The 121,896-nt window shown below is 51.7% G+C and overlaps 3 protein-coding genes and 5 non-coding genes across 11 annotated transcripts; 2 read left to right on the top strand and 6 right to left on the bottom strand.

Moving 5' to 3' along the window:
- Nucleotides 1-330: 330 nt before the first annotated feature.
- Nucleotides 331-403, bottom strand: trnaf-gaa (transfer RNA phenylalanine (anticodon GAA)). Its single transcript has one exon. It is a non-coding gene; the product is annotated as a tRNA-Phe (tRNA).
- Nucleotides 404-1,579: 1,176 nt separating this feature from the next.
- trnaf-gaa (transfer RNA phenylalanine (anticodon GAA)) lies at nt 1,580-1,652 on the bottom strand. The gene has a single exon. It is a non-coding gene; the product is annotated as a tRNA-Phe (tRNA).
- A 2,423-nt stretch (nt 1,653-4,075) lies between these two features.
- On the bottom strand, nt 4,076-4,148 carry trnaf-gaa (transfer RNA phenylalanine (anticodon GAA)). The gene has a single exon. It is a non-coding gene; the product is annotated as a tRNA-Phe (tRNA).
- A 1,176-nt stretch (nt 4,149-5,324) lies between these two features.
- On the bottom strand, nt 5,325-5,397 carry trnaf-gaa (transfer RNA phenylalanine (anticodon GAA)). The gene has a single exon. It is a non-coding gene; the product is annotated as a tRNA-Phe (tRNA).
- Nucleotides 5,398-6,573: 1,176 nt separating this feature from the next.
- trnaf-gaa (transfer RNA phenylalanine (anticodon GAA)) lies at nt 6,574-6,646 on the bottom strand. The gene has a single exon. It is a non-coding gene; the product is annotated as a tRNA-Phe (tRNA).
- Nucleotides 6,647-12,503: 5,857 nt separating this feature from the next.
- On the top strand, nt 12,504-65,478 carry wdr6 (WD repeat domain 6). Of its 2 annotated transcripts, none has more exons than XM_043707625.2 (6): nt 12,504-12,632; nt 15,293-17,765; nt 18,971-19,072; nt 24,754-24,870; nt 61,503-61,618; nt 63,322-65,478. In XM_043707625.2, the coding sequence occupies exons 1-6, from the start codon at nt 12,560-12,562 to the stop codon at nt 63,933-63,935; spliced, it is 3,495 nt and encodes a 1,164-aa protein (XP_043563560.2). In that variant the 5' UTR covers nt 12,504-12,559; the 3' UTR covers nt 63,936-65,478. The 2 variants fall into 2 exon arrangements, with proteins under 2 accessions (XP_043563560.2, XP_043563559.2); XM_043707624.2 differs by having other exon boundaries at nt 61,500-61,618.
- Nucleotides 65,479-66,556: 1,078 nt separating this feature from the next.
- Nucleotides 66,557-91,215, top strand: LOC148147712 (uncharacterized). Its single transcript, XM_087994079.1, has 4 exons — nt 66,557-66,832; nt 69,142-69,253; nt 79,949-80,031; nt 90,992-91,215. The coding sequence occupies exons 1-4, from the start codon at nt 66,557-66,559 to the stop codon at nt 91,046-91,048; spliced, it is 528 nt and encodes a 175-aa protein (XP_087850205.1). The 3' UTR covers nt 91,049-91,215.
- On the bottom strand, nt 84,039-120,662 carry dalrd3 (DALR anticodon binding domain containing 3). 3 transcript variants are annotated; one of them, XM_043707628.2, is made up of 13 exons: nt 120,458-120,662; nt 111,226-111,527; nt 109,441-109,736; nt 105,313-105,365; nt 104,256-104,372; nt 103,517-103,587; nt 96,804-96,862; nt 94,101-94,183; nt 93,158-93,284; nt 91,054-91,112; nt 88,912-89,025; nt 86,971-87,039; nt 84,039-84,672 (listed from the first exon to the last, which is right to left on the bottom strand). In XM_043707628.2, the coding sequence occupies exons 1-13, from the start codon at nt 120,647-120,649 to the stop codon at nt 84,553-84,555; spliced, it is 1,662 nt and encodes a 553-aa protein (XP_043563563.2). In that variant the 5' UTR covers nt 120,650-120,662; the 3' UTR covers nt 84,039-84,552. The 3 variants fall into 3 exon arrangements, with proteins under 3 accessions (XP_043563563.2, XP_043563564.2, XP_043563566.2); XM_043707629.2 differs by having other exon boundaries at nt 88,912-88,983; XM_043707631.2 differs by lacking the exon at nt 120,458-120,662 and adding an exon at nt 120,112-120,434.
- Nucleotides 120,663-121,896: the final 1,234 nt, after the last annotated feature.

Here is a 121,896-nt window from a genome sequence, read left to right as displayed (position 1 = left end):
CAAAGGCCACCATGTACGCGTTGCTGACTCAAAGACTGTTTTGTGCGTTCGCAGATGTTGGTCAATGAACAGTAGGAGAATTTGAATTGGTGCAGGATTGAGGGTTTGTCCATTTGATTATTTGACTGTTTTGGAATGCTCGTTACGGAGCCAATGAGAAGAAATGTGCCATGAGACTGGAAGCAAAAGGCACAGCATCGCTGCAGAAGGAGGGTGAGATGCAATCCAAACCACCCTTGCGCCAGCAAGGAAAGGTGCAGAGCTTCACATTTATTCACTCGCCTCCATCACAGCTAAACAAAGGAGGGAGCGCGCAAGCAGTCCTGCACTTGCCGAAACCCGGGATTGAACCAGGGACCTTTAGATCTTCAGTCTAACGCTCTCCCAACTGAGCTATTTCGGCAGCTGCTGCCAGCTCAGCGCGCTCAGGCACTTTGCTCGCGGCCACATTCACTTGGGATTTGCCCAGCGTATTTGTTCCAAATCTCCTCACAACATCAACTTCTTCCGGCAAAATTTCCCACCCTGTTTTCTCGGCGGACAGTTCGCTTCGGCCGCTGCCTCTTTATACCGTCTATATCTACACTGTCGTTCATTCTGCACAATCATTTCTGAAGTTGACTGCTTGGCTCTGGTCAACTCGCTCGTCAAATGCACAACGAGGAACTGGTCCCTCCAGTCCTCGACAAGTTCCGCGTCGTGCTCCGTTCACCGTCAACATGTCTCGCCAGCTTCACCCCATCTCTCCTCTACCTCTCGAAATGCTGCACGTGATGCCATCCGTCTGCAAATGGTCAGTATCAGTCTAAGCTGCTTTGCAAGCAACCCGATGCACCGGAACAATTTGAACAAATCGCCTCTGCTCCGGCTTCAGTCCGTCCACTGTTAAAACCTTCAGTTATTACTCTGCAGGCTTGAGGATTCCCAAGTTCTCTGCAACCATCTCCAAAGCGGCATGCAAGTCACTGACTGTTTACCCGACCGAGTCTGTTTGTGAATACTTTTCCATCGTCATTCTGCACGATCATTTCTGAAGTGACCGCTTGTGTCGAAAACAAGGACAGTCCAAAGCGATTTGCTGAGGCGCACCTCTGGAACGCTCAAATCAACCTAAAGTCAGGCGGCCATGCGCATGTCAGCATCTCTCCTGCAACCTTTCCATTGCGATCAGGGATCACCAGTTTTTGCAAGCTGGAACAGCTGGCCGTCAGCAAGCTTATGAGCGAGGGAGTGTTTGATAGAGAGAGTGCAAAGGCCACCATGAACGCGTTGCTGACTCAAAGACTGTTTTGTGCGTTCGCAGATGTTGGTCAATGAACAGTAGGAGAATTTGAATTGGTGCAGGATTGAGGGTTTGTCCATTTGATTATTTGACTGTTTTGGAATGCTCGTTACGGAGCCAATGAGAAGAAATGTGCCATGAGACTGGAAGCAAAAGGCACAGCATCGCTGCAGAAGGAGGGTGAGATGCAATCCAAACCACCCTTGCGCCAGCAAGGAAAGGTGCAGAGCTTCACATTTATTCACTCGCCTCCATCACAGGTAAACAAAGGAGGGAGCGCGCAAGCAGTCTTGCACTTGCCGAAACCCGGGATTGAACCAGGGACCTTTAGATCTTCAGTCTAACGCTCTCCCAACTGAGCTATTTCGGCAGCTGCTGCCAGCTCAGCGCGCTCAGGCACTTTGCTCGCGGCCACATTCACTTGGGATTTGCCCAGCGTATTTGTTCCAAATCTCCTCACAACATCAACTTCTTCCGGCAAAATTTCCCACCCTGTTTTCTCGGCGGACAGTTCGCTTCGGCCGCTGCCTCTTTATACCGTCTATATCTACACTGTCGTTCATTCTGCACAATCATTTCTGAAGTTGACTGCTTGGCTCTGGTCAACTCGCTCGTCAAATGCACAACGAGGAACTGGTCCCTCCAGTCCTCGACAAGTTCCGCGTCGTGCTCCGTTCACCGTCAACATGTCTCGCCAGCTTCACCCCATCTCTCCTCTACCTCTCGAAATGCTGCACGTGATGCCATCCGTCTGCAAATGGTCAGTATCAGTCTAAGCTGCTTTGCAAGCAACCCGATGCACCGGAACAATTTGAACAAATCGCCTCTGCTCCGGCTTAGTCCGTCCACTGTTAAAACCTTCAGTTATTACTCTGCAGGCTTGAGGATTCCCAAGTTCTCTGCAACCATCTCCAAAGCGGCATGCAAGTCACTGACTGTTTACCCGACCGAGTCTGTTTGTGAATACTTTTCCATCGTCATTCTGCACGATCATTTCTGAAGTGACCGCTTGTGTCGAAAACAAGGACAGTCCAAAGCGATTTGCTGAGGCGCACCTCTGGGACGCTCAAATCAACCTAAAGTCAGGCGGCCATGCGCATGTCAGCATCTCTCCTGCAACCTTTCCATTGCGATCAGGGATCACCAGTTTTTGCAAGCTGGAACAGCTGGCCGTCAGCAAGCTTATGAGCGAGGGAGTGTTTGATAGAGAGAGTGCAAAGGCCACCATGAACGCGTTGCTGACTCAAAGACTGTTTTGTGCGTTCGCAGATGTTGGTCAATGAACAGTAGGAGAATTTGAATTGGTGCAGGATTGAGGGTTTGTCCATTTGATTATTTGACTGTTTTGGAATGCTCGTTACGGAGCCAATGAGAAGAAATGTGCCATGAGACTGGAAGCAAAAGGCACAGCATCGCTGCAGAAGGAGGGTGAGATGCAATCCAAACCACCCTTGCGCCAGCAAGGAAAGGTGCAGAGCTTCACATTTATTCACTCGCCTCCATCACAGGTAAACAAAGGAGGGAGCGCGCAAGCAGTCTTGCACTTGCCGAAACCCGGGATTGAACCAGGGACCTTTAGATCTTCAGACTAACGCTCTCCCAACTGAGCTATTTCAGCAGCTGCTGCCAGCTCAGCGCGCTCAGGCACTTTGCTCGCGGCCACATTCACTTGGGATTTGCCCAGCGTATTTGTTCCAAATCTCCTCACAACATCAACTTCTTCCGGCAAAATTTCCCACCCTGTTTTCTCGGCGGACAGTTCGCTTCGGCCGCTGCCTCTTTATACCGTCTATATCTACACTGTCGTTCATTCTGCACAATCATTTCTGAAGTTGACTGCTTGGCTCTGGTCAACTCGCTCGTCAAATGCACAACGAGGAACTGGTCCCTCCAGTCCTCGACAAGTTCCGCGTCGTGCTCCGTTCACCGTCAACATGTCTCGCCAGCTTCACCCCATCTCTCCTCTACCTCTCGAAATGCTGCACGTGATGCCATCCGTCTGCAAATGGTCAGTATCAGTCTAAGCTGCTTTGCAAGCAACCCGATGCACCGGAACAATTTGAACAAATCGCCTCTGCTCCGGCTTAGTCCGTCCACTGTTAAAACCTTCAGTTATTACTCTGCAGGCTTGAGGATTCCCAAGTTCTCTGCAACCATCTCCAAAGCGGCATGCAAGTCACTGACTGTTTACCCGACCGAGTCTGTTTGTGAATACTTTTCCATCGTCATTCTGCACGATCATTTCTGAAGTGACCGCTTGTGTCGAAAACAAGGACAGTCCAAAGCGATTTGCTGAGGCGCACCTCTGGGACGCTCAAATCAACCTAAAGTCAGGCGGCCATGCGCATGTCAGCATCTCTCCTGCAACCTTTCCATTGCGATCAGGGATCACCAGTTTTTGCAAGCTGGAACAGCTGGCCGTCAGCAAGCTTATGAGCGAGGGAGTGTTTGATAGAGAGAGTGCAAAGGCCACCATGTACGCGTTGCTGACTCAAAGACTGTTTTGTGCGTTCGCAGATGTTGGTCAATGAACAGTAGGAGAATTTGAATTGGTGCAGGATTGAGGGTTTGTCCATTTGATTATTTGACTGTTTTGGAATGCTCGTTACGGAGCCAATGAGAAGAAATGTGCCATGAGACTGGAAGCAAAAGGCACAGCATCGCTGCAGAAGGAGGGTGAGATGCAATCCATACCACCCTTGCGCCAGCAAGGAAAGGTGCAGAGCTTCACATTTATTCACTCGCCTCCATCACAGCTAAACAAAGGAGGGAGCGCGCAAGCAGTCCTGCACTTGCCGAAACCCGGGATTGAACCAGGGACCTTTAGATCTTCAGTCTAACGCTCTCCCAACTGAGCTATTTCGGCAGCTGCTGCCAGCTCAGCGCGCTCAGGCACTTTGCTCGCGGCCACATTCACTTGGGATTTGCCCAGCGTATTTGTTCCAAATCTCCTCACAACATCAACTTCTTCCGGCAAAATTTCCCACCCTGTTTTCTCGGCGGACAGTTCGCTTCGGCCGCTGCCTCTTTATACCGTCTATATCTACACTGTCGTTCATTCTGCACAATCATTTCTGAAGTTGACTGCTTGGCTCTGGTCAACTCGCTCGTCAAATGCACAACGAGGAACTGGTCCCTCCAGTCCTCGACAAGTTCCGCGTCGTGCTCCGTTCACCGTCAACATGTCTCGCCAGCTTCACCCCATCTCTCCTCTACCTCTCGAAATGCTGCACGTGATGCCATCCGTCTGCAAATGGTCAGTATCAGTCTAAGCTGCTTTGCAAGCAACCCGATGCACCGGAACAATTTGAACAAATCGCCTCTGCTCCGGCTTCAGTCCGTCCACTGTTAAAACCTTCAGTTATTACTCTGCAGGCTTGAGGATTCCCAAGTTCTCTGCAACCATCTCCAAAGCGGCATGCAAGTCACTGACTGTTTACCCGACCGAGTCTGTTTGTGAATACTTTTCCATCGTCATTCTGCACGATCATTTCTGAAGTGACCGCTTGTGTCGAAAACAAGGACAGTCCAAAGCGATTTGCTGAGGCGCACCTCTGGGACGCTCAAATCAACCTAAAGTCAGGCGGCCATGCGCATGTCAGCATCTCTCCTGCAACCTTTCCATTGCGATCAGGGATCACCAGTTTTTGCAAGCTGGAACAGCTGGCCGTCAGCAAGCTTATGAGCGAGGGAGTGTTTGATAGAGAGAGTGCAAAGGCCACCATGTACGCGTTGCTGACTCAAAGACTGTTTTGTGCGTTCGCAGATGTTGGTCAATGAACAGTAGGAGAATTTGAATTGGTGCAGGATTGAGGGTTTGTCCATTTGATTATTTGACTGTTTTGGAATGCTCGTTACGGAGCCAATGAGAAGAAATGTGCCATGAGACTGGAAGCAAAAGGCACAGCATCGCTGCAGAAGGAGGGTGAGATGCAATCCAAACCACCCTTGCGCCAGCAAGGAAAGGTGCAGAGCTTCACGTTTATTCACTCGCCTCCATCACAGCTAAACAAAGGAGGGAGTGCGCAAGCAGTCCTGCACTTGCCGAAACCCGGGATTGAACCAGGAACCGTTAGATCTTCAGTCTAACGCTCTCCCAACTGAGCTATTTCGGCAGCTGCTGCCAGCTCAGCGCGCTCAGGCACTTTGCTCGCGGCCACATTCACTTGGGATTTGCCCAGCGTATTTGTTCCAAATCTCCTCACAACATCAACTTCTTCCGGCAAAATTTCCCACCCTGTTTTCTCGGCGGACAGTTCGCTTCGGCCGCTGCCTCTTTATACCGTCTATATCTACACTGTCGTTCATTCTGCACAATCATTTCTGAAGTTGACTGCTTGGCTCTGGTCAACTCGCTCGTCAAATGCACAACGAGGAACTGGTCCCTCCAGTCCTCGACAAGTTCCGCGTCGTGCTCCGTTCACCGTCAACATGTCTCGCCAGCTTCACCCCATCTCTCCTCTACCTCTCGAAATGCTGCACGTGATGCCATCCGTCTGCAAATGGTCAGTATCAGTCTAAGCTGCTTTGCAAGCAACCCGATGCACCGGAACAATTTGAACAAATCGCCTCTGCTCCGGCTTCAGTCCGTCCACTGTTAAAACCTTCAGTTATTACTCTGCAGGCTTGAGGATTCCCAAGTTCTCTGCAACCATCTCCAAAGCGGCATGCAAGTCACTGACTGTTTACCCGACCGAGTCTGTTTGTGAATACTTTTCCATCGTCATTCTGCACGATCATTTCTGAAGTGACCGCTTGTGTCGAAAACAAGGACAGTCCAAAGCGATTTGCTGAGGCGCACCTCTGGAACGCTCAAATCAACCTAAAGTCAGGCGGCCATGCGCATGTCAGCATCTCTCCTGCAACCTTTCCATTGCGATCAGGGATCACCAGTTTTTGCAAGCTGGAACAGCTGGCCGTCAGCAAGCTTATGAGCGAGGGAGTGTTTGATAGAGAGAGTGCAAAGGCCACCATGTACGCGTTGCTGACTCAAAGACTGTTTTGTGCGTTCGCAGATGTTGGTCAATGAACAGTAGGAGAATTTGAATTGGTGCAGGATTGAGGGTTTGTCCATTTGATTATTTGACTGTTTTGGAATGCTCGTTACGGAGCCAATGAGAAGAAATGTGCCATGAGACTGGAAGCAAAAGGCACAGCATCGCTGCAGAAGGAGGGTGAGATGCAATCCAAACCACCCTTGCGCCAGCAAGGAAAGGTGCAGAGCTTCACATTTATTCACTCGCCTCCATCACAGCTAAACAAAGGAGGGAGCGCGCAAGCAGTCCGGCACTTGCCGAAACCCGGGATTGAACCAGGGACCTTTAGATCTTCAGTCTAACGCTCTCCCAACTGAGCTATTTCGGCAGCTGCTGCCAGCTCAGCGCGCTCAGGCACTTTGCTCGCGGCCACATTCACTTGGGATTTGCCCAGCGTATTTGTTCCAAATCTCCTCACAACATCAACTTCTTCCGGCAAAATTTCCCACCCTGTTTTCTCGGCGGACAGTTCGCTTCGGCCGCTGCCTCTTTATACCGTCTATATCTACACTGTCGTTCATTCTGCACAATCATTTCTGAAGTTGACTGCTTGGCTCTGGTCAACTCGCTCGTCAAATGCACAACGAGGAACTGGTCCCTCCAGTCCTCGACAAGTTCCGCGTCGTGCTCCGTTCACCGTCAACATGTCTCGCCAGCTTCACCCCATCTCTCCTCTACCTCTCGAAATGCTGCACGTGATGCCATCCGTCTGCAAATGGTCAGTATCAGTCTAAGCTGCTTTGCAAGCAACCCGATGCACCGGAACAATTTGAACAAATCGCCTCTGCTCCGGCTTCAGTCCGTCCACTGTTAAAACCTTCAGTTATTACTCTGCAGGCTTGAGGATTCCCAAGTTCTCTGCAACCATCTCCAAAGCGGCATGCAAGTCACTGACTGTTTACCCGACCGAGTCTGTTTGTGAATACTTTTCCATCGTCATTCTGCACGATCATTTCTGAAGTGACCGCTTGTGTCGAAAACAAGGACAGTCCAAAGCGATTTGCTGAGGCGCACCTCTGGAACGCTCAAATCAACCTAAAGTCAGGCGGCCATGCGCATGTCAGCATCTCTCCTGCAACCTTTCCATTGCGATCAGGGATCACCAGTTTTTGCAAGCTGGAACAGCTGGCCGTCAGCAAGCTTATGAGCGAGGGAGTGTTTGATAGAGAGAGTGCAAAGGCCACCATGTACGCGTTGCTGACTCAAAGACTGTTTTGTGCGTTCGCAGATGTTGGTCAATGAACAGTAGGAGAATTTGAATTGGTGCAGGATTGAGGGTTTGTCCATTTGATTATTTGACTGTTTTGGAATGCTCGTTACGGAGCCAATGAGAAGAAATGTGCCATGAGACTGGAAGCAAAAGGCACAGCATCGCTGCAGGAGCACCATGCAGAAGGAGGGTGAGATGCAATCCAAACCACCCTTGCGCCAGCAAGGAAAGGTGCAGAGCTTCACATTTATTCACTCGCCTCCATCACAGCTAAACAAAGGAGGGCGCGCGCAAGCAGTCCTGCACTTGCCGAAACCCGAGATTGAACCAGGGACCTTTAGATCTTCAGTCTAACGCTCTCCCAACTGAGCTATTTCGGCAGCTGCTGCCAGCACAGCGCGCTCAGGCACTTTGCTCGCGGCCACATTCACTTGGGATTTGCCCAGCGTATTTGTTCCAAATCTCCTCACAACATCAACTTCTTCCGGCAAAATTTCCCACCCTGTTTTCTCGGCGGACAGTTCGCTTCGGCCGCTGCCTCTTTATACCGTCTATATCTACACTGTCGTTCATTCTGCACAATCATTTCTGAAGTTGACTGCTTGGCTCTGGTCAACTCGCTCGTCAAATGCACAACGAGGAACTGGTCCCTCCAGTCCTCGACAAGTTCCGCGTCGTGCTCCGTTCACCGTCAACATGTCTCGCCAGCTTCACCCCATCTCTCCTCTACCTCTCGAAATGCTGCACGTGATGCCATCCGTCTGCAAATGGTCAGTATCAGTCTAAGCTGCTTTGCAAGCAACCCGATGCACCGGAACAATTTGAACAAATCGCCTCTGCTCCGGCTTCAGTCCGTCCACTGTTAAAACCTTCAGTTATTACTCTGCAGGCTTGAGGATTCCCAAGTTCTCTGCAACCATCTCCAAAGCGGCATGCAAGTCACTGACTGTTTACCCGACCGAGTCTGTTTGTGAATACTTTTCCATCGTCATTCTGCACGATCATTTCTGAAGTGACCGCTTGTGTCGAAAACAAGGACAGTCCAAAGCGATTTGCTGAGGTGCACCTCTGGAACGCTCAAATCAACCTAAAGTCAGGCGGCCATGCGCATGTCAGCATCTCTCCTGCAACCTTTCCATTGCGATCAGGGATCACCAGTTTTTGCAAGCTGGAACAGCTGGCCGTCAGCAAGCTTATGAGCGAGGGAGTGTTTGATAGAGAGAGTGCAAAGGCCACCATGTACGCGTTGCTGACTCAAAGACTGTTTTGTGCGTTCGCAGATGTTGGTCAATGAACAGTAGGAGAATTTGAATTGGTGCAGGATTGAGGGTTTGTCCATTTGATTATTTGACTGTTTTGGAATGCTTGTTACGGAGCCAATGAGAAGAAATGTGCCATGAGACTGGAAGCAAAAGGTACAGCATCGCTGCAGGAGGAGGGTGAGATGCAATCCAAACCACCCTTGCGCCAGCAAGGTAAGGTGCAGAGCTTCACATTCATTCACTCGCCTCCATCACAGCTAAACAAAGGAGGGAGCGCACAAGCGGTCCTGCACTTGCCGAAACCCAGGATTGAACCAGGGACCTTTAGATCTTCAGTCTAACACTCTCCCAACTGAGCTATTTTAGCAGCTGCTGCCAGCCTGGCGCGCTCAGGCACTTTGCTCGCGGCCACATTCACTTGGGATTTGCCCTGCGTATTTGTTCCAAATCTCCTCACAACATCAACTTCTTCCGGCAAAATTTCCCACCCTGTTTTCTCGGCGGACAGTTCGCTTCGGCCGCTGCCTCTTTATACCGTCTATATCTACTCTGTTGTTCATTCTGCACAATCATTTCTGAAGTTGACAGCTTGTCTCTGGTCAACTCGCTCGTCAAATGCACAACGAGGAACTGGTCCCTCCAGTCCTCAACAAGTTCCACGTCGTGCTCCATTCACCATCAACATGTCTCGCCAGCTTCACCCCATCTCTCCTCTACCTCTCATTCATTCCATTCTCATCCCAATGCCTATCCACTTTCATGTACATAAAGTTGGTGAGTCTATAACTGTTGCAGACAGTACATTCCATGCCCCTAGTACTGATTAAAGAGACTATCTCTGACATCTGTACTATATCTATGTATCACCCCTCAGTTTGAAGCTGTATCTTCTTGTGCTAGCTAACACCATCCAAGGAAAAAGGCTCTCATTGTGCTCTAACCCTCTGATTATCTTGTATGTCTCAATTAAATCATCTCTCAACATTTTTCTCTCTAATGAAAACAGCATCAAGTCCCTCAACCTTTCTGCATAAGATTTTCTCTCCATACCAGGCAATATCACAGTAAATCTGTTCTGAACTCTTTCCACCTTCCACAACCTTCCTATAATGTGGTGACCTGCTATACACCAAGTGCGGCCGGACCAGAGTTTTGTAGAGCTGCAACATGACCTCTTGGTTCTGAAACTCGACCATCTATTCATAAAAGATAACACACCATATGCCTTCTTAACAGTCCTATCAACCTGGGTGGCAACTTTTATGGATGTATGTACATGGGCATTGAGATCTCTCTGCTCATTTACCCTACCAAACATCTTATCATTAGCCCAGTACTCTGCATTCCTGTTACTCCTTCCAAAGTTAATCGCCTCACTCTTTTCTGCATTAAACTCCATTTGCCACCTCTCAGTTCAGCTCTGCAGCTTATCTATGTCCCTCTGCAACCTACAGCAGCTTTACAATTTATCTTCTCAATTGCTTTATTGTCACCTTAATTCCAGATTTTCATTGAATTCAAATACTACCAACTGGAGTGGCAGTTGAATCCTTATTCCCAAAAGAGTAATTGCGTTGCTGGTTTGATGGTTGTATGGAAATACCATTAGGCCATCAGCTCCCCTTAATTTTTTTTGAAATATCCCCTTAATACTGTGGTACATGCTGTTACGTGTACACAACTGTAGATTGTGCTGGTGAAGGAGGGAGTAAATGTTTACGATGTTGTATGGGGTGTCAATTACACTGCTTTATCTTGGATGATGTTAAATCACTTACTACATGAGACTGCAAACTGCCTCATTATCAGTGAAGCCTTCGAAGAAGAGCCTTAATTAAGTAAATCTGGGCTGTACTAATTACTATTTTGTTGATAGACTTCAGAAGGTGGGGTTCTTCTCCTTTAAGAGTAGACTTGATGAGTGTCTAAAATCATTAAGGACATAGAAAAGATGAAGAAAGTGAAACTGTCCATGGATTGAATGTCAGCAAGCAGAGGGCACAGAGGGAGTTGCAAAAGGGAAGTGGAAAATACTTGAAGAAGAAAGATTTATGGGGATGTGGTGAAGGAACAATGAAGTGGGACTAACTGCATTGCTCTTTGCTAGAAACAGTGTGGACCGAATTGGCTTACTGGATTCCTCCTGGGTTGTATTATTCTTGGATCTTTAGAAGGTTATGCAATGAGAGGTTTAAGACAATCACAGAAGATGATCGGGTAGGCAGAGAGAGCCTATGTCATCTAGTAGAGGGTTTTCAGACAAGGTTGTATGATCTTAACATTATACGTAAGCTAACAAAGATGCAGAAGCTCTTCTTCAGTAAAGTGTAGTGGAAAGCCAGAACATTTCACTCTATAAGGTAGGAATACAGGGGGAATTGACAATTTCTGATCTTAATATGGATATATTTTTGATAGCTAAGGAGATGAAGGACTATGGAACCACGCTTAATAAATTGAGTTAAGATACAGATCTGTCAAAGATTTGCCTGAATGAGAAAAGGCCTACTCTTTTATTATATTCTCTGACATGATCTTAAAGTTGTCTTCAAAACATCTCATAGATCAGCGGAATTAATCAAATTGTTCTGATAATACATCACAGACCTAAAACATTCATTTTGTTTCTCTTCATGAATGCTACCAGACTTGCTGAGTTTTAGAACATAGAACACAGAACAGAAAAGCAGAGGAACAGGCCCTTCGTCCCACAATGTTGTGCCGAACAAGACACCAAATTAAACGAATCCCTCCATTCCTTCCTTACTCACATGCTTATCTAAAAGACCCTTCAAATGCCCCTATTGTATCTGCTTCCACCACCACCCTCATCAGTGTGTTCCAGACTCTTACCCCTCTGTGTAAAAAAAACTTGCCCCTCACATCTCCTTCAAACTTTCCCTCTCTCCCCTGAAATGCATGTCCCCGAGTATTAGACATTTCAACCCTGGGAAATGAATTCTGACTGTCAACCTTATCTCATAATTTTATAGATTTCTATCAAGTCTCCCCTCAACTTCCGTTGCTCAAGAGAACACAGCCTGAGCTTTTCCAGCCTCTCCTTAAAACTCAAGAAAAGCTTTTAACTTTACAATAAAAATCTCTGTTGCACTGAGTAAACAGAAACATGAGTCAGTCATTCCCTTAAATAAAATTAAAATACGGCGGATGCAGGAAGTCTGAGTTTTCTCCAGCACTGAAAGCAAAGTAGAATGTATTTCTGTCTTCACAAACCTACTGACTTTCTGTTTTTAATTACAATTTGAAGGGGTTGGACTCTCAAGCTGGAGGGGACATTGGAGGATTGCAAACGGAGTTTTAACTTAAAAGCAGAAATTGCTGGACAAACTCCAGGTCTGGCAGCATCTGCAGAGAGAGAAACAGTGTTAACGTTTCAGATCTTTGTATCAGATTTCCATAATCCGCAGTTCTTTGTTTTATTTTAGCGTTAACGCTGGTAATCCATTGCACATCCATCTTCACTCAGTTCTGCCTCTTCTGCAGCTTGGGTCGGTTTCCTCTTGAGGAATTGCAACGTTTGATTTGCTGCAGTTCAGCAACGTTGTAGCAACGAAACAACCAATCATCTCGACTTTACTTGGAAACAACCTTCTTCCGGCTGCTTTTTCAGTATCGAGCTGTGTGACTGGTGTGAAACGGATGCATGGGCGGTTTGTCACAAACATGTTGTACGCAGAGCAGAGAGAGATTTCTGTCTTGAGGATAACTTAATGTTAAATTGTAACTGTATCAGAGAATCTGTAGGAAGATGCAGTGTGAGTCTGTGTCACTGCTCTCGCCCATCACAGCTTTGCAGTTTGTGGGAGACATGCTTGTCTCAGGTAAATGTCAGTCATGTATTTTTTGAAGGATTTTCTTTGGTTGAATGAACTAACCTAATTAATCTCGTTCTTTGAATAGAAATTGCAGAAGCTTTAAAGGAGCATCAATTCCATTTAAAGGTTTTCCGTATCCCATTGTCAAATCCTAGAATGGTTTTAATGTAGGATAATACTTTCCAAACTTTTTGTCACTGAAATCCTATTTCCAGGTTTGAAAATGGTTGTGACTCCATCAGTGAAAATTTGACTGGGAGCTGGCGAGACTTGGAGGTTAGGGTAGAGAGGATCTGTGAGGGGTGGGTGGGGAGCTGTGTGGTATCATCGCTGCATTGGAGATTGTGACCCCAAAACATCAGCTCGTGACCTCGCTTGAGGTCCTCATCCCCAGGCTGGGTAACCCTGGTGTAGGAAGACAATCCACCTGCTTTTTTTTTTGTATGATGTGTGTGGAATGAGCTGCCAATGGAACTGTAGAATGCAAGTTACATCATTTAAAAGATATTTGGATAAGTACATGAATAGGAAAGTTTTAGTGGGATTAGGCCAAACACAGGCAAGTACAACTAGTTTAGTTTGGGAACATGGTCAGTGTGGATGAGTTTGGACCGAAAAGGTCTGTTTCCATGCTGCATGACTTTATGACCATAAAAACTTTGCAAGTCCTACTCATAATGTTCAGGTTCTTTTACAGCTAGTAAAGCAGTGTCATTCCTGTAGAAAAGAGAGCCAGTTTTTGCTCAGTAAACTGCACAGCCTGCAGTGTGAGAATGGCCAGATAATTTGATTTTTATTTATTTGTTCAGGTGATGTGGGTGTCGCTAGCTGGGCCAGCATTTCTTTCCCATCTCTAACTGCCCTTCAGGAAGTGGTGATGAGCTGCTGGTGTCAGAGCAGCTGTGTGGCGATATCGTCCCAAGTTAGGGCAACATTGGTTTGGCAGGGAACTTGTGGGTGGTGGTGTTCCTGTGTGTCTGCTGTCCTTGTCCTTCTGGATGGTAGTGGTCATGGATGTGGAAGTGGAAGGTGCTATTGGAGGTTGGTGAGTGATGGAATAGTCTCCAAATGCCTGGGTGAGAGCAGTTGAAAGACACAGAGAAGCTCAACACTATCCAGGAGAGAGCAGCCTGTTTGATTGGTACGCCAAACAAGACTCTGAACGTTCACTCCCTTCACCACTGACACACAGTGTGTACCATTTACAGGCTGTGCTGGATCACTCACCAACCTCCAATAGCACCTTCCACTTCCACATCCATGACCACTACCATCCAGAAGGACAAGGACAGCAGACACACAGGACTCTGGAAAGATTGCGTTGATGATGATTGAGGGATAAATATTGACCAAGATATGAGGGAGAGCTTCATTTCTATTTTTTTTTTAAATGATGCCTTGGGATCACTCTAGGAGAAAGTGAGGTCTGCAGATGCTGGAGATCAAAGTTGAAACTTTATTGCTGGAACAGCACAGCAGGTCAGGCAGCATTCAGGGAACAGGAGATTCGACGTTTCGGGCACAGGCCCTTCTTCAGGAATCACTCTACCCAATGAAATATGCTCAGTCCGATGTCTTATTTGAAAGGCAGTAACTCCCAACAGTGGAGCAACCCCTTAACATCCAGATGTTCCAGTTCCTGGAATGGAATTTGCTCTCCTGAATTTGTGACTATTAGGAAGAGAGTGCTATCACTGCACCATAAGTGGTACCTTCTAACTCTGACTATACTGGAGAATGTTGGGTTACAGTGCTATTGGTGCAGGATTGGGAGAACTGAGGAACTTTGTTCAAACCCATCATGGTAATTATGAAAGTGAGCTGAACAAATCTGATACTTAGTGGGCAGGCACTGTAAAAATAACCCTGATAGCTGTCAGACTGTTGAGAAAAACCCTGTTATTGTCACTAACATCTTTCCAAGATACCTATACCTAGTTTGCTGTACATGCAGCTGCAGTCCGACGCTATGGATTGTTTGTTGAACTTGTTGATCTAGAAAGCCGCTTAGTTGGAAATAATTGGTGGAGAAAGTAGTTTACCGCCATTGTCCTGGGGCAACTAGAGATGGAGAAACAGTGTAGTCAGTTGTGTTTAAGGCTGCAGAGAAGGATGAGGAGGAGATTATGATGATTGCAGACACCCAGGATATCATTTGTGATGGATAAGAACTGTCTCTAAAGCTAAGACATATGGAAAACCAAAGCAGGAAGAATAAAACCTCATTAAAACCATATAAAACATGCAGCAATTCCAAATTTGATAGCTTTGGTGAGGAAACAGCTATCGGAATAGTGGGCATGAATTTGGGAGTTGACAACATGTTCAAGACTTTGGAGTGGGAGACAAAGGAGATTGTACCTTGGAAGAGAGGACAGTAGTTGATGTGAATAATACGGTGCACTGAATGGGAAGCTACAGTAGAATGAACAGGAATAGAAGGTGATATACTGTCAGAGTTAGAATAGAAGAAATGGTAGGGGGCTGTATGAAGTACAAATACCAGGAGGAATCAGTTGGTGCAAATGGCCTGATTCTGTTCTGGAATTTCAATGTGATTCAATTTAATTATACCGTTGCTAGTTTTCCCACATAATGAGTGCAAGTAAAAGAGAAATAATTATTTTAAAAACAGTTTTCTTTTAAATTTTTCTGTTGTTTAACAGGTGAAGGAGCCAGTGTAAATCTTTACACTTTGAATTCGGCAAATGGCTACGAGAGAAAGCTTTCTTGCAATGTGCTTCAAAACTACTGTGTTCACGGCATCAAACCGTGGCCCCTACATGTGCAAACTAACAGCTCACGGCTGGCTGTGTTTGGCGCGAAAGGCCTCATTGTGCTCGAGCTTGAATCGTGTGCCAGAGAGCCAAAGCTGCAGAGGATCGGGCAGCTACACGAACTGCACGACTGGATTTGGGACCTTCAGTGGCTGGAGAGTGACTGTGAATCGGACTTGTATTTTGGCCTGGCTCTCGGGCACAACTCTGTGGTTCTATGTGACTACAAGGCAAGAAGGACCTTGCGTGAAGTGCACTGCGATGTCAAATGTATCCTGTACTCCGCTTGCTTTGTGGGTCACAATTGGGACGAACTAATTTTGATTTCTGGAACTGTCTTTAACCAACTTGTCCTGTGGCGAATGGAGGGTCCCACCAATGAGGACGGTAGGGTACAAACAGAAAGACGCATTAGTGGGCACAGTGGGGTCATCTTCAGTATTCATTACTTGGAGAAGAATGGTGTTCTTGCCTCAGCCTCCGATGATAGAAGCATAAGACTCTGGGAAGTTGGGAACTTGCACCAAGCTCTGAATGGTGGTGATGGTGAGGTAGATTCAGTACAGTGCCTTCTACGGTTATATGGGCACCAGTCCAGGGTCTGGTCAGTACGGCTCATGGAAGATCGTATTATCAGCATTGGGGAAGATTCAGCTTGCATTGTGTGGAGCTATGATGGAGATATCATTGACTGTTTTAAAGGACATAAAGGGAGGAGTGTGAGAGCACTGGCTGTTAATGAAGATAAGGGCTGGTTAGTCACTGGAGGAGCAGACTCAGGTATCAGGTTGTGGAAGATTCAGGGGAAGAAAGCCGAAGGCATGGCCATTATTCAACTCAAATGTGGTGAAATCTGTAAAAGGGGCACACCAAAGGCTTTGACATTGGCTGACCCAACTCTTCTCTTGGTCCTGACTGATGCTGGAAGTATCTACAGCTATTGCATGGCCTCTGGCCAATGGAAACTCATCATGGAAGATGCAAGTTACCAGTCGTACGGCCTGTTAGCAGTCAGAAGGCTGGGCAATGGCTGTGTTGTTTGTGCAGTCGGGAACATTGACGGCTGGGTGAAAATATTCACCCTTTCTGAGCCTGTGGAGATGCTGGAGAATCGGGTGCACCAAGGGAAAGTGCACAGTCTCGGCTGGGCCTCCCAGGAAGGGCAGAGTCCAGATGAGTGCCACCTTTTCTCCTCGGGTGCCGATGGCATCATGATCTGGCGGGTGGTTTCCTGCAAGGGAGATCGGGTGGTCTCGGTGGCAGAGAAGTGCCGTTACCTCCTGCCATTGTGCAAGCACAGGTGGCACACGAGCGTGGTGTTCCTGTCTGAGGCCCATCTCCTGGTTTGCGGAGACCGCCGTGGCTCCTTGTTACTGTACTCCTGCGCTGGGAGAGACAGAGACAAGCAGCAAAGGCTCAGCGAAGGGAGCGTGGATGTGGTGGTCTCGGATGATACAGCAGGAGGGTATCGCCAGGGCAGATTCCTACCTGGTTCACCTGGGATCGTCAGCCAGCCTGACTGCGAAGGGCCACTTTCCATTTTGCCGGGATTGCACGGAAAGTTGGGGGTGACGTCAGTTCTATTCCACGACGGTTTTATATACAGCACTGGACGGGATGGCTACTATCGTCAGCTGACAGTCGAATACAAAAAGCTAAAATTGTTAAGGAGTCAGAGAACCTGTAAGGGGATGGACTGGCTCGAGCGACTGCTTGCGACGCCTGAAGGTGACCTCCTTGTACTTGGTTTCCATTCCACCAACTTTGTCCTGTGGAATGCCAAGACCAGCGAGAAGTTACTGTGCATCCCCTGTGGTGGAGGTCATAGGTCATGGAGCTACTGCAACTCCCCAACCAATGAATTCTTTGCCTACATCAAGTCAGGCGACATCTTCATTTGCCAAGGCAACTCGGGCGACTGCTCCCGGACAGTCATCAAGGAATGCATGCATGGCCGTGAGCTTACCTGTGTGCGATTTGTGAAAAGGCTTGAATCGTCAGCTGCTGGACCCATAAGTATCATGGCGACAGGCAGCGAGGACACAACAGTGAATATTTTAGCCGTTTACGAAAGCTCAGGTCATGTGTCCAAGCTGACAACGGTTGATGACCACATCTCCAGCGTGAGGACCATAGCTGTGACTGGAAGTTGCCGAGCTGGTAATGGTGACAGCTCCTCATCTGTGTTATTCTCTGCTGGTGGGAGAGCTGAGCTGCAATCTTACTGCCTTCTTATTCGACATGTCGATGGTGGTGCACCTCTCAGCTGTCAAGTGGAACACCTGGCTTCTCACAGGCTGGCTGAAGACTGGGAGCATAAGAAAAACAGGCACAGGATGCTCAAGATGGACCCCGAGACCAGGTATCACTTTGGTTTCTGTCTCGTTGTTTTTCAGGCACTGCCTTTTATTGAGATATTGCTAAGGTAGAATCTCACCCCAGCCTTCCCACTTACCCCGTTCTGACCTAACTTTGGAAGGGGCCAAAAGGATGAGTTTTAAAATATTACTTTTAATTCTCATACGCAGAGATGTTATTGTACACCTTTTGGAGGAATGTGGGTCCTGAACCTAGGGCTCCTGGGTCAGAGGTAGGGATACTACCACTGCGCTACAAGAGTCCTCTGGGTGAGTTTTAAGTGTGGCAAGGTTAATGAGTGTCAGCTGTGACATGGTGGGTAGCGTGCTGTCTCCTCTGAGGCAGGAGGTTGTGCATTCATGTCTGACTCAAACAATTTTAGGACACTATCTTGGCCAATACTTCAGTGCCACTCCTGATTCTATGCTGCAATGTTGAAGGTGTTGTCTTGCTCAACTGAAATTTGTTTGGGTAGACCTCGAACTTAGTTGGAAAAAGAGCAGAGAAGCTAAGTCCAACATACTGGTAAATATTTTTCTCTCCAGCAACGTCATCGCTACTTTACAGCATTCGAGAGATCTTAATTGATTGTGAAGCATTTGGGAACTGTTCTCATCACCTGCCCACCTTATTTATCTCGTGTGCCAGATTTATTTATTAATTTGTTTAATTTTTAAAGTTGATTATTAGTAAATGAATCAACAAGTAAAAGCCCGACAATCTGATATAGGTGGAGATTAAGGAGCCATGCAGACTCCGAGTCTTTTCGTAGAAGCAAAAAGATTATGAAGAATTGAACCCCCTTTTATCTCAGGTGTGAATTAACTGAAATGCTTTATGTTATTGTTGAAGGACATGTGTTGTTGAATCTTTTTCATCTTGCATAGACAGGGCAGAGTAACAATGCTAAATTTCAAAGGGGAGTGACAATTCATGTTGTTTACGATGCTGATTCATTCCTAAGTGCACTCTGGCATTGCTATGTGCATATCCCATTGCAGCATCCCAACCAATTAGGGTCAACTTTGGCAACCAATCAGCACCCTTTTCTCATGCAGTGTAAATTGTAGTTTCCTTTTGAAATCTGGAATTCTTACATGTGTCCTGATGAATGCAAGATGAAAAGTTTTGAAAGCGTATTGCTCTTCACTGCCCAGTGACTGTATGTGTAGAGGGCTTTATCAATCTGTGATACTCTCTTTCATCAAGGTACATGTCCATTGTGGTGGTGGACACTGAGGCGAATTTCAGGACAGCCTCCATCTCCTTGTGTCACTTCCTGGCTGCAGCCTGCAGTGATGGATCCGTGAGGTAAACTAATCTCTTCTCTCTTGTCACATACCCTTTACAGATTAAAATTCTGCCCCAGCACACCCATTCCTCAGCCTGCCCACCCCCGCCAACCCCCCCAGCCCCATGTCAATTAGATCTGAAATTCACCAGCACTCACAACGGAAATTTTCTCTGGAGAGGGAAGGAGGTGTGCACATATTTATTCTTTGTTAGATGGCTGGGTCCCTGGGTCATTGCTGCACAGAAGGAGGCTGTTCAGCCCATCACACACACAACAGGTCTTTGAAAGAGCTACCAAATTAGTCACTTTTCATGTCCCCTTACAAATACCTCCTCTTCGAGTATATTTGTTTTTGATTCTGTTGCCTGCCCCATTCCGGCCATGCCTTCTGGAAAGAAACATAAAATATAGGAGCTGGAGTAGGTCATTTAGCCCTTTGAACCTGCTCTACCATTCAATATAATCATAATTAATCATCCAACTCCGTCCACTGTTCCAGCTACCTCCTCTATACCCGTTTGTCCAGTCACTACAGATCATCAGAACCTGCGCTGACAAAACAGAATTCCTCCCTGGCTGGATTCACTCACTGTCTTGCTCACATTCTCCCAGAAAGTGGATCAGTGGTGCTGGAAGAGCACAGCAATTCAGGCAGCATCCGAGGACAGGCAAAATCGACGTTTCGGGCAAAAGCCCTTCATCAGGAATAAAGGCAGAGAACCTGAAGCATGGAGAGATAAGCTAGAGGAGGGTGGGGGTGGGGAGAGAGTAGCATAGAGTACAATAGGTCAGTGGGGAAGGAGATGAAGGTGATAGGTCAGGGAAGAGAGGGTGGAGCGGATAGGTGGAAAAGCAGCTGGGCAGGTCGGACAAGTCCGGACAAGTCGAGTTCCTGGAGGTTAGAAACTAGGATGAGGTGGGGGAAGGGGAAATGAGGAAACTGTTGAAATCCACATTGATGCCCTGGGGTTGAAGTGTTCCGAGGCGGAAGATGAGGCGTTCTTCCTCCAGGCGTCTGGTTTCCAGCATCTGCAGTCATTGTTTTTACCTAGTTGATTTTAACCTTACTGCGAATCCTCTTGCAAGGATGCCTGCCTTGAAGAAGTTTTCCTCCTCTCTCTACAAGAATCTCAGGGAGTCCCTCTCCCACTGCAACTCCCAGGTCATTTCCTCTGCCCTGAAGCTCTTCAACCATGTCCTGAAACAAACTCGCTACCACAGCCACATTTGCTTCCTCAGTGCCTGCCTCCGTAACCAACTCATCCCACACGGACTCCGGACCGCCTTTAAACCAGCAGAGTTCGGACCCGAACAGGACAAACAGTACAGATTACAGATTCAAAAACACCAGCAACGGTTCTCCTTCAAGATCCTCCGCTCCACGCTTGCAGCAATGCGCCGGCACCTAACCTCTCTACAGTCTGCCCTGCCTCAGCTGAGGGCCACACTCTCTCAGAATTGCAAAGGACCCACTCTGTACTACATCCTCAGGAGAATCCATACTCTCAACAAACAGTATTTCAATTCCATCTCAAACATCAAAAACTGTAAGTACAACAAACTTTTATCTACCCACCTCCATAACCAGCGCTCCTTGAACATTCCAGAAGATTCCCCTGGCCTCGGAAACGCCATTAGCCATGCGGCTGATGCAGCTACCACCCCCACGCTGATTGATGATGTCACTTCTGCCCCCATCATGGCCACTCCCACAGCCACTTCCGGCCCTCACATCATCGCTGATGCCACACGCTCAGTGACTTCCACCACCCCTACTGCCGTGTCTGCCACCACTTCCGACCCCACCAGCGCCACTCACCTGCATTCTGCTGACACGCCCCCCACAGACCCCACTGTCACTATCCCCACCCCCCAGAACCCCGAGGGGAATACTACCCCTGCTCATGACTCTACCCCCATTCCCCCCACCATCACACCCACTCCAGGTACTGGCTCCGACCCCACTCCCAGCTCTACACCCACACCAGCTCCCAGCTCCCAGCCCTGCCGAGTTTTCACCATCCCCCCAGACCTCCCCCTCACTGAGGACGAACGATCAGTCCTTAGCAAAGGACTCGCCTTTGTCCCCCTCCGTCCACGCATCAATGAATTTAATACACGCCGTGACATCGAACAATTCTTCCGTCGCCTCCGCCTCCGAGCTTACTTTCACAATCAGGACTCCCGCCCACCTTCCGAGGACACCTTCGCCCACCTCCAACACACTACATCCACCTGGACACCCCGCGCTGGCCTATTACCTGCCCTCGACCTCTTCATTTCCAACTGCCGCCGGGACATTAACCGCCTCAACCTGTCGACCCCCGTCCCCCACTCCAACCTCTCACCCTCACAACGCGCAGCCCTCCAATCCCTCTGCTCCAATCCTGACCTCACCATCAAGCCAGCGGACAAAGGGGGCGCAGTGGTAGTCTGGCGCACTGACCTCTACATCGCTGAAGCCAAACGCCAACTCGAGGACACCTCTTCCTACCGCCCCCTTGACCATGACCCCACCCCCCCATCACCAAACCATCATCTCCCAGACCATACACAACCTCATCACCTCAGGAGATCTCCCACCCACAGCTTCCAACCTCATAGTCCGGGAACCCCGCACTGCCCGGTTCTACCTCCTTCCCAAGATCCACAAGCCTGACCACCCTGGCCGACCCATTGTCTCAGCATGCTCCTGCCCCACTGAACTCATCTCTACCTACCTCGACACTGTCCTATCCCCCCTAGTCCAGGAACTCCCCACATACGTTCGAGACACCACCCACGCCCTCCACCTCCTCCAAGACTTCCGTTTCCCCGGCCCCCAAAGCCTCATCTTCACCATGGATATCCAATCCCTCTACACCTCCATCCGCCATGACCAGGGCCTCCAAGCCCTCCGTTTTTTCCTCTCCAGACGTTCCCAACAGTACCCCTCCACCGACACTCTCATTCGTTTGGCCGAACTAGTCCTCACCCTTAACAATTTCTCCTTTGAATCCTCCCACTTCCTCCAGACCAAAGGGGTAGCCATGGGCACATGTATGGGCCCCAGCTATGCCTGTCTCTTTGTTGGCTACGTAGAGCAGTTGATTTTCCGTAATTACACCGGCACCACTCCCCACCTCTTCCTCCGCTACATTGATGACTGCATTGGCGCCACCTCGTGCTCCCGCGAGGAGGTTGAGCAATTCATCAACTTCACCAACACATTCCACCCTGACCTTAAATTTACCTGGACCATCTCTGACACCTCCCTCCCCTTCCTGGACCTCTCCATTTCCATCAGTGACGACCGACTTGACACTGACATTTTCTACAAACCCACCGACTCCCACAGCTACCTGGATTACACCTCTTCCCACCCTACCTCTTGCAAAAACGCCATCCCGTATTCCCAATTCCTCCGCCTCCGCCGTATCTGCTCCCAGGAGGAGCGGTTCCACCATAGAACACACCAGATTGCCTCCTTCTTTAGAGACCGCAATTTCCCTTCCCAAGTGGTTAAAGATGCCCTCCAACGCATCTCATCCACATCCCGCACCTCCGCCCTCAGACCCAACCCCTCCAACCGCAACAAGGACAGAACGCCCCTGGTGCTCACCTTCCACCCTACCAACCTTCGCATAAATCAAATCATCCGCCGACATTTCCGCCACCTCCAAACAGACCCCACCACCAGGGATATATTTCCCTCCCCACCCCTCTCCGCCGTCCGCAAAGACCGTTCCCTCCGTGACTACCTGGTCAGGTCCACGCCCCCCTACGACCCACCCTCCCATCCTGGCACTTTCCCCTGCCACCGCAGGAACTGTAAAACCTGTGCCCACACCTCCTCCCTCACCTCCATCCAAGGCCCTAAAGGAGCCTTCCACATCCATCAAAGTTTTACCTGCACATCCACTAATATCATCTATTGTATCCGTTGCTCCCGATGCGGTCTCCTCTACATTGGGGAGACTGGGCGCCTCCCAGCAGAGCGCTTTAGGGAACATCTCAGAGACACCCGCATCAATCAACCAAATCGCCCAGTGGCTCAACATTTCAACTCCCCCTCCCACTCTGCCAAGGATATGGAGGTGCTGGGCCTCCTCCACCGCCGCTCCCTCACCACCAGACGCCTGGAGGAAGAACGCCTCATCTTCCGCCTCGGAACACTTCAACCCCAGGGCATCAATGTGGATTTCAACAGTTTCCTCATTTCCCCTTCCCCCACCTCATCCTAGTTTCTAACCTCCAGCAACTCGACTTGTCCGGACTTGTCCGACCTGCCCAGCTGCTTTTCCACCTATCCACTCCACCCTCTCTTCCCTGACCTATCACCTTCATCTCCTTCCCCACTGACCTATTGTACTCTATGCTACTCTCTCCCCACCCCCACCCTCCTCTAGCTTATCTCTCCATGCTTCAGGTTCTCTGCCTTTATTCCTGATGAAGGGCTTTTGCCCGAAACGTCGATTTTGCCTGTCCTCGGATGCTGCCTGAATTGCTGTGCTCTTCCAGCACCACTGATCCAGAATCTGGTTTCCAGCATCTGCAGTCATTGTTTTTACCTTTTTTTTTCTCCCAGAAAGTGCCTGTCCACGTGTGTGCCTGTGTGTGTGTGTGGATGCCAGATTCATATTACCTTCCTTACAAAGTCTCATGGAGTCATAGAGATGTACAGCACGGAAACAGACTCTTCGGTCCAATTCGATCATGCCGACCAGATATCCCAACCCAATCCAGTCTCATTTGCCAGTGCTTGGCCCATATCCTTCTAAACCATTCCTAATCATATACCCATCCAGGTGCTTTTTAAATGTTGTAATTGTACCAGCCTCCACCACTTCCTCTGGCAGCTCATTCCACATATGCACTATCCTTTGCGTGAAATAGTTGCCCTCATGTCCCTTTAAAATCTTTCCCCTTCCACCTTAAACCTATGCCCTGTAGTTCTGGACTCCCTGACTGTGACTGTGAGGCCCCTTTCGGTCATGTCTGACCATGCATTGTTCTGGCTTTCTGCTTCCCTGAAGCAACGTCGCTAATGACTGAAGAGACGAGTGCCGGAATGACCGTCCCAGTTACAGAGGTCCCATCTGTATCTGGTTGTTGATCTGCTCGAGCTACTGCACTCCTTCCTTGGTGCCTGCTTGTCTGCTGCAGTGCTCATCAGCTTCTTTTCCCCTGCTTTGAGTGTTGGTTCAGGATACTTCTCCATCTCGTGCTGCTGGCTACAAGCCTTTCCTAGGACTCCGTAACGATATCTAGCACCTTCATGTCCCTCATGCAGACATCCTTGTAGCGCAGTTGGGTATGCCCACTGGGTCTCTTCCCGGATGCAAGCTCACCATAGAGGATATCCTTTGGGACTCCCCCATCCCAGGGAAATGACTTTGTCTATTCATCCAATCCACACCCCTCATGATTTTATAAACCTCTATAAGGTCACCCCTCAGCCTCCGATGCTCCAGGGAAAACAGCCCCAGCATATTCCGCCTCTCCCTGTAGCTCAAATCCTCCAAACCTGGCAACATCCTTGTAAATCTTTTCTGAACCCTTTCAAGTTTCACAACATGCTTCCTATAGCAGCGATAGCACTTATTACTAGGGCTGGTCAGTAACTTATTAACATTTCCTGGAGAACCTGATCACAATCACATGCTACGTTCCTGAACTGTTGCAGTCCATCATTTGTAAGGTTCTTTTTGCTGTGCAGGCTCTTTCTCGTCGATGAATGCAAGAGGAAGATCATTCTCCTTGCTGAATCTTTCTACCATCAGCGGTGTGTACTCAAGCTGCAGACCTTCACGTTTCAGCCCACCACCAGAGGGCGGTAAGCACATTAGCAGAGGGTTAATATAATGAGCTGTTAATTAACCTGTTACTTGGTATGGAGTTGGACTGATATTGAGCCATTGGAGGTCCTGATTACCTCTGCGTTTCAAACAATGTTGCTGCATTTTAATCCTTAAATTCCTCCCCCATCCCGATTACCTCTGTAACCTCCTCCAGTACCACAACACCCCGAGAAATTTATCCTTGTCCATTCTGGAATCTTAGCACATCCTGCACTCGTGCATTCAGCTGCCCTAGCCCCAGGTTGTGGTCATCCTCTTAACTAGGATACAGTGAGGACTGTAGTTGTTGGAGAGTCAGAGCCAAGAGGTATGGCACTAGAAAAGCACAGGAGGACAGGCACCATCCAAGGAGCAGCAGAGTCAACGTTTTGGGCATGAGCCCTTCATCAGGAATGTGAGGGGTGAAGAGTGCTGGAGGGAAGGTAGCTAGGAATGTGATAGGTGGATACAAGTGGGGGGTAATAGTGATAGGTCGGAGGGGAGGGTGGAGTGGATAGGTGGGAAGGAAGATGGATCGGTAGGACATTTCAAGAGGGCAGTGCCGAGTTGAAGGGTTGGATCTGGGATGAGGTGAGGGGAGGGGAGAGGAGATGAGAAAACTGGTGAAATCGATAATGATGCCATGTGGTTGAAGGGTCCCAAGGCGGAAGATGAGGCGTTCTTCCTCCACTCTTTGGTGGCTTGGATTTGGAGGCCCAGCATTTGTATGTCATTGGGGGAGTGGGAGGGGGAGTTGAAGTGGTCAGTCACAGGGCTATGGGGTTGTTGGGTGTGTGTGTCCCGGAGATGTTCCCTGAACCGCTCTGCGAGTTGGTGTCCTGTCTCTCCAATGTCGAGGAGACCACATCGAGAGCAACAGACATAGTGTCCTGCTCCTCGTATGCTGCCTAACCTGCTGTGCTTTTCTAGCACCACAGTTTTTGATTCTGACATCCTCGTTACATCAACTCATCCTCACCTACCCACCTTTAAGACATTTCGTAAAATCTACCACTTTTTCAATGCTTTGGTCATCGCCTGAATTTCTCATCCTGTGGTCCAACATTGGATGTAGTCCAATTACTTGCCTTTGAAGTTGTTAGATAAATGCAAACTGTTGTTATTGCTTGAAAAATTCCAAACCTCCGTGCAGTGCTTTAAAAAATGAGGAGTGTCAGTCATTGGGGGTGGGGTGTTTGGGCAGTTGGGACTCGCAATGACGGAGTGCCGCAAACTATCATCAGAATGTGATTTAAAATGGTTCAGCTTTCCCCAACATCTCAAGTACCCACTTGGCTCCCAAGTCTTGTAGTCTCTCTGTGGCCACATCCTCGTGTGTGTTCTAGTTCACATTCCAACAAGTCGGGATGTCGGGGTGAGGTGGGGGTGGTATGGGAGGAATTAGGGTGGGAACCAGGTGATGCTGCAGGATGTTGGTGCGCGTTGGGGGAGGAGAGGTGGAGGTGGGGGAGGTATTGGAGGAGGGTATTGGGGATGATGCTGGGGGAGGGGTGGGGCGGGTATTGGGGGTGCCCGGGGAGGGACAGGGCTGAGGCGGGATTTGGTGCCGGGGGCAGGGATTGGGGGGTGCCGGGGGCAGAGCATGGGGGTTGTGCCGGGGTGGGGGGATATAGGGAGTGGTGCCGGGGCGGGGTGGGTATGGGGGTGGTGATGGGGGGGGCGGAACAGGTATGGGGGGAGGTGCTGAAGGAGGGGGCAGGGCAGGTATGGGAGGTGGTGGTGGGCGAGGCGCAGGGCAGTGCGGGGGAGGGGCTGGTATTGGGAGTGATGCTGGGGGTGGGTATGGGGGGTAGTGCCGGGTGCGGTGCCGGGATTGTGGGTGGTGCCGGGGGGTCGGGGCGGTCATGAGCGGGTGCCGGGGGCGGGTATGGGGGGTGGTGCCGGGAGAGGGGCGGGGCGGGTATGAGGGTGGTGCTGGGGGCGGGTATTGGGGGAGGTGTGGGGGCGGGGTGGGTAGTGGGGGTGGTGCCGGGGGAAGGACGGGGCGGGTATGGGGGGTGCCGGGGGTGGGTATGGTGGGTGGTGCCGGGGGCGGGTGTTGGGGGTCGTGTGGGGGGTGGTGTCGGGGGAGGTGCGGGGAGGGTATGGAGGTGTGGTGCTGGGGAAGGCGGGTATGTGGGGTGGTGCCGGGGTGGGGTGGGTATGAGGGGCTGTGCCAGGGCGGGGCGGGTATGAGGGATAGTGCCGGGGTAAGGGCTGGGCGGGTCTGGGGGGTTGTGCAGGGGTTGGGGCTGGGCGGGTCTGGGGATGGTGCCATGGGAGGGGCTGGGCGGGTCTGGGGGGTGGTGCCAGGGGAGGGGCTGGGCGGGTCTGGGGGGTGATGCCAGAGAGGGGTGGGGTTAGTATGGGAGGTGATGCCGGAGGAGGGGTGGGGGTGGTGCTGGGGGAGGAGCGGGGATAGGGGGTCGCTGGGGGAGGATATGGGGGGTGGTGCTGGGGCCGTGTATGGGTGGTGGTGCCCATGGAAGGGCGGGCATGGGAGGTGGTGCTAGGGGAGGGGCAGGGCAGGTATGGGGGTGAAGCTGGGGCGGGGCGGTTATGGGAGGTGGTGCTGGGTGAGGTGGGTATGTGGGAGTGGTGCCAGGAGTTGGGCAGGGTGGGTATTGGGGGTGGTGCCAGAGGAGGGGCGGGCGGGTATGGGAGGTGGTGCCGAGAGATGGGCAGGGTGGATATGGGCGGTGGTGCATGGGGAGGGGCAGGGCAGGTATGGGGGTGACGCTGGGGCGGGGTGGGTATGGGAGGTGGTGCTGGGTGAGGTGGGTACGGTGGGGTGGTGCCAGAGGATGGGCAGGGCAGGGTGGGTATTGGAGGTGGTGCTGGAGGAGAGGAGGGGCGGGGCGGATATGGTAGGTGGTGCCGGGGGAGGGGTGGGACGGGATTGGGAGTTGGTGCATGGGGAGGGGCGGGGCGGGTATTGGAGGTGGTGCTGGGGAGGGGCGGGGCGGGTATGGGAGGTGGTGCCGAGAGAGGGGCGGGGTGGGTATTGGGATGTGGTGCATGGGGAGGGGCAGGGCAGGTATGGGGGTGACGCTGGGGCGGGGTGGGTATGGGAGGTGGTGCTGGGTGAGGTGTGTACGGGGGGGTGGTGCCAGGGGATGGGCAGGGCAGGGTGGGTATTGGGGGTGGTGCTGGAGGAGGGGCGGGGCAGATATGGGAGGTGGTACATGAGGTGGGCCAGGGGTGGGTATTGGGGGTGGTGCCAGGGGTGGGTGTTGGGGGTGGTGTCATGGGCGGGTATGGGGGGTGGTGTCGGGGGCCGGGCGGGTATGGGGGGGTGGTGCCGGGGGCAGGGCGGGTATAGGAGGTGGTGCCGGAGGAGGGGTGGGGCAGATATTGGGGGTGATGCCGGGGAGGGGCGGGGATGGGGGGTTGCGGGGGAAGGGTATGGGGTGTGCTGCCGGGTGCAGGTATGGGGGTGTTGCTGGGGAGGGGCGCGGCGGGTATTGGGGGTGTAGCTGGTGCGGGTATTGGAGGTGGTGCCGGAGGAGGAGCAGGGCGGGTATTGGTGGTGGGGGTGGGGCGGGTCTTGGGGGTGGTGCCTGGGTAGGGGCGGGTATTGGAGGTGGTACTGGGGGAGGGTGGAGCGGGTATTTCGGGTTGTGCTGGGGGAGGGAAAGGGCAGGGCGGGTATTGTGGGTGGTGCTGGGGGAAGGGCGAGGCCAATATTGGGGGTGAAGCTGGGGTGGGGTGGGTATGGGAGGTGGTGGATGGGTGGGTATTAGGGTTGGTGATGGGGAGGGGCGGGGTGGGTATGGGGTGGTGCTGGGGGGGGGCGGGTATTGGGGTTGGTGCTGGGGAGGAGCCGGGCAGGTATTGGGGTTGGTGCTGGGGAGGAGCCGGGCAGGTATTGGGGTTGGTGCTGGGGAGGAGCCGGGCAGGTATTGGGGTTGGTGCTGGGGAGGAGCCGGGCAGGTATTGGGGTTGGTGCTGGGGAGGAGCCGGGCAGGTATTGGGGTTGGTGCTGGGGAGGAGCCGGGCAGGTATTGGGGTTGGTGCTGGGGAGGAGCCGGGCAGGTATTGGGGTTGGTGCTGGGGAGGAGCCGGGCAGGTATTGGGGTTGGTGCTGGGGAGGAGCCGGGCAGGTATTGGGGTTGGTGCTGGGGAGGAGCGGGGCAGGTATTGGGGTTGGTGCTGGGGAGGAGCGGGGCAGGTATTGGGGTTGGTGCTGGGGAGGAGCGGGGCAGGTATTGGGGTTGGTGCTGGGGAGGAGCGGGGCAGGTATTGGGGTTGGTGCTGGGGAGGAGCGGGGCAGGTATTGGGGTTGGTGCTGGGGAGGAGCGGGGCAGGTATTGGGGTTGGTGCTGGGGAGGAGCGGGGCAGGTATTGGGGTTGGTGCTGGGGAGGAGCGGGGCAGGTATTGGGGTTGGTGCTGGGGAGGAGCTGGGCAGGTATTGGGGTTGGTGCTGGGGAGGAGCGGGGCAGGTATTGGGGTTGGTGCTGGGGAGGAGCGGGGCAGGTATCGGGGTTGGTGCTGGGGAGGAGCGGGGCGGGTATCGGGGTTGGTGCTGGGGAGGAGCGGGGCGGGTATCGGGGTTGGTGCTGGGGAGGAGCGGGGCGGGTATCGGGGTTGGTGCTGGGGAGGAGCGGGGCGGGTATCGGGGTTGGTGCTGGGGAGGAGCGGGGCGGGTATCGGGGTTGGTGCTGGGGAGGAGCGGGGCGGGTATCGGGGTTGGTGCTGGGGAGGAGCGGGGCGGGTATCGGGGTTGGTGCTGGGGAGGAGCGGGGCGGGTATCGGGGTTGGTGCTGGGGAGGAGCGGGGCGGGTATCGGGGTTGGTGCTGGGGAGGAGCGGGGCGGGTATCGGGGTTGGTGCTGGGGAGGAGCGGGGCGGGTATCGGGGTTGGTGCTGGGGAGGAGCGGGGCGGGTATCGGGGTTGGTGCTGGGGAGGAGCGGGGCGGGTATCGGGGTTGGTGCTGGGGAGGAGCGGGGCGGGTATCGGGGTTGGTGCTGGGGAGGAGCGGGGCGGGTATCGGGGTTGGTGCTGGGGAGGAGCGGGGCGGGTATCGGGGTTGGTGCTGGGGAGGAGCGGGGCGGGTATCGGGGTTGGTGCTGGGGAGGAGCGGGGCGGGTATCGGGGTTGGTGCTGGGGAGGAGCGGGGCGGGTATCGGGGTTGGTGCTGGGGAGGAGCGGGGCGGGTATCGGGGTTGGTGCTGGGGAGGAGCGGGGCGGGTATCGGGGTTGGTGCTGGGGAGGAGCGGGGCGGGTATCGGGGTTGGTGCTGGGGAGGAGCGGGGCGGGTATCGGGGTTGGTGCTGGGGAGGAGCGGGGCGGGTATCGGGGTTGGTGCTGGGGAGGAGCGGGGCGGGTATCGGGGTTGGTGCTGGGCAGGAGCGGGGCGGGTATCGGGGTTGGTGCTGGGCAGGAGCGGGGCGGGTATCGGGGTTGGTGCTGGGCAGGAGCGGGGCGGGTATCGGGGTTGGTGCTGGGGAGGAGCGGGGCGGGTATCGGGGTTGGTGCTGGGGAGGAGCGGGGCGGGTATCGGGGTTGGTGCTGGGGAGGAGCGGGGCGGGTATCGGGGTTGGTGCTGGGGAGGAGCGGGGCGGGTATCGGGGTTGGTGCTGGGGAGGAGCGGGGCGGGTATCGGGGTTGGTGCTGGGGAGGAGCGGGGCGGGTATCGGGGTTGGTGCTGGGGAGGAGCGGGGCGGGTATCGGGGTTGGTGCTGGGGAGGAGCGGGGCGGGTATCGGGGTTGGTGCTGGGGAGGAGCGGGGCGGGTATCGGGGTTGGTGCTGGGGAGGAGCGGGGCGGGTATCGGGGTTGGTGCTGGGGAGGAGCGGGGCGGGTATCGGGGTTGGTGCTGGGGAGGAGCGGGGCGGGTATCGGGGTTGGTGCTGGGGAGGAGCGGGGCGGGTATCGGGGTTGGTGCTGGGGAGGAGCGGGGCGGGTATCGGGGTTGGTGCTGGGGAGGAGCGGGGCGGGTATCGGGGTTGGTGCTGGGGAGGAGCGGGGCGGGTATCGGGGTTGGTGCTGGGGAGGAGCGGGGCGGGTATCGGGGTTGGTGCTGGGGAGGAGCGGGGCGGGTATCGGGGTTGGTGCTGGGGAGGAGCGGGGCGGGTATCGGGGTTGGTGCTGGGGAGGAGCGGGGCGGGTATCGGGGTTGGTGCTGGGGAGGAGCGGGGCGGGTATCGGGGTTGGTGCTGGGGAGGAGCGGGGCGGGTATCGGGGTTGGTGCTGGGGAGGAGCGGGGCGGGTATCGGGGTTGGTGCTGGGGAGGAGCGGGGCGGGTATCGGGGTTGGTGCTGGGGAGGAGCGGGGCGGGTATCGGGGTTGGTGCTGGGGAGGAGCGGGGCGGGTATCGGGGTTGGTGCTGGGGAGGAGCGGGGCGGGTATCGGGGTTGGTGCTGGGGAGGAGCGGGGCGGGTATCGGGGTTGGTGCTGGGGAGGAGCGGGGCGGGTATCGGGGTTGGTGCTGGGGAGGAGCGGGGCGGGTATCGGGGTTGGTGCTGGGGAGGAGCGGGGCGGGTATCGGGGTTGGTGCTGGGGAGGAGCGGGGCGGGTATCGGGGTTGGTGCTGGGGAGGAGCGGGGCGGGTATCGGGGTTGGTGCTGGGGAGGAGCGGGGCGGGTATCGGGGTTGGTGCTGGGGAGGAGCGGGGCGGGTATCGGGGTTGGTGCTGGGGAGGAGCGGGGCGGGTATCGGGGTTGGTGCTGGGGAGGAGCGGGGCGGGTATCGGGGTTGGTGCTGGGGAGGAGCGGGGCGGGTATCGGGGTTGGTGCTGGGGAGGAGCGGGGCGGGTATCGGGGTTGGTGCTGGGGAGGAGCGGGGCGGGTATCGGGGTTGGTGCTGGGGAGGAGCGGGGCGGGTATCGGGGTTGGTGCTGGGGAGGAGCGGGGCGGGTATCGGGGTTGGTGCTGGGGAGGAGCGGGGCGGGTATCGGGGTTGGTGCTGGGGAGGAGCGGGGCGGGTATCGGGGTTGGTGCTGGGGAGGAGCGGGGCGGGTATCGGGGTTGGTGCTGGGGAGGAGCGGGGCGGGTATCGGGGTTGGTGCTGGGGAGGAGCGGGGCGGGTATCGGGGTTGGTGCTGGGGAGGAGCGGGGCGGGTATCGGGGTTGGTGCTGGGGAGGAGCGGGGCGGGTATCGGGGTTGGTGCTGGGGAGGAGCGGGGCGGGTATCGGGGTTGGTGCTGGGGAGGAGCGGGGCGGGTATCGGGGTTGGTGCTGGGGAGGAGCGGGGCGGGTATCGGGGTTGGTGCTGGGGAGGAGCGGGGCGGGTATCGGGGTTGGTGCTGGGGAGGAGCGGGGCGGGTATCGGGGTTGGTGCTGGGGAGGAGCGGGGCGGGTATCGGGGTTGGTGCTGGGGAGGAGCGGGGCGGGTATCGGGGTTGGTGCTGGGGAGGAGCGGGGCGGGTATCGGGGTTGGTGCTGGGGAGGAGCGGGGCGGGTATCGGGGTTGGTGCTGGGGAGGAGCGGGGCGGGTATCGGGGTTGGTGCTGGGGAGGAGCGGGGCGGGTATCGGGGTTGGTGCTGGGGAGGAGCGGGGCGGGTATCGGGGTTGGTGCTGGGGAGGAGCGGGGCGGGTATCGGGGTTGGTGCTGGGGAGGAGCGGGGCGGGTATCGGGGTTGGTGCTGGGGAGGAGCGGGGCGGGTATCGGGGTTGGTGCTGGGGAGGAGCGGGGCGGGTATCGGGGTTGGTGCTGGGGAGGAGCGGGGCGGGTATCGGGGTTGGTGCTGGGGAGGAGCGGGGCGGGTATCGGGGTTGGTGCTGGGGAGGAGCGGGGCGGGTATCGGGGTTGGTGCTGGGGAGGAGCGGGGCGGGTATCGGGGTTGGTGCTGGGGAGGAGCGGGGCGGGTATCGGGGTTGGTGCTGGGGAGGAGCGGGGCGGGTATCGGGGTTGGTGCTGGGGAGGAGCGGGGCGGGTATCGGGGTTGGTGCTGGGGAGGAGCGGGGCGGGTATCGGGGTTGGTGCTGGGGAGGAGCGGGGCGGGTATCGGGGTTGGTGCTGGGGAGGAGCGGGGCGGGTATCGGGGTTGGTGCTGGGGAGGAGCGGGGCGGGTATCGGGGTTGGTGCTGGGGAGGAGCGGGGCGGGTATCGGGGTTGGTGCTGGGGAGGAGCGGGGCGGGTATCGGGGTTGGTGCTGGGGAGGAGCGGGGCGGGTATCGGGGTTGGTGCTGGGGAGGAGCGGGGCGGGTATCGGGGTTGGTGCTGGGGAGGAGCGGGGCGGGTATTGGGGTTGGTGCTGGGGAGGAGCGGGGCGGGTATTGGGGTTGGTGCTGGGGAGGAGCGGGGCGGGTATTGGGGTTGGTGCTGGGGAGGAGCGGGGCGGGTATTGGGGTTGGTGCTGGGGAGGAGCGGGGCGGGTATTGGGGTTGGTGCTGGGGAGGAGCGGGGCGGGTATTGGGGTTGGTGCTGGGGAGGAGCGGGGCGGGTATTGGGGTTGGTGCTGGGGAGGAGCGGGGCGGGTATTGGGGTTGGTGCTGGGGAGGAGCGGGGCGGGTATTGGGGTTGGTGCTGGGGAGGAGCGGGGCGGGTATTGGGGTTGGTGCTGGGGAGGAGCGGGGCGGGTATTGGGGTTGGTGCTGGGGAGGAGCGGGGCGGGTATTGGGGTTGGTGCTGGGGAGGAGCGGGGCGGGTATTGGGGTTGGTGCTGGGGAGGAGCGGGGCGGGTATTGGGGTTGGTGCTGGGGAGGAGCGGGGCGGGTATTGGGGTTGGTGCTGGGGAGGAGCGGGGCGGGTATTGGGGTTGGTGCTGGGGAGGAGCGGGGCGGGTATTGGGGTTGGTGCTGGGGAGGAGCGGGGCGGGTATTGGGGTTGGTGCTGGGGAGGAGCGGGGCGGGTATTGGGGTTGGTGCTGGGGAGGAGCGGGGCGGGTATTGGGGTTGGTGCTGGGGAGGAGCGGGGCGGGTATTGGGGTTGGTGCTGGGGAGGAGCGGGGCGGGTATTGGGGTTGGTGCTGGGGAGGAGCGGGGCGGGTATTGGGGTTGGTGCTGGGGAGGAGCGGGGCGGGTATTGGGGTTGGTGCTGGGGAGGAGCGGGGCGGGTATTGGGGTTGGTGCTGGGGAGGAGCGGGGCGGGTATTGGGGTTGGTGCTGGGGAGGAGCGGGGCGGGTATTGGGGTTGGTGCTGGGGAGGAGCGGGGCGGGTATTGGGGTTGGTGCTGGGGAGGAGCGGGGCGGGTATTGGGGTTGGTGCTGGGGAGGAGCGGGGCGGGTATTGGGGTTGGTGCTGGGGAGGAGCGGGGCGGGTATTGGGGTTGGTGCTGGGGAGGAGCGGGGCGGGTATTGGGGTTGGTGCTGGGGAGGAGCGGGGCGGGTATTGGGGTTGGTGCTGGGGAGGAGCGGGGCGGGTATTGGGGTTGGTGCTGGGGAGGAGCGGGGCGGGTATTGGGGTTGGTGCTGGGGAGGAGCGGGGCGGGTATTGGGGTTGGTGCTGGGGAGGAGCGGGGCGGGTATTGGGGTTGGTGCTGGGGAGGAGCGGGGCGGGTATTGGGGTTGGTGCTGGGGAGGAGCGGGGCGGGTATTGGGGTTGGTGCTGGGGAGGAGCGGGGCGGGTATTGGGGTTGGTGCTGGGGAGGAGCGGGGCGGGTATTGGGGTTGGTGCTGGGGAGGAGCGGGGCGGGTATTGGGGTTGGTGCTGGGGAGGAGCGGGGCGGGTATTGGGGTTGGTGCTGGGGAGGAGCGGGGCGGGTATTGGGGTTGGTGCTGGGGAGGAGCGGGGCGGGTATTGGGGTTGGTGCTGGGGAGGAGCGGGGCGGGTATTGGGGTTGGTGCTGGGGAGGAGCGGGGCGGGTATTGGGGTTGGTGCTGGGGAGGAGCGGGGCGGGTATTGGGGTTGGTGCTGGGGAGGAGCGGGGCGGGTATTGGGGTTGGTGCTGGGGAGGAGCGGGGCGGGTATTGGGGTTGGTGCTGGGGAGGAGCGGGGCGGGTATTGGGGTTGGTGCTGGGGAGGAGCGGGGCGGGTATTGGGGTTGGTGCTGGGGAGGAGCGGGGCGGGTATTGGGGTTGGTGCTGGGGAGGGGCGGGGCGGGTATTGGGGTTGGTGCTGGGGAGGGGCGGGGCGGGTATTGGGGTTGGTGCTGGGGAGGGGCGGGGCGGGTATTGGGGTTGGTGCTGGGGAGGGGCGGGGCGGGTATTGGGGTTGGTGCTGGGGAGGGGCGGGGCGGGTATTGGGGTTGGTGCTGGGGAGGGGCGGGGCGGGTATTGGGGTTGGTGCTGGGGAGGGGCGGGGCGGGTATTGGGGTTGGTGCTGGGGAGGGGCGGGGCGGGTATTGGGGTTGGTGCTGGGGAGGGGCGGGGCGGGTATTGGGGTTGGTGCTGGGGAGGGGCGGGGCGGGTATTGGGGTTGGTGCTGGGGAGGGGCGGGGCGGGTATTGGGGTTGGTGCTGGGGAGGGGCGGGGCGGGTATTGGGGTTGGTGCTGGGGAGGGGCGGGGCGGGTATTGGGGTTGGTGCTGGGGAGGGGCGGGGCGGGTATTGGGGTTGGTGCTGGGGAGGGGCGGGGCGGGTATTGGGGTTGGTGCTGGGGAGGGGCGGGGCGGGTATTGGGGTTGGTGCTGGGGAGGGGCGGGGCGGGTATTGGGGTTGGTGCTGGGGAGGGGCGGGGCGGGTATTGGGGTTGGTGCTGGGGAGGGGCGGGGCGGGTATTGGGGTTGGTGCTGGGGAGGGGCGGGGCGGGTATTGGGGTTGGTGCTGGGGAGGGGCGGGGCGGGTATTGGGGTTGGTGCTGGGGAGGGGCGGGGCGGGTATTGGGGTTGGTGCTGGGGAGGGGCGGGGCGGGTATTGGGGTTGGTGCTGGGTTGGGGCGGGGCGGGTATTGGGGTTGGTGCTGGGTTGGGGCGGGGCGGGTATTGGGGTTGGTGCTGGGGAGGAGCGGGGCGGGTATTGGGGTTGGTGCTGGGGAGGAGCGGGGCGGGTATTGGGGTTGGTGCTGGGGAGGAGCGGGGCGGGTATTGGGGTTGGTGCTGGGGAGGAGCGGGGCGGGTATTGGGGTTGGTGCTGGGGAGGAGCGGGGCGGGTATTGGGGTTGGTGCTGGGGAGGAGCGGGGCGGGTATTGGGGTTGGTGCTGGGGAGGAGCGGGGCGGGTATTGGGGTTGGTGCTGGGGAGGAGCGGGGCGGGTATTGGGGTTGGTGCTGGGGAGGAGCGGGGCGGGTATTGGGGTTGGTGCTGGGGAGGAGCGGGGCGGGTATTGGGGTTGGTGCTGGGGAGGAGCGGGGCGGGTATTGGGGTTGGTGCTGGGGAGGAGCGGGGCGGGTATTGGGGTTGGTGCTGGGGAGGAGCGGGGCGGGTATTGGGGTTGGTGCTGGGGAGGAGCGGGGCGGGTATTGGGGTTGGTGCTGGGGAGGGGCGGGGCGGGTATTGGGGTTGGTGCTGGGGAGGGGCGGGGCGGGTATTGGGGTTGGTGCTGGGGAGGGGCGGGGCGGGTATTGGGGTTGGTGCTGGGGAGGGGCGGGGCGGGTATTGGGGTTGGTGCTGGGGAGGGGCGGGGCGGGTATTGGGGTTGGTGCTGGGGAGGGTCAGGTATTGGGGTTGGTGCTGGGTTGGGGCGGGGCGGGTATTGGGGTTGGTGCTGGGTTGGGGCGGGGCGGGTATTGGGGTTGGTGCTGGGTTGGGGCGGGGCGGGTATTGGGGTTGGTGCTGGGTTGGGGCGGGGCGGGTATTGGGGTTGGTGCTGGGTTGGGGCGGGGCGGGTATTGGGGTTGGTGCTGGGGTGGGGCGGGGCGGGTATTGGGGTTGGTGCTGGGGTGGGGCGGGGCGGGTATTGGGGTTGGTGCTGGGGAGGAGCGGGGCGGGTATTGGGGTTGGTGCTGGGGAGGGTCAGGTATTGGGGTTGGTGCTGGGGAGGAGCGGGGCGGGTATTGGGGTTGGTGCTGGGTTGGGGCGGGGCGGTTATTGGGGTTGGTGCTGGGGTGGGGCGGGGCGGGTGTTGGGGTTGGTGCTGGGGAGGGGCGGGGCGGGTGTTGGGGTTGGTGCTGGGGTGGGGCGGGGCGGGTGTTGGGGTTGGTGCTGGGGTGGGGCGGGGCGGGTATTGGGGTTGGTGCTGGGGAGGGGCGGGGCGGGTATTGGGGTTGGTGCTGGGGAGGGGCGGGGCGGGTATTGGGGTTGGTGCTGGGGAGGGGCGGGGCGGGTATTGGGGTTGGTGCTGGGTTGGGGCGGGGCGGGTATTGGGGTTGGTGCTGGGGTGGGGCGGGGCGGGTATTGGGGTTGGTGCTGGGGTGGGGCGGGGCGGTTATTGGGGTTGGTGCTGGGGAGGAGCGGGGCAGGTGTTGTGGTTGGTGCTGGGGAGGGTCAGGTATTGGGGTTGGTGCTGGGGTGGGGCGGGGCGGGTATTGGGGTTGGTGCTGGTGAGGGGCGGGGCGGGTATTGGGGTTGGTGCTGGGGAGGAGCGGGGCGGGTATTGGGGTTGGTGCTGGGGAGGAGCGGGGCGGGTGTTGTGGTTGGTGCTGGGGAGGGTCAGGTATTGGGGTTGGTGCTGGGGTGGGGCGGGGCGGGTATTGGGGTTGGTGCTGGGGAGGAGCGGGGCGGGTGTTGTGGTTGGTGCTGGGGAGGGTCAGGTATTGGGGTTGGTGCTGGGGTGGGGCGGGGCGGGTATTGGGGTTGGTGCTGGGGTGGGGCGGGGCGGGTATTGGGGTTGGTGCTGGGGAGGAGCGGGGCGGGTGTTGTGGTTGGTGCTGGGGAGGGTCAGGTATTGGGGTTGGTGCTGGGGTGGGGCGGGGCGGGTATTGGGGTTGGTGCTGGGGAGGGGCGGGGCAGGTATTGGGGTTGGTGCTGGTGAGGGGCGGGGCGGGTATTGGGGTTGGTGCTGGGGAGGAGCGGGGCGGGTGTTTTGGTTGGTGCTGGGGAGGGTCAGGTATTGGGGTTGGTGCTGGGGTGGGGCGGGGCGGGTATTGGGGTTGGTGCTGGGGAGGGGCGGGGCAGGTATTGGGGTTGGTGCTGGGGAGGAGCGGGGCGGGTATTGGGGTTGGTGCTGGGGAGGAGCGGGGCGGGTGTTGTGGTTGGTGCTGGGGAGGGTCAGGTATTGGGGTTGGTGCTGGGGTGGGGCGGGGCGGGTATTGGGGTTGGTGCTGGGGAGGAGCGGGGCGGGTGTTGTGGTTGGTGCTGGGGAGGGTCAGGTATTGGGGTTGGTGCTGGGGTGGGGCGGGGCGGGTATTGGGGTTGGTGCTGGGGAGGGGCGGGGCGGGTATTGGGGTTGGTGCTGGTGAGGGGCGGGGCGGGTATTGGGGTTGGTGCTGGGGAGGAGCGGGGCGGGTATTGGGGTTGGTGCTGGGGAGGAGCGGGGCGGGTGTTGTGGTTGGTGCTGGGGAGGGTCAGGTATTGGGGTTGGTGCTGGGGTGGGGCGGGGCGGGTATTGGGGTTGGTGCTGGGGTGGGGCGGGGCGGGTATTGGGGTTGGTGCTGGGGAGGGGCGGGGCGGGTATTGGGGTTGGTGCTGGGGAGGGGCGGGGCGGGTATTGGGGTTGGTGCTGGGGAGGGGCGGGGCGGGTATTGGGGTTGGTGCTGGGTTGGGGCGGGGCGGGTATTGGGGTTGGTGCTGGGGTGGGGCGGGGCGGGTATTGGGGTTGGTGCTGGGGTGGGGCGGGGCGGTTATTGGGGTTGGTGCTGGGGAGGAGCGGGGCAGGTGTTGTGGTTGGTGCTGGGGAGGGTCAGGTATTGGGGTTGGTGCTGGGGTGGGGCGGGGCGGGTATTGGGGTTGGTGCTGGTGAGGGGCGGGGCGGGTATTGGGGTTGGTGCTGGTGAGGGGCGGGGCGGGTATTGGGGTTGGTGCTGGGGAGGAGCGGGGCGGGTATTGGGGTTGGTGCTGGGGAGGAGCGGGGCGGGTGTTGTGGTTGGTGCTGGGGAGGGTCAGGTATTGGGGTTGGTGCTGGGGTGGGGCGGGGCGGGTATTGGGGTTGGTGCTGGGGTGGGGCGGGGCGGGTATTGGGGTTGGTGCTGGGGAGGAGCGGGGCGGGTGTTGTGGTTGGTGCTGGGGAGGGTCAGGTATTGGGGTTGGTGCTGGGGTGGGGCGGGGCGGGTATTGGGGTTGGTGCTGGGGAGGGGCGGGGCAGGTATTGGGGTTGGTGCTGGTGAGGGGCGGGGCGGGTATTGGGGTTGGTGCTGGGGAGGAGCGGGGCGGGTATTGGGGTTGGTGCTGGGGAGGAGCGGGGCGGGTGTTGTGGTTGGTGCTGGGGAGGGTCAGGTATTGGGGTTGGTGCTGGGGTGGGGCGGGGCGGGTATTGGGGTTGGTGCTGGGGTGGGGCGGGGCGGGTATTGGGGTTGGTGCTGGGGAGGAGCGGGGCGGGTGTTGTGGTTGGTGCTGGGGAGGGTCAGGTATTGGGGTTGGTGCTGGGGTGGGGCGGGGCGGGTATTGGGGTTGGTGCTGGGGAGGGGCGGGGCAGGTGTTCGGGTTGGTGCTGGGGAGGGGCGGGGCGGGTATTGGGGTTGGTGCTGGGGAGGAGCGGGGCGGGTATTGGGGTTGGTGCTGGTGTGGGGCGGGGCGGGTATTGGGGTTGGTGCTGGGGTGGGGCGGGGCAGGTATTGGGGTTGGTGCTGGGGTGGGGCGGGTCGGGTATTGGGGTTGGTGCTGGGGAGGGTCAGGTATTGGGGTTGGTGCTGGGGAGGAGCGGGGCGGGTATTGGGGTTGGTGCTGGGTTGGGGCGGGGCGGGTATTGGGGTTGGTGCTGGGGTGGGGCGGGGCGGGTATTGGGGTTGGTGCTGGGGTGGGGCGGGGCGGTTATTGGGGTTGGTGCTGGGTTGGGGCGGGGCGGGTATTGGGGTTGGTGCTGGGTTGGGGCGGGGCGGGTATTGGGGTTGGTGCTGGGTTGGGGCGGGGCGGGTATTGGGGTTGGTGCTGGGGTGGGGCGGGGCGGGTATTGGGGTTGGTGCTGGGGAGGAGCGGGGCGGGTATTGGGGTTGGTGCTGGGGAGGGTCAGGTATTGGGGTTGGTGCTGGGGAGGAGCGGGGCGGGTATTGGGGTTGGTGCTGGGTTGGGGCGGGGCGGGTATTGGGGTTGGTGCCGGGTTGGGGCGGGGCGGTTATTGGGGTTGGTGCTGGGGTGGGGCGGGGCGGGTGTTGGGGTTGGTGCTGGGGAGGGGCGGGGCGGGTGTTGGGGTTGGTGCTGGGGTGGGGCGGGGCGGGTGTTGGGGTTGGTGCTGGGGTGGGGCGGGGCGGGTATTGGGGTTGGTGCTGGGGAGGGGCGGGGCGGGTATTGGGGTTGGTGCTGGGGAGGGGCGGGGCGGGTATTGGGGTTGGTGCTGGGGAGGGGCGGGGCGGGTATTGGGGTTGGTGCTGGGTTGGGGCGGGGCGGGTATTGGGGTTGGTGCTGGGGTGGGGCGGGGCGGGTATTGGGGTTGGTGCTGGGGTGGGGCGGGGCGGTTATTGGGGTTGGTGCTGGGGAGGAGCGGGGCAGGTGTTGTGGTTGGTGCTGGGGAGGGTCAGGTATTGGGGTTGGTGCTGGGGTGGGGCGGGGCGGGTATTGGGGTTGGTGCTGGTGAGGGGCGGGGCGGGTATTGGGGTTGGTGCTGGTGAGGGGCGGGGCGGGTATTGGGGTTGGTGCTGGGGAGGAGCGGGGCGGGTATTGGGGTTGGTGCTGGGGAGGAGCGGGGCGGGTGTTGTGGTTGGTGCTGGGGAGGGTCAGGTATTGGGGTTGGTGCTGGGGTGGGGCGGGGCGGGTATTGGGGTTGGTGCTGGGGTGGGGCGGGGCGGGTATTGGGGTTGGTGCTGGGGAGGAGCGGGGCGGGTGTTGTGGTTGGTGCTGGGGAGGGTCAGGTATTGGGGTTGGTGCTAGGGTGGGGCGGGGCGGGTATTGGGGTTGGTGCTGGGGAGGGGCGGGGCAGGTATTGGGGTTGGTGCTGGTGAGGGGCGGGGCGGGTATTGGGGTTGGTGCTGGGGAGGAGCGGGGCGGGTATTGGGGTTGGTGCTGGGGAGGAGCGGGGCGGGTGTTGTGGTTGGTGCTGGGGAGGGTCAGGTATTGGGGTTGGTGCTGGGGTGGGGCGGGGCGGGTATTGGGGTTGGTGCTGGGGTGGGGCGGGGCGGGTATTGGGGTTGGTGCTGGGGAGGAGCGGGGCGGGTGTTGTGGTTGGTGCTGGGGAGGGTCAGGTATTGGGGTTGGTGCTGGGGTGGGGCGGGGCGGGTATTGGGGTTGGTGCTGGGGAGGGGCGGGGCAGGTGTTCGGGTTGGTGCTGGGGAGGGGCGGGGCGGGTATTGGGGTTGGTGCTGGGGAGGAGCGGGGCGGGTATTGGGGTTGGTGCTGGTGTGGGGCGGGGCGGGTATTGGGGTTGGTGCTGGGGTGGGGCGGGGCGGGTATTGGGGTTGGTGCTGGGGTGGGGCGGGTCGGGTATTGGGGTTGGTGCTGGGGAGGGTCAGGTATTGGGGTTGGTGCTGGGGAGGAGCGGGGCGGGTATTGGGGTTGGTGCTGGGTTGGGGCGGGGCGGGTATTGGGGTTGGTGCTGGGGTGGGGCGGGGCGGGTATTGGGGTTGGTGCTGGGGTGGGGCGGGGCGGTTATTGGGGTTGGTGCTGGGGAGGGGCGGGGCGGGTATTGGGGTTGGTGCTGGGGAGGGGCGGGGCGGGTGTTGGGGTTGGTGCTGGGGTGGGGCGGGGCGGGTGTTGGGGTTGGTGCTGGGGTGGGGCGGGGCGGGTATTGGGGTTGGTGCTGGGGAGGGGCGGGGCGGGTATTGGGGTTGGTGCTGGGGAGGGGCGGGGCGGGTATTGGGGTTGGTGCTGGGGAGGGGCGGGGCGGGTATTGGGGTTGGTGCTGGGTTGGGGCGGGGCGGGTATTGGGGTTGGTGCTGGGTTGGGGCGGGGCGGGTATTGGGGTTGGTGCTGGGGTGGGGCGGGGCGGGTATTGGGGTTGGTGCTGGGGTGGGGCGGGGCGGTTATTGGGGTTGGTGCTGGGGAGGAGCGGGGCGGGTATTGGGGTTGGTGCTGGGGAGGAGCGGGGCAGGTGTTGTGGTTGGTGCTGGGGAGGGTCAGGTATTGGGGTTGGTGCTGGGGTGGGGCGGGGCGGGTATTGGGGTTGGTGCTGGGGTGGGGCGGGGCGGGTATTGGGGTTGGTGCTGGTGAGGGGCGGGGCGGGTATTGGGGTTGGTGCTGGGGTGGGGCGGGGCGGGTATTGGGGTTGGTGCTGGGGAGGAGCGGGGCGGGTGTTGTGGTTGGTGCTGGGGAGGGTCAGGTATTGGGGTTGGTGCTGGGGTGGGGCGGGGCGGGTATTGGGGTTGGTGCTGGGGTGGGGCGGGGCGGTTATTGGGGTTGGTGCTGGGGAGGAGCGGGGCGGGTATTGGGGTTGGTGCTGGGGAGGAGCGGGGCAGGTGTTGTGGTTGGTGCTGGGGAGGGTCAGGTATTGGGGTTGGTGCTGGGGTGGGGCGGGGCGGGTATTGGGGTTGGTGCTGGGGTGGGGTGGGGCGGGTATTGGGGTTGGTGCTGGGGAGGAGCGGGGCGGGTATTGGGGTTGGTGCTGGGTTGGGGCGGGGCGGGTATTGGGGTTGGTGCTGGGGTGGGGCGGGGCGGGTATTGGGGTTGGTGCTGGGGTGGGGCGGGGCGGTTATTGGGGTTGGTGCTGGGGAGGAGCGGGGCGGGTATTGGGGTTGGTGCTGGGGAGGAGCGGGGCGGGTGTTGGGGTTGGTGCTGGGGTGGGGCGGGGCGGGTGTTGGGGTTGGTGCTGGGGTGGGGCGGGGCGGGTATTGGGGTTGGTGCTGGGGAGGGGCGGGGCGGGTATTGGGGTTGGTGCTGGGGAGGAGCGGGGCGGGTATTGGGGTTGGTGCTGGGGAGGAGCGGGGCGGGTATTGGGGTTGGTGCTGGGTTGGGGCGGGGCGGGTATTGGGGTTGGTGCTGGGGCGGGGCGGGTTTTGGGGTTGGTGCTGGGGTGGGGCGGGGCGGTTATTGGGGTTGGTGCTGGGGAGGAGCGGGGCGGGTATTGGGGTTGGTGCTGGGGAGGAGCGGGGCAGGTGTTGTGGTTGGTGCTGGGGAGGGTCAGGTATTGGGGTTGGTGCTGGGGTGGGGCGGGGCGGGTATTGGGGTTGGTGCTGGGGTGGGGCGGGGCGGGCATTGGGGTTGGTGCTGGGGTGGGGCGGGGCGGGTATTGGGGTTGGTGCTGGGGTGGGGCGGGGCGGGTATTGGGGTTGGTGCTGGGGAGGAGCGGGGCGGGTGTTGTGGTTGGTGCTGGGGAGGGTCAGGTATTGGGGTTGGTGCTGGGGTGGGGCGGGGCGGGTATTGGGGTTGGTGCTGGGGAGGGGCGGGGCAGGTGTTCGGGTTGGTGCTGGGGAGGGGCGGGGCGGGTATTGGGGTTGGTGCTGGGGAGGAGCGGGGCGGGTATTGGGGTTGGTGCTGGTGTGGGGCGGGGCGGGTATTGGGGTTGGTGCTGGGGTGGGGCGGGGCGGGTATTGGGGTTGGTGCTGGGGTGGGGCGGGGCGGGTATTGGGGTTGGTGCTGGGGTGGGGCGGGTCGGGTATTGGGGTTGGTGCTGGGGAGGGGCGGGGCGGGTATTGGGGTTGGTGCAGGGGTGGGGCGGGGCGGGTATTGGGGTTGGTGCTGGGGTGGGGCGGGGCGGGTATTGGGGTTGGTGCTGGGGTGGGGCGGGGCGGTTATTGGGGTTGGTGCTGGGGAGGAGCGGGGCGGGTATTGGGGTTGGTGCTGGGGAGGAGCGGGGCAGGTGTTGTGGTTGGTGCTGGGGAGGGTCAGGTATTGGGGTTGGTGCTGGGGTGGGGCGGGGCGGGTATTGGGGTTGGTGCTGGGGTGGGGCGGGGCGGGTATTGGGGTTGGTGCTGGGGAGGAGCGGGGCGGGTATTGGGGTTGGTGCTGGGGTGGGGCGGGGCGGGTATTGGGGTTGGTGCTGGGGTGGGGCGGGGCGGGTATTGGGGTTGGTGCTGGGGAGGGTCAGGTATTGGGGTTGGTGCTGGGGAGGAGCGGGGCGGGTATTGGGGTTGGTGCTGGGTTGGGGCGGGGCGGGTATTGGGGTTGGTGCTGGGTTGGGGCGGGGCGGGTATTGGGGTTGGTGCTGGGGTGGGGCGGAGCGGGTATTGGGGTTGGTGCTGGGGTGGGGCGGGGCGGTTATTGGGGTTGGTGCTGGGGAGGGGCGGGGCGGGTATTGGGGTTGGTGCTGGGGAGGAGCGGGGCGGGTGTTGGGGTTGGTGCTGGGGTGGGGCGGGGCGGGTGTTGGGGTTGGTGCTGGGGTGGGGCGGGGCGGGTATTGGGGTTGGTGCTGGGGAGGGGCGGGGCGGGTATTGGGGTTGGTGCTGGGGAGGGGCGGGGCGGGTATTGGGGTTGGTGCTGGGGAGGGGCGGGGCGGGTATTGGGGTTGGTGCTGGGGAGGGGCGGGGCGGGTATTGGGGTTGGTGCTGGGTTGGGGCGGGGCGGGTATTGGGGTTGGTGCTGGGGTGGGGCGGGGCGGGTATTGGGGTTGGTGCTGGGGTGGGGCGGGGCGGTTATTGGGGTTGGTGCTGGGGAGGAGCGGGGCGGGTATTGGGGTTGGTGCTGGGGAGGAGCGGGGCAGGTGTTGTGGTTGGTGCTGGGGAGGGTCAGGTATTGGGGTTGGTGCTGGGGTGGGGCGGGGCGGGTATTGGGGTTGGTGCTGGGGTGGGGCGGGGCGGGTATTGGGGTTGGTGCTGGTGAGGGGCGGGGCGGGTATTGGGGTTGGTGCTGGGGTGGGGCGGGGCGGGTATTGGGGTTGGTGCTGGGGAGGAGCGGGGCGGGTGTTGTGGTTGGTGCTGGGGAGGGTCAGGTATTGGGGTTGGTGCTGGGGTGGGGCGGGGCGGGTATTGGGGTTGGTGCTGGGGAGGGGCGGGGCAGGTGTTCGGGTTGGTGCTGGGGAGGGGCGGGGCGGGTATTGGGGTTGGTGCTGGGGAGGAGCGGGGCGGGTATTGGGGTTGGTGCTGGTGTGGGGCGGGGCGGGTATTGGGGTTGGTGCTGGGGTGGGGCGGGGCGGGTATTGGGGTTGGTGCTGGGGTGGGGCGGGGCGGGTATTGGGGTTGGTGCTGGGGTGGGGCGGGGCGGGTATTGGGATTGGTGCTGGGGTGGGGCGGGTCGGGTATTGGGGTTGGTGCTGGGGAGGGTCAGGTATTGGGGTTGGTGCTGGGGAGGAGCGGGGCGGGTATTGGGGTTGGTGCTGGGTTGGGGCGGGGCGGGTATTGGGGTTGGTGCTGGGGTGGGGCGCGGCGGGTATTTGGGTTGGTGCTGGGGTGGGGCGGGGCGGTTATTGGGGTTGGTGCTGGGGAGGGGCGGGGCGGGTATTGGGGTTGGTGCTGGGGAGGAGCGGGGCGGGTGTTGGGGTTGGTGCTGGGGTGGGGCGGGGCGGGTGTTGGGGTTGGTGCTGGGGTGGGGCGGGGCGGGTATTGGGGTTGGTGCTGGGGAGGGGCGGGGCGGGTATTGGGGTTGGTGCTGGGGAGGGGCGGGGCGGGTATTGGGGTTGGTGCTGGGGAGGGGCGGGGCGGGTATTGGGGTTGGTGCTGGGTTGGGGCGGGGCGGGTATTGGGGTTGGTGCTGGTGTGAGGCGGGGCGGGTATTGGGGTTGGTGCTGGGGTGGGGCGGGGCGGTTATTGGGGTTGGTGCTGGGGAGGAGCGGGGCGGGTATTGGGGTTGGTGCTGGGGAGGAGCGGGGCAGGTGTTGTGGTTGGTGCTGGGGAGGGTCAGGTATTGGGGTTGGTGCTGGGGTGGGGCGGGGCGGGTATTGGGGTTGGTGCTGGGGTGGGGTGGGGCGGGTATTGGGGTTGGTGCTGGTGAGGGGCGGGGCGGGTATTGGGGTTGGTGCTGGGGTGGGGCGGGGCGGGTATTGGGGTTGGTGCTGGGGTGGGGCGGGGCGGGTATTGGGGTTGGTGCTGGGTTGGGGCGGGGCGGGTATTGGGGTTGGTGCTGGGGTGGGGCGGGGCGGGTATTGGGGTTGGTGCTGGGGTGGGGCGGGGCGGTTATTGGGGTTGGTGCTGGGGAGGGGCGGGGCGGGTATTGGGGTTGGTGCTGGGGAGGAGCGGGGCGGGTGTTGGGGTTGGTGCTGGGGTGGGGCGGGGCGGGTGTTGGGGTTGGTGCTGGGGTGGGGCGGGGCGGGTATTGGGGTTGGTGCTGGGGAGGGGCGGGGCGGGTATTGGGGTTGGTGCTGGGGAGGGGCGGGGCGGGTATTGGGGTTGGTGCTGGGGAGGGGCGGGGCGGGTATTGGGGTTGGTGCTGGGGAGGGGCGGGGCGGGTATTGGGGTTGGTGCTGGGTTGGGGCGGGGCGGGTATTGGGGTTGGTGCTGGGGTGGGGCGGGGCGGGTATTGGCGTTGGTGCTGGGGTGGGGCGGGGCGGTTATTGGGGTTGGTGCTGGGGAGGAGCGGGGCGGGTATTGGGGTTGGTGCTGGGGAGGAGCGGGGCGGGTATTGGGGTTGGTGCTGGGGAGGAGCGGGGCAGGTGTTGTGGTTGGTGCTGGGGAGGGTCAGGTATTGGGGTTGGTGCTGGGGTGGGGCGGGGCGGGTATTGGGGTTGGTGCTGGGGTGGGGCGGGGCGGGTATTGGGGTTGGTGCTGGGGAGGAGCGGGGCGGGTATTGGGGTTGGTGCTGGGGTGGGGCGGGGCGGGTATTGGGGTTGGTGCTGGGGTGGGGCGGGGCGGGTATTGGGGTTGGTGCTGGGGAGGGTCAGGTATTGGGGTTGGTGCTGGGGAGGAGCGGGGCGGGTATTGGGGTTGGTGCTGGGTTGGGGCGGGGCGGGTATTGGGGTTGGTGCTGGGTTGGGGCGGGGCGGGTATTGGGGTTGGTGCTGGGGTGGGGCGGAGCGGGTATTGGGGTTGGTGCTGGGGTGGGGCGGGGCGGTTATTGGGGTTGGTGCTGGGGAGGGGCGGGGCGGGTATTGGGGTTGGTGCTGGGGAGGAGCGGGGCGGGTGTTGGGGTTGGTGCTGGGGTGGGGCGGGGCGGGTGTTGGGGTTGGTGCTGGGGTGGGGCGGGGCGGGTATTGGGGTTGGTGCTGGGGAGGGGCGGGGCGGGTATTGGGGTTGGTGCTGGGGAGGGGCGGGGCGGGTATTGGGGTTGGTGCTGGGGAGGGGCGGGGCGGGTATTGGGGTTGGTGCTGGGGAGGGGCGGGGCGGGTATTGGGGTTGGTGCTGGGTTGGGGCGGGGCGGGTATTGGGGTTGGTGCTGGGGTGGGGCGGGGCGGGTATTGGGGTTGGTGCTGGGGTGGGGCGGGGCGGTTATTGGGGTTGGTGCTGGGGAGGAGCGGGGCGGGTATTGGGGTTGGTGCTGGGGAGGAGCGGGGCAGGTGTTGTGGTTGGTGCTGGGGAGGGTCAGGTATTGGGGTTGGTGCTGGGGTGGGGCGGGGCGGGTATTGGGGTTGGTGCTGGGGTGGGGCGGGGCGGGTATTGGGGTTGGTGCTGGTGAGGGGCGGGGCGGGTATTGGGGTTGGTGCTGGGGTGGGGCGGGGCGGGTATTGGGGTTGGTGCTGGGGAGGAGCGGGGCGGGTGTTGTGGTTGGTGCTGGGGAGGGTCAGGTATTGGGGTTGGTGCTGGGGTGGGGCGGGGCGGGTATTGGGGTTGGTGCTGGGGAGGGGCGGGGCAGGTGTTCGGGTTGGTGCTGGGGAGGGGCGGGGCGGGTATTGGGGTTGGTGCTGGGGAGGAGCGGGGCGGGTATTGGGGTTGGTGCTGGTGTGGGGCGGGGCGGGTATTGGGGTTGGTGCTGGGGTGGGGCGGGGCGGGTATTGGGGTTGGTGCTGGGGTGGGGCGGGGCGGGTATTGGGGTTGGTGCTGGGGTGGGGCGGGGCGGGTATTGGGATTGGTGCTGGGGTGGGGCGGGTCGGGTATTGGGGTTGGTGCTGGGGAGGGTCAGGTATTGGGGTTGGTGCTGGGGAGGAGCGGGGCGGGTATTGGGGTTGGTGCTGGGTTGGGGCGGGGCGGGTATTGGGGTTGGTGCTGGGGTGGGGCGCGGCGGGTATTTGGGTTGGTGCTGGGGTGGGGCGGGGCGGTTATTGGGGTTGGTGCTGGGGAGGGGCGGGGCGGGTATTGGGGTTGGTGCTGGGGAGGAGCGGGGCGGGTGTTGGGGTTGGTGCTGGGGTGGGGCGGGGCGGGTGTTGGGGTTGGTGCTGGGGTGGGGCGGGGCGGGTATTGGGGTTGGTGCTGGGGAGGGGCGGGGCGGGTATTGGGGTTGGTGCTGGGGAGGGGCGGGGCGGGTATTGGGGTTGGTGCTGGGGAGGGGCGGGGCGGGTATTGGGGTTGGTGCTGGGTTGGGGCGGGGCGGGTATTGGGGTTGGTGCTGGTGTGAGGCGGGGCGGGTATTGGGGTTGGTGCTGGGGTGGGGCGGGGCGGTTATTGGGGTTGGTGCTGGGGAGGAGCGGGGCGGGTATTGGGGTTGGTGCTGGGGAGGAGCGGGGCAGGTGTTGTGGTTGGTGCTGGGGAGGGTCAGGTATTGGGGTTGGTGCTGGGGTGGGGCGGGGCGGGTATTGGGGTTGGTGCTGGGGTGGGGTGGGGCGGGTATTGGGGTTGGTGCTGGTGAGGGGCGGGGCGGGTATTGGGGTTGGTGCTGGGGTGGGGCGGGGCGGGTATTGGGGTTGGTGCTGGGGTGGGGCGGGGCGGGTATTGGGGTTGGTGCTGGGTTGGGGCGGGGCGGGTATTGGGGTTGGTGCTGGGGTGGGGCGGGGCGGGTATTGGGGTTGGTGCTGGGGTGGGGCGGGGCGGTTATTGGGGTTGGTGCTGGGGAGGGGCGGGGCGGGTATTGGGGTTGGTGCTGGGGAGGAGCGGGGCGGGTGTTGGGGTTGGTGCTGGGGTGGGGCGGGGCGGGTGTTGGGGTTGGTGCTGGGGTGGGGCGGGGCGGGTATTGGGGTTGGTGCTGGGGAGGGGCGGGGCGGGTATTGGGGTTGGTGCTGGGGAGGGGCGGGGCGGGTATTGGGGTTGGTGCTGGGGAGGGGCGGGGCGGGTATTGGGGTTGGTGCTGGGGAGGGGCGGGGCGGGTATTGGGGTTGGTGCTGGGTTGGGGCGGGGCGGGTATTGGGGTTGGTGCTGGGGTGGGGCGGGGCGGGTATTGGCGTTGGTGCTGGGGTGGGGCGGGGCGGTTATTGGGGTTGGTGCTGGGGAGGAGCGGGGCGGGTATTGGGGTTGGTGCTGGGGAGGAGCGGGGCAGGTGTTGTGGTTGGTGCTGGGGAGGGTCAGGTATTGGGGTTGGTGCTGGGGTGGGGCGGGGCGGGTATTGGGGTTGGTGCTGGGGTGGGGCGGGGCGGGTATTGGGGTTGGTGCTGGTGAGGGGCGGGGCGGGTATTGGGGTTGGTGCTGGGGTGGGGCGGGGCGGGTATTGGGGTTGGTGCTGGGGAGGAGCGGGGCGGGTGTTGTGGTTGGTGCTGGGGAGGGTCAGGTATTGGGGTTGGTGCTGGGGTGGGGCGGGGCGGGTATTGGGGTTGGTGCTGGGGAGGGGCGGGGCAGGTGTTCGGGTTGGTGCTGGGGAGGGGCGGGGCGGGTATTGGGGTTGGTGCTGGGGAGGAGCGGGGCGGGTATTAGGGTTGGTGCTGGTGTGGGGCGGGGCGGGTATTGGGGTTGGTGCTGGGGTGGGGCGGGGCGGGTATTGGGGTTGGTGCTGGGGTGGGGCGGGGCGGGTATTGGGGTTGGTGCTGGGGTGGGGCGGGGCGGGTATTGGGGTTGGTGCTGGGGTGGGGCGGGTCGGGTATTGGGGTTGGTGCTGGGGAGGGTCAGGTATTGGGGTTGGTGCTGGGGAGGAGCGGGGCGGGTATTGGGGTTGGTGCTGGGTTGGGGCGGGGCGGGTATTGGGGTTGGTGCTGGGGAGGGGCGGGGCGGGTATTGGGGTTGGTGCTGGGTTGGGGCGGGGCGGGTATTGGGGTTGGTGCTGGTGTGAGGCGGGGCGGGTATTGGGGTTGGTGCTGGGGTGGGGCGGGGCGGTTATTGGGGTTGGTGCTGGGGAGGAGCGGGGCGGGTATTGGGGTTGGTGCTGGGGAGGAGCGGGGCAGGTGTTGTGGTTGGTGCTGGGGAGGGTCAGGTATTGGGGTTGGTGCTGGGGTGGGGCGGGGCGGGTATTGGGGTTGGTGCTGGGGTGGGGTGGGGCGGGTATTGGGGTTGGTGCTGGTGAGGGGCGGGGCGGGTATTGGGGTTGGTGCTGGGGTGGGGCGGGGCGGGTATTGGGGTTGGTGCTGGGGAGGAGCGGGGCGGGTGTTGTGGTTGGTGCTGGGGAGGGTCAGGTATTGGGGTTGGTGCTGGGGTGGGGCGGGGCGGGTATTGGGGTTGGTGCTGGGGAGGGGCGGGGCAGGTGTTCGGGTTGGTGCTGGGGAGGGGCGGGTCGGGTATTGGGGTTGGTGCTGGGGAGGAGCGGGGCGGGTATTGGGGTTGGTGCTGGTGTGGGGCGGGGCGGGTATTGGGGTTGGTGCTGGGGTGGGGCGGGGCGGGTATTGGGGTTGGTGCTGGGGTGGGGCGGGTCGGGTATTGGGGTTGGTGCTGGGGAGGGGCGGGGCGGGTATTGGGGTTGGTGCTGGGGTGGGGCGGGGCGGGTATTGGGGTTGGTGCTGGGGTGGGGCGGGGCGGGTATTGGGGTTGGTGCTGGGGTGGGGCGGGGCGGTTATTGGGGTTGGTGCTGGGGAGGAGCGGGGCGGGTATTGGGGTTGGTGCTGGGGAGGAGCGGGGCAGGTGTTGTGGTTGGTGCTGGGGAGGGTCAGGTATTGGGGTTGGTGCTGGGGTGGGGCGGGGCGGGTATTGGGGTTGGTGCTGGGGTGGGGCGGGGCGGGTATTGGGGTTGGTGCTGGGGAGGAGCGGGGCGGGTATTGGGGTTGGTGCTGGGTTGGGGCGGGGCGGGTATTGGGGTTGGTGCTGGGGTGGGGCGGGGCGGGTATTGGGGTTGGTGCTGGGGTGGGGCGGGGCGGTTATTGGGGTTGGTGCTGGGGAGGAGCGGGGCGGGTATTGGGGTTGGTGCTGGGGAGGAGCGGGGCGGGTGTTGGGGTTGGTGCTGGGGTGGGGCGGGGCGGGTGTTGGGGTTGGTGCTGGGGTGGGGCGGGGCGGGTATTGGGGTTGGTGCTGGGGAGGGGCGGGGCGGGTATTGGGGTTGGTGCTGGGGAGGAGCGGGGCGGGTATTGGGGTTGGTGCTGGGGAGGAGCGGGGCGGGTATTGGGGTTGGTGCTGGGTTGGGGCGGGGCGGGTATTGGGGTTGGTGCTGGGGTGGGGCGGGGCGGGTATTGGGGTTGGTGCTGGGGTGGGGCGGGGCGGTTATTGGGGTTGGTGCTGGGGAGGAGCGGGGCGGGTATTGGGGTTGGTGCTGGGGAGGAGCGGGGCAGGTGTTGTGGTTGGTGCTGGGGAGGGTCAGGTATTGGGGTTGGTGCTGGGGTGGGGCGGGGCGGGTATTGGGGTTGGTGCTGGGGTGCGGCGGGGCGGGCATTGGGGTTGGTGCTGGTGAGGGGCGGGGCGGGTATTGGGGTTGGTGCTGGGGTGGGGCGGGGCGGGTATTGGGGTTGGTGCTGGGGAGGAGCGGGGCGGGTGTTGTGGTTGGTGCTGGGGAGGGTCAGGTATTGGGGTTGGTGCTGGGGTGGGGCGGGGCGGGTATTGGGGTTGGTGCTGGGGAGGGGCGGGGCAGGTGTTCGGGTTGGTGCTGGGGAGGGGCGGGGCGGGTATTGGGGTTGGTGCTGGGGAGGAGCGGGGCGGGTATTGGGGTTGGTGCTGGTGTGGGGCGGGGCGGGTATTGGGGTTGGTGCTGGGGTGGGGCGGGGCGGGTATTGGGGTTGGTGCAGGGGTGGGGCGGGTCGGGTATTGGGGTTGGTGCTGGGGAGGGGCGGGGCGGGTATTGGGGTTGGTGCAGGGGTGGGGCGGGGCGGGTATTGGGGTTGGTGCTGGGGTGGGGCGGGGCGGGTATTGGGGTTGGTGCTGGGGTGGGGCGGGGCGGTTATTGGGGTTGGTGCTGGGGAGGAGCGGGGCGGGTATTGGGGTTGGTGCTGGGGAGGAGCGGGGCAGGTGTTGTGGTTGGTGCTGGGGAGGGTCAGGTATTGGGGTTGGTGCTGGGGTGGGGCGGGGCGGGTATTGGGGTTGGTGCTGGGGTGGGGCGGGGCGGGTATTGGGGTTGGTGCTGGGGAGGAGCGGGGCGGGTATTGGGGTTGGTGCTGGGGTGGGGCGGGGCGGGTATTGGGGTTGGTGCTGGGGTGGGGCGGGGCGGGTATTGGGGTTGGTGTTGGGGTGGGGCGGGGCGGTTATTGGGGTTGGTGCTGGGGAGGAGCGGGGCGGGTATTGGGGTTGGTGCTGGGGAGGAGCGGGGCAGGTGTTGTGGTTGGTGCTGGGGAGGGTCAGGTATTGGGGTTGGTGCTGGGGTGGGGCGGGGCGGGTATTGGGGTTGGTGCTGGGGTGGGGTGGGGCGGGTATTGGGGTTGGTGCTGGTGAGGGGCGGGGCGGGTATTGGGGTTGGTGCTGGGGTGGGGCGGGGCGGGTATTGGGGTTGGTGCTGGGGTGGGGCGGGGCGGGTATTGGGGTTGGTGCTGGGTTGGGGCGGGGCGGGTATTGGGGTTGGTGCTGGGGTGGGGCGGGGCGGGTATTGGGGTTGGTGCTGGGGTGGGGCGGGGCGGTTATTGGGGTTGGTGCTGGGGAGGGGCGGGGCGGGTATTGGGGTTGGTGCTGGGGAGGAGCGGGGCGGGTGTTGGGGTTGGTGCTGGGGTGGGGCGGGGCGGGTGTTGGGGTTGGTGCTGGGGTGGGGCGGGGCGGGTATTGGGGTTGGTGCTGGGGAGGGGCGGGGCGGGTATTGGGGTTGGTGCTGGGGAGGGGCGGGGCGGGTATTGGGGTTGGTGCTGGGGAGGGGCGGGGCGGGTATTGGGGTTGGTGCTGGGGAGGGGCGGGGCGGGTATTGGGGTTGGTGCTGGGTTGGGGCGGGGCGGGTATTGGGGTTGGTGCTGGGGTGGGGCGGGGCGGGTATTGGCGTTGGTGCTGGGGTGGGGCGGGGCGGTTATTGGGGTTGGTGCTGGGGAGGAGCGGGGCGGGTATTGGGGTTGGTGCTGGGGAGGAGCGGGGCAGGTGTTGTGGTTGGTGCTGGGGAGGGTCAGGTATTGGGGTTGGTGCTGGGGTGGGGCGGGGCGGGTATTGGGGTTGGTGCTGGGGTGGGGCGGGGCGGGTATTGGGGTTGGTGCTGGTGAGGGGCGGGGCGGGTATTGGGGTTGGTGCTGGGGTGGGGCGGGGCGGGTATTGGGGTTGGTGCTGGGGAGGAGCGGGGCGGGTGTTGTGGTTGGTGCTGGGGAGGGTCAGGTATTGGGGTTGGTGCTGGGGTGGGGCGGGGCGGGTATTGGGGTTGGTGCTGGGGAGGGGCGGGGCAGGTGTTCGGGTTGGTGCTGGGGAGGGGCGGGGCGGGTATTGGGGTTGGTGCTGGGGAGGAGCGGGGCGGGTATTGGGGTTGGTGCTGGTGTGGGGCGGGGCGGGTATTGGGGTTGGTGCTGGGGTGGGGCGGGGCGGGTATTGGGGTTGGTGCTGGGGTGGGGCGGGGCGGGTATTGGGGTTGGTGCTGGGGTGGGGCGGGGCGGGTATTGGGGTTGGTGCTGGGGTGGGGCGTGTCGGGTATTGGGGTTGGTGCTGGGGAGGGTCAGGTATTGGGGTTGGTGCTGGGGAGGAGCGGGGCGGGTATTGGGGTTGGTGCTGGGTTGGGGCGGGGCGGGTATTGGGGTTGGTGCTGGGGTGGGGCGCGGCGGGTATTGGGGTTGGTGCTGGGGTGGGGCGGGGCGGTTATTGGGGTTGGTGCTGGGGAGGGGCGGGGCGGGTATTGGGGTTGGTGCTGGGGAGGAGCGGGGCGGGTGTTGGTGTTGGTGCTGGGGTGGGGCGGGGCGGGTGTTGGGGTTGGTGCTGGGGTGGGGCGGGGCGGGTATTGGGGTTGGTGCTGGGGAGGGGCGGGGCGGGTATTGGGGTTGGTGCTGGGGAGGGGCGGGGCGGGTATTGGGGTTGGTGCTGGGGAGGGGCGGGGCGGGTATTGGGGTTGGTGCTGGGTTGGGGCGGGGCGGGTATTGGGGTTGGTGCTGGTGTGAGGCGGGGCGGGTATTGGGGTTGGTGCTGGGGTGGGGCGGGGCGGGTATTGGGGTTGGTGCTGGGGTGGGGCGGGGCGGGTATTGGGGTTGGTGCTGGGGAGGAGCGGGGCGGGTATTGGGGTTGGTGCTGGGTTGGGGCGGGGCGGGTATTGGGGTTGGTGCTGGGGTGGGGCGGGGCGGGTATTGGGGTTGGTGCTGGGGTGGGGCGGGGCGGTTATTGGGGTTGGTGCTGGGGAGGAGCGGGGCGGGTATTGGGGTTGGTGCTGGGGAGGAGCGGGGCGGGTGTTGGGGTTGGTGCTGGGGTGGGGCGGGGCGGGTATTGGGGTTGGTGCTGGGGAGGGGCGGGGCGGGTATTGGGGTTGGTGCTGGGGAGGAGCGGGGCGGGTATTGGGGTTGGTGCTGGGGAGGAGCGGGGCGGGTATTGGGGTTGGTGCTGGGTTGGGGCGGGGCGGGTATTGGGGTTGGTGCTGGGGTGGGGCGGGGCGGGTATTGGGGTTGGTGCTGGGGTGGGGCGGGGCGGTTATTGGGGTTGGTGCTGGGGAGGAGCGGGGCGGGTATTGGGGTTGGTGCTGGGGAGGAGCGGGGCAGGTGTTGTGGTTGGTGCTGGGGAGGGTCAGGTATTGGGGTTGGTGCTGGGGTGGGGCGGGGCGGGTATTGGGGTTGGTGCTGGAGTGGGGCGGGGCGGGCATTGGGGTTGGTGCTGGTGAGGGGCGGGGCGGGTATTGGGGTTGGTGCTGGGGTGGGGCGGGGCGGGTATTGGGGTTGGTGCTGGGGAGGAGCGGGGCGGGTGTTGTGGTTGGTGCTGGGGAGGGTCAGGTATTGGGGTTGGTGCTGGGGTGGGGCGGGGCGGGTATTGGGGTTGGTGCTGGGGAGGGGCGGGGCAGGTGTTCGGGTTGGTGCTGGGGAGGGGCGGGGCGGGTATTGGGGTTGGTGCTGGGGAGGAGCGGGGCGGGTATTGGGGTTGGTGCTGGTGTGGGGCGGGGCGGGTATTGGGGTTGGTGCTGGGGTGGGGCGGGGCGGGTATTGGGGTTGGTGCAGGGGTGGGGCGGGTCGGGTATTGGGGTTGGTGCTGGGGAGGGGCGGGGCGGGTATTGGGGTTGGTGCAGGGGTGGGGCGGGGCGGGTATTGGGGTTGGTGCTGGGGTGGGGCGGGGCGGGTATTGGGGTTGGTGCTGGGGTGGGGCGGGGCGGTTATTGGGGTTGGTGCTGGGGAGGAGCGGGGCGGGTATTGGGGTTGGTGCTGGGGAGGAGCGGGGCAGGTGTTGTGGTTGGTGCTGGGGAGGGTCAGGTATTGGGGTTGGTGCTGGGGTGGGGCGGGGCGGGTATTGGGGTTGGTGCTGGGGTGGGGCGGGGCGGGTATTGGGGTTGGTGCTGGGGAGGAGCGGGGCGGGTATTGGGGTTGGTGCTGGGGTGGGGCGGGGCGGGTATTGGGGTTGGTGCTGGGGTGGGGCGGGGCGGGTATTGGGGTTGGTGTTGGGGTGGGGCGGGGCGGTTATTGGGGTTGGTGCTGGGGAGGAGCGGGGCGGGTATTGGGGTTGGTGCTGGGGAGGAGCGGGGCGGGTATTGGGGTTGGTGCTGGGGAGGAGCGGGGCAGGTGTTGTGGTTGGTGCTGGGGAGGGTCAGGTATTGGGGTTGGTGCTGGGGTGGGGCGGGGCGGGTATTGGGGTTGGTGCTGGGGTGGGGCGGGGCGGGTATTGGGGTTGGTGCTGGGGAGGGGCGGGGCGGGTATTGGGGTTGGTGCTGGGGTGGGGCGGGGCGGGTATTGGGGTTGGTGCTGGGGAGGAGCGGGGCAGGTGTTGTGGTTGGTGCTGGGGAGGGTCAGGTATTGGGGTTGGTGCTGGGGTGGGGCGGGGCGGGTATTGGGGTTGGTGCTGGGGTGGGGCGGGGCGGGTATTGGGGTTGGTGCTGGGGTGGGGCGGGGCGGGTATTGGGGTTGGTGCTGGGGAGGGGCGGGGCGGGTATTGGGGTTGGTGCTGGGGAGGGGCGGGGCGGGTATTGGGGTTGGTGCTGGGGAGGAGCGGGGCGGGTATTGGGGTTGGTGCTGGGGTGGGGCGGGGCGGGTATTGGGGTTGGTGCTGGGGTGGGGCGGGTATTGGGGTTGGTGCTGGGGTGGGGCGGGGCGGTTATTGGGGTTGGTGCTGGGGAGGAGCGGGGCGGGTATTGGGGTTGGTGCTGGGGAGGAGCGGGGCAGGTGTTGTGGTTGGTGCTGGGGAGGGTCAGGTATTGGGGTTGGTGCTGGGGTGGGGCGGGGCGGGTATTGGGGTTGGTGCTGGGGTGGGGCGGGGCGGGTATTGGGGTTGGTGCTGGTGAGGGGCGGGGCGGGTATTGGGGTTGGTGCTGGGGTGGGGCGGGGCGGTTATTGGGGTTGGTGCTGTGGAGGAGCGGGGCGGGTATTGGGGTTGGTGCTGGGGAGGAGCGGGGCAGGTGTTGTGGTTGGTGCTGGGGAGGGTCAGGTATTGGGGTTGGTGCTGGGGTGGGGCGGGGCGGGTATTGGGGTTGGTGCTGGGGTGGGGCGGGGCGGGTATTGGGGTTGGTGCTGGGGAGGGGCGGGGCGGGTATTGGGGTTGGTGCTGGGGTGGGGCGGGGCGGGTATTGGGGTTGGTGCTGGGGAGGGGCGGGGCAGGTGTTCGGGTTGGTGCTGGGGAGGGGCGGGGCGGGTATTGGGGTTGGTGCTGGGGAGGAGCGGGGCAGGTGTTGTGGTTGGTGCTGGGGAGGGTCAGGTATTGGGGTTGGTGCTGGGGTGGGGCGGGGCGGGTATTGGGGTTGGTGCTGGGGTGGGGCGGGGCGGGTATTGGGGTTGGTGCTGGTGAGGGGCGGGGCGGGAATTGGGGTTGGTGCTGGGGTGGGGCGGGGCGGTTATTGGGGTTGGTGCTGTGGAGGAGCGGGGCGGGTATTGGGGTTGGTGCTGGGGAGGAGCGGGGCAGGTGTGGTTGGTGCTGGGGAGGGTCAGGTATTGGGGTTGGTGCTGGGGTGGGGCGGGGCGGGTATTGGGGTTGGTGCTGGGGTGGGGCGGGGCGGGTATTGGGGTTGGTGCTGGTGAGGGGCGGGGGGGGTATTGGGGTTGGTGCTGGGGTGGGGCGGGGCGGGTATTGGGGTTGGTGCTGGGGAGGAGCGGGGCGGGTGTTGTGGTTGGTGCTGGGGAGGGTCAGGTATTGGGGTTGGTGCTGGGGTGGGGCGGGGCGGGTATTGGGGTTGGTGCTGGGGTGGGGCGGGGCGGGTATTGGGGTTGGTGCTGGGGAGGGGCGGGGCGGGTATTGGGGTTGGTGCTGGGGTGGGGCGGGGCGGGTATTGGGGTTGGTGCTGGGGAGGGGCGGGGCAGGTGTTCGGGTTGGTGCTGGGGAGGGGCGGGGCGGGTATTGGGGTTGGTGCTGGGGAGGAGCGGGGCGGGTATTGGGGTTGGTGCTGGTGTGGGGCGGGGCGGGTATTGGGGTTGGTGCTGGGGTGGGGCGGGGCGGGTATTGGGGTTGGTGCTGGGGTGGGGCGGGTCGGGTATTGGGGTTGGTGCTGGGGAGGGGCGGGGCGGGTATTGGGGTTGGTGCTGGGGTGGGGCGGGGCGGTTATTGGGGTTGGTGCTGGGGTGGGGCGGGGCGGGTATTGGGGTTGGTGCTGGGGTGGGGCGGGGCGGTTATTGGGGTTGGTGCTGGGGAGGAGCGGGGCGGGTATTGGGGTTGGTGCTGGGGAGGAGCGGGGCAGGTGTTGTGGTTCGTGCTGGGGAGGGTCAGGTATTGGGGTTGGTGCTGGGGTGGGGCGGGGCGGGTATTGGGGTTGGTGCTGGGGTGGGGCGGGGCGGGTATTGGGGTTGGTGCTGGGGAGGAGCGGGGCGGGTATTGGGGTTGGTGCTGGGGTGGGGCGGGGCGGGTATTGGGGTTGGTGCTGGGGTGGGGCGGGGCGGGTATTGGGGTTGGTGCTGGGGTGGGGCGGGGCGGTTATTGGGGTTGGTGCTGGCGAGGAGCGGGGCGGGTATTGGGGTTGGTGCTGGGGAGGAGCGGGGCAGGTGTTGTGGTTGGTGCTGGGGAGGGTCAGGTATTGGGGTTGGTGCTGGGGTGGGGCGGGGCGGGTATTGGGGTTGGTGCTGGGGTGGGGCGGGGCGGGTATTGGGGTTGGTGCTGGGGAGGGGCGGGGCGGGTATTGGGGTTGGTGCTGGGGAGGGGCGGGGCGGGTATTGGGGTTGGTGCTGGGGTGGGGCGGGGCGGTTATTGGGGTTGGTGCTGGGGTGGGGCGGGGCGGGTATTGGGGTTGGTGCTGGGGTGGGGCGGGGCGGTTATTGGGGTTGGTGCTGGGGAGGAGCGGGGCGGGTATTGGGGTTGGTGCTGGGGAGGAGCGGGGCAGGTGTTGTGGTTCGTGCTGGGGAGGGTCAGGTATTGGGGTTGGTGCTGGGGTGGGGCGGGGCGGGTATTGGGGTTGGTGCTGGGGTGGGGCGGGGCGGGTATTGGGGTTGGTGCTGGGGAGGAGCGGGGCGGGTATTGGGGTTGGTGCTGGGGTGGGGCGGGGCGGGTATTGGGGTTGGTGCTGGGGTGGGGCGGGGCGGGTATTGGGGTTGGTGCTGGGGTGGGGCGGGGCGGTTATTGGGGTTGGTGCTGGCGAGGAGCGGGGCGGGTATTGGGGTTGGTGCTGGGGAGGAGCGGGGCAGGTGTTGTGGTTGGTGCTGGGGAGGGTCAGGTATTGGGGTTGGTGCTGGGGTGGGGCGGGGCGGGTATTGGGGTTGGTGCTGGGGTGGGGCGGGGCGGGTATTGGGGTTGGTGCTGGGGAGGGGCGGGGCGGGTATTGGGGTTGGTGCTGGGGTGGGGCGGGGCGGGTATTGGGGTTGGTGCTGGGGAGGAGCGGGGCAGGTGTTGTGGTTGGTGCTGGGGAGGGTCAGGTATTGGGGTTGGTGCTGGGGTGGGGCGGGGCGGGTATTGGGGTTGGTGCTGGGGTGGGGCGGGGCGGGTATTGGGGTTGGTGCTGGGGAGGGGCGGGGCGGGTATTGGGGTTGGTGCTGGGGAGGAGCGGGGCGGGTATTGGGGTTGGTGCTGGGGTGGGGCGGGGCGGGTATTGGGGTTGGTGCTGGGGTGGGGCGGGGCGGGTATTGGGGTTGGTGCTGGGGTGGGGCGGGGCGGTTATTGGGGTTGGTGCTGGGGAGGAGCGGGGCGGGTATTGGGGTTGGTGCTGGGGAGGAGCGGGGCAGGTGTTGTGGTTGGTGCTGGGGAGGGTCAGGTATTGGGGTTGGTGCTGGGGTGGGGCGGGGCGGGTATTGGGGTTGGTGCTGGGGTGGGGCGGGGCGGGTATTGGGGTTGGTGCTGGGGAGGAGCGGGGCGGGTATTGGGGTTGGTGCTGGGGTGGGGCGGGGCGGGTATTGGGGTTGGTGCTGGGGTGGGGCGGGGCGGGTATTGGGGTTGGTGCTGGGGTGGGGCGGGGCGGTTATTGGGGTTGGTGCTGGGGAGGAGCGGGGCGGGTATTGGGGTTGGTGCTGGGGAGGAGCGGGGCAGGTGTTGTGGTTGGTGCTGGGGAGGGTCAGGTATTGGGGTTGGTGCTGGGGTGGGGCGGGGCGGGTATTGGGGTTGGTGCTGGGGTGGGGCGGGGCGGGTATTGGGGTTGGTGCTGGGGAGGGGCGGGGCGGGTATTGGGGTTGGTGCTGGGGTGGGGCGGGGCGGGTATTGGGGTTGGTGCTGGGGAGGAGCGGGGCAGGTGTTGTGGTTGGTGCTGGGGAGGGTCAGGTATTGGGGTTGGTGCTGGGGTGGGGCGGGGCGGGTATTGGGGTTGGTGCTGGGGTGGGGCGGGGCGGGTATTGGGGTTGGTGCTGGGGAGGGGCGGGGCGGGTAGTGGGGTTGGTGCTGGGGAGGGGCGGGGCAGGTGTTCGGGTTGGTGCTGGGGGAGGGGCAGGTATTGGGGTTGGTGCTGGGGGAGGGGGGGCGGGTATGGGAGGTGGTGCTGGGGGAGGGGGGGCGGGTATGGGAGGTGGTGCTGGGGAAGGGGTGGGTCGGGTATGGGGTGGTACTTGGGAGGGGTGGGTATTGGGGTTGGTGCTGTGGAGAGGTGGGGCGGGTATTGGGGGTGGTGCTGGGGAGGAGCATGGGTCGGGTATTGGGGTGGTGCTGGGGGAAGGGAGGGGCGGGTATTGGGGGTGGTACTGGGTGAGGAGAGGGTGGTGCTGGTGGAAGGGCTTCGATTCAGTCCTACTGAGGGTCTGGGCAAAGCTTGTTTGAGAGCACTGGACAATTGTGAATTATTTTTCAAAGTGCCACCAGTTTGAATTAGTTCATTACAAAGTACTCCTCCTGCCTTTTTGCAAAAGCATCACTGCCCAGGCTGTCATTTATTTGCCATTGCACATTGCCCTCGAGAAAGTGGTGGCGGATTGCCTTCATGAATACAACCGAGTGGTCCGATGGGCCATTTCAAAGGTGACCACATTGCTGTAGGTCTGGAGTCACGTCCAGACCAGCAGATTTTATTCCCTTGTCAAACCAGCTGGATTTATACAACAATTCCGTAGTTTCATGGTCACCATTGCAGATATTAAAGTTTATATCAGGATTTTTTCCAAATTTATCCCCCAGGATTTGTGGGGGGATGTGACTTTGTGACTCCTGATTACTCAAATGAAACGTGCTGTGGAAACAAAAACAGAAACAGCTGGAAAGGCTCAGCAGGTCTGGCAGCGTCTGTGAAGAGAAATCAGAGTTAACCAGTGACCCTTCCTCAGAACTTAATTTCTGACTTTTATTTCTGATTTCCAGCATCTGCAGTTAGTTCGGTTTTTAAAGAGCTGCGGATGATGGAGATCTGAAACAAAATAAAACAAATTGCTGGAGAAACTCAGCAGGTCTGGCAACATCTGTGAACAGAAAACAGAAATTAACTGTTTTCTGTCTACAGATTCTCCACACACTCCTGATTACTAGTTGAGTGATGTAACACTCTGCTGTCTATAATATCCTTCTGTGCGCTCTCACTCGCACTCTCTCTCTCTCTCCCTCTTTATGATTATATTCTGTCTCTTCCCATCCAGTATTGAAACCTTGTACGGTCTGTGCAGAGTGCTAGACTATTGGAGGTGCCAATTTTCCACTGAGACATTGTGCCGAGACCTTGTTTGTTGTCCCAGGTGGATATGGATGATCCCATGGGAGTTTGGAGAAGTTCTCCCTGGTGCCCAGACTAATATTCATTCCTTGGCTAACATTACTGAAAACAGGCAAGTCCATCAGACCACTACTGCCTCCAAGCCACTCACCATCCTTAATTGGAAATATATTGTTGTTCCTTTATTGTCACTGGGTCAAAATCCTGGAATTCACTTCTGAACAAGGCAGGTGTCCCTGCAGCACGTGGACTGCAACAGTTCAAGAAGGTAGTGATGAAGGGTTTTGCCTGAAACGTCGATTTACCTGCTGTGCTTTCCCAGCACCACTCTAATCTTGACTCTAATCTCCAGCATCTGCAGTACCCACTTCCACCTAGTTCAAGAAGGAAGCTCATTACAATCTTCTCAGGCATTTAGAGTTGTGCAGTAAATCCGGGCTTGGGATAGTCAAACCTACATCCCGTGAGTGAATATTTTTTCAAAACATTGGCTGCTGGGATTCTTACATTATGACCAGGACAACTCTTCAGGATAGTTCATTGCCTGTGAGGTGCTTTGAAATGTGTGGTTATTGCAAAACATACTTTGTCAATGTAGGTCTTTCTGTTTTTCTATTCATTTTCTCTTTCTCACGCTATCAGTAAAGTAAATTGATAAGACAGCAATGTTGCTGTTTGTTGTGATAAAGTTGACAAAACCCCTGTCATTCCCTGCAGCAGGGTCTTTCTGTGCAGTGCAGCCACTGATGGAAGGATAGTGTTTTGGGATATCTCTGGAACAATTGAGAAAGCCAAGATGGCAACTACTCTCCCAGAAGGAGGCTGTCGGCCCTGGGGTATGTATCATCCAGCTCAGTAAGGATGCACTTGGTTGGATCAGCATTGCATTTTTCGTGAAATTTTGTACTTTCACAGTCTCTGGGATTTTATATGCACCACAAGTTACACAGGTTGTGCTGCAGGAGGTGAAGTAATGTAGAAATTTCTTCCTGGTCCAAGTATCTACCTCTCCGTTAATATCACAAACACATTCGATCAATGTCTGAGAGGGCCCAATTGGCATCTATTCTCTCAGATCAATTATCCAATTGGTGTTTGTAGGAGCTAGTTATGTGCAAATTGGCTGTAATTATTAAACAGAGAAACAAAGAAAGCTCTATGACCCAAAAGGAGGCCATTCGGCCCATCTTGTCTATGCCGATTGAGTTTAAAAACTAATCCCATGTCCAGCTCATCTCCAGTTCATATCCACATTTTCTTTTGTATGCAGTGAGGGATTTGGCCATCAGGCAGTGAGTTCTAGACAACCATCACCTTGTATAAGGTAATTCCTTCTCAACTGTGCCCTAATTTTCTGCCAGTGACTTTCAATCCACTGGATTTAGACATCTCTGGTAAAGGAACAAGATCCTTGCGATCCACTATATCTGTTTTACCCACCTCAATTAAATCTCCCCTCAGCCTTCTAAAAACAACTCCAGCCACACCACTTTTTCTTCATTATCAAAATCCTCGTAAAACTCTCTAATACAAACAGATTCTTCCTAGAAGGCACTGGCCTGGACTGTACGCAGTATTCCCTGCTGCAGTCTATGTGTCATCTTCAGTTCTAGTGTTCCTTCCCTACTGTTATTATCTGGGCTCTGGGCAATATTGGAAAGCACTCCATGTATTATTTTGATCACCTTATCTACCTAGCATGCTAGCTCGAGGATTTGTGGATGTACCCTCCAAATTTAATGTGTTTCTCTACACTTTGTGATATAACAACAGTGACTTCATTTAAGATACTTAATTGGGCATAATGTCCTGAAATGACGACAATGGCATTTTACAAACAGAACTCTCTTGTAGATGTATTAGCCAGAATGTATGGGGTGAAATTTAAATTGGGTGAGATCTGTAAGTAATCTAATCTAATCTAAATGTACAAGATGTGGAATTACATTGGTCATCCGCTTTACAATGTGTTGTTAGTCAATGACTTTGCCTGAACTAACTATCAGGTGGAACAAAATCTAACTCCAATTATATTACTATTTCCGTGATCTTTCAGGAGAGGGGTGGAGTGGGGGGTTTGGTTTGTGCCAGGGGTTTTGATTTGTGCCAGTCTCTGTCAGCATGACGGGAGTGCGGAGGCACGGGTAAATATTCAGGTTGGCAACTGGAGGCTGTTTGAGAGGGTTACTCAACCTGCCCTCTTTCATGGTTATGTCTCTGCCTGGGTATATTTGGAGTGGGGTGCATGCATTGTCCACTGGCCTGCTCAAAGCTTTCCATGGTCAGTGGGGACCGCAGGAGCTGGAGAGCCTTATTAACCTCAAAAGTGATATTCTAATTTGAATTTAGTTACTTTACATTTTTGTGCATTTGCTGCAGGAGCCCATGAAATGGTTGAGATGCCATTGAATCTGGCTCATTTGATTAAAGTGTTTTTAAGTGCCTTCAAAGAGTTGGCAACAGGAAGCATCTTCCACCTGTTCAAGGCCTTTAGTAAAATTAAGACCTCTGACACAGAATCCTCTTGTGTTTCTCGCAGTGCTAGAGGTCCCCTGTCTGGTGCTAAATGCCCATCAGTGTGGAGTGAATGGACTTCACATCAGATGCCTGGATCCCGGATGCTACCTGTTAGCCAGTGGTGGCGATGATAACGCCGTCCGTGTCTGGACAATTGCTGTCAGGGCAGCAGGAAGCGAGGACAGTACAGCGAGTGTTGAGGCCTCAGAAGAACAGTACGTCGATGCAGGAGTTTCCGTGCGGGTGACAGAGGGGCCGCGAGTTGACAGCGCACACGCTGCACACGTGACTGGAGTGAAGGTCCTGAGTCCAAGGCTGCTGGCCTCCGTCTCCATTGACCAGCGACTGACGCACTGGGAGCTGAGCGACCAAGGCCTGTGTTTCCTGGACAGCACGTGCTGTCATGTGGCAGATGTTGCCGACATGGAGAACTGGAAGGGTGCCAACTCAGGGACTCACCTCTATGCTCTGTGTGGGCATGGGCTGCAGATCCTGAGGTATCAGCAGGTGGAGAAAAACAGCCTGACAACACAAACGCCAAATACTGGAGATTGGAAACAGAAAGAGAAATTGATGGAAACACCTAGCAGTTCAGATGGCATGTACGGAGAGACAGAACTGGAGTCACTGTTTTAGATCAATGACGTCTCATCTGAACTGGAAAAAGTTGGAAATTAAATAGTTCAGAACTTGAGTTGCTTTTACAAAAAAATCAAATTAGGACCAGGAATAGGCCAAGTGTTGGTTTTGATAACTCCGGTATAAAACATAATGTAAGTGCCATTTCATTAATCATTACATGGAATTTTACTGGCACAGAAATAGACCATTTAGCCCATCAGGTCTATTCGGGCATTTAATGCTCCACCAAAGCCTCATCCCACCCTACTTCATCTCACTATCACTGTATCCTGCTATTCCCCCAAGTGTATCGCTAGCATCTTGCAATTTGCCTCAATCTTCCACATTACCACAGTAATTTTTCTTCTGAATTCCTTATTGGATTTATTAGTGCCCTTTCCAGGTTTCTGGTCCCTAGTTTTGTTTGCCTCATAACTGGAAACATCTTCCACTTGTTCAAGGCCTTTAGTAAAATTAAGACCTCTGCTGGGTCACCCTTCAGCTTTTCTGAGAGCAAAGGGTCTGAGTCATTTCAATCTCATCAGATGTGCATTATCTATCCGTCCTGATCTCACCCATTAAAATCTTCAGAATGAATATCATCTGTGGCAGTTGATATTGAATTCTGGAAAGTGTGAGCCTGAGTTTCCACAGGGCACAGTCAGTCTGGCATCTTATTCACTTTAAAACAGGTATCCAGTTAGAGATGGGAACTGCAATGTTTGATCTGAACACAGCAAGACCTGCAGACCTATCCTCGATTAGTGAGTACATCCCAGGTACTGAATCTTCGAGTCTCTATCGTGTGGAAGCAGGCCATTCGGCCTATCAAGTCCACATTGGCCCTGCAAAGAGCATCCCACCCAGACCCATCCCCATCCCCATCCCCATCCCCATCCCCCTGCCCTGTCATTTTTCATGGCTAACCTGCACATTCCTGAACACTACGGGCAATTTAGCATGGCCTGTCCACCTGACCTGCACCTCTTTGGTGCTGTGGGAGGAAAGCAGAGCACCCCGAGGAACCCGCGCAGACACAGGGAGAATGTGCAAACTCCATGCAGGCGGTCACCCAAGGGTGGAATCGAACCTGGGTTCCTTGCACTGTGTGGCAGTGGTGCTAACAACTGAGCCACCGTGCCACCCTGGTGCAGCCAGTCTGAATGTCCTCAAGTCGGTTGCAATCCCTGCTTGCGCTCACTGTCCAGCAGAAAACTACATACATGTGGGTGTGACATGGGGCAGGTTTGTGATGCCTTCCATGCCTGAATAGCCACTTGAGCATGCAGAATCATTAATTGTTGCAAAGTGCCTTGGGGTGGTTGGGGTTTAAATAAAAACTCACAGGAGTCCTTCAATTCAGGAAAGGAGCAATTCGCGAGCAGTTGGACTATTTCTGCGTTTGTCACTGTGCAGTGGAACTGAAGTGGGTCACAATTAGGACATCATAAAGGCTGTGAGTCGTTTGACTTCAGGGAACTTCTGATAATATTAAACCACTTTACGTTTGCTGCTGTGTCATGTGACATTACCTGAGGCAGCCCGAATAAATTCTTGTCTCCTTGGAATGTATCTAGAAATTTTCTTTGTCTTAAATAGCATCAAATAACAAAATTTAGACCAAAACTCAGGTCACCCATGAGGGGAGTCTCACTCAATGCAACCTCTTTCTTTCCAATTGTCATAACCAGGAAGAAAGAGAATACATTTACCTAACACTGCCTTTTTTTGGAAACCATTGGTCCTTCCATTCCTTGTCTTAATTGAGCTTCAGAGGTCAACAAGACACCTGACCAGACTTAAAAGTCTACCTCCAGCTGACAGTCATGCTTTAGTGCGACACTGTCAAATCATGTCCCTGGCTATAGAGAGATTGAGGCCTTCAATCGAAAAACTAGGAAACAAATTAATGGATTGTATTGTAACTTATTTGAGAAGAACTTTTTTTTAAAAGGAAGTTTAAACCTAATGTTGGGACATTTGAAATTTCAGTCGCTGAGGAAAAGTGACTTGACTAATTTGTCCATTGTTGGAGTGTGACAGCGAGGGTTTACATGGGAAAATGCCATTACAAAATATTTACGAGGGCAATTTCAATGATTTAAACATTGACCCAAAAGTGTCACCAACAAATCAGTCGAAAGGAGGTCGGGTTGGAGGGCAGGACATGACAGTGTGCGCATTGGGAATTCTTGGAAATTGAATATAAACAGCAGTTTATATCAAAGTAGTTTTGATCAAAGTATTCACTCTTCTGCCTTCCTATTACTCTAACCGAGTAATGGATGTGAAAATTCTATCCACGTAAGATGATGGCCAATGGTTAATGATTAATATTTTACTGTTTGGGCAGGTGGGTTTTCTTCTTGGGTAGATTATCATGAATGTTTAATGTCAAATTATTCATTTGTTTCGCAGATAGCACAACCCCTATTGAGAAAGGACTAAATGTAAGCTGCTCATTTCATACCTCACTGGCTCACAATGGCTTGTCACATGTTGACAGATGCACTCAGTACAGGCAAAAGGTTACCTGCAATATGACCATGCATTGCAGATGGGCTTCAGAGAGATAAGAATTACAAACAGGTTACGGGCAAACCCGTCATAAGATGTATTGTTCACTATGAGCAATAATGGGGGACAAAACAAATGGTTCTCCAAGTAGGTTTGCTCCAATTTCAGAAAGCAAATTTAAAGAGAACGATTCCCCCTCTCTGCTACTTCAGTCCCTTTACAATGAGCTGGATTCAGCGTTGGGAGAAGGACGGAATGTTGCCTCAGGTTGGTTTCCAGACGTGGAATTAAATGAGCAGCTGAACATCATGGAGACCGCCACCAGTTACCTGCAAACTCCGGAAAGTTCTGCAAGTTGCCAGTCGCTCAATGAAAATGTTACTCTCCTTGCTGAGGTAATGAGCAAGTAAACTGTAAAACTGACAGTTTGATGTTGGGTAACTGAATCACTAACCCCTGAGTATTGAGTACAGGAGTTGGGAGGTCATGTTGCGGCTGTACAGGACAATGGTTAGGCCAGTGTTGGAATATTGTGTGCAATTCTGGTCTCCTGCCTATCGGAAGGATGTTGTGAAACTTGAAAGGGTTCAGAAAAGATTTACAAGGATGTTGCCAGGGTTTGAGAATTTGAGCTATAGGGAGAGGCTGAACAGGCTGGGGCTGTTTTCCCTGGAGCGTCAGAGGCTGAGGGGTGACCTTATAGAGGTTTATAAAATCATGAGGGGCATGGATAGAATAAATCAACAGTGTTTTCCCTGGGGTGGTGGAGTCCAGAACTAGAGGATGGTGGTTAGCCTTGTACACCAAGCTCGGGAATGCTGGTGATGGGAAGGGGGGGGGGCATCATTTAGATGGGTACGTATACAGGAAAGGTTTAAAGGGATATGTGCCAAATACAAGCAAATGGAAGTGGTTTAGTTTAGGAAACCTGAACAGCAAGGATGAGTTGAACTGAATGATCTGCTTCTGTGCTGTATGAATTAATGACTCTATGGCTCTACCCCTCACGATTTTGTATACCTTAATCATGTTACCCCTCAGCCATCTCTGTTCCAAGGAACACAATCCAAACCTCCCCAATCTCTCCTCGTAGCTATAAATCTCCAGCCCTGGCAACGTTCTAGTAAATTTTCCCTGCATTCTCTCCAGAGCAGGTACGTCCTTCCTGTAATGTGATGACCAGGACTGCACATAATACTCTAGTTGTGGCCTCACCAATGTCTTCTACATTTTCATAATTATATCCCTATTTTTGTATTCTATACCTGTCAACGAAGGAGACCATTCTACATGCCTTCTTTACAACCTTATCTACCTGTACTGTTACCTTTAAGGACCTGTGCTCTTGCATGCTAAGACCTCTCACTTCATCCATCCCTCTCGGTATATCCCCATTTATTGTGTATTCCCTTTTACTGTTTGACCTGAGGAGTGGCAGATGGAGTTTAATTTAGATAAATGAGAGGTGCTGCATTTTGGGAAAGCAAATCTGAGCAGGGCTTAGACAGAAAATGGGAAGGTCCTAGGGAGTGTTGCTGAACAAAGAGACCTTGCAGTGCAGGTTCATAGCTCCTTGAAAGTGGAGTCGCAGATAGATAGGATAGTGAAGAAGGCGTTTGGTATGCTTTCCTTTTATTGATCAGAGTATTGAGTAGGAGTTGGGGAGGTCATGTTGCGGCTGTACAGGACATTGTCGGATCACTTTTGGAATATTGCATGCAATTCTGGTCTCCCTCCTATAGGAAGGATGTTGTGAAACTTGAAAGGATTCAGAAAAGATTTATAAGGATGTTGCCAGGGTTGAAGGATTTGAGCTATAGGGAGAGGTTGAATATGCTGGGGCTGTTTACGCTGGAGCATCAGAGGCTGAGGGGTAACCTTATAGAGGTTCACAAAATCATGAGAGGCACAGATAGGGTAAATAGATAAAGTCTCTTCCCTGGGGTGGGGGAGTCCAGAACTAGAGGGCATAGATTTAGGGTGAGAGGGGAAAGATATAAAATGGACCTAAGGAGTAACTTTTTCAGACAGGGTGGTGGTACAAGTATGGAATGAGCTGCCAGAGGAAGTAGTGGAGGCTAGTACAATTGCATTATAAAAGGCATCTGAATGGGTATATGAATATGAAGGGTTTGGAGGGATATGGGCCAGGTACTGGGAGGTGGCACTTGACTGGGTTGGGATATCTGGTCGGCATGGAAAGGTTGAACCCAAGGATCTGTTTCCGTGCTGTACATCTTTATGACCTCTATAAATGCATTACCTCACACTTATCAGAGTTGAACTCCACCAACCCATCCACATCATTTTGGAGCTTTCAGCTAACCCCTATACTATCCACAACATGGCCAATTTTTGTGTCTCCTCAGTCTACGGACTGACTCTGAGTTGGCTGGTCAGAGCCCATGTACTGTGCACATGTAAATAAAGGGTGATGTGATGATGGGACACCATCCTGTCTGCAGTTATTTTAGTCCACAATGCTGTGAGGAGGGACTTTCAGAATTTTGACCCAACAACAGTAAAGGAACAGTGATAAAGCTCCAAGTCAGGATGGTGTGTGGCTTGGAGGGGAACTTACAGCTTGTGGTGTTTCCATATATCTTCTGTATTTGTCCTTCCAGGTGGTGAAGGTGGAGCTGCTGTCTGATAAAGCTTTATCCCTTGAATTAAGTGATTTTGTCGTAATTTCCTGTTCACACAGGAAAGGACCCTTGTTAGAACAAAGGAAGGAACTGATCTGTTTTGCCTGCAGAAACCAAAGAAAAATGGCCTGCCTTCCATCCACAAGGGAGAGGAATTTGCTTTTGATAACAGTAAGTTGTATAATGCTGTAATTCTTGAATTTAACTCAGACTTAATCCGTGCCTCCTCACACCAACTGGAGGAGGTTTTTCTGTACATAAACAGGTTTTAACAGATTGTTGAATGATTAAGATCAGTAAGGATCTGTGTGAAATAATACTCTTGTTGATGAAGAATCTAAGGTTCATGGGGATGAGGCAAAAACTGGCGTTGAGGACTATTGGACCAGCAATAATCTCATTGAAAGGCAGAGTAGACTCAGTGGGCTGAATAGTGTACTTCTGGCCCTATGGTATTAAATCATACAGGACAAGTGTTTGTGTTAGCCACATTGCTTGTAGAAAGGGAAGGAAATTAAAATAATAATGTGATAAAGGCAAAGGCTTTGCACATTGTCACTGCGTTAACTGTTCTTTTCCACACTTAATTGTGCATGTAAAACACTGGTTATAGATCCCAATGAACTTGCAGCAACATTAGCACAAAATAGTTCATCCATCATTGTCAAGTCTTTAACCAAGAGGGAGAACAAGGCAGGATGTAGAATAGTGACAAGTTTTCATTCCTGTATGCTTTTAGCAAGAAGTAACCCTGCTCACACCTGAGGTTTAAAGCATATGGAGTAAGGGGAGCAGGAGCTTTGACGAAGGGTCAGTTAGACTCAAAACGTCAGCTCTTTTCTCTCCTTACAGATGCTGCCAGACCTGCTGAGACTTTCCAGCATTTTCTGTTTTGGTTTCAGATTCCAGCATCCGCAGTAATTTGCTTTTATGGAGTAGGGGATATGGGAGGACTGTATTTTTAAAAAGGGAAAGATTTTGGGGTTCTTCCCCCTTAAGGGATGGAGTCCTATCTAGTGGGATTGGATTGTGTTTTGGGAATTTGGGTGAAAGGAGCAGCAGGATTTGCAGGATTCTGAAACCAAGAACACTGAGCTTCATGGTCAAAATTCCGAATCTGTATGAAACTCCACGACGCAGGATTACACTTTATAAATTTCATAAAATGGTATAGCATGGAAGAAGGCTGCTTGGCTCATTATGCATACGATAGCTCTTTCAAAGAACTATTCAATTAGTTCCCCCCCATATCATTCCCCTTAGCCCTGAGGTAACTTCTCTCCAGGTAGGTGTGGATGCATCAAGAGTGTGGTGCTGGAAAAGCACAGCAGGTCAGGCAGCATCCGAGGAGCAGGAGAATTGACGTTTTGGGTAAAAGGCCTTATACCGCCTTGGGACCCTCCAACTTCACAGCATCATGTGGATTTCACCAGTTTCCTCATTTCCCCTTGCCCCACCTTATCCCAGATTCAATCCTCCAACTCGGCACCACCCTTATGACCTGTCCTACCTGTCCATTTCCTTCCCATCTATCTGCTCCAGCCCCCTCACTGACCTATCACCATTACCCCCAACTATCGCACTCTCAGCTACCTTTCCCCCAGTCGCATCCCCACCCCCCCCCCCCCCCCCCCCCTCCCATTTATGTTACCACCCTCTTGGCTCACAGCCTCATTCCTGATGAAGGGCTTTTGTCTGAAACGTCGATTCTCCTGCTCATCGGATGCTGCCTGACCTGCTGTGCTTTTCTAGTACCACGCTCTTGATTCCGATCTCCAGCATCTGCAGTCCTCATTTTCACCAGGTTATGTATGTATGGTATGTATGTAAACTTTTGAAAGTTATTGTTAAATATAGTACCAACATCCTTTCAGGGAGCACATTCCAGATCACAACAACCCACTGTGTAAAAAGAATTCTTCTCACCTCTCTCATAACAAATTAACTTAGGCCTGTGACCTCTGATTACCATTCCTCCTGCCTCAGGAAACAAATTCTCCCTATTTGATCTATCAAAACTCATCAATCTAGAACACCTCAACAAAATCTTGACTCGCTCTCTTCTAAGAAGAGCAACCTCAGCTCCTCCAGTCTCTCCACAGAACGCAGAACATAAGATGTTGGAGCAGGAGTTTGTCATTCAGCCCTTGAGCATACCTGATCAGTCATTAAGGTAAAGATTGATCAGAGGTCGCCTTAAATCTATTTTCCTGCCATTCCATCTAATCCTCAACTCCTTTGTCAATCAAAGATCGATATAACTCAGCCTTAAATATATCCAATCATCAGCCTCCACTGCTCAGCAGGGAAGAGCATTCCGAACACTAACAACCCTCTGAGAGAAATAAATCCTTCTCATTAAATAGGATATCTCTTACTTTGAAATTGTGCCTCCTAGATCTGGACACTTCCCCCACCTCAAACCAAAAGGGAAAACATTATCTCAGCATCTGCCCAGGCAAGCCCCATCAGAATCTTAAAACATTTCAATACAATCCCTTGCCCATTCTTCTGAAGTCCAGTGGACACAGGCACAACCTGCTCAACCTTTCCTCCTAAGACAAACCCCTTCACCCCAGGAATAATCCAAGCGAATTGTCTCTGAACTTTCTAATGCCGATAATCCTTTCTTAAGTAAGGAGACTAAAACCAACACGTTGCCCCCAGGGTGATCTCATCTAGACTCTTTGCAGTTGTAGGAGAAAGCGAGGACTGCAGGTGCTGGAGATCTGGTCTCCCCAATGTAGAGGAGACCACATTGAGAGCAACGGACACAGTAAATGACGTGTTTGCATGTGCAAGAAAATTGGGGAGACAGGACTCCAACTCATGGTCTCGATTTAGTCTCCTTCACATTAGGGAGACAGGACGGCAACTTGCAAAATGTTTCAGAGAACATCTCTGGGACACACACACCAAACAACCCCACCAATCTGTGGCTGACCATTTCAACTCCCTCTCCCATTCTACCAAGGACATGCAAGTTCGGGGCCTTCTCCACTGCCAAATCCTAGCCACCTGACACTTGGAGGAAGAACACCTCATTTTCCATCTTGGGACCCTCCAACCACACTGCATCAACATTCTTTTCACCAGTTTCGTCGTCATCCTTCCCACTCCACCTCCTCCCAGATCCAACCTTCCAACTTGGCACCGCCCTCTTGAACTGCCCTACCTGTCCATCTTCCTTCACACCTATCCGTTCCACCTTCCACTCCACACTATCATCCCCCATCTGCACCTACCTATTGTTTTCCAAATTACCTTCACCCTCCAACACCCCCCCTCCTATTTATATTAAGAGGAGGTCATGCCTGACGAATCTGTTAGAATTCTTTGAAGAGGTAACAAGTGGGTTAGACCACGGAGACCCAGTAGATGTTATCTATCTAGATTTCCAAAAGGCCTTTGATAAGGTGCCTCACGAGACGCTGCTGAGTAAGGTGAGGGCCCATGGTGTTCGAGGTGAGTTACTGGCATGGATTGAGGACTGGCTGTCTGACAGAAGGCAGAGAATTGGGATAAACGGTTCTTTTTCGGAATGGCAGCTAGTGACAAGTGGTGTCCCACAGGGTTCAGTGTTGGGGCCGTATCTGTTCACTTTATGTATTAATGGATGAGGGGACTGGGGGCATCTTGGCAAAGTTTGCTGATGATATGAAGTTAGGTGGACAGGTAGATAGTTCTGAGGAGGTGGGGAGGCTGCAGAAAGATTTAGACAGTTTAGGAGAGTGTCCAAGAAATAGCTGATGAAATTCAACGTGAGCAAATGCGAGGTCTTGCACTTTGGAAAACAGGCATGGACTATTTTCTAAAAGGTGAGAAAATTCATAAAGCCAAAGTACAAAGGGATTTGGGAGTGCTAGTCCAGGATTCCCTAACGGTTGACTTGCAGGGTGAGTCTGTGGTTAAGAAAGCAAATGTAATGTTGTCATTTATCTCAAGAGGGTTGGAATGTAAAAGCAGCAATGTGCTACTGAGACTTTATAAAGCTCTGGTTAGGCTCCATTTAGAATACTGTGTCCAATGCTGGGCCCCACACCTCAGGAAGGACGTACTGGCACAGGAGCGTGTCCAGCGGAGATTCACATGGATGATCCCTGGAATGGTAGATTTAACATACAATGAACGGCTGAGGATCCTGGGATTGTATTCATTTGAGTTTAGAAGGTTGAGGGGAGATCTAATAGAAACTTACATGGCTTAGAAAGCGTGGACGCTGGGAAGTTGTTTCTGTTTGGCGGGGATACTAGGATCCGTGGGCACAGCCTTAGAATTAGAGGAGGTCAATTTAGAACGGAAATGAGGAGACATTTTTTCAGCCAGAGAGTGGTGGGCCTGTGAAATTCATTACCATGGAATGTAATGGAGGCTGGGATGTTAAATGTCTTCAAGGCAGAGACTGATAAATTCTTGATCTCGCAGGAATTAAGGGATAAGGAGAGAGTGTGGGTAAGTGGCATTGAAATGCCTATCAGCCATGATTGAATGGCGGAGTGGACTCGATGGGCCAAATGGCCTTACCTCCACTCCTACATCTTATGGAATTAGGCCAGTCAGCCCATCAAGTCTGCTCTGCCATTCAATCATGGCTAATATGTTTCTCAACTCATCTCCTACTCATCCCTGCAACCCATGATCCCATTACTAATCAAGAATCAGTCTATCAATTTCTGTGTAAAATACACTCAATGATGTGGCATGCACAGTCCTATGCAGCAATGAGTTCCACGGATTAACCATTCTATCAATAAGATAGGCAGGTGGGCAGAGGATTGGGGTTGCCTTATTAGTAAGAAATTCCTCCTGACCTCAGTTCTAAAGGGTCATCCTTCACTCTGAGGCTGTGCCCTCAGGTCTGAGTCTCTCCTACAAACTGAAACATCTTTTCCACATCCAATCTATCCAGGCCCTTCAGTATTATGTAAGTTTCAGTCAATTCCCACCTCATCCTTCTAAATTCCATCAAGAGTCCTCAACTCTTCATATAATAAGCCCTTCACATCCCAGGATCATCGTTGCAAACATCGTCTGGATTCCCTCCAATGTTATCACATCCTTCCTTAGATACAAGGCCCACAATTGTTTATAATATTCCAAATGCGGTCTGACCAGAGCCTTATACAACCTCAGCAGAACATCTTTGACCTTGGACTCTAGCCTTTTTGAAACAAATGCTAACATTGCACTGGCTTTCCTAACTGCCAAATGAAACTGTGTGTTAGCATTAAGAGAATCCTCAACTAGGACTCCGAGTCTCTTGGTACTTAAGATTTCCAAAGCCTTTCTCCATTTAGAAAATATCTACACCTCTATTCTTCCTATCAAAATGCATAATCTTCACATTTTCCCACGTTGTGTCCCATCTTATTCTTCTTTGCCCACTCTCCTAGACTGTCCAAGTCATTCCCATTTCCTCAACACTACCTGTCCCTGAATCTACTTTTGTGTCATCTACACACTTAGCGACAATGGCCTCAGTTCCTCTGTCAGATAGTTAATGCATAAGACGAATAGTTGTGGTTCCAGCACAGACCATTGCAGAACTCTGGAGGACGGGAAAAATTTCTGACTGCAATATCTGCTCCTATTTTGAGGTATTTTAGGTGCTGGAGGTGATTTCCTCGAATTCCAGGAGCAGCAATTACTGTCTCATATGCTGTTGCATTGTTTTAGAACTTTGGGAAAAAAAAACTGTCAAAACAACAGCAGTTTTAAAAGGAAGAAGAACAGACAAAGGAAGCACAAAGTGAGGTCAGTGCAGGAGAGAGAAAGAAAGAAACTGACACTGCCTTTGCTGTTTGAATTCATGGATCGCTGGACATCAGAGTGCATCTGAGAAAATTAACAAACAGTGAAATTCACAACTGATCTTGGAGGAACTGTTGGGCGAAGTTCACAGCACAGGATCAGATAAGTTAATTGTTGTTTTAAGTGTGACCTACAGAAAGTCTGCAGTAGTGAGTAGAATGGGTTCTTTCTTGATTATATGTTTTTGGAGATATGTCTCTAGATTAAGCATAAAATATAAACCATAACTATTAATTTAATCTGGGGCAGTGTTTGTAGAGGAATAAGATGGTGTTATTTTCTGGGTCTGTAGATTGTGAAGGAGCAAAAATGGCCTTCAGTACAGCGATATGTACTTCTTTTCAGATGTGGGAGTTTAAAGAGAGTTTCAGGATTACTGCGGATTATATCTGCCATAAATGCTGTTGGTTGCGAATCTTATCAGACCGAATGGATTGGTTGGAGAGACAGTTAGAAGCAACGGTATGTGATGGATGGCAGTTATAGGAATGGGAGAAAGTCTCAGATACAGTCACATAGATGGGTTAATTCCAGGAAAGGTAAGAGAGGTAGGCAGCTAGTGCAGAAGTCTTTTGTGGATATACCCATTTCAAACAGATATGCTGTTTTGGAAAATGTAGGGGGTGATGGATTCTCAGGGGAACGTAGCATGAACAGCCAAGTTTCTGGCATTGAGATTGGCTCTAATGCAATGAGGGGTATGTTGGGTTCCAAGAGATCAATTGTGTTACGGGATTCTGTAGTCTGAGGTATAGACAGATGTTTCTGTGCCAGCAGCGAAAAGCAGAATGATGTGTTATTTCCGTGGTGCCAGGATCAAGGATGCCTCGGAGAGGGTGCAGAATGTTCTCACGGGGGAGAGGGGCCAGCAAGAGGTCACTGTCCACATTGGAACCAATGACATAGGAAGGGAAAAGGTTGAGATTGTGAAGGGAGATTACAAAGTTAGGCAGGAATTTAAAAAAGAGATCCTCGAGAGTAGTAATATACGGATTACTCCTGGTGCTACGAGCTAGTGAGGGCAGGAATAGGAGGATAATGCAGATGAATGCATGGCTGAGCAACTGGTGTATGGGAGAAGGATTCACATTTTTGGATCATTGGAATCTCTTTTGGGGTAGAAGTAACCTGTACAAGAAGGATGGATTGCACCTAACTTGGAAGGGGACTAATATGCTGGCAGGGAAATTTGCTAGAGCTGCTCGGGAGAATTTAAACTATTAAGGTGGGGGGGGGGGGGGGGGCGGGACCCAGGGAGATTGTGAGGAAAGAGATCAATCTGAGACTGGTACAGTTGAGAACAGAAGCGAGTCAAACAGTCAGGGACAAGGTAAGACTAATAAATTCAAATGCATTTATTTCAATGCAAGGGGCCTAACAGAGATTAGATTCCCTACAGTGTGGAAACAGGCCCTTCGGCCCAAACAGTCCACACTGACCCTCCGAAGAGTAACCCACCCAGACCCTTTAACTAATGCATCTACCATGTGGGAAATTTATCAAGGGCAATTCACCTTACCTGCACATCTTTGAACTGTGGGAGGAAACCGGAGCGCCCGGAGGAAACCCACGCAGACACTGGGAGAATGTGCAAACTCCACACAGTCAGTCACCCGAGGCTGGAATTGAACTTGAGTTTCTGAGTGCTATGAGGCAGCAGTGCTAACCACTGAGCCACTGTGCTGCCCAGAGAAGGCAGATGAACCCAGGGCATGGTTAGGAACATGGGAGTGGGATATCATAGCAATTACAGAAACGTGGCTCAGGGATGGGCAGGACTGGCAGCTTAATGTTCCAGGATACAAATGCTACAGTAAGGATAGAAAGGGAGACAAGAGAGGAGGGGGAGTGGCGTTTTTGATAAGAGATAGCATTACAGCTGTGCTGAGGGAGGATATTCCTGGAGGTACATCCAGGGAAGTTATTTGGGTGGAACTGAGAAATAAGAAAGGGATGATCACCTTATTGGGATTGTATTATAGACCCACTAATAGTCAGAGGGAAATTGAGAAACAAACTTCTAAGGAGACCTCAGCAATCTATAAGAATAATAGGATATTTTGAAGTACATTTAAGTCATCATTGGACAAGCATATGGACGTACATGGAATAGTATAGGTTAGATGGGCTTCAGATTGTTATGACAGATTGGCACAACATCAAGGGCCTGTACTGCGCTGTAATATTCTATGTTCTATGGTGGTTATGTAGGGGATTTTAACTTTCCAAACATAGACTGGGACTGCCATAGTGTTAAGGGTTTAGATGGAGAAGAATTTGTTAAGTGTGCACAAGAAAATTTTCTGATTCAGTATGTGGATGTACCGACTAGAGAAGGTGCAAAACGTGACCTACTCTTGGGAAATAAGGCAGGGCAGATAACTGAGGTGTCAGTGGGGGAGCACTTTGGGGCCAGCAACCAATTTTGACATATTAGGCAAGAACTTTGGAAAGTTGATTGGGGGCAGATGTTCGCATGTAAAGGGACGGCTGGAAAATGGGAAGCCTTCAGAAATGAGATAACAAGAATCCAGAGAAAGTATATTCCTGTTAGGGTGAAAGGAAAGGCTGGTAGATATAGGGAATGCTGCATGACCAAAGAAATTGAGGGTTTGGTTAGGAAAAGGAAGGAAGCATATGTAAGGTATAGACAGGCTAGATCGAGTGAATCCTTAGAGTATAAAGGAAATAGGAGTATACTTAAGAGGGAAATCAGGAGGGCAAAATGAGGACATGAGATAGCTTTGGCAAATAGAATTAAGGAGAATCCAAAGGGTTTTCACAAATACATTAAGGACAAAAGGGTAACTAGGGAGAGGGTAGGGCCCCTCAAAGATAAGCAAAGTGGCCTTCGTGTGGAGCCGCAGAAAATGGGGGAGATACTAAACGAGTATTTTGCATCAGTATTTACTGTGGAAAAGGATATGGATGATATAGACTGTAGGGAAATAGATGGTGACATCTTGCAAAATGTCCATATTACAGAGTAGGAAGTGCTGGATGTCTTGAAATGGGTAAAGGTGGATAAATCCCCTGGACTTGATCAGGTGTACCTTAGAACTTATAGGAAGCTAAAGAAGTGATTGCTGGGCTTCTTGCTGAGATATTTGTATCATCGATAGTCACAGGTGAGGTGCTGGAAGACAGGAGGTTGGCTAACGTGATGCCACTGTTTAAGAAGGGTGATAAGGACAAGCCAGGGAACTATAGACCAGTGAACCTGTTGTCGGTGGTGGGAAAGCTGTTGGAGGGAATCCTGAGGGACAGGATGTATATGTATTTGTAAAGGCAAGGACTGATTAAGGATTGTCAACATGGCTTTGTGCGTGGGAAATCATGTTTCATAAACTTGCTTGAGCTTTTTGAAGAAGTAACAAAGGGGATTGATGAGGGCAGAGCGGTAGATGTGATCTAGATGGACTTCAGTAAGGCGTTCGACAAAGTTCCCCATGGGAGACTGATTAGCAAGGTTAGATCTCACAGAATGTAGGGAGAACTAGCCATTTGGATACAGAACTGGCTCAAAGGTAGAAGACAGAGAATGAGGATAGTGGCGGTGGAGGGTTGTTTTTCAGACTGGAGGCCTGTGACAAGTGGAGTGCCACAAGGATCGGTGTTGGGTCCTCTACTTTTTGTCATTTACATAAATGATTTGGATGCGAGCATAAGAGGTACAGTTAGTAAGTTTGCAGATGACACCAAAATTGGAGGTGTAGTGGACAGCGAAGAGGCTTACCTCAGATTACAACAGGGCCAATGGGCTGAGATGTGGCAGATGGAGTTTAATTCAGATAAATGCGAGATGCTGCATTTTGGGAAAGCAAATCTTAGCAGGTCTTATACACTTAATGGTAAGGTCCTCGGGGGTATTGCTGAACAAGGAGACTTTGGAGTGCAGATTCATAGCTCCTTGAAAGTGGAGTCGCAGGTAGATAGGATAGTGAAGAAGGCATTTGGTATGCTTTCTTTTATTGGTCAGAGTATTGAATACCGGATTTGGGAGGTCATGTTGCGGCTGTACAGGACATTGGTTAGGCCACTGTTGGAATCTTGCATGCAATTCTGGTCTCCTTCCTATCGGAAAGATATTTTGAAACTTGAAAGGGTTCAGAAAAGATTTACATGGATGTTGCCAGGGTTGGTGGATTTGAGCTATAGGGAGAGGCTGAACAGGCTGGGGCTGTTTTCCCTCGAGTGTCGGAGGCTGAGGTGTGACCTTATAGAGGTTTACAAAATTATGAGGGGCATGGATAGGGTAAATCGACAAAGTAATTTCCCTGGGGTCAGGCAGTCCAGAACTATATGGCATAGGTTTAGGGTGAGAGGAGAAAGATATAAAGGAGACCTAAGGGACAACTTTTTCACACAGAGGATGGTACAAGTATGGAATGAGCTGCTAGAGGAAGTGGTGGAGGCCGGTACAATTGCAATATTTAAGAGGCATTTGGATGGGTATATGAATAGGAAGGGTTTGGAGGGATATGAGCTGGGTGCTGGCAAGTGGGACTAGATTAGGTTGGAATATCTGGTCGGCATGGACGGGTTGGACCGAAGGGTCTGTTTCCATGCTGTACATCTCTATGACTCCACTCGTCACCAGCTTCCACCTTGAAAAACACTCCTCTATCCTCATTTCTGATGAAGGGCTTTTGTCCGAAACGTCAACTGTCCTGCTCCTCGGAAGCTGCCTGACCTGCTGTGCTTTTCCAGCACCACACTCTCGACTCTGATTTCCAGCATCTGCAATCCTCACTTTCTTCTATCCTCATTCTCTGCCTTCTGCCAGTCAGCCAATCCTCTATCTGCGTCAGTATTGTTTCTCCACCTCTGATGAGATCAAAGATAGAAATCATTAGGCATTTAGCCACTGAGAGAGAATCCAGGGATATGGGGATTGAGGAGGGAAAGTGGAGCTGAGGCCAAAGGTCAGCCACAATCGTACTCAGTGGTACAAAGGACTTGATGGGCCAAATGGTCTTCTGGTGCTCTCATTTCTCATGTTCTTATATTAACTTGCATCGAGAAACAGGCTGAATTTCCTTTGTCTTCTGACAGAAAAGGCACCTCAGAAGAAATCACTTTCCTCAGATCATTCGAAACCACTGAAACCACCACCACGTACAGCACCGTGTGTGAAGGTGAGCAAACGTAACACAATCAAAGATATCACACCATGGGTTGGGACCTCCCTTCTGGATACTCCTTTCAATGCCATTCCACAGTCATTGGAGCCACTCCCATGCCATACCAGTGCTCAGCACCAACTTCCACATGGCACCATCAGACATTGGTGTGGCAGCGCCAAGGATTTCACTGAGGATAACTTTGGTGGAAATCAAGATGGACACAAAGGAGTAGACAGCAAAGCCACACAGCTCAGAGCTTCACCCAGGGAGACAACAATGGCTGAGGCATTGGTGATTCAGAGAAGTGGCAAGGACAGCTGGTCTCAGAGGAGGTTGAGAAGTAAACTGCGAGGCAGCATAAAGTTGCCTCCGGTCCAATGCATCTCCAGTCTCAGCTTCACCCGAAACTTTACATTCTCTTTCTTTGAGCTGCCTCACTACCAGTCGCAGCAGTATAGAGCACAGAGGACACTCATGTCAAATATATTCATGAATGAACCCCTGGGGACTGCCAAAACAAAGAGAATTTCTCCCAGCACAAAGTAGAGAAACCTATCTTGCCTTTTGACATAATAAAACTTTCCCATTGAATGAAGAGGTTGAGCCAGTCACTTGGGCCATTTAGGATGTGTTTATGCTCCACATTTTGTGATGGACCATTCCCAAATTTTTGCTGCACTCCCATTGATGCGACTGAATGTAAAGTGGAATCGTTGTCACAGCCTAGTCTTAACAGAGTTGTGTGCAAAGAATTACTCTGACTGTGAATTTAGGGTTTTCAGTCAGTTGTCAGGCATTTCAGAAATACTTAAATCTTTAAAATAAAACAAAGCATACAATATTTGTACAATCCTATAATAGGCCTCAAATGGAGTCCTGTTTCCAGTATTCATCTCCTCTCTTGAAAGGCGACATTGAAGTTTTAGAAAGAGGACAGACGAGACTAATCCGGGACTAATGCCCAATTTAAGGTATCCTAGTTGACATGAAAAGCTGTAAGAGTTAGCAAGTCTAAGTTAGTGGTCTGCTTAATGTTGAAGTGATGAAAGAAGTACATTTTGCTGCAAAAACAGTTTTTCCAACAAAATAGGCTAGGAAGCAAATGAATTACAGATTTATGCTGTACAACAAAGAAAAAACTTATACTTATAAGAAGTTTTTTACAACCTCAGGATGTCTCGAAGCACTGTACAATTATTTTTGAAGTCACTGTTGTAAGAAATGTGACAGTTAGTTCTCATATAGCAAACTCCCCCAAACAGTAATGCGATAATGGCCAGATAATCTGTTTTTCTGCTGTTGTTTGTGGGATATATATTGGCCAGGCAATTCGAGCGAACTCCTTTGCTCTTCCAAGGAATGATCTTGCAAGTGAAATTTAAAGATTTTGTTTTGAAGCCTTTAAAACATGCTAAGTTGTATGTTTAACAAGTTCAGAAGGCCATTGAGATGTGTTTGAAATTGTAAGAGCAAAAGGAATGCTTTTAAAAGTGACATCCAGGAAAGGAAATGCCAGCCTGTTCAACGTATTACCTGAATACTTCTGCTCAGGGACGAACACTAACTCTTCATCCTAAGGTAACCTAGTTCACTACATATCCTTTCTTTCTCAGAAGCACTGCTCTACATAACCATCTATTCCTAGCAATTCACAAAACTATTTCACTCAAAGTTAAAAAATGAAACCAGAAGTCTCCCTCTTTAACCAGTGGGTGTTTCCCTCAAGCTTAAAAAAAACTCTCCTTTTCTTCTTTAAACTTGAGCTTGCTTGTTCAAATGTAAAACCATATCAATGTACACAAAACAACCCATTCATTCTAAAGCTAAACATCAAAAATTGTTTTAAAAGAAATCACCATGGCTACAGAATTGAAGAATGAGGATGGGCAGTAAATGTGGCAGTAATATTGCATAGAACAAGTGTTAAATCAATGTTGTATACAAATGGTAAATTAGGGTAACGGTTCTAGGGTGTCCCTTTGGTTTCTTTTTCTTAAAAAAACGTCAAATACTATTTCAATCAATCGTTCTCTGGTCCACACCACCATCTCTTTGCTATAAAGATGCAGCAATCCCTGTAGTTGGTCATTTCTATACCATTACTGCTTGAACTAGCTAACGGTGAGACAGGTTGAGAAGGCTAGCTGTCATCACGAATGACCAAAGGTTGAAAGGAACCTGGTCACCTATAGCAGCGGTCTATGTTTAGCCATTTAGTAAACTTTGTTCACTTTTGACAGGCTGACATATCAATTAAGGAGAAAGTAAAAGGGAAGACGCTTTTAATCGGTTGTCAGAATAAAGCGTCTGGCTCACTTGCCTAACCAAATGTGAATGGATCTTTCACTCTGCGAGTGCATTTGAGAGATAAGAATCCCCCTTTACAGTATTGTAGACTGGCTAGTAATTGGCCAGTTGATATTTGATTCAAGGTGCTCAAACAGTAGGGAGTGAGTATGCATGTTCTACCTCCTTGGGAGCATGGCTGGCGTGGATCAATTTGGGACTGAAGGATCTCTATATGACTCTAAGCCATCATAAAATACAGTCTTTGGTGTTTTTGCATTATGGCACCGTAAACGGTGATTACCATTTGTCTAACAGTCTTTGAAAATATGTGTGCACACCCTGATCATAGAACATTGAACATACAGCGTACTACAGACCCTTCGGCCCTCAATGTTGCGCCGACCTGTGAAACCAATCTGAAGCTCATCTAACCTACACTATTCCATTCTCGACAGTATGCCTATCCAATGACCACTTAAATGCCCTTAAAATTGGCGAGTCTACTACTGTTGCAGGCAGTGCGTTCCATGTCCCTACTACTCTGAGTAAAGAAACTACCTGACATCTGTCACCCCTCAAATTAAAGCCATGTTTTCTCATGCTAGCCATCACCATCTGAGGAAAAAGGCTCTCACTGTCCAGCCTATCTAACTCTCTGATTATCTTATATGTCTCAATTAAGTCACCTCTCAACCTTCTCTCTTATGAAAACACCCTCAAGTCCTTCAGCCTTTCCTTGTAAGACCTTCCCTCTATACCAGGCAACATCCTAGTAAATATCCTCTGAACCCTTTCCAAAGCTTCCACTCCTTCCTATAAAACGGTGACCAGAACTGTACGCAATACTCCAAGTGTGGCCGTACCAGAGTTTTGAACAGCTGCAGCATGAAATGATGATTAGTGATTGGAGCTACTAATGCTGGTCATGGCTCATGTTGCATTTCTTGTCTACTTAATGGGAGTTGTCTGCTCACTATTGTTCACAATAGTTAGAGGTATTGCTTCTTCTATCACTATCAGTGTCGGTCTCTCAATTAGCTGATAGACCACACAACGAAATGCAGCACCCACAACTCCATTCAAATGGGGGTGACACAAAAACACTCACCTACCAGTCAAACAACTGGTAAGTGTCTTAACACCATCCTGAGATCATTTATACAGTTTACTATAGCTGCTCCATTTGGAAAGCGTTCAAGACTTGCCAATTGGGGAAAAAATAGAAGCCGGGTGAGAACAGCAATAGGAGCATTCTGCCACACCAATGCCTCACCCACCCATTCCTGTGACCCCCACCTGTCCCACGTGTAACAGAGCCTGCGGTAGCCATATTGCTCTGTACACCCACCTATAGACTCATCCTGAAAGTGGAAGACAGTCATTCTCATCTGAGGGACAGCCGATGATAATTCATCTAATTTTAACTTGAGATATTATCTTTGTTGCTTATCATGATGAGGAGGTGCTAGTGTTAGACTGGGGTGGACAAAGTTAAAAATCACACAACACCTGCTAATAGTCTAACAGGTTTATTTGAAAGTACCAAGCTTTTGCAGCGCTGCTCCTTTGTCAGGTAGCTAGCTGACAAAGGAGCACCGCTCCAAAAGCTAGTCCTTCCAAATAAACCTGTTGGACTATAACCTGATGTTGTGTGACTTTAACGTCGTTGCTTACGTTACAGCTGGATTAGGGTTACGTGCATGTTGATGGATAAAGCAGAGACAAATTAGGATGCTTAAAATTCATGTTTATTTTTATTTAAAAGCTGGGGCACAGAAAATGGAATACGTTCAGATCAAGAGCAGGATGTAGAGGCCAGAAATATCATACAGTAGTGAAATGGCATTGTGGCCAGTGTTGTAATTCATTCAATAATGAGATGAAAGCTCTCTTCCAGAAGGAACTTGGCAACTCTGAATGTAATTGATTTTGCAACTAACACCTGCATCTGCTTCGGACGAGTCATGCTCTTGGAACAGATGATGATGTGCAGAGAGGTGGTAGGTTCTGTTTGCTGGTATACAGAGTAAGTCTGAACACCAAACTTCAATGTTTTAAATCTCATTCACACCTGACTATACAAAGAGGTAAAACAGTGATGTTCCGCTGATCTGTCAAGCTGCTCTGCTCGCTGTTGGCAGGTCTCGGCAGTGTTAATCTTTGCTGACCTGCTGGTGGAATGTGAAGACCATCGAGTTTTCTGTTTCCATATCTTGGTGAGGTGCCGAACACATTGCTGGATTCTCAGAGCTGGCTTGGGGGTGTGATGTGCAGTGTGCCCAACGCTGTGTGAAACACTTCTCTCAATGCTTTCATCAGCTGCAGGCGAGCAAACATCTGGTTGAACAAGTGTTCCAACGGTTCCTGTGGAGTGAGAAGCTACCTTGAACACTGAGTAAAAATAATGGGGGAGTGGTCTCAGCTATTCCAGTAAAGCCAAAGAAACAGATTTTTTGGGATCCCCCTCCAAAACATCACTTAACAGTAAGCAGTGGTCTGCCTTCTCCAGCATTTTTTAATGGGATGTGAATGTCACTGACTGGGCATCAAAGCTGCTTTAGAACCTCTTGCTCAAAGGAATGAGGGGAGTTGAGCCTTCTACGTTGTTAAGGAAATGGGAAGGGAGATGTATTCTGACTCTGCCACACTCTGTCTCTCCTGTTCCTCCTCTGTTGGTCCAAACATAGGAACGCACAGGCCTTCACTTCTTTTTAAGGACACAGATGAGATTGGTCTCTCCATATAAAGAGCTGTTTGGACCAGCGCCTTGCCTTTTCTTGGTTACAATACACCAGGCTATCCAAGATATTGCTTTCTAAACTACTGGCCCATGTTTGAAAATACCAAGGTAGGGCAAAGCAAAACATGAGGTCACTTCATAAACCCATGGCAGAGCTGTGTGAAACTGGGCCTGGAATACTGGAGGAGGTAACATTTCCTCCAATTAACTACTGGGAAGACCAGCCCATGGGACAAGTTCTGTTTCCTTGACATTCCTCACTCTGGTAATTGTCTGAGGCTGAACCAGACTTTGCAACCTCAATGTTGTATTTGACTCTGAGATAAGATTCTGATCACATCTGTGGCATCTCTAACACCACTGACTTGTCAATGTGACATGTCCTGATTCTACTGCTACAACCCTTATACCCTTTGGTTACCTCTAGACTTGACTACTACAATGAACTCTTGTCTGTCATTCATCTTCTAGCCACCTATCTTCTACTTCGCCAATCATCTAAAGTCATGCTAAACTCCACTGCCTACATATTAATTTGCACCAAATTTCATTCAGCCATCACCGATATGCTTACTGCCCTACATTGGATTCCCATGAAGCAACAGTTCAATTTTTAAAACTCTCATCCTTGCTTTCAAGTCCCTCATGTCATCTCTGGTTCTGCAGCATCCTCTGGACCAACAATGAGAGAGCTGCATTCCTATAATGCTTGTACACATTTTGTTTTCATTGCTCTGGGAGCATGGTGAATGCGGGCCTTGAACTTTGCACTCCTGGTAAAGGTTCGATTCCCAGCTTATGCTCAGCTGTTACCTTTCACGTTCTCTTTCTCCTAACTTTGAACACACTTTGTGTTTGCTTAGTTTATTAACTTCAAGGATGTGTTTTAAATGTCATTAAGACTGGAAATCCAACAACACATTGTTGTGATGGATGGTGAACTGATCAGATTCAGTGTCAAATGTGTTTATCTTTGCTTTCCAGGGAATCCTATCCCTATCCTCCAATGATGGTTGTAACCAAACTTGACTTGAATTTGATCTGTCAGTGGGATTTTCTCCAAATGCACTCTTAATCAAATTGAAATCATGATATTATGAATAACAAAGATGCTGATGTATCAGAAAGTGTGGTTTGCTGACTATAGCTAACCAACCCTCCCCATCTGAACTTTAGAATATGAGTTTCTTCAGAATTCTCTTCTGGTTCCTCCGCCTTGGGCTTGGAGTAGCATGGAGCAAAAAGGTGAAATTGGTCCTGATTCATGCTCGACATAGCTGCTGTGAGTTCCTGATCAAGGCTGACTCAAAAACAAAGATAATTTATCTTCAGTGATAGTGATGCATTAAAGTTCATTTTGGGAAGATGGAATTATAGTGACAATGTACATTTGATGCAGTGTTGTTGGCTGAAGCTGTGAGTAGTGATGGTAAAGGCTCCAATGGCTTTTTTCCATCAGACAGATGCCCAGGAATATCTCCTGCTCTTACTGCCATTGGTGTGTGTTGGAAGGGTTGCAGATTGACGCTCCGCCTGTTGGCTTTGTTGTGTGTATGTACCCTTCTTGGTCATCAAGTCCCTGAGTGGAACCCACACCCACAGCTACTGGCTCAGAGTGAAATGCTACCCAATGTCCCACAAAATCTCTGCGGTATCTTGGAAATCTGGTATTGCCGTACTAGAACCCTACCAGTAGCATCAGTAGATGACAAAAATTTAGATGTTTAAAAAAAAGTAAAAATGGAGCAAGAAGAGCAGTCAAAGCCTTAAATAAAAAATATTTCCTTTCCACTTTTCATAAATTAAGATATTTCAACACCTAGGCCCACGAAAATGGGCCTATCTTTGTTCTTCACCTCATACATAATTGGGTTTGATTACATAACGATGATCAGACAATAACTTACAACATTGATACTTACTCCAAGTATATGCACACGGTTGTAATAGGAGCTGAAATCAATGCTGAGGTTTACAAGAAACTTGCAGACCTAAAACATAAGTTATATTGAGAAGAAGATACTTAGTACCTGATAAAGGAAACCTTTTACAATTTGAAGATATCACCACAAAGTGCACTTTTATAAGCTTCCAATGAGACTTGACATGTTAGATGTGGAAAGGCTGTTGCCCTTTCTAGGAAACTCCAGGACCAAGAGGTATAATCTCAGAATAAGAAGTTGCTCATGTAAAACAGAGATTAGGTGGAATTTCCTCTCTCAGAGGGTGGTAAATCTGTGGAATTTTCTTTACCACAGAGGGCTATCAAGGCTGGGTCATTCAGTCTATTCAAAGCTGAGATAGATGTTTTAATCAGTAAGAGAATCAAGGGTTATAGGGTAAAAAGCAGGAAAGTGGAGTTGAGAATTATCAGATAAACTATCTCAGTAAATGGCGGAGCAGACTTGATGGGTTGAATGAATTATTTCTGCTCCTTATAAAGAGTTTACAGCAATTATTTGGAGTTGTAATGCAGAAAATACGGCAGCCAATTTGCTTGCAGCAAGATCCCAAAAAAGCAATTTGATATTATCTGTATCAGATGTTATCAGTGAGTGATGAAGGATAATGTTGACTTAAATGCTGACATTCTCCACACTCCTCTTTCAGCTGCGCTGCAGATCATTTACCCTGAGAGGATGGCTGGGATCTGAATTTAATGTCTCATGTGAATGGCTGTATTTACAGCTGGACACTATTCTTTTAGTACTGCACTGTGGTGTCAGCCAAGATTATACACTCTCACCTCTGGAGAATAATTCTAATCCATGGCCTGCTGATTCAGGGGAAAGAATATTATCACCACCAGGTTGTGTCTGACACCTTAACAATCTGCAATGAAGATTTAGACCTTGCCAAGAGAGAGGACACTCTGGAGGAGCTAGGAAATTAAGGGAAGGAGAGTAAGATCAGTTGGTGAGAAGTCCAAAAAGTTTTCCAAGCCAAGTAAAGAGAGAGAGAACCACTAGAGGTAATTTAGGGAGACCATTTCAGAGGTTAGTATGGTGGTTAATCTTTTACACAGACCACAGGAGGGCTTGGGTACGCAGGTTATGTTTATTTAAATAATCTCAGACAGAGATTCTGTCTTAGATGGACTAAATACCATCCTGGATCTGTCCAGTATCAACCTGTGATCACATATGTATGTATTATTTGCATTCATTCTTGTACAATAAACAGAAATCTTCCAGCTAAGGTGTCCCTTTTATCCCGTCTACAGGAATCTGTTAATATTCTCTAGGCTGCTCTCAAGGCTGATACTAGCCTTAGTGTGTACAACGTTCCTGTTCAGTCTTTTCTGCCAGTGTGGATACTTGGGTGTTCAAAGTTCAAGTCTGCTTAAATGTACTAACTTACTGTACAAGCTTTTATGGTGTCATCTTACACCTGTTGTAACTCTTTTTTAAAACTATTTTTTAATTTCCAGCACATTCATAGCCACTGAAAAGATTGGCCTTCAATGTTGTAGCAGATAATCATTAATCCAGGGCTGTCAAATGCCATTCATTAATGCATGCTGTCAAATTTTATTTATCTTGCACAATACCGCCAATGTTTAAAATTCAAACTACCAACTGATTAACTCTCAGACAGCTTGGATATCTGCAATTCTAACACTCTTACCTAAGTTGGATTTGTATAAAATATGAATTAATGCAACATGCAGCTGGGTGAGCCTTGGAAATATTTAGCTGCATGTGATGCACCGCTGAGCTAATCAGCCACCCTTAGAAAGAGCTGGCTCGCATATGGAGGGCCAAATGGCCTCCTTATGTGCTGTAAGATTCTATAACAACAGTTCTAAAAACATTTTTGTTGGAAACGAAAATCTGTCCTCTTTGCTTATTAGTTCTACTTACTGCCTCGGTGTTGATGGTCAGACGAATTCCTTTAGTTGAACTCAGGGATTGTGTAGTCTGACAAAGCACATCCTGGAATGGAATAACATAATTGTACAGTAACAGCCACTCCCCCTGCACAAGGAGGAAACTGTGGTTAATTCTTGAGGATAACTTGAACGTTTTAAAAAAAATTACACTCAAACACTGGCCTTAAAAATGAAAGTCCTTGGATCCATCCCACTGAACTGTTAACAATCCTGCACTTTTTTTCCCTCCAACTTCTCAATATATTTTTAAATAGATTTCCAATGTTCAGTGACCACTACAAATTGCATGCAACTTGAGTTGCACATGCAATGGTTGGCAGCTTAATGGCTTCACATAAGTGCCAATTTGGCAGCAGGTTTCAGTCAGGCAAGAAAGTCAAGCTTTGGCATGGCTTCATATCAGTTGCTGTATATTTCTTGTTGCTATATGTAAGTTTTTTTAAAATCAATTTGTTTGAACATGTTATGACACAGCTCTGTGGTAGGTGGGACTTGAATCCAAATCTCTAAGCTAGGGGTAGAGACACTACCACTGTATAACAAGAGCCCTTACTACTTTCTATATCTAGTTTTTCAATTTATCCATACTGTCAAATGCTTAGCAAGGACAGTCAGACTTCAGATTTGTAAAGTTAGATCTGATCCCTCTTATTTCGAAGTCGAGTAGCTGTTGTCAGGGCAATGTGAATTTCCCACAAACAGCAGGCTAAACAGATTGAGGCTGTAACTTTTGAGTTTAGAAAAAAACGAAAGGTGATTTTATTGAGACATTTAAGATTGAGGGATCTTGATAGATGCTGACAAGATGTTTCCTCCTCTGGAGGAATCTAGAATGAGAGCCACAGCTTGAAGGTTGGGAGTCTCTCATCTCTGAAAGAATTGTTGGTCTTTACAATTCTCTTATACAGAGAACAATAGAGGCTGGACAATTGCGTATATTCAAAGGCTGAATTACACAGGTCTTTGATTGACAAAGGAGTCAAAGGTTAGATCTACTGGGGAGCCAGCTGTGGTCAGAGGGGATGGTTGCTATGTCCACACACATATTTCACGGTGAGTTGTGCCATTTTGCTTGGTATTCATGCAGAACTCTTGGTTTATGCTGGTGGAAAAGGTTTTCAGGTTGTTTAGTGAGTGCAAGCTCTTTGCAAATTTATAAAGAGGTGGACAGGTTCCTAGTTGAGGGGCCACTCAGGACATCAAGAAGTTGTGTAATTCGATAGGGAAACTCTGAACCCCAGAAATGGCAAATGATTCTTAAAATTAGAGCCAAGCCATTCAGGAATGATGCTAGGAAACACATTTTTCGCTTAAAAACTAGGGGAACAGGATGCTGATGTGGAAGCTCAGCCATGATCATGATGAATGGTGGTGCTGGCTAGAAGGGCCGAATGGCCTATTCCTGCACCTATTGTCTATTGAAATGTGAAACTGTCTCCCCTTTTAAAATGCTGTTAAGGAGGCCAAGCTAAAAATTATGACAGAATTTAGTAAGGCAAGAGCCTAAGGTTTACAGATTGTAAAGGGGATCCAGTTTATGCTCTGAGCTTCCTAATATTTCTCGAATTTGTTTTTAAGACTCTTTAGCAAGGCTGTGGGTTTCAGTGTGCGTTGGCACTGAGTTAAATGGAATTAAAAGCACTCAGCTCAATATGCATAAGAAACACTTTTAATAGATTTAATATTTATTTAAAAAAATTCAAGCAAATGAAAGACTTAAATGCACAAATCAAAATAAGCTCAGAAATATCCTATGACACAATCCATTAGTGTCCTCATGTTGTGCATCAGTAGTCTCTGATTCTGATCATGATGTGAGGCATGCAAATTCTCATGAATACCTTCACCTTGGACACAGCTGCATTGTTTAAGGGGGGCCAGGAGATAATAGCTAAATATTAATAAATGTTCCTATCTCTTAAATTTTGCTAGCCTATCCTTTAACCTCATTAACTAATATGTTAGTAGGTCTGTACCATGGGGTATATGTCCCGTGAAGGAAGACTTTGTAGTGGCCTTTTCTCAGTCTTCTTTGTCTCTGATTACTGCAGCACATTTTAATCCTGTCAAGGAGGAGAACAATGAATCACATTGCTGATTCGGGATAAGGTACCTCTTCCTGAAGAGCAGAAAAATTCAGCTGCGATGTTTCTGGGAACTTTGGGTATAAGCCTGGGAAAGCAAGGAAATATCTGTTTTAAGAAAATAAACACTACAAACTTTACTGTATTATTTGTATTATGTATTTTGATGTCAAGTAAATTCTCTAGTAAATCGACTTCTAAATCTGAATGCAAGTTTTTTTTGTTTCTCAAAAACTATTGGTTTTTGTTTGAGCCAATGACGACCCTCAAAATCTTTCTATCTGTGTCAAACTAACTGTAGCCATGTTATATTTGTTTCCCTCCTTCCTCAGGTGACAAGGAAAACAGAGTGGGGAGTGGAGCAAGGACTTATGGAGACAGGGATTGTAAAAAATGACTCTGGGACTTACTTGTCCCCAAGCTCACGTAGCTAGTGTATCATTTATAGCAACCATCAATTATTTCTAAGCAGGAATCTCTACCAGTTAAGTCAATGGTACTTACAAGATAACCCTGATTGACCATACCACCTGATCCATTGAAGGAATAGACTTGTCACTGGGAGCTGGAATTCTTTCTATGTACTGTATGTCGAGGTAAGTCTCAAGTAATGTAGTGGATCAGAGGTGTGTGAAAGAAAGACCCAAATTAAAGTAGTTTCTTTCAAAACCTCGTGTTTTATAATCAAAGAAGTACTTATTTTGAAGTCTAGTCGCTGTTGTCAGGGAAATGTGAATTTCCCACAAACAGCAGGCTAAACAGATTGAGGCTGTATCTCGAGTTTAGGAAAAAACGAAAGGTGATTTCATTGAAACATTTATGATTGAGGGATCTTGATGGATGCTGATAGGATGTTTCCTCCTTTTGAAGGAATCTAGAATGAGCTTGAAGGTCGGGAGTCTCTATTCTCTGACAGGATCATTGGTCTTTGCAATTCTCTTACATAGAGAACAACAGAGGCTGGATTATCGAGTATATTCAAAGGCTGAATTACACAGGTCTTTGATTGACAAAGGAATCAAAGGTTATGTGAGACATGAAGGAAAGTGGTAAGTTTACAATCAGATCACGACTGACTGATTGGCTGACTCAATGGGCTAAATGGCCTACTCCTGCACCTATTTCTTATAATATTATAAAGATCTGATAATCTACTTTTGATGTTATTTGAGGGATTAATGTTGCCCTGAACATGAGAGAGAATATCTCTGCTCTTCTTTGAAGCAGGATCTTTTCATCCACTTGGAAACAGACGAGGCTTTGGTTTAACATTTCATTGAGTTATAACACAGTTGTTCTCTGTATATGTAGAAAACTGGATATTTGATTTGGTTTTTAAAGGAGGAGAACATGCCCTTGGCAGGACACCTCTTTGTTACAGAGAATAGCAGCCCCAGTCTAAAATACATAGAACAGCAGTCTGTTGGAACAAAGGGTCTGTTTCCTTGCTGTATGGGGAGAAGCTGAACAGGCCGGGGCTGTTTTCCCTGGACCGTCGGAGGCTGAGAGGTGACCTTAAAGAGGTTTATAAAATCATGAGGGGCATGGATAGGATAAAGAGACAAAGTCTTTTCCCTGGGGTCGTCGGGGAATCCAGAACTAGAGGGCATAGGTTTAGGGTGAGAGGGGAAAGATATAAAAGAGACATAAGGGGCAACTTTTTCATGCAGAGGATGGTATGTGTATAGAATGAGCTGCCAGAGGAAGTGGTGGAGATGGATACAATTGCAATATTTAAAAGGCATTTGGATGGGTATATGAATGGGAAGGGTTTGGAGGGATATGGGCCGGGAGCTGGCAGGTGGGACTAGATTGGGTTGGGGTATTTGGTCAGCATGGACAGGTTGGAGCAAAGGGTCTGTTTCCGTGCTGTGCATCTCTGTGACTCTATGAACTGCGAGTATTGTGAATCAGAAACTAAAACAGAATTGTTCTAAGGAAGGGTCACTTGACCCAAAACATTAACTCTTATTTATCTCCACAGATGTTGCCAGACCTGCTGAGCTTTCTCAGCAATTTCTGTTTATGTTTCTGCAGTTCTTTGCTTTTATTGGAATTACAATAAACCTGACTAAAGAAAATGCAAATAGTTTGGCTGACTTCTCAATCAATTGTGAATATCTTAGGTTTTACCTTGTTGAACAGACTTGTTGAAGTGATCAAATAACGTTGCAAGCCTTGCACAGTTGTACATGACAAATGCTCCACTCTTAGTTCCTTTCGTAGAAATGTTGACTGCTTGTGTCAAGTCCAAATTCAGCTAAAATTCACAGTAGAAGGGGTGAGAGAGAGAGAGAGGAGTGGCGGAAGAGGGAGGGGTGAGAGAGAGAGAGAGAGAGAGAGAGAAAAGTGAATTTATGTTGGAATTAACTTTTCCTCGCTTGAGCTGCAAAGGTTTCTTGACTGCAAGATTTAAAATCAAATATTTACTGAAATAGTATGTACTTAGCAAATGGCTAACATTTTGCCCTGAGTTAACAAATAAGAGGGGCATACAACCTCCAGCTACCAACCTGCAGCCACCATGTCAAAAAGATTATGGCAGTTGGAGGTGAAAGGGATTGACAGAAGGGCTCTTCAGTCCATCCTTCACATCAAACTGGAATTATTTAAGATACAAATACTAAACAGATCAGAGAATTTGCTTCCAGTCCCAATCCAGACATTCATTTTGCTTAATTACTATACTTAAAGATATGGCTCTTATGATCAACTCCAAGTTTTGACTGTTTGAACCTCTGAAGTATGTTTTTAGTCGTGTTTCAGTGACGGACATGCTGTCAGGTCGTTTTCTCTGTGGCTCTTCCCTACAGTGGCCCAGCGCGTGTTACTGTTGCAAATGGAGTTTGCAGGGGCCTCTTAGTGGGAAACAAGCCAAAGTCTGGCCTGCTTTCATGAACCAATTGTCCTTGAACTGCCAGGGGGGTGGGGGGTGGGAGGTGGGATATCACCTCATCATCTTTTTATAAAGATGCTGCAACAAGATTTAAAAGAAAGGCAGAAGGGGAGAAAGGCACAGAAAGGAAGTCTTTCCCTAAATGTCAATGGCTGCAGCTGGAACATGCGCATTACTTACTGGACTGCGGTGTGCTGTTGATAACAACTCGAACCTGATGGTGGCTGAAGTCATGCTGCTGATTATTTCAGTCCATAAATCCCCTGGGGAGAAATGTAATAAGCTTTATTAGGACCAAGCAAATGTCACTACATCTTCAGATAACAATCCTGCTTATCTGCAATCCAACTACAGGACTTAGTCCAGTTTCTAGAGAACAGATTGACTGCTACATAGGGCTGAATCTTTCGTTTTTGGCTTAGCCTGATTTGCATGTGTTTTTTGGATAGTTTGCTGTCCTATCTTCCCAAGCATGCCTCCTTAATTACTTACCTCATATCCAATTTCTGCCCTATCTTACCACAACAACTGGCCAGTTAGCAGAAATCCCAGAATTCACTGACATCCCTTCAGCCTACACCATCTTTAAAACGTCACATTGCTTGACTGGGTGCACAATCAGTCTGGAGCTACCCTACAACTGACATTTGTCCCAAACAGGGCAGACAGGGGGAGATCAGGACTTTGCTTGGGGTCAGGGACCTGGTGTCCTGCTTATGGGATTGGTGACAGGGAACCTCCCCAGAACCAACAGCGGAGGTGATGGAACCAGACCATGTTACTTCAGGTTGCTACCTAGGCCTTTCTGCGCCAGGGTGAATTCACCGTGTTCTTGCCAATATCTCACATCAAACTACCTCTGCTACTGGACACATCTCCTACCAAGGTTCACACACTATTTCCTGTAATGTAATCTCCACGTCCTGTCACCCATACTAATCATGACAGCAGAATCCTGCAAGCTTTCTGCACTGCCTACTCACTCAGTGCACCTTCCCAATTGCGCTAATGATGACAGCTGTTCCACCTACTTTCATTTCAAATAGACAAAGTCTTTTCCCTGGGATCATGGAATCCAGAACTAGAGGGCATAGGTTTAAGGTGAGAGGGGAAAGATATAAAAGAGACCTAAGGGGAACTTCCTCACGCAGAGGGTGGTACGTGTATGGAATGAGCTGCCAGGGGATGTGGTGGAGGCTGGTACAATTGCAACATTTAAGAGGCATTTGGATGGGTATATGAATAGGAAGGGTTTGGAGGGATAAGGGCCGGTGCTGGCAGGTGGGACTAGATTGGGTTGGGATATCTGGTCGGCGTGGACGGGTTGGAACGAAGGGTCTGTTTCCTTGCTGTACATCTCTATGACTCTATGTTATATACCGGCCCCGTCTCTCATTCCATTAGGTAAACAGATCACAATGGGACAGAAAGAATCAAGACAGGAGGTATACTGCTTTTCATTCAGCTCCTTGCTCCTTATGCGGACATGATCTTGACGCTGACTACGTTGCACTTGGCTTGGACTGGCACAGAAGGCTGTCCTTGGCTTAGTCTGTTAAAACCCCTGATTGAAGACTGACTGACTTGACTGAAGCCTGCTGACAACTATGACAAACTTCCTAGATGTGTTTCTGTGCTAAATGGAAAAACAGCAGTAAAATGAGCCTGGTATCTCTGGCTGAGGGAGCAAATTGCAAAAAGGTAATGCAAAAAAGGATGCTGTGTGCATTGAAGTAAGCTCAGAATGAGTGAACGTTATGACAGCAAGCGAACAGTGTGGAGATGCTGCAGTGACAACTATCAATGGAATCCTGCAGCAAGGACATTGTGCACTCATAGACTAGACGAGGCTATGTGGGTTCTTAGAGATACATTTTGGATGCCAATGTCCATGGATATGGGCTGGATGTGGCCACTGCCCATGCAGTGTGTCCTGAGATATCGGTGTCTGGATTCTAACAAGGAGGTCATTTGGAGAAAGTGGTGACTTGAATTTACCATGAGCTTGCTTTGGTTACTTTCTCAAGGTAAGATGGGAGGTTTACTATTAATGAAACGAGTTGGGCTGTTAACAAAGCATTTAACAACCAACCCCTGCAACTGGTAACCAGCCACAACTCAGTGAGAATTTCACCATGCAGCTTTTCAAAAGCATTAAGGATGGGGCAAGTTACTTCTGATGTTGAGATGGACCTCACTTATTACTTGATTCTGCCACACATGTTGCCATATTTCATATCACTCAGACCTCCATTTGATTCCACCCATAAAGTGCATTTTTTATTCATTCAGGGGACATGGGCTTTACTAGCTGGGTTAGCATTTATTACCAATCCCTAATTTCCCTTGAGAAGGTGGTGGTGAGCTATCTTCTTGAACTGCTGCAGTCTATCTGGTCTGATCTGTTAGGGAGAGAATTCTAGCCATTTGGATATTTCAAAGGGTTTCTTTATCTCTTTTAGCCAAAGGCCAAAGGCAGAACAAATTCCACTCTTTTACAGTCCTAAAGGTCAGAATTTTAAAAGATCCCATCATTTTAAAAGTCTTTTGCCTCAGTGACAGCTTACATGCTTTTTAGATCTCCATTATGAACTTCAACATCGGTTACAGAGATGAACCAAATCACTCAGCTACCTTAACCATCTGAATACTGAAGGAAAGTTAGTTCGTTGAAAACTGCTGCACACAATATAATCCAATCCCTACTGACAAACTTATTGCTCTTAGACAATTGGCACTTGTGCCACTAACAATTTCAGCAGGACCGTTCTCATGACTTGTCGAAAAAAGAACCAGGTTGAGACATCCTATAATCAACATCACTGATAACAGAACCTAAAGGAAAAGAAGATGGACAAGGAAACTGGATATTAGAGCTCGTACCTTGCACCAGGTTTCCATACTTCATCACAGAGGCATCCTGCATTTGAGACCTTCGAAACCTGGAGGAAAAATTGAGTGAACATTTGAATATATAATTTATTTGAAATTTCTTGCATTCTCCAATTTAACTTAATTATTAGTGATTTAACATATGTTAATTCTACCTAAAACTGAGAATTTCAAGATAATGGCCATATGAAGATTAGTTAAAAATCGAGTACCTCGCTGCTGGAAAGGATGACTTCCCACATTACACACTATAGTTGCTTCAAAGGCAATGAGGAAACTTTTACTGATGACCAAAGGGCAGTGTCTGTCCATTGTGACAGGCAGTAGTTTAGAATCAGAAACTTCCCTTCAGACGAAATGATAGAAACTTTTCCTGCATCAGGTTCACCGTGTCTGATCTGCAAGTATTTTGCTTACTCACCTTCTCAGACATGCTATGTTGCCTTGTGAATTTAGAAAGGATATATTACTGGGCGCAACTTGTTCAATGTACAACGTTTTAGTCTTTAAAATGCAAAATGTGTATCCCCTGAAATTATTTCATTCCCTTTCTAAATTTTGGTCAGGTCGCAGTTTAGGACAAGCAATTTTATCATTTAATGAATAGTAATTTCATTCTTGCTTTTCATTTGGAGAAAGTACAGAAAATTGTAGGCTTTGAGGAATATTATGCTTGTCAGCTCAGAGCTTTCCGAGAGATAATGTATAAACAGCACAATATTTGCTGAAAGTGACAGTTTGAATTTATGGTGCTAATCACTTAAGGGGAAATGATGGTTGTAATGGCGATGTCATTGGACTAGTAATTCAGAGGTCAGACGAATACTCCAGGGACTTGGGGTTCAATCATACCACACTGTTTGAATTCAATTAACAAATCTGGAATATATAATGTCCCTACCCTGTGTGTGACTTCTGATTCTTAACTGCCCTCTGAAATGGCCAAGCAAGCCACTGAGTTCAAAAGCAGTTAGGGATAGGCAACAAACATTCACATCCCACATGTAAGAAGAATCATACAAAAAAATGCCACATGACTAACAAGGGCAATGAGGAAAAGATTGAATGCATTGCAAACCTGATATGTTGGTGAGTGGTGTGGGTATGCAGAACATAAAATTAATACTAAATTAGCAATTGCAATTATCCTGTATTATCAAGATGGATCAATTGATAAGGCACAGGTGGAGTAGCATAGGTGCTATACTCTCCAACTAACAATGCAGTGTCTAACTGGGCAGAACTTGATCCTTAAAATTCCTCCATTTGAGTTAGAGTCATAGAGATGTACAGCATGGAAACAGACCCTTTGGTCCAATCAGTCCACGCCGACAAGATATCCCAACCCAATCTAGTCCCACCTGCCAGCACCCGGCCCATATCCCTCCAAACCCTTCCTATTCATATACCCATCCAAATACCTCTTAAATGTTGCAATTGTACCAGCCTCCACCACTTCCTCTGGCAGCTCATTCCATATACGTACCACTCTCTGTGTGAAAACGTTGCCCCGTAGGTCTCTTTTATATCTTTCCCCTCTCACCCTAAACCTATGCTCCCTAGTTCTGGAATCCCCGACCCCAGGCAAAAGACTTTGCCTATTTACCATATCCATGCCCCTCATAATTTTGTAAACCTCTATAAGGTCACCCCTCAGCCTCCGACGCTCCAGGGAAAACAGCCCCAGCCTGTTAAGCCTCTCCCTATAGCTGAAATCCTCCAACCCTGGAAACATCCTTGTAAATATTTTCTGAACCCTTTCAAGTTTCATAGCATCTTTCCGATAGGATGGAGACCAGAATTGCACGCAGTATTCCAACAGTGGCCTAACCAATGTCCTGTACAGCCACAATATGAATTCCCAAGTCCTGAACTCAATACTCTGACCAATAAAGGGAAGCATACCAAATGCCTTCTTCACTGTCCTATCTACCTGCGACTTCACTTTCAAGGAGCTATAAACCTGCACTCCAAGGTCTCTTTGTTCAGCAACACTCCCAAGGACCTTACCATTAAGTGTATAAGTCCTGCTAAGATTTGCTTTCCCAAAATGCAGCACCTCGCATTTATCTGAATTAAACTCCATCTGACACTTCTCAGCCCATTGGCCCATCTGGTCCAGATCCTGTTGTAATCTGAGGTAAGCCTCTTCACTGTCCACTACACCTCCAATTTTGGTGTTATCTGCAAACTTACTAACTGTACCTCTTATGCTCACATCCAAATCATTTATGCAAATGACAAAAAGTAGAGGACCCAACACCGATCCTTGTGGCACTCCACTGGTCACAGGCCTCCAGTCTGAAAAACAACCCTACACCACCAACCTCTGTCTTCTACCTTTGAGCCAGTTTTGTATCCAAATGGCTAGTTCTCCCTGTATTCCGTGAGATTTAACCTTGCTAATCAGTCTCCCATGGGGAATCTTGTCTTACTGAAGTCCATATAAATCACATCTACCGCTCTGCCCTCATCAATCCTCTTTGTTACTTCTTCAAAAAACTCAATCAAGTTTGTGAGACATGATTTCCCACACACAGAGCCATGTTGACTATTCCTAATCAGTCCTTGCCTTTCCAAATACATGTACATCCTGTCCCTCAGGATTCCCTCCAACAACTTGCCCACCACCAAGGTCAGGCTCACTGGTCTGTAAGTTCCCTGGCTTGTCCTTACCACCCTTCTTAAACAGTGGCACCACGTTAGCCAACCTCCAGTCTTTCGGCACCTCACCTGTGACTATCCATGATACAAATATCTCAGCAAGAGGCCCAGCAATCACTTCTCTAGATTCCCACAGAGTTCTAGGGAACACCTGATCAGTCCTGGGGATTTATCCACCTTTACCCGTTTCAAGACATCCAGCACTTCCTCCTCTGTAATATGGACATTTTGCAAGATGTCACCACCTATTTCCCTACAGTCTATATCATCCATATCCTTTTCCACAGTAAATACTGATGCAAAATACTCATTTAGTATCTCCCCCATTTTCTGCGGCTCCACTCAAAGGCCACCTTGTTGATCTTTGAGGGGCCCTATTCTCTCCCTAGTTACCCTTTTGTCCTTAATGTATTTGTAAAAACCCTTTGGATTCTCCTTAATTCTATTTGCCAAAGCTATCTCATGTCCCCTTTTTGCCCTCCTAATTTCCCTCTTAAGTATACTCCTAATTTCTTTATACTCTTCTAAGGATTCACTCGATCTATCCTGTCTATACCTTACATATGGCTTCCTTCTTTTTCTTAACCAAACCCTCAATTTCTTTGGTCATCCAGCATTTCCTATACCTACCAGCCTTTCCTTTCCCCCTGACAGGAATATACTTTCTCTGGGTTCTCGTTATCTCATTTCTGAAAGCTTCCCATTTTCCAGCCGTCCCTTTACCTGCGAACATCTGCCCCCAATCAACTTTCGAAAGTTCTTGCCTAATACCGTCAAAATTGGCCTTTCTCCAATCTAGAACTTCAACTTTTAGATCTGGTCTATCCTTTTCCATCATTATTTTAAATCTAATAGAATTATGGTCGCTGGCCCCAAAGTGCTCCCCAACTGACACCTGAGTCACCTGCCCTGCCTTATTTCCCAAGAGTAGGTCAAGTTTTGCACAAGCCCAATTATTTGCCCTTCCTTTGTCCCCGCTATTTATTTTTGTTTCTTTTGACTTTAGGGGAAAAGCTGATCACATTGAAGGGTCGAGTAGGCTCAAAGGGCCTCCTCCTGCTCCTGTTTTCTATGAAATGTCACTCCAAGACAATTGAAATATTGCTTTGTCCTTAAGAAACTGTTTTAGTCAGGATTCTGGAAAACTAATCATTTGCCTTTTCAATTCTATTCTGATTAGTAACTTTGCTAAGACTTTCTTTCTTTGCGCTCTTTGATAATATTCTTTGTTATTGTCTTTTTTTCTTGGTTGCCCTCTACATTCAGAGTGTAAATACCCCAAGACCTATTAGTTTTAAGATCAGGTTTCCCCATGTCCTTGAGCTTTGTCTTTTCATTACATGAGTGCTCTTTAATTTTCCCCTCTTCCTGTAAATTCCAAAAGTGGGATCAATCACATTTTAAACTTGGAAGCATTGCATAGGTCTGGAGTGATCAATTCTCTCCGATTTGATAAGTAGAGCACTTTGCCTATGTACTGTTGGGCAGCATTGAAAGAAATAACTGATTTACATCACATTTTACATGTCCTCAAGATGTTTCAAAATACCTCACAGCCAAGGAATTGTTTTGAAACGCAGCAGTCAATTTGCATACAGCAAGGAGCCACAAACAGCAAGAGATGTAGGAATGTTGTTGACAAGGACTCCTCTGCTCTTTGAATGGTGCCTCAGGGTGTTTTGCATCCATCCACATGGGTAGATGTGGTCTGTTCAGATGCTACTAAAAGGTACCATCTCTGACAATGCATCATTCCCTTCTTGCAACTGCATGAAATTGCCAGTTTATTTTGTGCTCCAAACTAATAGGGCACCTAAAATTCTGCTCGCTTCAGATGCACGGCAAACATTATGAAAGAGGACTGTGTTTATTTTGAAACAGAGTTTACTGTAATCTAACCTAATCCACTGTACTCTGTACTTTGCATATTATCATTAGTTTTAAGATTGAGCCAATAGGTTTTTAATTGAAGGAGGAAGCGCGGGGGGAATCCAGCACCTTCCTTTTCCTAATGCTCAGGATTTTAGCCACGGTACATTCTTCATTGGAAAGATGGTGCAAATTGGCATCACATAGAAAAACAAAACGTGTTTAGCACCATTCACAATCTCAGGAAGTTCCAAAACACTTTATAGCTGATAAACTATATTTCAAGTGCAATCGTTTCTAATCTAATCTAATCTAATCATACGTGAAGAATAAGAGGATGATCGGGAGAAGGTAGGGCTGATCAGGGATAGCGTAGGGGACTTGTGCGTGGAGTCTGAACAGATAGGGGAAGCCCTAAATGAGGTTTTCGCTTTGGTTTTCACTAAGGAAAGGGACCTTGTTGTGAATGAGAACTTTGAGGAGCAGGGAGACAGGCTTGTACAGATCGAGATTGAGGAAGTTGATGTGCAGGAAAGTTTGGCAAACATTAAGACTGATAAGTCCCCAGGGCCAGACCAGATTTACCCCAGGTTGCTCCGGGAAGCGAGAAAGGCGGTTGCTAAGCCACTGGCGAAGATCTTTGCCTCCTCATTCTCCACAGGAGTCGTACCAGAGGACTGGAAGGAGGCGAATGTTGTTCCTCTTTTAATAGGGAAATCCCTGACAATTATAGACCAGTCAGTCTTATGTCTGTGGTCAGCAAGGTTTTGAAAAGAATTCTGAGGGATTGGATTTATGACTATTTGGAAAAGCATAGCATGATTAAAGGCAGTCAGCATGGCTTTGTGAGGGGCAGGTCATGCCTAACTAATCTTATTGAGTTCTTTGAGGAGGTGACAAGACAGCTTAATGAACGTCGAGCAGTGGATCTGGTGTATATGATAATGCTCCCCATGGTTGGCTCATTCATAAAGTCAGGAGGTATGGTTTACAGAGAGATTTGGCTATCTGGATTCAGAATTGGTTGCCTGACAGAACTGGTTGTAGATTGCAAGTATTCTGCCTGGAGGTCAGTGATGAGTGGTGTCCTGCAGGGCTCTGTTCTTGGGCCTCTGCTCTTTGTAGTTTTTATAAATGACTTTGGATGAGAGGTTGAGGGGTGGGTTAGTAAATTTGCAGATGATACAAAAGTTGGAGGTGCCGATGATAGTATCGAGGGCTATTGCAGGCTGCAGCACGACACAGACAGGATGCAGAGCTGGGCTGAGAAATAGCAGATGGAGTTCAACCTGGATAAATGCGCAGTGATGCATTTTGGAAGGTCGAACTTGAATACTGAATATAGCATTAAAGACAGGATTCTTGGCAGTGAGGAAGAACAGAGGGATCTTGGTGTTCAAGTATATAGGTCCCTCAAAGTTGCCACCCAAGTGGGTAGAGTTGTTAAGAAAGCATATGGTGTTTTGGCTTTCATTAACAGGGGAATCGAATTTAAGAGCTGCGAGGTTTTGCTACAGCTCTACAAGTTTCTGGTGAGACCACACTTGGAATATTGCGTCCATTTCTGGTCGCCCTAGTATTGAAAGGATACAGAGGCTTTGGAAAGGGTGCAAAGAAGGTTTACCAGGATGCTGCCTGGACTGGAGAGCTTGTCTTACGAAGAGAGGTTGACTAAGCTCGGACTTTTCTCTCTGTGTTCTGTGTCGTCATATTGCAAGGAACGTGGCAGCTAATTAGATGTGTATGCAGTAAGGTACCACAAGTAGTGATGGGATACTACCTAGTGATGATCTGGAGGGATAAACAATGCACAGTGAAATTTTGGGGGCATATCTCAATATGTAAAGTGTTCACTCAGGGTTAAAGGACTAAGTATCGCGGATAAGTTTCATAAAAGCAAAGCACTGCGGAAGTAGGAGAGTTGAAATAAAAACAAAGTGCTGGAGAACCTCAGCAGGTACGGGAGCTTCTGTAGACAGAGAAAGTGAGTCAACACTTCAATTTCAACATGACACTTTTTTATAACAACTGGATAATTTTTAATGCTATACAGGAGCTATGTGCTTTTCGATGGAAGCTGATGCTTGCATTAAATAAAAAATAATGGTAGAAAACTGCATGCATTTTAACATCTTTCTTTTGTGTTGAGATCAGCTGCTAAGGTGACTTACTGGAAATACTGTACAGCATTGATGTGAGAGTTTTCGCCAATTACTTTCACTGACCCACACACGAGGTGCTTCTGTGGATGAAAGAGAAATGCACTATAAATATTCTGGAATTCAACATGCCAGTTAATTACATAATAATTAATAATTCTGCGCTCCACAAATCATAGTCTGAAGGTGGCAGTGTGCTGATGCATGCACCACAGCCAAGGTCCTTCAATACCTAACTATGAAGTTGCAACTAGCTGGCCTCCGAATAGAATTGACATTAGGGCCTTTTTTATACATCCAACTGTTCATTGGCTTTTGGGAGAGAAAAGGGTGTGAATGAAGTTTTGAAATTGTTTAAATTTCTGTCCTGGTAATTATGGAAGTTAAATAATTTTTTGAGGCTCCCCCACTCAGTTCAAATTTATCCCGGTGCTTTGAAAATTGGGTCCGTACATCTGCAAAGATCACTTTTGATCTTCAGCCACTGTCTAATTTGATAGGTTAAAACAAAAAGGTGCAACTCAAACTCTTGAAGGAACTATGCAAATAACTGGAATAAACAACAAGAGAGGATGGAACAGACGCAATTTTTGGATTTCGACTGAGAATTCTAATTGTAGCAAAAGAGCTCAGTGTTCTAATGGAAATCCTCCATGGGTTATTCTTGTATCTGAAAATTAAGAGTTGGCCATCCAGCCTCTTGAGTTGATTGTGCTATTCAATGAGAACCTGGCCTATTTGTCAAACTAACCTGAGTCACTCGATCTCGGCCGGTGTTCAGGATTTGCCAAAGAAGGTCAATCTTCTGCTGCTGAAATTCCTCTTCACAGCCCACCACATGGATCACCAGACACTCCTCAGTATTCTCCTAAGATACCAAAACAATCTGCTGACTTTTCAAAACATATTTACATTTGAAATTGTGTTAATCAGGTGAGAGACGAGGCTATTTGGCCATCATGACCGTACTAGCTCTCTAAAAGAGCTATCCATTTATTCCTTAAAGCCCTGCAAACCTTTCCCTTTTAAGAACCATAAGAAATAGCAGTGGAAGTAAGGCCATTCAGCCTATTGAGTCCACTCTACTATTCATTCATGGCTGATTGGCATTTCAACGCCACTTACCCACTCTCTCCATGTATCCCTTAATTCCTTGTGAGATTATGAATTTATCAATCTCTGCCTTGAAGACATTTAACATCCCAGCCTCCACTGCGCTCCGTGGCAATGAATTCCACATCTAAGAATGTCTCCAATTCCTTTTTGAAAGTTGTTCTTGAATCTACTTCCCCCATCCTTTCAGATAGTGCAATCCAGATCTCCATAAATCATCAGCTTTGTTCAAAAAAACCTACCTTGTTCCTGCATCTTTTGGCAATTACCAGAAACATGTTTCCCACCCAGTTTAATGCTAAATAATATTTTATTGTAACAAATCTAGTCCCCTGTTCCACAATGCCAGATACCACATCTAATCAAAAAGGTTTGGTGAGTTGCACTACCACTTTGAGCATTTTACAGACTCATTTGTCATCTGTTTGCAGAATTAATACATCCCTCTGTTATCTGACAGCTCAAAACTAAACAGAATTTAAAATACATGGCAATGTTACTAAAACACCCACTGGGAGAACTAGTTCAGAAAGGTGAAACTTTACAATGACACTGTTCTGAGGCTAACACTGAATCAATGGAAAAAGCTTTATTATGTCGACTGACATCCCTCAGGATGCAGATTTGTCGCTTAGAACAGGATTCAATGAGGGAACAGAGTCTTTTCCATTACAATAAGCTATGCTTTCACTGACCTCTTTGACTATGTGTTGAAGCTCTGCAATCTGTCTCAGTGCTTCCTCCTTCACTGTACAAAGAAGAATCATTTTATATGAGTTAACATTTGACAGTGCAACATGTATCTTTCTGAGTTTGAATACAGAAAGAAAGATATACTTTTGCTTTTAAGTGATTAGAATCCCTACAGTGTAACAAGAGGACATTCAGCCCAACAAGTCTGCACCAACCATCCAAACAGCATCCCACCCAGACACACTACCCTATCCCCACATTTACTGGGGCTAATCTACCTAGCCTGTACACTACAGGGCAATTTAGCATAGCTAACTTGCCAAACCTGCACATCTTTGGATTGTGGGAGAAAACCAGAGCACCTAGCAGAAACCCTCACAGAGGCAGGGAGAATGAGCAAACACTACAGACAGATAGCTGTCTAAGGCTGGAATTGAACCAGGGTTCCTAATGCTATAAGGCAGCAATGCTAACCACTGTGCCACTGTGCCACCTCATTCAGTATATGTTGCCATAATCATAAATTAATCTTAAAAACGACTCCCTGTTGGTTCTACACTTATTCTGTGTGAATAAATTGGATCGCTTTATGTCGCTGTGCTTGTTCATATTGGTGCTATTATTAAAGTAATAAATGAATTGAATGAAATGTGCACTCCAGATTTGTATTTAGATTTAATCGGTACCTGAGAAAATGTAAAGGCTTGTTGTCTAATCTTCTCTTGCATCTAGCTTCTTGTAGCAGCTGTGTTTGTTTAATTTACTATATATGAACACAGAATAAGAAACTGTAGGCCACTCAGCCCTTTGATCCTATCCTGCCATTCAATAAGATCATGGCTGATCTGAATTTAACCTCACCTCTACTTTCCTGCAGATTCCCAATAATCTTCCATCCCCTTGATATCTACCTCTGCCTTAAAAATATTTCAAGGTTCTACATCTGTTGCCCTTTGAGGGAGGAAATTCCAAAGACAATCCTCTGAATGAAAAATTGTTTCTTATCTCTGTCTTAAATGGGCAACCCCTTATTTTTAAACTATGACTGCTAATTCTAGATTCTCCCACACAAGCAATCATTCCTTCAATATTCAACCAATCAAGTCCCCTCAGGATCTTATACTTTTCAGTTAAGACACCTTTGAATCTCCAGTGTCAAGAGTGTGGTGCTGGAAAAGCACAGCAGGTCAGGCAGCATCTGAGGAGCAGGAGAATTGACATAACCCTTTGGACATAACCCTTCATCAGGAATGAGGCTTGTGAGCCAAGGGGGTAGAGAGATAAATGAGATGGGGGTGGAGCTGGGGGAAGGTAGCTGGGAATGTGATAGTTAGATGAAGGTGATAGGTCGGAGCAGATGGTGAAGCAGATAGGTGGAAAGGAAGATGCACAGGTTGGACAGGTCATGAGGGCAGTGCCAAGTTGGAAGGTTAGATCTGGATTTCCACCTCTGAGTCTCCAGTCAAGACTTTCTTCATAAGGTGATCTGCTCATTCCAGGTTGCTCTGGAATGGTTGCTCTGGAATGGAAAGGTTGCTCCACCTTCCCCTTTCTGTTCCTACTGAGCTTCAAGTAACACAATTCTATTTGCATATCCTTGGTGCATTTAAAATCATACCGTTTTCTCTTTCCCAAGATCAAAAAAACCTGCAACTCTTTTGCCTCATCCAGTTCTTCTTTTTCTCTTTCTTATTCTCTCTCTATTTCTCCTCAACACTCTCAGGTTTTAAAAGACAACCTCTAAGACTTTAGCTACTTGACAAACTGATCTCTTTCCAATGTCAGGAGTCACATGACACCTGGTTATAGTCCAACAGGTTTATTTGAAGTCACCTCATCGGACAAAGGAGCAGTACTCCGAAAGCTTGTGACTTCTGAGTTTATCCACACCAGTCCAACACAGGCACCTTCATATCATGACTCTTTCCAATGTTGGCTATGCCACTTTTTGAATATTACGTGCAATTCTGGTCTCCTTCCTATCAGAAAGATGTTATGAAACTTGAAAGGGTTATAAAAAGATTTACAAGGATGTTGCCAGGTTTGGAGGATTTGGGCTATTGGTAGAGGCTGAATAGGCTGGGGCTATTTTCCCTCAAGTGTCAGAGGCTGAGGGGTGACCTTATAGAAGTTTATAAAATGAAGGGCAGGGATAGGATAAACAGACAAAGTATTTTCCCTGGGGTGGGGGAGTCCAGAACTGGAGGGCATAGGTTCAGGGTTAGAGGGAATGATATAAAAGGGACCTAAAGGGCAACGTTTTCATGCAGAGAGTGGTGCATTTTTGGAATGTGCTGCCAGAGGAAGTGGTGAGGCTGGTACAATTACAACATTTAAAAGGCATCTGGATGGGTATATCAATAAGCAGGTTTTAGAGGGACAGGGGCTGGCAAATGGGACTAGATTAGGTTAGAATATCTGGGTGGCATGGATGAGTTGACCCGAAGGGTCTGTTTCCGTGCTGTATATCTCTATGAATCTGTGTTCATGCTGTCCCACATTAAAAAGTGTCTCTTCATCTGGAATTCTTATACAAGGGCAATTGAAGATGGGCAATAAATGCCAGTGATAAGGTTCCCCACAGTAGGCTATTATACAAAATGTGGAGGAATGGGATTGTGGGAGACATAGCAGTTTGGATCAGGAATTGGCTTGCTGAAAGAAAACAGAGGGTTGTAGTTGATGGAACATGTTCATCTTGGTGTCCAGTTACTAGCGGCGTACCGCAAGGGTCAGTGTTGGGTCCACTGCTGTTCGTCATTTTTATGAATGACCTGGATGAGGGCTTAGAAGGGTGGGTTGTAAATTTGCAGATGACACTAAGGTCGGTGGAGTTATGGATAGTGACGAAGGATGTAGTAGGTTGCAGAGAGACATAGATAGGATGCAGAGCTGGGCTGAGAGGTGGCAAATGGAGTTTAATGTGGACAAGTGTGAGGTGATACACTTTGGACGGAGTAATCGGAATGCAAAGTATTGGGCCAATGGTAAGATTCTTGGGAGTGCAGATGAACAGAGAGATCTCGGTGTCCATGTACACAGATCCTTGAAAGTTGCCACCCCAGATTGACAGGGTTGTTAAGAAGGCATGCAGTGTTTTGGCCTTTATTAATAGAGGTTTTGAGTTCCGGAACCAGGAGGTTATGCTGCAGCTGTACAAAGCTCTGGTACGGCCACACTTGGAGTATTGTGTACAGTTCTGGTCACCGCATTATAAGAAGGATGTGGAAGCTTTGGAAAGGGTGCAGAGGAGATTTACTAGGATGTTGCCTGATATGGAAGGAATGTCTTATGAGGAAAGGCTGAGGGCCTTGAGGCTATTCTCGTTAGAGAGAAGAAGGTTGAGAGGTGACTTAATAGAGACATACAAGATAATCAGAGGGTTAGATAGGGTGGACAGGGAGAGCCTTTTTCCAAGTATGGGAACGACAAACACGAGGGGACACAACTTTAAAGTGAGGGGAGATAGGTATAAGACAGATGTCAGAGATAGTTTCTTTACTCAGAGAGTAGTAAGGGTATGGAATGCTTTGCCTGCATCGGTAGTAGATTCGCCAAGTTTAAGTGCACTTAAGTCGTCATTGGACAGGCATATGGACGTACATGGAATAGTTTGGTGGGATGGGCTTCAGATTAGTATGACAGGGGGCGCAACATCAAGGGCCGAAGGGCCTGTACTGCACTGTAATGTTCTATGTTCTATGATACCCAAATCCCATGGATGAGTTTCAAAAAAACATTTCTGAAAAACATTCCCTAGGTTTTGATACTTGGGTGCCTCCAGTTCAATATTTGTAGATTAGTCTCACTCTATTTTTGCATATAGTGAAATTTGCATCACTCCATGTTCAAATTATCCATTAGGTGATTCAATAGCTTATAAACTGTAAGCTGAATAATGCCTGATTGTTTTTTAATACTGCTTTTTAACTGCCATTTTTAGGATATTGCACTTTGCATATGAAATCAATATTTGCAAAGGCTATCTTTCAATTTCTATTATTCAGAGGCAAAGAGGTTTTCATGCTATTCTGTTCCCACTCATTGTTATGTTCTCATTTTAGGAAAAAAACAAAGCAGCGGAACTCTAATACATGTCGGTTTTTTTAAAGAGTAATTTCAGAACATACCCAAAGCCATATCCAAGTTGGCATCATAACCTTCTAGCTCTTTGTCCTTCACAAACTGTTTTAAATGCACCTTGAACAAAGCATCTTTTGGCAGTATATGCTGCGCGTGGTTTGAAGAAGCCTTATCCTTCCCGAGCTGTGTATAAATTGACTCTGACAGAATCTCCTTGTAGCTGGAAACTGTTTCCTCGTTGGATGTGGTTTGTTGGGTGCATGGCCAAGTGACTCTCAATAATTTCAGAAAGTTGCCGACAGAGGTTCTTAGAGGAAGATTTGGTGTTACATGCACATCCCAGCTAAAGAAATAAAGGTTGTTTAGAAGTAAGAAATTCAAGCACCAAAAATACATAGGCTGTACCAACACAAAATATTATTGGTCACTTTTCATAGAATCCTTACAGTGCAGAAACAGACCACTTAGCCCATTGAGTCCACACCAAGCTCCGAAGAGCACCCCACCCAAACCCACCCCTGTAACCCTGCATTTCCCATTGCTAATCTACCCAACCTACACAACCCTGGACACTATGGGCAAGTTAACATAGCCAATCCAGCTAACCTGCACACGCTGGGAAGAAACCGGAGCACCCGGAGGAAACCCACACAGACAAGAGGAGAATGTGCAAACTCCATGCAGACAGTTGCCCAAGGGTGGAATCAAACTTGGGTTCCTGGCGCTATGAGGCAGTAGTGCTAACCATTGAGCCACCGTCCTAATCAAAAGCACTGAATCCCAGAACTACAACAACACATATAATTGACTCCAATCAGTTTTATATAAACTGGGACAAGAGCAAACATTTATATAGAACCTGTAATTAAATGTACATCAGAAAAGCAAACATTAGCAGTGTCAAAAAAAAACTACATCAGACCCAACGTTGGCCTTTATTTGAAGATGTTAGCAAACATCCAGAATCGTTGGTTGGAGAGGTTGGGAGGAAAGAATTCCAAATAATTGGGGTGAGAGATGAATGTCTCATGCCTGAGAATCACTGCAAAGGGATAGGGCTGTACAGGAGACAAGATGCAAAGAACCAGAGTATGAGCAGGTAAAAAATAGTAGGGGTTGCAAAAGCAGATTAGGTAAAGGCAGTTTGCAAATCAGTATTTCAAATTCTGATGTTTGTGTAGAATGAGATTTGGGAAGCCAGCAAGAGAAGGCCAGAAGCAGTGACAACAAAGATCTTGGATGCAGACGATATTGTAGATGTAGAAATGAACAGAATTGTTGGTGGATTAAATATGTTGTTTAAAGCTCCTGCAGGGATTAAAAGAGTCTCAAACTTGCACACTGTATAACTGTAAATGAAAGGGAACAGAACTAGAGGCAAAGGATGATTTAGATATGAATGGGTCACAAAATATCTGATTTCCTTCCCCGCTCCTGAATGCACCAATTCCTTGACATTCAGGTTTTTGACACTGACAGTCCTCGAGCTTTGTCAGATTCTGTGGATTGATTAACAAAAAGGAGTTTCAAGAGCTCTGCAATTGCATTTTCTTTGGTTTAAGATGTTTGCAAATAATTTTTGTTGTATTTCAATCCAGTCATTAACAATGTTAAAAATGAATTAAGCTGTTTAAATGGATTAATAATCATAATGGTTGCATTACTTAATATTTTGACATAACATGGAAGGTGACAGTATTTTTAAATATTAGTGCCAATGCTTGCCTTGTAGGGTACAATCAATCGCTATTAAGTTTTGCAGAACGGAAGCTTTTGGGAGACGAGTCCATTGTAAGTGAGCATATTGAGAAGGTGATTGAAGTAAAACTTACCCTTGTTGCCTTAACACTATGGCCAGGTGGTCCACCAGTAAGATAGCTCGTAAGTGACTAACTGTAAGTGATTCAGGTCCTTTATTCCCCTGTAAAGGTGCACAGTTAAGAATCACACATTTCTTCTTTGTTGACAAAACTTTCAGAGGTCTTGTATAGAGAAGGATGTTGCCCAGGACTTGTGTGAAAAGGGCAGGATGGTCCAGAAGAAGCACCAGCCCATTGCCTGTTTGCTTGCAGCTCTGAATGTAGAGACGGTGGCGGTACTCTGACAACAACCTTTCTATGAGGTCTTCGGGAACCTGAAAGCATTTGAAGACTTTGGTTATTTATAATTATTTTGAATCTGAAGGGATAACAATTTGAACAGACAATCAGAAACATGCTGAGCAGTCCAGCTTCTATCTGGCATCAGGAAAGTTGAGCTGAAAGCTTGAATAAAGGTTAGGGCAAAGCTCTGCTTTGTCTCTTAGGCTCAATCAGGCTAAATTTGATGCCATAATTTGACCACGTAGGGAAATTTGGGTTGATGGGCAAGGAAAGAGGATATAAGGAGAATTTTAGCAGAAACAAGAAAGATTTAGGAAGGCAATTTCAGAGTTTAGGGTCTATCAACCTGAGGGAATGACCACCAGTGGTGGAATGGTTTACAATTGAGGGGATGTGCAAGAATTCAGAATTGTAGTCATTGTCGAGGGTTTCACAGCCAGAACAGATTACAATGACAAAAAGGAGGTAATGGATTTGAAAATAAGGATTTTTTTGAACATTTTAAAATCAAGATGTTGCAGATTAACTGGAGAACGTGCAGGTCAGCAATCATAGGAGTGACGTGTGAACATAATTTGGTGTGAAACAGGGCTGACATCACTACATTTTTTTTTAAAGAAGAAAATATTTGAACCGCACTCCCTTTCAAATATTGCTAAAACAAGTGGCTGTATGGCCCTGTGTTTGCTTTGGGATCCACCATATGGTTGATTTTGGTAAGTGCACTTCACTTGGCAGATGTGATTCTTTTGCTCTGATGCTGTTTTCTATTGGGAAGGCAAGATCAGATATAAGAACTATGCTAGGTGCAGGGGATGGAGAAAAGGTGCAAGTATGGATGATCGGCTGGTGTTCTTGTTCCTAATCACAAAGGAGGGTTTGCATGTGTATTAGTGCCTTTCACAGTTATCGAAAATCTCAAACAACTTTGAAATACTTTTGAAATGTAATCACTATTACAATGCAGGAAACATGGTAGCAATTGGCACAATACATTCCCATAAATAGCAATGATGTTGATAGAAGAATATATATTGGCTAGGGCACCAGGGAGAACTCAGTTATCCAACTTGGATGTGTCAACCAGATATCAGATTCCCTACAGTGTGGAAATAGGCCCTTTGGCCCAACCAGTCCACACCAACCCACTGAAGACTCATTTCCCTCTAATACACCTAACACTATGGGCAATTCACCTGACCTGCACATCTTTGGACTGTGGAAGGAAACCCACCCGGACAGATGCCCGAGGCTGGAATCAAACCTGGGACCCTGGTGCTGTAAGGCAGCAGTGCTAACCACTGAGCCATCATGCCGCCCCAATCCTGTTTGCGAGCATTTGGCCCATACCCATCTAAGCCCTTCCTATTCATGTACCCATCCAGATGTTTTTTAAATGTTGTAATTATACCAGCCTCCACCACTTCCTCTGGAACCAGTTTTGGATTTCCTACCTGAGAAAAAGACCTTAGCTATTCATCCCCACTATGATTGTATAAAACTCTTGTTCAAAATGCAGCCATGGAATTTTTAGACTCTCCCAGAAGCAGAGGTGCACTCAAATTAGCACCTCATCCAAAAGACAACGCATCCAACAATGCAGCACTCTCATCTCGCAATGAAGTTATCAGCCTTGACTTATATCTTCAAACCTCAGATGGACTTGAACCTTTTGACCCAGAGACATGTATGTGACAAACCACTCCAAGATTTGCAGTGATTCTTGCTCGTCTGTTTTATCACCCAGTGGCTAAATTGCCAGCAAATGACATTCAGTATTCTCCAGGTTCACTGCAGATGACCAGAGAGGTTTTTTGCAATGGGGATGTGACAGAAATGATTTAATCTCTTGGTTTGTTTGTTTCTTTAAAATGAGAAGTTATGCTTTGTTGTCAAAAAGCACATTGCTGGAACTCAATCTAACTGTATTCCCTTGGTCAAAAGTGCTGTTGAAAACACCTGCAGCACAAAATTCCCTGAGTTTAGAGAAATTAATGCCTGCATTATTATCAAATGCTCATTTGTATCTGATAAAACCTGAATTGAACTTACATTGCCAACTGTGATTTCATTTTGATACACTATTGCACCCTTTAGCAGAACAATCTTTGATTACTTTGCCGTGGTGGTTGTCAGAGTCAATAGTTATCACGACACTGAAAACCATTTGGCCCATTGAATCCGTGTTGACTCATGTGGAGAAACCCAGTCACATTCTTCCAATCTATTCCTATCACTTTGCAAGTTTATTTCCCTCTACTGGCCATCCAATTTTCTTTTGAAATTAAAACGTGAGAATATTCAGTAAACTTGCAAAACATTCTTGTGAACTGACTGTAATAGGTTTTCTAACAATCTGACAATTTGTATGATTCACAAGTGCCTGAAACAGTCCCAGGTGTTTTCTAACTTGCCGAGTGGCAAACTCAGTGAAAGCTGGTTAACCTCTTCTATCCAGTCCTTGCTGATTCACTGCCAGGAGCTATGTTTCTATTCCCACTTCTTGTCTCAGTGCAGTTTCTTGATTGAAAAGCATCTATTCAAGCTGTGGTGCAATGCCTGATACCAAACTAAACCCTCCATTACCTTCCGCATGCCAACCTTTCAAGTGAAAAACATTGTTTGCCTGAACATAGAAGAGGTAGCCTTCCTGTGACTACCTGGCATACATTCTCACCCAAAGTCTATATATACATGCTCAGTTATCTACAGGAGCCATTGGACAGTATGCAATAGTAGGAACCTTGATTTCTTTATTCCTCCCCTTTTCTTAACCTGTGGTGGCAGGTAATTTAATTACAGCCCTCAAATTACTTTGGAAATACGGAATAGAAAGGGAAAACATTTTTATAAGTGAAACGTGTAAATGTTGATGTTCAGAGGGACTTGGATATAACCATACAAGGAACATTCAGTGACCAAGCAGGTTTAGCAAGACATGACTAAAACAAACTGCTTTTATTGAAAGAACATCAGAGTATGGTGGAATGTGGTGATCTGTTCTTGTTGTTCTCTAAATAAAGGAAGGACGTAGGATTGAAGGCAGTACAGTAAAGCTTCAGAACACAGAACAACCCTCATCCCATAAGCTGATAATAAGACACTTAGCAAAGTGGGTCTGTATTTTCTGGAGTTAAGAAAAATGAGAGGCAATCTCACTGAAATATGCAAGATGCTCAAGAGGATTGAGACACGATACAGAGAGTTTGTTCCTGCTAGCTAGGGAATTTAGAACATGGGGCACAATTTCAAGGGACTGACATATTAGGGTGGAATTGAGGTAAAACTTCTTCATTCAAAGGGTTGTGAATCTTTGGAATCCTTTACCCCAGAGGATTGTGGATATTCCATCATTGAATATATTTGAGGCTTAACTAGATAGGTCTTCGTCTCTCAGGACATCACAAGAGATGTGGGAAGCAGGCAGAAATGTGGAGTTGATGCTGAAGATCAGCCATGTTTGTTCTGAATGGCTGAGCAGTTTCGATGGGCAGAATGGTCTAATCTTGCTCCTATTTTTTGTGCTCTAATCAGTTAATTTAATTGAAGGATCAAAAATGGTACCTTCTCCTTCTCTGCTTATTATTCATGAATGAGGAATCTGGGTTGTGGTTTCTTGAAAACCAATGTTCTTAGTCCCAGGTCAATGATCATAAAGTGTAGGCTATTGAGCCCTTCAAATTTGCTCTGCCATGCAATGAGATCATGGCTCAACTGATAATCCTCAACTCTACTTTCCTGCCTTTTCCCCATAGCCCTTGATTTGCTGACCAATTAAAAATGTGTCGATCTCAGCTTGAAGATAATTAATGAGCCAGCTTCTACAGCCTGCAGTAAAGAATGCCACAGATTCCTCATCACTGCCTCAAACGCCCACCCCTTATTCTGGAGATTATGTCTTCTGGTCCTCAACTCTCCCACAGGGAAAACAAACTTTCCACATACACTCTCTAACCTCCCCTAAGTATCTTGTGTTTCAATAAGGTCACCTCTCATTCTTCTAAAATCCAACAAGTACAGGCCCAAACTACTCAATCTCTGCTGTTAAGACAGTCCCTCCATCCCTGGGATCAACCACACAAGCCTTTTCCAGACTGCCTCCAATGCCTCCTTAGATAAGATCAAAACTGCTCACAGTATTATGCAGGACTTACTCAAGGTAGTATCCGGGACCCAATCATTGTCAGCTACTTAGTTTCTAAGAAGTTGTAAACTTCTGAAAGGTTGAACACTGCACAGAGTGACACCCTTTCTGGCCATATGTTGGAGGGAAGGCCACTGATTGAGCAGCTAGTTGGTTGGACCCAGGATTCTATCCTAAGGAACTCTTGCAGAAATACTCTGGGATTGAGATAACTGTCTTTTTTTTATTCATTCATAGGATGAGGGCATCATTGGCTGGGCCAGATTTCTCTCTCCGTCATTTATCAACCTCATTACTGCAGGTCTGAGGGCACATGTAAACCAGCTTCCTTCCCTAAAAGACATGAATGAACCAGATGGGTTTTTCCAACAATCGACAATGGACTCATGGTCACCATTAGACTTTTAATTCCAGACTTTTTGTTATTGAATTCAAAATTCACCATTTGCGGTGGCAGGATTCAATCTCCATCCCCAGATCATTATCTAGGTCTCTGAATTAACAGTCCAGTGATAAAACAATTATAATACAATTACTGTTGTCTCCAACAACCATCTGCCTTTGTGTTTAGATATTATCCCAACTAATCATTTCCACTGTCTGTAATTTTGCTTTGAAGTCACACTTAATCAAATGTTGCCATGATATGATGAAGGGCAGTCAATCACAGCTCACCTCTGGAATTAAGCTCTTATGTTCTGATAAGCTGTAATGAGGTCTGGAACTGACTTATCCCAACGAAACCTAGTGAGCTCTGGTCAGCAGTTGCTGAGTATATATGCCACATGACAGCACTGTCATGAACATCTCTGATTTGCAGTAGATGGAGATAGTTTGATTTTTCTTCATTTTCTGTGTGGGACATACCTGAACAGTTTTCCACATTAACAAGTAGTTGACAGTGCTGGAACTAAATCACAATAGTTCGATGTGGGGTGCTGCTAGCTTTGCAGCACAGTTCTGTGGCACTACAGTGGGGATGCTGTTCAGGCCTATTGTCTTTGAGTATTCAGTGTTTTCAACAGTTTCTTAATATCATGGAAAATTAATCAAATTGGCTGAAGGCTGACATCAGTAGAGCTGGCAGCTGAAGGAGGAGGCTGAAGTGGATCATCTAATGGACTTCTGGATAAACAGGGTTCATATCATAATGGGATGTGTATATAACTAATGAGCCAATGGGAGCATCTTCAACAAGTAATATTTTTACCAACATTTGCCAAAGGTATCACTTAAACCCTATAAAAAAACCTATAAGACTACCCTCAAGAAAAATAACTTGTCCAACTGCTTTCCATCACAGACGCTGAACATACATGTCGATGATACTGCTGCTGTCTAAACCACTCATTAAATATGGTGAGGCACTAAAACAAAATTGTACTGTCAATAACATGTACAATTTTGATTGGGACATATTCATCTACTGTATTGGAGATGTCTTAAAGAGAAGGGTACTGAGTTATGTGAATAATGATCACCACTTATTTTGTACTTGCAACAGCAAACATCACGTATTCTAATAGAAAGCTGGTCTACTGAAAAGATCAGAAGTCTAGTTACTCTTTGACAGCACAATCTAAAATTAATTCTTGTCTCTCATGTTTGCTGTATCTTCATATGTCACCCATATACACAAACTTTAATTTTTAAAATAGTTTCTGCCTCAAATACATTAGTAAACAACATATTTCAATGCCAAAAACACTGTAAAAAACTCAGGTGACCAGTATGTTCCAATTTCCCAGCAACAGAACTAGCTGAAGCAATGCCACATGCCATATGATTATTTTCCACCCTCAAAGGCTCCCCTTAGCAATAAGTCTGAACCTAAGTTAATATCCTTATATTAGTGACAAGTTGCCTCCTTGAACAGCTGCATTCCATGCACTATGGGTAAACCCATAATTAGGAGCCAAATGACACAGTTCTACCCAGTGGTCAGTTATTGAAATGGGTGGTAGAGTGATGGGGGTGTCAAATTCTGATTTTCAATCAGTTGGATTGGCAGAGTGACAAAGGACTTTTAGTTATACAGCTTATGCTCAGTGTCTGCAAGTAGTTTACTCTACGCACCCAGCCCCTCAACAAATCTCTAAATGGTACCCAGATCAGAAAATGACAGAGAGAAATCTAGCCCAAGTCAAAATGCTGAATGACAGGGGTTGCTAGAAACTGGACCAGTCAGCCAGGCCATGCAGATACTCTGATCAATGTGAGCTAAATCACACTGATCAATATGCGCCAAGCCCTACAGATACCCTGATCAATGTGAGCCAGGCCATGTAGATATCCTGATCAATATGGGCCAGGCCATACAGATATCCTGATCAATATGGGGGCTGAAAATGTGTTGCTGGAAAAGCGCAGCAAGTCAGGCAGCATTCAAGGAACAGGAGAATCGATGTTTCGGGCATGAGCCCTTCTTCAGGAAACCTGGGGTGTGCAGTGAGAGAGGGACTCACTGAAATCCTTGTAGAGGGAGGAAGAAAGCTTCTTCAAGGAAGGCATCCTTGCAATAGGATTCGCAGTAGGTTAAAATCTTCTAGGAGAAAGTGAGGACTGCAGATGCTGGAGATCAGAGCTGAAAATGTGTTGCTGGAAAAGCACAGCAGGTCAGGCAGCATCCAAGGAGCAGGAGAATCGACGTTTCGGGCATGAGCCCTTTTTCAGGAATCTGAAGAAGGGCTCATGCCCGAAACGTCGATTTTCCTGCTCCTTGGATGCTGTCTGACCTGCTGCGCTTTTCCAGCAACACATTTTCAGCTCTGATCTCCAGCATTTGCAGTCCTCACTTTCTCCCTGATCAATATGGACAATGTCATACAGATATTCTGATTAGTGTGAGCCAGGCCATACAGATATCCTGATCAATGTGTGCTAGGCCATACAGATATCCTGATCAACGTGAGCTAGGCCATACAGATATCCTGATCAACGTGAGCTAGGCCATACAGTTATCCTGATCAATGTGAGCTAGGCCATACAGATATCCTGATCAATGTGAGCCAGATCATGCAGATATCCCGATCAATGAGAGTTAGGCCATACAGTTATCCTGATCAATGCGAGTTTAGGCCAGTTATCCTGATCAATGGGCGTTAGGCCATACAGTTATCCTGATCAATGTGCGCTAGGCCATACAGTTATCCTGATCAATGTGAGCTAGGCCATACAGATATCCTGATCAATGTGAGCCAGATCATGCAGATATCCTGATCAATGAGAGTTAGGCCATACAGTTATCCTGATCAATGTGAGCCAGATCATGCAGATATCCTGATCAATGTGAGCTAGGCCATACAGATATCCTGATCAATGCGAGTTTAGGCCAGTTATCCTGATCAATGAGCGTTAGGCCATACAGTTATCCTGATCAATGTGAGCTAGGCCATACAGATATCCTGATCAATGTGAGCCAGATCATGCAGATATCCTGATCAATGAGAGTTAGGCCATACAGTTATCCTGATCAATGTGCGCTAGGCCATACAGTTATCCTGATCAATGTGAGCTAGGCCATACAGATATCCTGATCAATGTGAGCCAGATCATGCAGATATCCTGATCAATGTGAGCTAGGCCATACAGATATCCTGATCAATGTGAGCCAGATCATGCAGATATCCTGATCAATGTGAGCTAGGCCATACAGATATCCTGATCAATGCGAGTTTAGGCCAGTTATCCTGATCAATGAGCGTTAGGCCATACAGTTATCCTGATCAATGTGCGCTAGGCCATACAGTTATCCTGATCAATGTGAGCTAGGCCATACAGATATCCTGATCAATGTGAGCCAGATCATGCAGATATCCTGATCAATGAGAGTTAGGCCATACAGTTATCCTGATCAATGTGAGCTAGGCCATACAGATATCCTGATCAATGTGAGCCAGATCATGCAGATATCCTGATCAATGTGAGTTAGGCCATACAGTTATCCTGATCAATGTAAGCCAGATCATGCAGATATCCTGATCAATGTGAGCTAGGCCATACAGATATCCTGATCAATGTGAGCCAGATCATGCAGATATCCTGATCAATGAGAGTTAGGCCATACAGTTATCCTGATCAATGTGCGCTAGGCCATACAGTTATCCTGATCAATGTGAGCTAGGCCATACAGATATCCTGATCAATGTGAGCCAGATCATGCAGATATCCTGATCAATGAGAGTTAGGCCATACAGATATCCTGATCAATGTGAGCTAGGCCATACAGATATCCTGATCAATGTGAGCCAGATCATGCAGATATCCTGATCAATGGGAGTTAGGCCATACAGTTATCCTGATCAATGTGAGCCAGATCATGCAGATATCCTGATCAATGCGAGCTGGGCCATACAGATATCCGGATCAATGTGAGCCAGGCAGCCACAGCATGCTTCCTGGATTTACAAAGTGTGCTCAAGCGAATTTCTCCTGGCACTTCTCACTCTCTTGGACGATTTGAAATCAATTACCCCCTTATCCAAAGCCTCTCCCCGCCCGGAGGAAAACAGTCTTGGGAACACGAGCAGCCCACTCGGCCCCTCTACCACCAATCGATTTGCAGGCATTCTGCTGACATCCAAGCTCCTGATCATATCGAAGTGAATCTCTGAAAATCTTCATTTAGTGAACTCTCTGACTCCAGTGGAAATAATCCCAGCTCCAACTCGCCCTTTGCCTTTGGATGCAAGAGTGTTGCCTCATCTTATTTTTGGTCAAAGTGGATTTTGTGTGTTTTTTTTGCGGGGGTGGGGGCGATGAGATTTTTTTTTACCCTTTCCCCCCCCCAGGCTCGCGGCCTAGTTCCTCTCGCCCCACCTGGCCCCGCGGGTAAAGTTTGCTGAGGGCCGCTCGAGGCGCTATCCAGTCCCGGCATTTCAGGTTGCGCCCGCTGCTCTCCTTGAACCAGACCCGGCCGTCAGGGGCGCGGCCCGGGCCCCGCAGCGCCGCCTCCAGTGCGGCCGAGCAGGTGGCGAGGCTGAACTCCGGAGCGAAGGCCGCGGTCTCCATCACAACGGACCCTCAGCCCCGTGAGGAGGCGGTGTACCGCTTCCGGGTCACCCGGCAACTTCCGGTTCTGGCGGGGCTGGTTGTCATAGCAACCTGCGTGGTCCCACTGCACAGATACAAGAGGCTTCAAACATTGAAATTAAACCCTGGAGTCAGAAATAACCCCAAATTCCTGCCTCCGCTATAAAAAGAAAACATCTCTTTTTAAGTAGTCACACATGGAGTTATGCAGTTCTGACCTATAGGAAGGATGTGAAACAATAAAACCCCAGAATTAGAAATAATCTCAAAAAACGATTAAAAAAGTCCTTTTTCAACTATGTACACAAATAATCTCAAAATCATGTCTACTATAAAAAAAACTCTTCAAGTATATACATAAGGAGTACTGTATGTAGTACTGGTCTATAGGAAGGATGTGAACCAATAAAAGAAACCCTGGAATTAGAAATAATCTCAAAATCCTGCCTCCACTATATTAAAAAAAACTCTTTTCAAGTATAAACACAAATAATCTCAAAGTCCTGCCCCCACTATAAAATGAACACATCTGTTTCAAGTATATACATGGAGTACTGTAAGCAGTTCTGGCCTGCACGATGGATGTGAAACAAAAAAAATGCTGGAGAAACTCAAGCATCTGTGGAGAGAGAAAGCAGAGCTAACGTGTTGAGTCCCTATTTCAGAATTGACAGCAGCAATGAAAATATACTACTTTTCTTTATAGTCAAAGGCTAAGCTTAGCCCTCTGTGGCAGAGAAATCCAAAGGTTCACAATCCTCTCAGTTACAGAAATTCACTTCACCTCGGTACTAAATGGTATTTCACTTATTTTCCAATGGTGTCCCCTGTTTACAGGTTTCTGAACCAGGGGAAACGTCTTAGCTCCAAACCTCCCTTATCCATAACAAAAACAGAAATTGCTGGAAAAGCTCACCAGGTCTGGCAGCATCTGTGGAGAGAAATCAGAGTTAATGTTTCAGATTGAGTGACACTTCCTCAGAGCTAAACCCAAAATGTTGACTCTGATTTCGCTCCGAAGGTGCTGCAAGTTCAACTGAGCTTTACCAGCAATTTCTATAATTGTTTCTGATTTATGGCATCCACAATTGTTTTGGTTTTTCTTCCTTATCCACGTACCTGTCCAAATGTCTTATCAGTATTGTAATTGTACCTGCCACTACTCTGGCAGCTTGTTCCATATACACACCATCATTTGGAAAGAAGTTGCCCCTCAGGCCCCTTCT

This window comes from Chiloscyllium plagiosum, unplaced genomic scaffold, assembly GCF_037043375.1.
Source record: "Chiloscyllium plagiosum isolate Xiang-an unplaced genomic scaffold, Cpla_swu_hap1 HiC_scaffold_14, whole genome shotgun sequence".
NCBI lineage: Eukaryota > Metazoa > Chordata > Chondrichthyes > Orectolobiformes > Hemiscylliidae > Chiloscyllium > Chiloscyllium plagiosum.
Note: the sequence above shows the minus strand (reverse complement) of the source record. Positions and strands in the feature narration are given on the sequence as shown.

Bases quoted from the DNA above. Each gene is read 5' to 3' on its own strand.
- LOC148147712 (XM_087994079.1), top strand. From the start codon at position 66,557: ATGGGGGACAAAACAAATGGTTCTCCAAGTAGGTTTGCTCCAATTTCA. The intron at 69,254-79,948 runs GTAAGTTGTATA...GTCTTCTGACAG, and splicing joins GGAATTTGCTTTTGATAACA to AAAAGGCACCTCAGAAGAAA. The intron at 80,032-90,991 runs GTGAGCAAACGT...TGATTACTGCAG, and splicing joins GTACAGCACCGTGTGTGAAG to CACATTTTAATCCTGTCAAG.
- dalrd3 (XM_043707628.2), bottom strand. From the start codon at position 120,649: ATGGAGACCGCGGCCTTCGCTCCGGAGTTCAGCCTCGCCACCTGCTCG. The intron at 103,588-104,255 runs GTTAGTTTGACA...TTTCATCCACAG, and splicing joins GCCGAGATCGAGTGACTCAG to AAGCACCTCGTGTGTGGGTC. The intron at 94,184-96,803 runs GTACGAGCTCTA...ATTTCTCCCCAG, and splicing joins GTATGGAAACCTGGTGCAAG to GGGATTTATGGACTGAAATA.
- wdr6 (XM_043707624.2), top strand. From the start codon at position 12,560: ATGCAGTGTGAGTCTGTGTCACTGCTCTCGCCCATCACAGCTTTGCAG. The intron at 12,633-15,292 runs GTAAATGTCAGT...GTTGTTTAACAG, and splicing joins GGGAGACATGCTTGTCTCAG to GTGAAGGAGCCAGTGTAAAT. The intron at 24,871-61,499 runs GTAAGCACATTA...CATTCCCTGCAG, and splicing joins CAGCCCACCACCAGAGGGCG to CAGGGTCTTTCTGTGCAGTG.